Genomic DNA, 144179 nt, shown 5'->3' on the forward strand with positions numbered 1-144179 from the left:
CCACGTGGTCTTCCATAATAAGGATCTCTGTTCCTCAGATTCACCAAAACCCACAGGTACCAACTCACTGGAATTCTGTTCAGCTTTAACTACCAGTCGTGCAACAGAAGTACCCAAATCATCAACCTTCTTAACTGTTTCCCATATTTCCTCTTAACTAATCTTCAATTCCTCAAATTTCTTCTCTAAACCTTTTAATAATATGATGTGACCTGGAATTATTTCTTGAATTTGATTAACAATTTCCTGAATAGGAATCACCTCAAAAGTCTGATAAACCTGTCTCACTTTGCGATGACGTATTCTATGCTGCAGACCTGACTGAAAAGAAGATTCTGTCTCTTTTTTCTCATTTGACGCCCTTGAATTCTGAAACTCTCTTTGTAATTCTTTATTTTGTTCATTAATTCTTGAAATTCTATTTTCAAGACATACTATTTTCAAGAAAGGGAATAGTAAAGACACAAACTGCTATACAGGCAGTGTCAACTGTACAATGAGCCGCTTATTTGGCAAGATAATGTTTGAAAAAATTAGACAAAATGTTGGCCACCATATTGCGGAAGACCAGGCAAAACAGATCATGTACAGATAACCCATTAATTTTTCAACAATTCATGGAGAAATTTATGGCAGTAGGGATGGAGCTACACATTGCCTTTGTAGATTTAGCAAAAGCTTACGATACAGTCCTTAGATCTGGGTATGGATGAACACCTTTTACAAATTATTGAAATGTACAGAGATAATGTGGTACAGGAAACGAGGTTCAAAGTTATCAGAACCTATTAATGTCAGTAAAGGCTTACGACAAGGTTGCAGTATGTCACCCATCCTGTTCAATTTATATGTAAAAGTGGCTCTCCGAAATTGGAAGAACAGCTATAGAGGAATGAAAATCACTATCAACAATGTACAGATATTTTCGTTAAGTTTTGCTGACGATTAAGCTATTATAGCAAAAGATGGATATGACCTTGAGTTCATGATACGACGATTATATCAGGAATACAACAGATGGGGACTACCAATAACAAAAACAGAATATCTGGTGGTGACTAGTGACGCTAAATTTGAAGTATACATCAATGACAAAGCAGTTATGAGACAGGTAGAGAAATTTAAATACCTCGGGGCACATACTGATAACAATGGACTGGGCCATACAGAAGTAAAATGTAGAACACAGCAAAGCAGAAAAGTATTACGGTGTATGAATTTTTTTTGTTTGGATAAGGATATATCCAACAGCATTAAAAAAAGAGTAGATAAGATAATGGTTGAATCATTGCTATGCTATGGATCAGAACTATAGATCTTAAATGCGGATCTCAAAAGAAGACTAATAGCTGTGGAAATGGACTATTTGCGTAGGAGTGCCGGAATATCAAGAATCGAAAGGAAAACTAACGATGAAATAAGAGCTACAATGAAGGCAAATGATACAGTGATAGATAGAATTGAAAGAAAATCATTAAAATAGTACGGACACACGATGAGAATGTCAGATCATCGGTGGCCAAAGAAAGTTTATGAATGGAAACCACCGGGCAGACGTAAGCGTGGAAGACCACGACCTTCTTGTACAGACCACATAAATGGAATAATGGAACATCGCAGCATCGATAAAGAAGATACGCTTGATAAAGAGGCTTGGCGATGGATAACAGGAATACAATAAGATGTTGTTATTAATAATCTTTGTATTCATTAATCTTGAAATAATAACAATAATTCTTGAAATTTAGTCTGGCATTCAATAACGGCCCCTCAACAATGGCAAGTTTACCTCCAACAGTAGAAATTTTCTCATCAAAACCGCAAAGAAATTTCTCCCTTAATTGTGACCTTAGTACATTACATTTCTTTACAAAATCTACACCCATGGACTCAGATTTCTGTTTTAAGCTATGTATTTGTCCCTGTTAAGTACTCACATTAGTTTCTAATGTCTCAGTCAGCCCCCTACCAGTGGCCTCAGTTGTTTCTCCTACCTCATCATCCAACTTTTGGTTACTGGTTTCCCCTTTTTCTGCAAGTTCCCACACACTAATTTCTCACTAAGTTCCTTTGCTTTAGCCCTGTTGATAAAGGCAAAATCAACATTAGACGTTTGCACTGAACTACTATTTTGCTGCTCAACTTAAACAGAACAAGCTCCAGAACCATGATTATAGTCAAAATGGACATGCCTCGACAGTTCACATTGTCACGATTTAAATGACTACGACATCAGTGTGTGCTCCTCCTCTCATAAACATAGGATCTGGCTCATCCCCAGGTCCTGAACACACATCATCGTCATCAGGCACTGCTGACGTACCATAACTATTAGTGGACCCCAGTGGCTAAACCAGATCAACAGCAAGTGGTCTCTCATTGATAATAACATCATTGGCCTCCTGATCAGAACATTATCGTCAGTTATCCCAATACTCTCTAACTGACTAACAGACATTAACTGAGTCACTATGAAGCATACTATCATCTCTCTGAGTAGCAGCACTGCACAATATACCAGAATCAGAACGTTCTGTCACCGTAACTTTTTCCCATGACTCTTTCCAGTAAGTGCCATCCACCTCTCCCTCTGCCTAAACGTTATCGTCTCCGTCTTATAGTGAACAATATAACCACGAATAGCCACACAAGAACAACCAGGGATAACCTAATGATACAAACCCAACAAAAAATTTCAGAAGTTCCACTTCAACTGAAAAAGTCTTAAATCATCCATTAAACTTTCAACAACTCCTTACAAATCTACTTCCAGTCGTTCAGAAATGCTTTCCCAATCAGCTCTGTATCTCAGTTCAAAATCCAGACACGTTCATAGGATTTGTCGACCTGGAAAAAGCGTTCGACAATGAAAAATGCACGATGTTCGAAATTCTGAAAAAAACAGGGGTAAGCTATAGGGAAAGGCAGGTAATATACAACATGTAGAAGAACCAAGAGGGAACAATAGGAATAGAAGATACAGAGCAAAGTCGCGAATGAAAAAGGGTGTAAGACAGAGACATAGTCTTTCGCCCCTGCTGTTCAATTTACACGTCGAAGAAGCAATGACGGAAATAAAAGAAAGGTACAAGAGTGGGCTTGAAATTCAAGGTGAAATGATATTAACGATAAGATACGCTGATGACATTGCTATTCTCAGTGAAAAAGAGTTAGAGAACGCGTTGAAGGAAATGAACAGTCTAATGGTTACAGAATGTGAACTGAGGGGAAATCGAAGGAATAAGAAAGTAACGGGAAGTAGTAGAAATGACAAGAGCGAAAATTTATCGTAAATGGGGATTACGAAGTAGGCGAAGGCAAAGAATTCTGCTACGTAGGCAGCAAAATAACGCATGATGTACGCTGCAAGCAGGACAAAAACAGGGGACTGGCACTGGGAAAAAGGACATTCCTGATGAAGAGAAGGCTATTAGTATCAAACACAGGCCTTAATTCAAGGAAGAAATATCAGATAAAGTACGTTTGGAGCATAGCACTGAATGGTAGTGAAACTTGGACTGTGGGAAAACCGGAACAGCATTTGAAATCTGGTGCTACAGACGAACGTTGAAAATTAGGTTGGCTGATAAGGTAAGGAATGAGGAGGTTCTCCGCAGAATTGGCGGGGAAAGGAATATATAGGGAGCACTGACAAGAAGGACAGTATGACAGGACATCCGTTAGGACATCACGGAATAGCTTCCATGGCATTATAGGGAGCGCTAAGAATTGTTAAGGAAAACAGAGAATGGAATCTACTGAGAATGCCAACTACTTGTTCATTCACCAAATTTTACAAGCATTACAGAATAAAATAGGGCTGTTTGGTATTTTCTGTGACCTATATAAAGCATTTGACTGTGTGAATCAGAATGTTCTCTTAGATTAATTGAAGTTTTATGGTATGCATGGTACAGCGAGTCAGTGAACAACGTCATATACAACCAACAGAATGCAAAAAGTTATACTTAGTAACTCAACCAATGCAGTCCAAGGGTATTATTCTGACTGGGGAGAAATCATCCTGTAGACATCTGTGTAAGGAGTCGGGAATTATGATTACTATTTCTCAGCACATTTATTTCCTCATAAAGTTCGTTGTAAATAATCCACTGCATATCAAAAGGAACAATAATGTTCATAATTTGAATATCAGAAAAAAAAACACATTGATTACTCCACGTTAATGTTGCCTGAGCACAAAAAGGGGTGCATAATGCTGCAACAAAAATTTTTGATGACTTATCCAGTGGTACATAGTGTGACAGAGAGAAAGGTAAAATTTGAAAACAAACTAAAAAGGTTTCTCCTCGCTGACTCCTTCTGCTCTGTAGAAGAATTTCTGTTACTGTAACGCGTAAAACGTGGTGGGGTAGGAATTACTAACTCACGTCTGCAGATAATTTAAAAAATAATAATAAAAAAAACAACAGTTGTGCAAATATTAAGCACGAAACCATATTTAAAAATTAAGTTGCGATATATATATGTAAAATGACCTATTCCACATCGTTTATCGTGGAAGTGACGCATGGAACATCGAACTAACTAACTACATCCAGCAATTAACTGAGGACGTTGTTGCAAGTGCTATTCTGAGATCAAAAGTTTGGTACAGGAAAGGTATACGTGGTGGACCGAATCAAACCAGTCAGAAGAGCGATGACTCAAAAATTAAAAAAAAAATTAACATCTCAGTTCCTTCACCAGAACATACAACGCGTGAAGCAGAGGGATTTCTCTCAGACCTATACTTCAAGTTACAAAACTTGATTTCCCGAGCAAGATTACACTCTAAACGGACTCACAATACTATTAACTTCTGTACGAATGACAAGACGGATGCCGTGTAACTGTCAAAACCTCAAGCATTAAATAACAAAGAATCTACATCTACATCTACATGACTACTCTGCAATTCACATTTAAGTGCTTGGCAGAGGGTTCATCGAACCACAATCATACTATCTTCCTGCCATTCCACTCCCGAACAGCGCGCGGGAAAAACGAACACCTAAACCTTTCTGTTCGAGCTCTGATTTCTCTTATTTTATTTAATGATCATTCCTACCTATGTAGGTTGGGCTCAACAAAATATTTTCGCATTCGGAAGAGAAAGTTGGTGACTGAAATTTCGTAAATACAGTAGATCTCGCCGCGACGAAAAAGTCTTTGCTTTAATGACTTCCATCCCAACTCGCGTGTCGTATCTGCCACACTCTCTCCCCTATTACGTGATAATACAAAACGAGCTGCCCTTTTTTGCACCCTTTCGATGTCCTCCGTCAATCCCACCTCGTAAGGATCCCACACCGCGCAGCAATATTCTAACAGAGGACGAACGAGTGTTGTGTAAGCTGTCTCATTAGTGGACTTGTTGCATCTTCTAAGTGACCTGCCAATGAAACGCAACCTTTGGCTCGCCTTCCCCACAATATTATCTATGTGGTCTTTCCAACTGAAGTTGTTCGTGATTTTAACACCCAGGTACTTAGTTGAATTGACAGCCTTGAGAATTGTACTATTTATCGAGTAATCGAATTCCAACGGATTTCTTTTGGAACTCATGTGGATCACCTCACACTTTTCGTTATTTAGCGTCAACTGCCACCTGCCACACCATATAGCAATCTTTTCTAAATCGCTTTGCAACTGATACTGGTCTTCTGATGACCTTACTAGACGGTAAATTACAGCATCATCTGCGAACAACCTGAGAGAACTGCTCAGATTGTCACCCAGGTCATTTATATAGGTCAGGAACAGCAGAGGTCCCAGGACGCTTCCCTGGGGAACACCTGATATCACTTCAGTTTTACTCGATGATTATTATTACGAACTGCGACCTTCCTGACAGGAAATCACGAATCCAGTCGCGCAACTGAGACGATAACCCATAGGACCGCAGCTTGATTAGAAGTCGCTTGTGAGGAACGGTGTCAAAAGCTTTCCGGAAATCCAGAAATACGGAATCAACCTGAGATCCCCTGTCGATAGCGGCCATTACATCGTGCGAATAAAGAGCTAGCTGCGTTGCACAAGAACGATGTTTTCTGAAACCATGCTGATTACTTATCAATAGATCGTTCCCTTCGAGGTGATTCATAATGTTTGAATACAGTATATGCTCCAAAACCCTACTGCAAACCGACGTCAATGATATAGGTCTGTAGTTCGATGTAATACTCATACTACCCTTCTTAAACACTGGTGCGACCTGCGCAATTTTCCAATCTGTAGGTACAGATCTATCGGTGAGCGAGCGGTTGTATATGATTGCTAAGTAGGGAGCTATTGTATCAGCGTAATCTGAAAGGAACCTAATCGGTATACAATCTGGACCTGAAGACTTGCCCGTATCAAGCGATTTGAGTTGCTTCGCAACCCCTAAGGTATCTACTTCTAAGAAACTCATGCTAGCAGCTGCTCGTGTTTCAAATTCTGGAATATTCCATTCGTCTTCCCTGGTGAAGGAATTTCGGAAAACTGCGTTCAATAACTCCGCTTTAGCGGCACAGTCGTCGGTAACAGTACCATCGGCACTGCGCAGCCGCTTGTGTACTTTACATACGACCAGAATTTCCTCGATTTTACTGCCAAATGTAATGAGGAGGGTTTTTGAAACAAAGCAGAAAGAATTAGAGCAATGTAGATGTTTACTTTCTTAGCACACAAATAAACAAACAAACCATCATAGGCAATCAAACATACAAGCCCTAGTGTGCCGGTTGGTACGTCTATGGCTATCGATAGCTTTGTGGCAATCGATGGCCTGTGTGTCGTCTATTGCTGCGAGGACCGTGGGACGACCACTGCTACATGGGGGACCACGGAGTGGCGAGAAGGTGGTAAGGGCTGTATGTGGGGGCGGGACGTAACGGCGCCTGTATGTAACAAGTGGAGCTACGGCAGTCGCTGTTCTGTAAATGAGGTTAAAGTTTGTAGTGATTACTTTGATTAAGTCGGTGGAGACTCTGAGTCACTACTGCCTTCAGAGAGGAACGAGGCCCGTACAGCCAGCACTGGTATATGGGAGCAGCTTTCTGTTGTGCAATACGGATGGCCCGAGTGAAGCGACTGTTATGTGGTACGCTTTCTGAATAATTCTCTACTGAAGGTAATTTGCTATCCTCGAATGACATTCATTGGTTGTCGTCACTGTTTTACTGTAAACGTATGGGCGGTATAGTTGGTCTTTGCCTTGTGGCCTCCTAAGGCCGATATTATACTATCAAATTTCTTTGTCAAAGATTTGATCAAAGATGTGATCAAATATTCCGTTGAATATATTTGACAAAGATCTTTTACGTAGCGCTAGAAGGAGTATTACACTGTCATCCAATTTTTCGTCAAAGTTCAAGATGGCTGACAACAACTTGTTATTAACCGCAGCAGTCGCATGTACCGAAATTGCATTGTGTGCACATGCGGAAAAGAAGTGGGGGAAAAAAAGGAACCATACATACGAGGCTGACAGTCTTAAATTCCTGGGATTACAACTTGATAATGAATTCAGTTGGGAGGAGCACACCACAGAAGTGCAGAAACGCCTTAACAAATCTGTATTTGCAATTCGAGTGTTAGCAGATGTAGGCAACATAAAAATGAAAAAGCTTGCATACTTTGCCTACTTTCATTCCATAATGTCATATGGTATAATATTTTGGGGTAAATCTTCAAGTCAAACAAAAGTTTCCAGAGACCAAAAGCGTGTAATATGTATTATTTGTGTAGTAAATTCACGGACGTCCTGCAGAAACCTCTTCAAAGAACTGAGTATACTAACTACTGCCTCTCAGTATATTTACTCCTTAATGAAATTTGTCCTAAATAATATATCTCTTTTTCCAACAAACAGCTCAGTTCATACATACCATACCAGGAACAAAAATGATCTGCACAAGGACTTAAAAAGCACTTACTTCAGTTCAAAAAGGGGTCCACTAGTCAGGAACACTCATCTTCAATAATTTTCCAGCAAACATAAAAAATTTAGTTACAAATAAAGATCAGTTTAAAAGGAGCCTGAAAGACTTACTAGTGGCCAACTCCTTCTACTCCATAGACAAAATTTTTAATAGAAACAAATGATGTATTGTATTGATTCATACTATTAGTATTGTTATTTCAGCTTAAAAATATTTGTTGTGTCGATTCCCTAAGGTCTCGACACAATGAGTGGCTAGGTGCACGCGAAGCTAACGCAGACGGGCGTAAATTCTGAAACAGGAGACTGGATGAAAACTATAAAGAAAAGAAGAGAGATTTTAATATACTTAACTTTAATGTAGTCTTGTTCTTGTTGAAATACATCTCTTGCATAGTAGTAAGCAATTAGCAATGATACACAGGGCGCCTTGCTAGGTAGTAGCGATGGACTAGCTGAAGGCTATTTAATCTGTCTCTCGGCAATTGAGAGGAATACTTGGTAGGTCTAGTCGCAAGCTATGTCGTCCGTACAACTGGGGCGAGGTCAAGTCCGTGTCTTGTGACCTGCCCTGTGGTGGCGCTAGGATTGCGAGTACACAGTGGCGACACGCGGGTCCGACATGTACTACAGGACCGCGGCCGATTTAAGTTACCACCTAGCAAGTGTGGTGTCTAGCGGTGACACCACATTCCTCCCCCGCAAATCGGCGAACGGTCGTGAGATAAGGCTTCCGCCCGCCGTGGGGAGGACCCCATGTTGACGTATGCGATGAGGTGGGGAGCCTAACAACAGGCGAGGCTGTGCCACCCGCACCCGGCCATTCGGTCCGAGGGGAGCTAGGAAACGCCTGCAAACCTAGTCCAGGGTGCACGTCAACATGAGGTGTATGCGCACGTAATGAGAGAGGGTCCGCAGGGTCGACCTCCATGTGGTCGGAGCACCCGACGGGCGAAGACGACATCTGGTCCGGAGCGGGCAAGAGGTCCATGGCGGAGGACGGCTGGTCACGGGAAGCGAGCGGCGGCGCGTGACCCAGGGAGGCGCGAGGCGGCTGCAGCGAAGCGTCCGCTGCTGGCGGCGCCGGCGGCGGCTGCGGCGGCGCGACGCCATGAGGCAAAATGGAAGGCATCGTCGGTAACACCTGGGGATGAGGCGAGCCAGTAGATGGGTCCCCAAGGCGCTGACCGGACGGCTCCGTCGCTGAAAGCAGACGGGGAGCGGCAGAACCCAGGCGACGACAGAGGCGCAGCTGATTGAGATGCCGACGCACCTCACCAGAGGCCCCCAAAACCAAATACATCGCGCGGCCGAGGCAGCGAAGAATGCGCCCTGCGAGCCAACGCTGTGAACCGCGATAGTTGCGATAATAGACAACGTCGCCAGGAGCAAAAGCAGGAGTCTGCCGCTGCACAGGAACCTGATGTGGCGGATGCAGCAAAGACATCAGAGTTCGATGAGGACGACCATGGAGCAACGCAGCCGGCGAGCGACCCTCGCGGGGCTGAGAGCGATATGAGGACAAAAAGAGTAACAAAGCGTCCTCCCGAGAATGCGATTCTTTCAATTTCAACATCTGTGACTTGAAAGTCCGGACCAATCGTTCCGCGGCACCGGTGGACTGAGGCGAAAACGGCGCGGATGTCAGATGTTGAATACCATTGGCCTTGCAGAACGACTGAAATTCTGCGGACATGAATTGTGGGCCATTGTCGGAAACAATAGTCTGCGGAAGACCTTCAATGCAAAAGATAGCAGACAAGGCTTGGATGGTGGCAGAAGACGTCGTGGAAGACATCCGGACAACAAAAGGAAAATTACTGAAAGCATCGACCACAACCAACCATCGAGCATTCCAGAATGGACCAGCAAAATCGATGTGCAAGCGTTGCCAAGGGGAAGTGGCTTTCGGCCATGCAAAGAATTTCCGCGGCGGTGCGGATTGTTGTTCGGCACACGCCACGCAAGAGGAGCACATATTCGTAATCGCAGCATCGATTCCGAACCAAGTACAGTGCTGACGAGCAAGCTGTTTCGTTCGCACTATACCCCAATGTCCTTGGTGAAGAAGCTTTAAGACAGAGGACTGTAACGAACGTGGGACCACGACTCGGGATTGATCAGTATCGGAACGCAACAACAAAACACCACGTCGGACAAAAAGTCTCTCCTTGTGAGCAAAAAAACGGCGAACCAAAGGATCCTCGATCCGTGACTTTGACAAGGGCCATTGCGTAGCAACAAAACGCAAAACGGAAGCAAGGACAGGGTCAGCAGCTGTGGCAGTAGCTACACGACGAAAATCAATCGGAAACGATGCGACCACGTCATCGGCTTCCGAATCAATGAACATGCAAGCAAGTTCGGAAGAATCGAATGCCGTATCCTCAGCAACAGGCAAACGGGACAACGCATCAGCGTTTCCGTGCTTAGCAGTGGACCGATACAAGATATCGTAGCGGTACTGCGAGAGAAAAAGAGACCAGCGAATGAATTTCTGCGCTGTACGTGGAGGTACAGGTTTGTGCGGATGAAAAAGCGATGTCAAAGGTTTGTGGTCCGTGATGATTGTAAAGTGACGACCATACAAGAAGTCATGGAACTTGGTAACACCAAACACTAGAGCTAAAGCTTCTTTCTCTATTTGTGAATAATTTCTTTGCGCAGATGAGAGCAATTTTGACGCAAAGGCAATAGGGCGATCATGCGAGCCATCCTTGTGCGCAAGCACAGCACCGATCCCGAAATCCGATGCATCAACCATCAACAAAAGGGGTTTTCGGGGATCGAATGGCGTAAGGCAAGTATTTGAAAGTAACGCCGATTTCAACTGGCGAAAGGCGCGTTCGCATTCCGTCGTCCAGACGAACGGAACACCTTTACGGCGTAAGCGATGAAGCGGAGCTGAAATGGAAGAAGCATTGCGCACAAATCGATTATAATAATTTACCTTACCCAGCACACTCTGTAGCTGTTTTAAGTTCTGCGGTGACGGCAAGTCCTGAATGGCACGAAGGTGCTCTGGACTCGGATGGATACCTTGGGCGTTAAGGACATGGCCCAGGTACGGTAAGTCACGAGCAAAAAACACACATTTGTCCTTCCTCAAGCGAAGACCATTCTGACGCAATACCTGAAATAATGTTCGGAGATTTTGCAAATGTTCTGCTTCTGTCTTTCCTGAGATTACAATATCGTCCAGATAGTTCGCAGCCGTAGGGACCGACGCACAAATAGTTTGTAAATATTGCTGAAACAAAGCAGGGGCGGATGCACACCCGAATGGCAGTCTTTTGAAGCGATACAAGCCAAGATGCGTGTTTACCACTAAGACGCGCTGGGATTCTTCGTCCACAGGTATTTGCAAGTACGCATCTGCTAGGTCCAATTTTGAAAAATATTTTCCCGGGCACAGTTTGTCAAAAAGATCTTCCGGGCGGGGCAAAGGAAAAGTAGCAGTCACCAGTTGTGGATTCACAGTTGCCTTGAAGTCCACGCAAAGTCTCAGTTTTCCGGAAGGTTTTGGCAAAATGACTAAGGGTGAGGCCCAGAGAGAAGCCTGCACACGTTCAATTACACCTTGAGAGTCTAATTCGGCTAATGTTTTTGCGACCTCATCACGCAATGCGTGGGGAACATTGCGCGCTCTGAAAAATTTTGGGTGCGCGTTATCTTTCAGTTCCAAATGCGCTTCATAGTTCGTAGCGCAACCAAGGCCCGGTGCAAAAATGTCTGCAAATTCTTCACAAAGACGAGAAACACTGGCGGAAGGCACAGTCTGATTCACTGATAGGACCTGATTTACTATAGACAAATTAAACAATTGAAACAAATCTAAACCAAACAAGTTCACTGCACTATAGGAACGAAGAACATAAAATGACACAAGTTTTGTCTGTCCCTTGTATGTTGCAAGAAGGCTGCACTGTCCTAACACAGGTATATGCTGTCCTGAGTAACTAGTTAACGTAACATTTGCGGCACGCAATGGCGGGGCGCCCAGTTGTTTGTACGTGTCGTGATTGAGCAATGAAACAGCAGCTCCGGTATCGAGCTGGAATGGGATCACTTTTCCTGCAAAGTCTAAGTCCACAAAAAGTTTATTGTCTTGTTGACGACAAGAGCGACCGTCTCGTGCAATGTGAACTGATACAGGTCCAGAAGCACTTGCAACTCTACGGGATTTCCGGCGACGTCGACGCACACTTTGGGTGGGACGAACACAGTCACTGTTAGCTAAAGTGTCACTGGACGGGTGGGCATGAACTACATTAATGTCCATGGGCGAAGGTCCACGAGCCTGATTGTCCTGGGTGCGATTCCGGCGCGAAGCAAAGGGCCTGGAATTTGTGTGATTGTCTGATCTAAGCTTTTTCTGGCAAACACTTTGTACATGTCCTTTCTTTTGACAGTAAAAGCAAATAGCTTGGCGTGACGGGCAATTTTCACGCGAATGTCTAGTGGCACACCGCGGGCAAGATTTCACTGCATTTGCTTGCTTACGCGGCGCACGTGGTTGCAAGCTAGGCTGCCGCTGCGAAGTCGGGCGCGAGGGCCGCTTAGCGTCCCGTGCAGCGGGCCCGGCGGGCCGATGAATGTGACACACTGCTGGCGAAGTTTCAAATGATTCCTGAGCAAAGTCAAGTGTGTCTTGCCTGTCCAAAATGTCTATCACTTGTTGCAGGGAGGGATTAACTAGCTTCAAAATCTGTTCCCTTATGCGAACATCAGAAACGTTCTGTGCAATTGCATCACGCACCATAGTATCTGAATATGGGAGGCCACATTCACAGGCAAACGCGCAGTCTCTAGTAAGTCCTTGCAAAGTTGCTACCCACTCCCTATTAGTCTGACCGGCCGTACGTTTTGTACGAAAAAACGTATACCGTTTGGCAACTACATTTACTGTTTCTTTGAAATAGGCATCCAAAGCAGACAAAATTTCTTCGTAGGTCAGAGTTGCTACGTCGCGTCGGGGAAACAATTTCACTATCACACGGTAGGTAGACACACCGACACAAGAAAGCAAAAACGGCTGCCGCTCTTTACCTTGAATTCCATAAGCAGTGAGGTGGAAGTTGAACTGATCGGCCCACTCAGTCCAGCTTTCGGTTGTGGCCTCAAAGGGCCTAAATGGCGGTGCGACAGCGTTGTGTGGCTGCGGTAGCGAAGAAGCGGCTGCCGCCGCATCGGTTTGCAGCGCACGTTGACCCTGGACGAGCTGTCCAAGGGCTTCCAATAACGCCTGCGTCTGCTGATTCTGCAAGCGAAAAAATTCGGACAGTACATCTGGAGAATGCGGCGAAGCCATGACACAAGCAAATTAGAGCAAGTATAACACAAAGACTGCAACGTGGGCGCGGCACCACTCCTCGGCGCCAAAATATTGTTGTGTCGATTCCCTAAGGTCTCGACACAATGAGTGGCTAGGTGCACGCGAAGCTAACGCAGACGGGCGTAAATTCTGAAACAGGAGACTGGATGAAAACTATAAAGAAAAGAAGAGAGATTTTAATATACTTAACTTTAATGTAGTCTTGTTCTTGTTGAAATACATCTCTTGCATAGTAGTAAGCAATTAGCAATGATACACAGGGCGCCTTGCTAGGTAGTAGCGATGGACTAGCTGAAGGCTATTTAATCTGTCTCTCGGCAATTGAGAGGAATACTTGGTAGGTCTAGTCGCAAGCTATGTCGTCCGTACAACTGGGGCGAGGTCAAGTCCGTGTCTTGTGACCTGCCCTGTGGTGGCGCTAGGATTGCGAGTACACAGTGGCGACACGCGGGTCCGACATGTACTACAGGACCGCGGCCGATTTAAGTTACCACCTAGCAAGTGTGGTGTCTAGCGGTGACACCACAATATTGACATGTTCCACATCCACTAGGACCTCCTCAGCATAGATCTATAGAACGAAAAACTAATCTAATCTGGATAAAGCCATGGGTTTTACGACGACACGGTAAAAGCATTTAACAAAACTTGTTACGTGGGCTTACAATGGAAGACGTCAGGTCGTACATCAATTACTTAAGAATGGATGAGCATACATTTCTGTATGTGCTCAGTGAAGTGTATCCTCATATCATAAAGCACAATATTCACTTAAGAACTGCTACATCTGCAGAAGACAGGCTCACTGTAACACTCCGATTCCTTGCCACAGGAGAGGGTTATGTCAGGTTAGGTTCGGTCAGGTCTCCAACTTTTTCAATCTATTTTTGTATTCAGCGTGCCTCACGTTGTAAAGCGCCTCATCAGCTTCATACATCTCTATTAATTTTGTAGTTGTGGCACACACCAATTGTATTTACCGGCAATGTTTATAAAAACACTGCAGACGACAGAACGTTGCAGCGATGCCAGCGCTCCATGTGGTAACATGTCACATAGCAGTGAACAGAAGACAAGCGATTTCTTTGATCAAATCTACAGCGGCGCCCTAGATTTGATCAAATATTGGACGGCATTTGACAAAGTTCCTATTACACCATCAAATATCTTGGACAAAGATATTTGACAAAGAAATTTGATAGTGTAATACCGGTCTAAGCATTATACGAGGGCCATTCAGCAAGTAGGGAGCGTTTCCGTCTGACGCCGCTAGGCGCGCGCCGATCGCGTATATTTTGGTCTGTGCGTGATCGGCAGCTCAGTCGGCAGCCATCCGTGACAGCGGGAACGTCTCTGCGCGTCTGGTTTTTTCGATATTCGAATTTGAAATGTGCGCTGCAATCGAAAATTACCCCAGTTGTGAGGTGCGGTCTGTAATACGGTTTTTGTTGGCAAAAAACCTAAAACCCATAGAAATTCATCGTGAACTGTGCGAAGTGTACGGGAACATCGTAATGAGAAATGTTCTGTCCGAAAATGGTGCATTCGGTTTAAAAATGGCCGACCCAACGTTCATGATAAAGAGGAGAGTGGACCCCCGAGCATTGTGACTGACGATCTTGTCGCTAAAGTTGATGAAACGATTCGTGAAAAATGTCACTTCACAATAACGGAGCTTTCACTTTCTTTTCCACAAGTTTCATGGACTTTGTTGTTTTAAATTGACACTCAAAAGCTAGGCTACCACAAATTTTGTGCACGATGGTTGCCCAAAATGCTTACAGAGCACCATAAAGAACAACGAATGGGGGCAATGTTGACATTTCTGGAGGCCTACCACAGTGATTCATTACTGGATCGAATCGTAACAGGTGACGAGACTTTGGTGAAACATGTCAAATGCTAGACAAAATTACAGTCCATGGAGTGGACTGTCCATCTTTGCACACCCTTAGGAGAGCAGTTCAAAGCAAACGCCGAGGAAAGCTGACGTCCAAAATTTTGTTTTTGCACAACAATGCCCGAGCTCATACGGCGAACCACACTAAAGAGCTCCTTAATTCATTCAAATGGGAAATATTCCCTCATCCGCCCTACAGCCCCGATCTTGCACCAAGCGACTTCCACTCGTTTGCCAAGATGAAGAACTGGCTTGCAACGCAGCGCTTTGATGCCGACGTGGAACTCCAGGAGGGCGTGACTCGCTGGCTGAAGTCTCAGGCGGCAGAATTTTACGACGAAGGTCTTTCAAAGCTTGTCCACCGCCGTGATAACTGCCTCAATGTGTTTTATGACCATGTGAAAAAGTAGTATGTCAGTCGCTCTTTCAGATGTATATAATAAAATGTATTTCTGGTACTCATTTTTTTTTCAATTCCAAAACGTGCCCTACTTTCAGAATAGCCCTCGTAGAACTCCCACAATGTAAGGTCCATTACTGATGATTGTTTGCCCGTCGGGTTAGTGCATATACTGTGTTCCGAGTATAAAGTCCACAGTATGGTGATTAATGTACTGGGCTATTGTGCATGTTTGGTATCAAATCATTTTCAGTTAACTGTGAAACGCTAACCGTGTTATCGGACATCACATGGATTTTTGTGTCCTGCTGGGTAGCAGAAGCTGTATTGCATAGTATCTCCATTTAAGATGAAGCTTAGATATGGTAACTACCAGTTAACTGTGTGGGCAGTAAACAGGAAGGCCCAAACAAGTGGATGATGAGAGAAAGTAAATGGATCACGCCAGTGACAAAAAATGTAATTGCATGAGTCACTTCGCCGATGTCCGCAACTTATCTGAATGTTTGTTTTGTAACTTTATGTCCTGAATTAATGTGTTTTTAAATTTATTAATGAGTAAATCAGATTTTGGATTTTAATAACGCTGTTGTTGGTTTCAGATTTTAGTAATGCTATTACTGGTATTAAGCGAAATTTTTGAAACAAGAGTGCAGGCGGCTCTCTGTAGAAAATTATAGTAAGGGATGTGTGGACTTAGAACGACTGGGAGTATGTGGAACGTTCACGCTGAAATCTGTCTTTGAATAATTCTGAGCTGAGTTCGTTTTGGAACCATATACGACCTGTTAGCATTACAAGATTTTATTATCGATATGGAATGTGAGATAACTTATATGCTTGGAAATAAATGTTAGAGAGCCTGTGTGGTGTTGCTTTAGAATTCAAGTGGAGGTGAAGCATCATGGACTGTAACGTCGTTCTATAACGGCTCCTTGTCTATAAACTGTTCCTGATCCTTAACCTAACCGTATTATCTTTTATATGAAGGGTGTGAGGGTTATGAGGGATTTGATAACATATCACATAAATGTAACATCAATGTTTTCATAAGTGTCACTCTGTGCTCATTTTCCGAGTTTAATTTGAATAGCTGAAGTTCCACTGCACAGTCCTGAACGGAATCCGCTAAATTTCAGTTACCCGAAAAATCGCGCAAATCTAAAGGCTGTGAATTCAACTAAGTACTTAGGGATTACAATTACGAATAACTAAAACTGGAACGATTGAATAGATAACATTGTGGGGAAAACGAAGAAAAGAATGCAGTTTATAGGCAGAGTACTTAAAAGATGCAACAAATCCACTAAAGAGACGCTTGTCCGTCATATGCTAGAGTAATTGCTGTGAGATAGGGGACCCTTACCAAATATGACTGATAAAAGACATCAAAAAAGTTCAAAGGAGGGCAGCTTGTTTTATATTATTACGAAATAGGTGAGAAGTGTCACAGATTAAAAAGTTTTCCATGGTATTGATTCATAGCCATGCAACGATTTTTAAAAGACTAAAGCGCCATTTCACTGTGTAATAACATATCTTTTGTGCTATCCAAATTTCGGCTTTTATGCCCTTATCAAGTACAATGCTGAAAGTTATTAGAGCATTAGGTTCCTTTCAGAGTGTGCTTATGCAATAGCTCCATACTTAATCATATACAACCGTTCACTCGACGAAAGATCCGTACCGAAAGACTGAAAAGTTGCACAGGTCACAACAATATTCAAGAAAGGTAGCAGGTTTAATCCATTTACGTACAGGTCCGTATCGTTAACGTCGATATGCAGTAGGATTTTGGAACATATATTGTGTTCGAACATTATGAATTACCTCGAAGAAAACTGTCTATTGACGTACAGTCAACATGGGTTTAGAAAACATCGTTCTTGTGAAACACAACTACTCTTTATTGGCATGAAGTGCTGACTGCTTTTGACAAGGGATTTCAGATCGATTCCGTATTTCTGGATTCCTTGAAGGCTTTTGACACTGTACCGCACAAGCGGCTTCTAGCGAAATTGCGTGCTTACCTATGGAATATTGCCTCAGTTATGTGACTGGATTTGTCATTTCCTGTCAGGGAGGTCACAGTTTGTAGTAACTGACGGAAAGTCATCGAGTAAAACAGAAGTGATTTCTGGCGTTCCCCAAGGCAGTGATATAGGCCCTTTGCTGTTCCTTATCTATATAAGCGATTTGGGAGACAATATGAGCAGCCGTCTTAGGTTGTTTGCAGATTACGCTGCATTTTATCGACTAATAAAGTCATCAGAAGATCAAAACAAATTGCAAAACAATTTAGAAAAGATACATGTATGGTGCGAAAATTGGAAATTGGCCCTAAATAACAAAAAGTGTGAGGTCATCCACATGATTGCTAAAAGGAATCCGTTGAATTTCGGTTACACGATGAATCAGTCAAATCTACAGGCAGTAAATTCAACTAAATACTTAGGAATTACAATTACGAACAACTTTAATTGGAAGGAACACATAGAAAATGTTGTGGGGAAGGCTAACTAATGACTGCGTTTTATTGGCAGGACACTCAGAAAATGTAATAGACCTACTAAGGAGAATGTCTACACTACGCTTGTCCGTCCTCTTTTAGAATACTGCTGCGCGGTGCTGGATCCTTACTAGATAGGATTCACAGAGTACATCGAAAAAGATCGAAAAAGTTCAAAGAAATGCAGAACGTTTTGTATTATCGCGAAATATGGGAGTCACTGAAATGACAAAGGATTAGGGCTGGACATCATTAAAAGAAAGGAGTTTTTCGTTGCGACGGAATCTTCTCACGAAATTCCAATAACCAACTTTCTCCTCCGAATGTGAAAATGTTTTGCTGACACCGACCTACGTAGGGAGAAACGATCACCACGATAAAATAGGGGAAATCAGACCTCGTACGGAGAGATATAGGTGTTCGTTCTTTCCGTGCGCTATACGAGAATTAAATAATAGAGAATTGCGAAGGTGGTTCGATGAACCCTCTGCCAGGCACTTAAATGTGATTTGCAGAGTATCCATGTAGATGTAAATTGTATTTATTCAGGCAGTCGTACCAACTGCAAAAGTTGTTAGACTGCCTGAACAAATACGACCTAATAATGATATAACAATGTTTAGCACTTTACTTGATAACGGCATAAAAGCCGAAATCTGGATAGTGCAGAAGATAAGTATAATAACACACAGTCAAACAGAGGTTTACACTTTTTAAAAAAAATGTCGTAGATTAGTTGGCATGAGAGTCAGTAAAACAAAAATGTGATCTTTTCACGAAATTTCTACCATCATCTTTCTCCTCCGAATGAGAAAATATTTCTTTGGCGCACACCTTCATAAGGAGTAATGATCATTGTAATAAAATAGGAGAAATCAGAGCTTTTACCATGCGCTTTTCGAGAGTGGAACGACAGAAAATTAATTGAAGGTCGTATGATGAACCCTCAGCGAGGCAGTTAATTGTGAATTGCAGAGTAGTCATGCAGAACTAGATGTACATAAGAATGCGTTGTACGCCTCTCATTGCTGTAGCAGACATGCACGTCGGCCTCAGCCCTCGAGTATGAGCTAACGACCACGAAAACATCCAGAGTAGAGAGAAGAATCGCAGGACGTAGATAACGCGGTGGAACGCTGACTCGCCGAAGGGAGCGTTTCGAGAATTTTCCTCGCATAGGTTTTCATGTAAAAACTTTACGACATACTGTTTAGCACCAGCACATTCGGAGCGGAAGATGAGACAGCGAGGCACCAAGGGAGAAATGGCCTCCAGCTAGCCACAAACACCGTTAAGATGAGGCTTCCGTACCAGTTAACTGCTTTTTAATTACCGTCCGACTTTCTGAGATTCGAAAACGGAATCGTCAGAGTATTACATGTTTCACTAGCGTCCGAAGAGAAAGGATCTGAACGGCTATTACGAAAATTCACGATAGCTCAATACTTGAAGATGTAATCAACAAGGAGAGAGAAGCTATCTGACGGAATAATTTCTAAACATTGCTGAATGTTGCACTCACTTCTCGTAAAAGTTGTAGGCATGAAAATCTCTGTAAGTCTTAACTACAAAATCCTGTAAGCTAAATTCTAGCGGGTAATTCACACTGTGTAGTATTATTAGGTGCTTTTACCTTTCCTCTCCCACTCGAAAGAAAAAACTGCGGAAGAAAGATACCTAATCTGTATTCAGTTCCACACAATCAGTAACATCATTTAACAACAACACTCTTTCCGACGATCATTTTCTTATTACTGATAGTGAGGACGTTCTCTATACATCAGCCCTTTTCATGAGAACTAAACCACCCGTAATGAACATTTCGAAATCCAAGAAGGAAACAGAAAATCTCTGGAAGAAGGTAAAATTTATCTGAATCAAGGAACACGGTAACGTTAAATGTAATGAAATAGTCCATGACTTAGCGAAGACCAGCCGCTCGAATGGCACATTTGAAAACAACTATTTCTACCATCAGATCAGAAGACATGGCGCCAGTGGGAAGACGAATTTCGATAATCGAAAAGCAGTAAAGGAAAATATTATGGACAAATGCAGCCAAACGTTCCCTCGGAATCCTGAGGCAAATAAAGGGGTTATAAGTTACGTAATTCTCGTATAGTAGACGCGGTCTTGGCCAGCACAGTAGCTAAGCGTGTTCGGTCAGAGGGCAGCTTGCCCTATCTAATAAAAAAACTGAGTAAAGTAATCAACTATCAACTTGAACGGATGTCTTGTGACGCCCGTCAGGCCAAACACAACGAGCTGCATCGAACAAGAGAAAAGAAGGGGGTAGCGTCTTTGACTCATAATAAAAACGTCGTCGGTCCCGGGTTCGAATCCCGCCACTGCTTAAATTCTGATTAATAATCAGCATTGACGGCCGAAGACTTCCGGAATAAGAAGTCACCTTAATTCTGCCAACGGCCTTGCCAAAAAGCCGTTCAGGGCACCCTCTTGTCCTAGGGGTGGGAAGCTGCACCTAAAGACGGAAGAATCAGCAATGATCAACGGCATGAGGATGCAGAAGGCAATGGAAACCACTGCATTAAAGACACATAACGGGCCATGTGGTCTGTGATTGAAGAAGTGTCATGATGATCTCTCCGTTGGCAAAAGATTCCGGAATAGGCCCCCATCCGGATCTCCGGGAGGGAACTGCCAAGGGGGAGGTTACCATGAGAAAAAGATTGAATAATCAACGAAAGGATAACGTTCTACGAGTCGGGGAGTGGAATGTGAGAAGCTTGAACGTGGTAAGGAAACAAGAAAATCTGAAAAGGGAAATGCAAAGGATCAATCTAGACATAGTAGGGGTCAGTGAAGTGCAATGAAAGGAGGACAAGGACTTCTGGTCAGACGAGTATAGGGTAATATCAACAACAGCAGAAAATGGTAAAATGGGAGTAGGATTCGTTATGAATAGGAAGGTAGGGCAGAGAGTGTGTTTCTGTGAACAATTCAGTGGCAGGGTTGATATCATCACAATCGACACCAAACCAACACCGACAACGATAGTTCAGGTATACATGCCGACGTCGCAAGCTGAAGATGAATAGATAGAGAAAGTGTATGAGGATATTGAAAGGGTAATACAGTATGTAAAGGGGGATGAAAATCTAGTAGTCATGTGGGGCTGGAATGCAGTTGTAGGGGAAGGAGTAGAAGAAAAGCTTGCAGGAAAATATGGGCTTGGGAGAAGGAATGAGAGAGGAGAAAGAGGCAGAGAAAGTGTATGACGATAATGAAAGGGTAATATAGTATGTAAAGGGGGATGAAAATCTAGTAGTCATGTGGGACTGGAATGCAGTTGTAGGGGAAGGAGTAGAAGAAAAGGTTACAGGAAAATATGGGCTTGGGAGAAGGAATGAGGGAGGAGAAAGACTAAATGAGTTCTGTAACAAGTTTCAGCTAGTAATAGCGAATACTCTGTTCAAGAATCACAAGAGGAGTAGATATACTTGGAAAAGGCCGGGTGATACGGGAAGATTTGAGTTAGATTACATCAAGGTCAGTCAGAGATTCCGAAATCAGATACTGGATTGTAAGGTGTACCAAGGGCAGATACAGACTCAGTTCAGAATATAGTAGTGATGAAGAGTAGGCTGAAGTTTGAGAGACTAGTCAGGAAGAATCAATACGAAAAGAAGTAGGATACGGAAATACTAAGGAATGACGAGATACGCTTGAAGATCTCGAAGGATTTAGATATAGCAATAAGGAATAGCTCAGTAGGCAGTACAGTTGAATGCACAGCTCTAAAAAGGGCCATCACAGAAACTGGGAAGGAAAACATAGGAACAAAGAAGGTAACTGCAAAGAAATCATGGATAACAGAAGAAATAATTCAATGGATCGATGAAAGGAGGAAGTACAAAAATGTTCCGGAAAACTCAGAAATACAGAAATAAAATTCGCTAAGGAATGAAATAAATAGGAAGTGCAGGGAAGCTAAGACGAAATGGCTGCCGGAAAAATGTGAACACATCGAAAAAGAAATGACTGTCGGAAGAACAGACTCAGCATACAGGAAAGTCAAAACAACCTTCGGTGACCTTAAAAGCAAGGGTGATAACATTAAGAGCAACAAATGCAGCCAATAGTAAGTGAAAAAATGATGAAATTTCACACGTAAAAAATTTATTTTGTTATGTTTTCGAACTTTCACTGCTATGAGTGTGAATCCTGAATACTTCCTGGTCATGGTGACAAAGTTTTATGAATTTATTTGTAAAAGTATAGACAGAGGAAATTAAAATGTCCTGTGGTGCCACTCCTGCTCCAAGTCGGCTCGTTTGACGTCCTATCCCCCTTAAGCGATTTGGGGAAATGACAGAAAACCCAAATATGGATGACCGATCGCGATTTTAAATCGTCATCCTCCCAAATGGAGTCCAGTGTGCTAAGTATTGAGCTCTCTCGCTCGGTAGTTGTGGAAACTATCACAACTGCAATATATCAAGGTAAGAGGTATCCGTCATTTCTCACAGAAGAAAAACGGCCCGTACAACGTAATCTGTGACAATGCACAGAAAACATAAATATAGTGTAATGTGCGTGTGGCTAGTGAATCCAGTCGAGTAGACCGGTCACATGATGCAAGCCCTTTGAGTTGGCGCCACTTCGGCAACTTGCGTTTCGATTAGGATGAAACAATGAAGTTGGCAACACAACATTCAGTCCATCGAGCGGAGAAAATCTCCGACCCAGCCGAGAATCGAACCCAGACTCCTCGCATGCCATTCCGTCACGCTATGGAGGCGATACCTGTAAATCTCGTTCACTCGCCACAGTTTAATGAGGCGATTAAGCTTTCCAAATAAATGAAATGTTGCTTAATCTCCGAATGTCAGCTTGGACGAGAAACGTTCATCCTCAAGTGCTTCCTTGCATTGTGATGCATAATTGAACGCGCCGGCCATAATCTTACGGTTTTAATTGCAGTACGAGCTTCAGACGGTACGGTCTGAAACGTAACCGGCGTCGCAAAATCTTCCACACAGGTTGCTGCGGTATTCCAAGTTCGTGGCTTGCGCAGACCTTTGATTTTTTGGACTTTGTACGACACTTTCCCTCAGTCTCTCAACAGTTACATGTGGCAGAAAGTGGCCCACTTCGTCTTCTGCTTATAGAGACAACCAGTGTTCCTAAATTGTCGATACCAACGCACAATGATGTATTTACATTAGAACTGTTGATATTTTTATAAATATCAGGAATCCGATACATCGAAGTTTAAAATGGCTCTGAGCACTATGGGACTTAACATCTATGGTCATCAGTCCCCTAGAACTTAGAACTACTTAAACCTAACTAACCTAAGGACATCACACAACACGCAGTCATCGAAGTTTAAAACATTATCATCGGACGCTCGGTACATCGAAAGAGTATCGACATACACCGGCCTATAAATTATCGGCTGGACGTCGTAAATATACTGCCGGTTTTAGATCTATATATTTGAGTGTTAATTTATTATTAGAAATTTTGTACACCAACAAGCAAGCTGCCCGCTTATCCCCCTTAGGGCAACAATTGAAAGGAAAACGATGCCACGTCCACTCTTGGCGATAACCATTTTGCTGACAATGGTAACAGGATGTAAGTGGCACAATAAAAGGTGTCCGATGGATGCGTCGTTCGGTTTCGTCACGTGTGGGATTTGTCTGGAACATTTCATGCCCTGTTTTTTTCTTCTGCAAACGCCAGCGACCTAGCAGCTGTAGTGTCAAACTGTGTGGTTAAGATAAACAAACGTTGCAGTTTCTGTTGGTAGCGCCGAACGCCGATTGCGTCAGCATATCCCCTCACACATCTCCGTCCACCGCAAAAACCAGTCTTGTAATTTAGATTATGATCGTCTTTTTCAGCAACTGTTTTTGAAGAGTGCCGATGTGCAGAAGTAACACACAAGTTGCGTTAAAAGTTGTTTTTTAACGCAACTGGTGTGCTATTTCTCCACATCGGAAATCCTGTTATTCCACTCACACCGGCAGCCGCGAGTGCAATCGGACTACTTCTTTGTGCCACATATACTGGCTTTACGCAGTCAAAGAGAAAGACGAGACGTGATGGGAACTCAAAAAGTAGCAAGACTCCTTCATACAATGAAAGTAACATTATGTTCTACTACAGTTTCAAAAGAACAATTCATATATTTACCGAAAACTGCGAAAAAATATAAGACAAAATAAAAAATGGACACTTGACATTGTCATTTCAATATCGATGTATCGAGGATAGAGTACAACACACTTACATCGATATTTTTAGGAAAAGTGTCGATATATCGATATTTTAAGGAGAGCCCTAGTTTACATTGCCGTTCTTTTCGATAATTCGTTCTGAATGTACGCTGCACTCTTATGACAGATAAGCGTCTCGCATATTTCAACACACAAAAACTCTTCTCGTTTTGTCGCCAGTCTGTCAAGGCACTGCACTCGTACCGCCAACTTGGTGACTTTACGGTTCTATTCATGCATTAGCCATGTTTGGCATGTAATACTTCGGAAACTTTATAGCTCTGCAGATAAATGAAGCATATTGAGTAGCTCCGTACATTGTTGTCGGATGAGGAAGGAGATATGGGGGTCGCGATGAAAACTGGTAGGCGAATACTGAAAGGTTGAGAAAAGCTGATTTAAGATATTCTTGGTTTCCCACAAACTGCTGTAGGAGACACCCGGGACGGTTAATTTGGTAATGTCACAGCGAATTCCTTCTCCCATGGCCCTTCAACTAAGTCAGAACTACGTCCCTGAAGGCCTTGCTGTCGTCGAGACCTTCCTACCTGCACCTTTTCGTCAGTGAAGTGTGTAACCTCTGTTTCCGTGCGTTAGCAGGTTTTGTGCTGTGCTTCACAGACAGTGAGGATGGACCAGCCTAAATGTGCGTGCGAAACCAGTTACCTGCATCCATACCTACTGGCGTGCCACACCAATAGTCGTTAACCCGTCACGTGGTTTCAGCCGGGTCCTGGCTCGTCTCCATGACTGAAGATATTCCACACGCAAGACTATGCGAACAGGTGATTAAAGATCCACGACAAAATGCCTTTTAAATAGCGTTTAAATTCCGGTTGACAGCTAAAGCCGCTGGAAACAACACGCTAGTCAGCTTGGTTAAGGGCGAAAAATGGGATGAGACACAATTATGTGGAATGAACAATGCTGACAGCTGATGAGATACTAGTTGGAGCGAGACTAGTAACAGGGTGAAATTTGGAGTCAGTCAGTGGTAGGACAGCGTGATTGGTAATGCGTTGCCCATGAAATGTAGGAATTCCGGTGAAAGACGTGTATATTTATATTGTCTATTGTCAAACCACAATTTATGAAAGATGTTTATATTTTATTAATAGGATTAAGTAGGAATAATTAATATTTGTCATGTTGGAAACAATTGTGGTAGCAGGGAATGTCTGCACCAAAGTATTGTTGATACAATTTTAAAAAGGGCGGGAGAAACCGCGTACGGATACATTATAAGAAAAAAGAGCGGGAAAGACCGCGCATTGATACATTTTGTAGTGGTAGCAGGGATTGTCTGCACCAGAAAGCATTGTTGGCAGGAGAGACCGCACTTTAGCGTTCGTAGGAAGAGTAGTAAGCGAGAAGTGAAGCGAGTCGGTAACAGGTCTGAAGCGAGAGGTTGAGAGGAGCGGTGTGCCTGCCAGCCACTAGATATGATTTACAAGAGATTATAAACGGATGTACAGAGACATCAGCTAACTATTATAATAAGAGGAACTAATATTATTGAATTAATTTTTTGAGAAACTCAAGACTACTGAAGGTATGTTTGCGCATTGCTACTTGTAAGATTATTGTAAAAAGTAAGTCCCATTTGAACGTTTGTAAAAATCATTTCATTCAGAATATAATTAACTTTTGCCAGCAATATTGCATTTCTAATTATAATCCATCCCAAAAACCATCAACGTAAAACTTTGCAAAATTTTATTGTTGTCAAGAAAAAGTTTAACTATCAATTACGTAATTTCAGTCAAATTAATTATAGAATAACGTCAGCTTTGCTATTAAAGAATAACGTCAGCTTTGGTAATAAATACAGCCACTTATTATGAAAGCCCACCAGCAGCTAATGGAGTAAAGTAAAACAGAGTAAGTATATTCATGTCGCAGTTCGATGTAGCAGTCAGATGGCGATCCAGTAACAGTAAAAAAGGTAAGGAACAGTTTTGGGTTATTTCAGATAACGACTGAGGGCCACGACGACGACACATTCTATTTTTCGTCAAAATAATCAGAAAATCACTTTTAATAAGCAGCAATTAAATTTGTATGCGAAGATAGAGAAAGAGAATAAATTTCAAAGGGAAGATTTCATAGAAATCCTAAGAAAAGGTTACATAGTTTGTTGTAAAAGGGAAGGTTATCAATAACACAAGAGGTATAGAGGAGACGGGAAGGTTTCACCGGATCAAATTTCGGTGCGGCGCAGAGCTTTGTTTCAGACTTTCAGTGACAATAGTTGCAAGACGCAATACAGAGAAACCAATGACGACATTAATCACGAGGTCTAATTAGCGAATCAATCTGGTGCTTTCGTAAGTCAAAATCAGAGTCTCCACTTAACACCAGTTCACTAAGTTGATTTAAGAATATGCGACAATAAGACTTCCTAGTGTTTATCCAGTCGTAAGGGATCTGCTTGATTTTCAGGATTTGGCAACATTTTTATATAATTTGTGGTCGGGTGCCCTTCCTGTCGCCACGTGAAACCAACTGCAGGAAAAGCAAGTGCCCGTCTGAAATTCATTGGAAGAAACTTAATGAATGTAATTCATCACAGCATCTGAAGGAGGACGACTTTCCCCTTTGCCCTTACGGCAGAGGGGACAGGAGGGGTGGCAGCGTTAAATCCGTGAACACCAGTATTTGCGCCAATGTCCTGGATTGAATTTCAAACTTTACCGCAGTTTCTCGTGCAGTGATGGCAGTTGACACTGCTGCTGGTGATCCGTCCTTCGGATGGGGACTGTAAGCTCGCCGGTACCCGTGGTGCTTCTCGAGAGGCTACGTGCTGGGATAGGTTTTGACCGTCCCCCTTCTCTCAACAACAACAGAGCGGACACGACACTACACTATACACACGCCCGTTACACACACCTACACTTGACAAATACACTTAAAGCACTCAGCTCTCACACTTCTCGAAAGAAAGGCGCCTGTAGGTGCGAAGGGGGGAGGGAGCAAGACCTTTCCAATTAGGCGGCTGAACCTGCCTTTCTGGGTCTCCCAGCCGTTCGTGGCAAACGACTTCACTTTTTTTAGGAAGACGACTGGTCGGCCGTTGAAATGTCGTGTAGAAAAATGGGATGAACAGCTGGGTTGAATAACCAAAAGCACATCGTTAATCAGTGGTGTAACCTCTCAACAAAAATATTCCGAAACCTCCCTACAGAAAAAAATAATTATTTATATCATTCACATACTGTGTAGCCTACCAACAGATAAATGAATTCCGTAACCTACCAATAATACAATGTGACTAACTTCTCAATAAAATTGTCGCTCACTTATAAACTTTCAATAATGACTGTGAATTTAAACTGGTGAATTTTGGACGTCAGCAGCGCTGCGTCATGGCCCTGAAAGATCATTCTGAATAAATTGAAAATTCTTACCTCAATAAGGTCGCCGGATAATGCAATATATATCTGCTCCTATATGAAATTTTTCTGGCACAGCCCAGTGCAATGCTGACCGATTGATTTGTCATGTATAAAAAGAAACAACTAATTTTTTTCTTTACAATAATCGGGATGACCATGGATTGGAGAAATTAGTAAATTCTTTAAATTGAAATGAATGATTGTCAAAAGTTACTTTTTATTAGAAAGATTATTATTAAGAGATTTTTTAAAAACATTTACATGGGATTTGATATAACAATACTACATATGCGTGAGGCTGCTTTTACCTTAACCTACAACGCTCAGGCTCCGCCATAGCTCCCCACGACCGGCCCAGCCAACTCGATACAGACGACTGCTAGCAACTACTTACTCCTACTGCTACACAGTTCCCACTGCTGACAACACTGCTCTCTGGTCTGAGATTCTCTTATAGCTTACATATCGCAGGCAGCACGTGACCAATCCATCGAAATTACATCTGCTCGAGTGCGCTAGCGAGAAATTCCTCAATCATGGACCTCTTACAATGGTGACGAGAAACTCTGAGAGTCCCAGTACTTTCTGATAGTTTGTTCATGTTGAGTACCACAGCTGTATAATTGTAATGGCTCCACCTCAGCTGTTGTTAACACATATTTACTTTATTTAATTTTGCACAGTTGGCCAATTCTCAAGCGCCGTCTACACAAAACAGTACAATGATGTAGCAAGCTATGTTCTGATTATCAAAAGTTGTAATGAGATGCAGAGGTAAAACTGTTAATCATAAAGACATAATTTTCTTCAAATTTAAAAAAAAATTATAAAAGGTCTTTTAATTGTCTAGATCGTGTATTGTAAAACATTCAAATGTGATGACTAGATTCAGTTGACTAAGCTACCATTTTGAGATAACTGATCGCAAAATATGTCAGCATGTAGCTTACTGTAAACTTGCATCATCTATATAGCTGGGAGCAACAGTTTCAATTTAAAAAAAACTGTGCAAACCAGCTAGGTAAAACCAACTAGTTCAAAACCTTCCTTAATGGGATTGCAGTTAATTATAAAGTGTATGTACAACATCTGAGGAGTGGCGCCATTAAGTTAATAGACTGTTCTGCCTGGCGCCACTGGCCCAAGGGTAGTATCGACATCCTTCTTGCGGCCCTATTGCCAATATCTATGAGAAAAAGTTGGTATCTGTGGGTTGTGTCATTAGAAGGGCTTTGCTTGCTGATATACAGGGTGTTACAAAAAGGTACGGCCAAACTTTCAGGAAACATTCCTCACACACAAAGAAAGAAAATATGTTATGTGGACATGTGCCCGGAAACGCTTACTTTCCATGTTAAACCTCATTTTATTACTTCTCTTCAAATCACATTAATCATGGAATGGAAACACACAGCAACAGAACTTACCAGCGTGACTTCAAACACTTTGTTACAGGAAATGTTCACAATGTCCTCCGTTAGCGAGGATACATGCATCCACCCTCCGTCGCATGGAATCCCTGATGCGCTGATGCAGCCCTGGAGAATGGCGTATTGTATCACAGCCGTCCACATTTGGTACCGGGGTTGCGTAGACAAGAGCTTTCAAATGCCCCCATAAATGAAAGTCAAGAGAGTTGAAGTCAGGAGAACGTTGAGGCCATGGAATTGGTCCGCCTCTACTAATCCATCGGTCACCGAATCTGTTGTTGAGAAGCGTACGAACACTTCGACTGAAATGTGCAGGAGCTCCATCGTGCATGAACCACATGTTGTGTCGTACTTGTAAAGGCACATGTTCTAACAGCACAGGTAGAGTATCCCGTATGAAATCATGATAACGTGCTCCATTGAGCGTAGGTGGAAGAACATGGGGCCCAATCAAGACATCACCAACAATGCCTGCCCAAACGTTCACAGAAAATCTGTGTTGATGACGTGATTGCACAATCGCGTGCGGATTCTCGTCATCCCACACATGTTGATTGTGAAAATTTACAATTTGATCACGTTGGAATGGAGCCTCATTCGTAAAGAGAACATTTGCACTGAAATGAGGATTGACACATTGTTGGATGAACCATTCGCAGAAGTGTACCCGTGGAGGCCAATCAGCTGCTGATAGTGTCTGCACACGCTGTACATGGTACGGAAACAACTGGTTCTCCCGTAGCACTCAGCATACAGTGACGTGATCAACATTACCTTGTACAGCAGCAACTTCTCTGACGCTGACATTAGGGTTATCCTCAACTGCACGAAGAATTGCCGCATCCATTGCAGGTGTCCTCGTCGTTCTAGGTCTTCCCCTGTCGCGAGTCATAGGCTGGAATGTTCCGTGCTCCCTAAGACGCCGATCAATTGCTTCGAACGTCTTCCTGTCGGGACACCTTCGTTCTGGAAATCTGTCTCGATACAAACGTACCGCGCCACGGCTATTGCCCCGTGCTAATCCATACATCAAATGGGCATCTGCCAACTCCGCATTTATAAACATCGCACTGACTGCAAAACCACGTTCGTGATGAACACTAACCTGTTGATGCTACGTACCGACGTGCTTGATGCTAGTACTGTAGAGCAATGAGTCGCATGCCAACACAAGCACCGAAGTCAACATTACCTTCCTTCAATTGGGCCAACTGGCGGTGAATCGAGGAAGTACAGTACATACTGACGAAACTAAAATGAGCTCTAACATGGAAATTAAGCGTTTCCGGACACACGTCCAGATAACATCTTTTCTTTATTTGTGTGTGAGGAATGTTTCCTGAAAGTTTGGCCGTACCTTTTTGTAACACCCTGTATATACGGGTTCGCTGACCCGAGAGAGGCACGAAGTTTGGGGATTGGCGATAACGTCGCGACAAGAGGTGGTCACGAGGTCCGAGCGGCCGAAGCCACGAGCTGAGCGCGGAGGGCCTGCGCAGAGCGTAGATACCGGTCTTGCGAAACAACTCAAATCACCTAAGAAACGCAAGTCTTCCGGTCCAGATGGTATACCAATCAGGTCCCTTTCAGAGTATGCAGACACAATAGCGCCTTTCTTAGTAGTCATATACAACCGCTCACTTGACGAAAGTTCTGTTCCTAAAGACTGGAAAGTAGCACAGGTCACACCAATATTCAAGAAAGGAAATAGGAGTAACACATTGAATTACAGACCCATATCACTGACCTCAATTTGCAGTAGGATTTTGGAGCATATACTGTACTCGAACATTATGAATCACCTTGAAGAAAATGACTTACTGATACATAACCAATAGGGATTCAGAAAATATCGTTCCTGTGCAACACAGCTAGTTCTTTATTCCCATGAAGTAATGAGTGCTGTCTACAAGGGATCTCAGATCGACTCTATATTCCTAGATTTCCAGAAGGCTTTTGATACCGTTCCCCACAAGCGACTGTTAATCAAATTGTGTGCATATGGAGTATCCTGAGTTGTGTGACTGGATTCGTGACTTCCTCTCAGAGAGGTGTCACAGTTCGTAGTGATAGACGGTAAATCATCGAGTAGAACAGAAGTGATATCTGGCGTTCCGCAAGGTAGTGTCATAGGCCCACCGCTGTTCCTGATTTACATAAACGAACGAGGTTATAATCTGAGCATCCCCCTTAGATTATTTGCAGATGACGCTGTAATTTACCGCCTAGTAAAATCATCAGACGATCAATTCCAATTAGAAAATGATCTAGAGAGAATTTCTGTATGGTGCGAAAAGTGGCAATTGGCACTAAACAAAGAAAAGTGCGAGGTCATCCACATGGGTACTAAAAGTAATCCGATAAATTTTGGGTATAAGATAAATCGCACAAATCTAAGGGCTGTCAATTCGACTAAATACCTAGAAATTACAATTACGAGCAACTTAAATTGGAAAGACCACATAGATAATATTGTGGGGAAGGCGAAAGAAAGACTGCGCTTTGTTGGAAGAACACTTAGAAGATGCGACAAACCCACTAAAGAGACAGCCTACATTACACTTGTCCGTCCTCTGCTGGAATACTGCTGCGCGGTGTGGGATCTTTACCAGGTCGGATTGACGGAGGACATCGAAAAAGTGCAAAGAAGGGCAGCTCGTTTCGTGTTATCGCGCAATAGGGGTGAGTGTGTCACTGATATGACACGCGGGTTGCGGTGGCAGTCACTGAAACAAAGGCGGTTTTGTTTGCGGCGAGATCTATTTACGAAATTTCAATCACCACATTTCTCTTCCGAATGCGAAAATATTTTGTTGACACCCACCTACGTAGGGAGAAATGATCATCATAATAAAATAAGAGAAATCAGAGCTCGAACGGAAAGATTTAGGTGTTTCTTTTTCCCACGCGCCATTCGAGAGTGGAATGGTAGAAAAGTAGTATGAAAATGGTTCGATGAAACCTCTGCCAGACACTTAAGTGTGAATTGCAGAGTAACCATGTAGATGTTGATGTAGAATACTTCACCGGGGTCAGCGTCGTCTACAAGCAGCAGGCCGACATCCAGTCGGTTGGTTGGCAACATTGGTGTCGGACGACCGCTCGTGGCCTGGCTGCCCTCTTCTACCTGGCTTTCATCGGCACCACCCAGTAACCGCTGCGACGCACCGTGGTTCCATGGAACTGCTTGCTGATAAAGGGGAATAACATTCTGTAATCCTCGTGGTGATTTGTGTCATTGTGTACCCGCTCTCCCTATTATTATTTTCTGGTTTGTACCCGACCCTCAGAGTTTTACTCGGTCGGATCGTTGGTCGTAAATATAGGTCGTAGCATTGTACTAAGCCACTAGTTGTCGTTTGAAAATTTGGCCCGCTATTATATTGCCTTTCTTTTCTGGTTATACCCGATCATTAGTGTTCTAATTAGTCAGCTCCTGGTCGTAAATACAGCCGCAACAATTGTACTAAGGCACAGGGGCATTGTGGTTAGGTTTAGATGTTAATTAGTTCAATTCTTTGATTGTACATCTACATCTACATCTACATGACTACTCTGCAATTCACATTTAAGTGCTTGGCAGAGGGTTCATCGAACCACAATCATACTATCTTCCTGCCATTCCACTCCCGAACAGCGCGCGGGAAAAACGAACACCTAAACCTTTCTGTTCGAGCTCTGATTTCTCTTATTTTATTTTGATGATCATTCCTACCTATGTAGGTTGGGCTCAACAAAATATTTTCGCATTCGGAAGAGAAAGTTGGTGACAGAAATTTCGTAAATAGATCTCGCCGCGACGAAAAACGTCTTTGCTTTAATGACTTCCATCCCAACTCGCGTATCATATCTGCCACACTCTCTCCCCTATTACGTGATAATACAAAACGAGCTGCCCTTTTTTGCACCCTTTCAATGTCCTCCGTCAATCCCACCTGGTAAGGAACCCACACCACGCAGCAATATTCTAACAGAGGACGAACGAGTGTTGTGTAAGCTGTCTCTTTAGTGGACTTGTTGCATCTTCTAAGTGTCCTGCCAATGAAACGCAACCTTTGGCTCGCCCTCCCCACAATATTATCTATGTGGTCTTTCCAACTGAAGTTGTTCATGATTTTAACACCCAGGTACTTAGTTGAATTGACAGCCTTGAGAATTGTACTATTTATCGAGTAATCGAGTTCCAACGGATTTCTTTTGGAACTCGTGTGGATCACCTCACACTTTTCGTTATTTAGCATCAACTGCCACCTGCCACACCGTACAGCAATCTTTTCTAAATCGCTTTGCAACTGATACTGGTCTTCGGATGACCTTACTAGACGGTAAATTACAGCATCATCTGCGAACAACCTAAGAGAACTGCTCAGATTGTCACCCAGGTCATTTATATAGATCAGAAACAGCAGATGTCCCAGGACGCTTCCCTGGGGAAAAACGATATCACTTCAGTTTTACTCGATGATTTGCCGTCTATTACTACGAACTGCGACCTTCCTGACAGGAAATCACGAATCCAGTCGCACAACTGAGACGATACCCCATAGGCCCGCAGCTTGATTAGAAGTCGCTTGTGAGGAATGGTGTCAAAAGCTTTCCGGAAATCCATAAATACGGAATCAACCTGAGATCCCCTGTCGATAGCGGCCATTACTTCGTGCGAATAAAGAGCTAGCTGCGTTGCACAAGAACGATGTTTTCTGAAACCATGCTGATTACTTATCAATAGATCGTTCCATTCGAGGTGATTCATAATGTTTGAATACAGTATATGCTCCAATTGCGTTTCTAAGTCATTAGTTATATCTGAACAACCTGTTGTGCTAAGCTGTGCGTTGCTGTGTTTGAAAGACCGGGTCATTATTGGTGTATTTTAGCTGGATCTTGTGGTTCCGCCTACTGAGTTCTCTTGCAATAAGTGTTCACAAGTAATGTTTTAAAACGTTCCTTCAGGGCGGTCTTAATAACTGATAATCAGTCTAACATTGAATATATTAACAGCCCACTGTCACCAAGGATTTAGTCAAAATGAGATTGTCAAAAAGAGACGGGTTGGGATCCAGTAGCACCTGGGTTGCTGATTAAAATTACGAGTTTGGTTGCTTTGAAGTAAGCCTTATCATTGTCATATTCTTTCCTAATCTGTTTAACCTTTAACCACAGGTGTGCATCTTAAGCCCGAACCTTTAGACATACAGTTTTCAAATGAAAAGTTACGTCATTTGTTTTCAGCAATTGAATCACTCTTTTCATCAGTGGTGCTTATACAGTTTTGATGTGTTGCAGAAGGGCATTTGATAAGAGAGACTGTGTCCAGCGCGGTAGCAAACATTACTGTTTCACCCGATAACGGGCTGGCTGCAGGTCCGGCCGTCTTGTAATTATTGTCATAGTGTTTGGTCTTTTGATTTCTTTTGCAAAAGCTTATTCATCTGGAGGTTTAAGGTCAAAAAATTTTGCGAATTTGTTCATTTTGTAAAAAAAATGGTGTTATATTGTTAAATAAACAGATTGTGTGAAAAGAAAGTTATATTGGTGGGACCTCCCTTCCATGTTTTCCTTAATTCCAGTAAGTACCACGTTGTATGAAGTAATTTGTCAAAAGTCAAATCAAACCTGCTGGACACACAATAAGTTCCAGCTTCGAAAAGTTACTCGATGTAATGATGTTGTATATACATTTTATAATTGACTGCATTCTCATTAAGCAACGTTTTGAACTAGTTTGTTTTTCCTTGCTGGTTTACTCATTTTGTTATTGAAACTGTGACTCACACGGGCTTGCTTCCAGTTATATTATAGATGATGAAGAGTTTTCAGTACCGTACAAGCTGACATTACTTCTACCATGAGTGATCTGAAGATGGTTACTTAGTCAGCTGAAACTGATCATCACATTCTAATATTTATAATGTACGCGATATAGACAATAACAACTTTTAAATTTTAAGTAGTCCATATATGATTACTTTTTTTCTGACAATGTGAAATATAGCTCGTAGGGACGTACGGTGATCTGTAATGTTTGATATCCAGGTGACGTTCTTATCAGTACACACACTCGCCAATTCCGAAAATTCTGTTTTACACGTTACCATTCCTACTTTCTCTTCTTATTTTCTGAACTACGTTTTGTATAAAACTGTTGTAGCCTATCCCCGATGTTATTCAATCTGTATATTGAGCAAGTAGTGAAGGAAACAAAAGAAAAATTCGGAGTAGGTATTAAAATCCATGGAGAAGAAATAAAAACTTTGAGGTTTGCCGATGACATTGTAATTCTGTCAGAGACAGCAAAGGACTTGGAAGAGCAGCTGAACGGAATGGACAGTGTCATGAAAGGAGGGTATAAGATGAACATCAACAAAAGCAAAACGAGGATAATGGAATGTAGTCGAATTAAGTCGGGTGATGCTGAAGGAATTAGATTAGGAAATGAGACACTTAAAGTAGTAAAGGAGTTTTTCTATTTGGGGAACAAAATAACTGATGATGGTCGAAGTAGAGAGGATATAAAATGTAGACTGGCAATGGCAAGGAAAGCGTTTCTGAAGAACAGAAATTTGTTAAATCGAGTATTGATTTAAGTGTCAGGAAGTCGTTTCTGAAAGTATTTGTATGGAGCGTAGCCATGTATGGAAGTGAAACATGGACGATAATTAGTTTGGACAAGAAGAGAATAGAAGCTTTCGAAATGTGGTGCTACAGAAGAATGCTGAAGATTAGATGGGTAGATCATATAACTAATGAGGAGGTATTGAATAGGATTGGGGAGAAGAGAAGTTTGTGGCACAACTTAACTAGAAGAAGGGATCGGTTGGTAGCACATGTTCTGCGGCATGAAGGGATCACCAATTTAGTGTTGGAGGGCAGCGTGGAGGCTAAAAATCGTAGAGGGAGACCAAGAGATGAATACGCTAAACAGATTCAGAAGGATGTAGGATAGAGTAGCATGGAGAGCTGCATCAAACCAGTCTCAGGACTGAAGACCACAACAACACAAAACCGTGAGAACTGTTACATTTCTGCACTAAGTGAGTAACCGATTCACTATTTTCCTTCTCGGATCATATCTACTGAGCCGTATTATGTTTTGTAAACCCAGTTTTGTGAAGGCCTCATCGCTATTGCTGTGGAGGCCGGGTTGCCATTATTATTACGGTAGGCCGAGTTTGTGAGTTCGTAAAACGGCTTCTGGTGCAGTACTCCGCTAAGGCAATTTCTCCCTGTCACTGTTACACAGCTATGCCCAGGATCAGGTAGCAGGATAGGAGAGCGAAGGTTCTACAACACTTCAGGTAATTAGTAACAATGCCACACAAATGAGTTAAAAGGTTTACTGATCTTAGTGACATGTTGAATAACGAAGTCTGCGACATTGCTTCTAATATAACACAAAAAAGGCCCTCAATGGCTAAGTGCAAATAACCGTAGATAAACTTCACAGCACATAGCAAGTGCAATTCGCAACTACTGTCTGTTCACTTCTAAGAGTTCACTAAACGACGTTTCCTGTCCATGTCAGCTATGGACGACGATCTATAACCAAGTGGTCGAGAGCTGCTCTTCTACCTTCCGAGTAGGCTCCTGTCTGTTGTCGTACGGTCATTGGAGGATTGTACTCGGCCGGCAGTTGGCCGAGGCGAAGTCGATATATTCATCTTCAGCGCCGTCCGTGGCGCTGGTGGAACTCGTGCAAGTGGCGAGTCTCTATAGCATTGGCACCAGCTCACATCTTTGCGCCTGTGGTGCTTTTGCTCTGGCTGTGTCTTGTTAGGACGACACAGCATTATGATACAATATCAGCAAAAAATAATTATTTCTCCTACACTCCTGGAAATTGAAATAAGAACACCGTGAATTCATTGTCCCAGGAAGGGGAAACTTTATTGACACATTCCTGGGGTCAGATACATCACATGATCACACTGACAGAACCACAGGCACATAGACGCAGGCAACAGAGCATGCACAATGTCGGCACTAGTACAGTGTATATCCACCTTTCGCAGCAATGCAGGCTGCTATTCGCCCATGGAGACGATCGTAGAGATGCTGGATGTAGTCCTGTGGAACGGCTTGCCATGCCATTTCCACCTGGCGCCGCAGTTGGACCAGCGTTCGTGCTGGACGTGCAGACCGCGTGAGACGACGCTTCATCCAGTCCCAAACATGCTCAATGGGGGACAGATCCGGAGATCTTGCTGGCCAGGGTAGTTGACTTACACCTTCTAGAGCACGTTGGGTGGCACGGGATACATGCGGACGTGCATTGTCCTGTTGGAACAGCAAGTTCCCTTGCCGGTCTAGGAATGGTAGAACGATGGGTTCGATGACGGTTTGGATGTACCGTGCACTATTCAGTGTCCCCTCGACGATCACCAGTGGTGTACGGCCAGTGTAGGAGATCGCTCCCCACACCATGATGCCGGGTGTTGGCCCTGTGTGCCTCGGTCGTATGCAGTCCTGATTGTGGCGCTCACCTGCACGGCGCCAAACACGCATACGACCATCATTGGCACCAAGGCAGAAGCGACTCTCATCGCTGAAGACGACACGTCTCCATTCGTCCCTCCATTCACGCCTGTCGCGACACCACTGGAGGCGGGCTGCACGATGTTGGGGCGTGAGCGGAAGACGGCCTAACGGTGTGCGGGACCGTAGCCCAGCTTCATGGAGACGGTTGCGAATGGTCCTCGCCGATACCCCAGGAGCAACAGTGTCCCTAATTTGCTGGGAAGTGGCGGTGCGGTCCCCTACGGCACTGCGTAGGATCCTACGGTCTTGGCGTGCATCCGTGCGTCGCTGCGGTCCGGTCCCAGGTCGACGGGCACGTGCACCTTCCGCCGACCACTGGCGACAACATCGATGTACTGTGGAGACCTCACGCCCCACGTGTTGAGCAATTCGGCGGTACGTCCACCCGGCCTCCCGCATGCCCACTATACGCCCTCGCTCAAAGTCCGTCAACTGCACATACGGTTCACGTCCATGATGTCGCGGCATGCTACCAGTGTTAAAGACTGCGATGGAGCTCCGTATGCCACGGCAAACTGGCTGACACTGACGGCGGCGGTGCACAAATGCTGCGCAGCTAGCGCCATTCGACGGCCAACACCGCGGGTCCTGGTGTGTCCGCTGTGCCGTGCGTGTGATCATTGCTTGTACAGCCCTCTCGCAGTGTCCGGAGCAAGTATGGTGGGTCTGACACACCGGTTCAATGTGTTCTTTTTTCCATTTCCAGGAGTGTATTGTAAATATAAGATGGAAATGTTATGTACGAGTGTTGTCCATAAACTAAGTTCCGATCGGTCGCGAAATGGAAACCACTGGGAAAATCCGGTAAAGCTTTGCACAGATGTATTGGGCAGTGTCTCTAGTATGCCCGTCGATCGTGTCGCGTCGCTCTTTTCAGTTTTCAGTAAACAGTGAGCACGTAAAGAAGAGTAGGGAATAGCGTCTGCCGCCAAGTACCAGGGCCTGGTTAGAGATTTCGCCTGTGTCATGCAGCCCACATAACACAGCTGTCGAGCAGTTCCTTCTTCATGCAAAATTCTCGGCCGCACACTGCAGGGGCAACGAAGACGCTCCTGCAGCGTTTCCGATGAGAAGTGTTTGATGACCCACAATACAGTCCGTAATTGGCTCCCCCTGAGTCACATCTCTGCTCACAAGAACCGCTGGTTATGAAGTTAAAATTTTTCCACGGACAACGAGCTGCAGACCAGTGCAGATAACTGGCCGGAAGCACAGGCGGCTGCTTTGTATGACGAGGATACTGGAAAGTTGATACAACACTACGACAAAACTCGAAGTTGGAACGGGGACTATGTAGAGAAGTAGGTGGAAGGTGTAATTTTGTGTTAGCAGAAGAGCCAACACCGTATTCCGAGTTGAGGCCGAAATGCACGTGTTTTAGCTCACGCAGGCTGGCGTGAGGAGGAAAGAAGTACACTCACGTGAGGTCTGGAACATGACAAGGAATGAGAATTCAGAAAGCAGACGTAATTAGTTTCATACTTAACTTTAATCCATTAATGATGAACGTCGCTCTTGACGGTACATGAGTCATAATATTATCTGTTCAGAAGACATTCTTGTCGATATGACTTATAGTAACTGAATATGGCGCCTTGCTAGGTCGTAGCAAATGACGTAGCTGAAGGCTATGCTAAACTGTCGTCTCTGCAATTGAGAGCGTATGTATACAGTGAACCATCGCTAGCAAAGTCGGCTGTACAACTGAGGCGAGTGCTAGGGAGTCTCTCTAGACTAGACCTGCCGTGTGGCGGCGCTCGGTCTGCAATCACTGATAGTGGCGACACGCGGGTCCGACGTACACTAACGGACCGCGGCCGATTTAAAGGCTACCACCTAGCAAGTGTGGTGTCTGGCGGTGACACCACATGTACCTAACTGTTGAAAATAATGTTTCTGGTTTTCACAGTGGTTTCCATTTCGCGACCGATCGGAACTTACTTTCTGGACAACCCTCGTATAAGAATAGTAGTAATGGACCCCAAATCGAAGACTGTGGTACGGCAGTGCTCCTTATCTCTCGAAAGGATGTTTATCTTTCAGAATGTTAAAATGGATACGTCTGACACTAACTCTGGAAAGAAATGTGACATATTATGCAGATGTAAGGAAGATTATTGTTTAACGTCCCGTTGACATCGAGATCATTTCCCGTCAGAAAGATCACAGTTTGTAATAATTGACAGAAAGTCATCGAGTAAAACAGAAGTAATATTGAATTCATTCACATGAGCTCTAAAAAAGTATCCACTCAATTTCTGTTACACGACAAATCACACAAAATCTGAAGGCTGTAAGATCAGATAAATACTTGGAGATTACAATCACGAATAACTTAAATTGGAAAGAAAACATAGATAATGTTACGGGGAAAGCAAACCAAAGATGCTATTTATTTTCAGAACACTTAGAAAAATATAGCAGGTCTACTGAAGAGACTGCTTGCACCACGCTTGTCCGCGCTCTACTGGAGTACTGCTGTGCCCAGTGGGTTCGGCATCAGACACGATTGACGGAGGACATCGAAAAAGTTCAGAGAAGAGCAGTTCGTTTATTATTATCGCGAAATAGGGGAGCGAGTGCCACAGATACAGGGTGTCCAGAAAAGGACTCCCTGATTTCAAAATTAAATATCTCGAAAACAAAGATCAATAGAGGACTGCAGTAAACGGTATGTTTGTTGTGAAAGCTGTAAGAAGTTTATACAGCAGTTTGAAATAATAGTTACAAAAGCTGCTAACAGATGGCGCTGTAATCGCCATACGTAATGCCTAGTATAAATAGTGATCCGAAGCCCAGAGCGATCAGTTCCACTATTGAAACGTGAAAGGAGGTTAGCGTACCGAAGGAAGAGATTAAAACCATGTACTCCATTCAACAACGCGTTTTTCTGGTGCTAGAGTACCACAGGTTAGAAGAGAGTCCTACGGCAACAAGGCGAAGTTTTCAAGCGCGATTTAATGTTCCAAAAGAACCCGATGCGAAAACCATTCGTACGCTCTTCGCAAAATTTCAACGAACAGAACAGGCAGCGTAACTGATGATCTAGTGGGGCATGTTGGCCGCAAGCAAACCGCAGTTACGCCTGAAAATATCGCCACAGTTTCTGGAATTATTCAGCGAAATCCAATGTCATCTGTCCATAGAATTGCATCTGAGACTGGTTTGAAGCGTTCCAGCACGCAGAAAATACTGAGAAAGAGCCTACACATGTTTCCATTCAAAATTCAAACGCACCAGGCCATACCCGAACGAACTGTGCAACAAAGGGTTGCCTTTGCTAATCAGATGCTCACAATGATTGATAGTGAAGGATTTGATGTTGGCTGCACCTGGTTTACACATGAAGCACACTTCCACCTGAATGGATACGTGAATAAGCAGAACTGGCGATTTTGGGGTTCCGAAAACCCATATTGGTGTGAAGCGAAACCCCTGTATTCTCCTAAAGTTACTGAGTGGGCTGCAGTATGCATCAGAGGCATTATTGGTCCTTTTTTCATTCGAGAAACGGTCACTGGTGCGCGTTACATTGCAATTTTGGAAAAATTTGTCGCCACACAGCAAGCGTTAGAGGATCGACCAGGTACTGAATGGTTTATGCAAGATGGAGCCCGACCACATCGGACAGAACAAGTGTTTCGCTTTCTTGATGAATACTTCGGGAATCGAGTCATTGCTTTGGAATATCCCAAATTTACTGGTGCAGGCATGGATTGGCCTCCATATTCGCCGGATTTGACTCCCTGTGACGTTTTTTTGTGGGTCACAGTGAAAGACATGGTCTACCCGAAGCATCCCGCCACGCTGGACGAGCTTGAATCGGCGATCTCTGTGGCATGTGAATCTATTTCGGTTGATACACTACGAAATGTAATGGCGAATTTCATTCTTCGTTTGCGCTACCTCTGTAGTGCCAATGGTGAACATTCTGAAAACATTGTGATGTGATTGTTTGCAAAGATTGTTTTCATACGATTATTTCACTTATGTATGCTGATATGAGCTCTACAGCGTACAGCGCCATCTGTTAGCAGCTTTTGTAACTATTATTTCAAACTGCTGTATAAACTTCTTACAGCTTTCACAATAAACATACCGTTTACTGCATTCCTCTATCGATCTTTGTTTTCGAGATATTTAATTTTGAAATCAGGGAGTCCTTTTCTGGACACCCTGTAATATACACGAATTGGAGTGGCAATCATTAAAACAAAGGTGTTTTTCGCTGTGGCAGGACCTTCTCATCAACTTTTAACCACGAACCTCAGAGCATGAAAATATTTTGTTGGCGCCCACCTACGTAGGGAGAAATGATTATCATAATAAAATAAAAGAAATCGGAACTCGCACGGAAACACTTAACTTCGAGAATAGAACGGTATAGAAATAGCTTAACGATGGTTTGATGAACTCTCTGCCAGGCACTTAACTGTGAATTGTAAAGTAATCATGTAGTAGTAGATTTAGAAGTAGACGTAGATGAGAGCAGCACAAGATCTGGTTTTAGAGGGAATGGCAAGGAAACCTGGCGCCTGCATTTCAAAGGAACCTCCCCGGTGTCTTCCTCAAGTGGCCTGTAGGATGGCAGTAATACTGGACAATAATACTGAGCGACATTTTGACAGTTAGTCCAGACAGCGAAGCTATATTGCGCTCGCCGGCCGGTGTGGCCGTGCGGTTCTAGGCGCTGCAGTCTGGAGCCGACCGACCGATACGGTCGCAGGTTCGAATCCTGCCTCGGGCATGGATGTGTGTGATGTCCTTAGGCTAGTTAGGTTTAAGTAGTTCTAAGTTCTAGGGGACTGATGACCTCAGAAGTTAAGTCGCGTAGTGCTCAGAGCCATTCGAACCATTTTTTATATTGCCCTCACTACATGTCAAACCTCGGCGGTTAAACATGGCGGATACGGACGCCAGCTGTTATTTGGTACATGGGTTGGCTTTCCACTATCGGGAAGAAAAGAGGAAGCCTAGATGGATGAAAGAGTGGTACAAGAAGGGAGGAAGACTGACACATGGAAATTCACTACATGGCTTGAGAATAAGAGAACCAAATGATTATCGGAAATGTCTGAAGATGGAAGCCCGCTTATTTTACGTCCTGCACTATATGGTGAATTTTATTGATCGTTGTCTCCAGACAGCGAAGTGATATCAAGTAAAAGTGCGCGCTAGTTCTGCAGGTCAGAGGCTGTTGGTTACCTTGAGTTATTTCCCAACAGAATATATGTAAGTGCAATACCACCACAAGCAAGAAGCCAAACCGTGATGGGAAAGTCGACAACACTTGTAGAAAGCTTGAAAGATTATGTAACGGTAAGGAAAGGTTTAATTATGAAATTGTGATTATGTTTGTCCTTCATAGACCACAGTACCAATGTGCACCAGTAGCTCGTCTGCGCCAGCTCCACTTCTCGTTGCACTAGTAATTGGTTTCAGTTTCTTCCTATAATGCGTCCTCAAACAATCTAACTTCTGAAGTAATTGAAGCTTGTCTGCTTCCGAATGTATTTCGTAATATTCCTAAAAAAAATGTCGTGTTGGTTAGTTTTCCTCTTGCGACTAGTCCACTGGTTTGATTTTGGACACCAAAATGATGCCGACAGCATAGTACTTGCAGTTATTCGAAAATGAACGTGAGTGCCGCTGATTTCGGAACCATTTCGGCAATCCGATTTACAAGACAGAACAAACCGCACAAAATGAACAGTTTGTCATATGGGATTCAACTGACAGAGATATGCGGTATTAGCCAGATAGTATACAGACCAACCAGTATGCGCAAAAAAAAAAATTCATGTCATTAGATCCGTCAATATATTTTACAAAATATCGCCGAACCTTCAGTTTTGTCCTTAAACAATCAATAATATTGCGCAATACGAAATAATGCACAATATTGTTGGCGGTATAGTGGCCGCTTTAAGCGATTTGGGGAACCATGGCCGGGGATTTTAGTGCGAAAGCCCATGACCAAAACCATGTGTCATCGTTTTACGGCCTTAACTGTTTAAAATCGTCACATTAGATGATCCTGAACTCGACTGGGTGGGCGATAACGGTCTAAGAAGTCACAGCTCCATGGGGGTCCCTATCTGCTATCTTAAAAAAATAAGCCAGATGGTACTATCACAATAAGTCTGCCATTAAAAATGTACATACATTTTGTCATTTTATTACGAAAACTTTTGTTTTCAAACATTCTGCAGTTAGCACTTGGGCTGAATGCATTTTCCATACCGTCAACAAATTATACCGAATTGTATTATGGCCACCATATTCAGTATTTTTTAAACTTTTGAATTGCTATAAGGTTTATCAAAATACTGTTTTCAGACACTTCTAAAAACGAAAAGAACACTTCGGCGCTTGTTACACTCTTATGTTGAGACATGCTATTTATTTGAGCGCCTTTTGGCGTTACACTTAGGAAAAATAAGTATGGAAAAAGTACTGTGTTATCCGATAAGTCGAATGCCGCTATCACTTTGTCACATGGATGGAACAATAAATAAAATTGATTCGACATTTTAAAAAACAAGTACTGATCCGGAATTCTTAGGAGACATTCGACGAACATTCGGACATCTCTCGAAGAAAATTTTGCACGTTTTGTGTAAACATTAGTTTCAACTATCGATGTGATATTTGACTGTATTTCTGCCCTTCTATGAACACGGAGAGCAGGAGAGCATAACTTTGCTAAATTTTGACATCTCAGAACCACAACCAGATAAACCTTCGGATTTCGGAAAAGATTTGAAAAATTTAAAGAAGATGTGGGCAGACTTTTAATTAATGATTGGTCACAACAGGACAGAGCACAGGTTACTGCGGACAAAACCTCCCAAATTGTATTATCACAAGGTGTGCTATGAAAATTGGTAGAAGATCGACTGTTGATCAAACAATGTATGAACATCTAACTTCTCAACAGCACTATGAAGCCGACACCAAAATTGTTTACCATGTTTATCAAATTAATTAACAAAATCTAGTATCTATTCGATATTCCGACACTGACATTTAAATTGTAAAGCTTGGTCAACAGCACTAGAAGGCAGACACCAAAATTGTTTACCATGTTTATCAAATTAATTAACAAAGTCTAGTATCTATTCGATATTCCGACACTGACATTTAAATTGTAAAGCTTGGGAATATGGTATTTATGAAAAGTTCGGTGAAGATTTGGATGGATGTTGGCGTTGGTAATTCCCACCGTTACACTGATGTTTCGCGACTGTATGAAACATTACGACGGCCTCTAGCAAAATCTTTAGCTGTTTTTAAGGCTGTGGCTGGCTGCGATTATAGTCCCGCGTCATGTTACAAGGGAAAAAATGGCCATTGACCATGCAGAAAAATTCTGTACGCTACTAAAAGGCATTCACAGATTTAGGTAGTTATACTTCTGATACCGGGAATGTACTGAACGTCTCAGAAGAACTCACGTGCTGATTATACAACGAGAAAGAAAATAATGATGTCGATTGGGCTAGATTAAACATTTTACAAAAAGATTTACAAAAACATATAATATGAAAATCAAACAGTCTTCTAAAAATCTAAATCTTGATTTATCCAGTTACGATGCCTGCAATATACCGCCGTGTAAAACAGATTTGGAGCAGCTTTTATTGAGAATGAAATCTATTGTGTAAATATTGAGCAATGTCTAACAGATCTAAACCCCACAGACTTGGGATGGTATGAGAACGATGAGAATGAAATCTATTGTGTAAATATTGAGCAATGTCTAACAGGTCTAAACCCCACAGACTTGGGATGGTATGAGAACGATGAGAATGAAATCTATTGTGTAAATATTGAGCAATGTCTAACAGGTCTAAACCCCACAGACTTGGGATGGTATGAGAACGATGAGAATGAAATCTATTGTGTAAATATTGAGCAATGTCTAACAGGTCTAAACCCCACAGACTTGGGATGGTATGAGAACGATGAGAATGAAATCTATTGTGTAAATATTGAGCAATGTCTAACAGGTCTAAACCCCACAGACTTGGGATGGTATGAGAATGAAATCTATTGTGTAAATATTGAGCCATGTCTAACTGGTCTAAACCCCACAGACTTGGGATGGTATGAGAACGATGAGAATGAAATCTATTGTGTAAATATTGAGCAATGTCTAACAGGTCTAAACCCCACAGACTTGGGATGGTATGAGAATGAAATCTATTGTGTAAATATTGAGTAATGTCTAACAGGTCTAAACCCCACAGACTTGGGATGGTATGAGAACGATGAGAATGAAATCTATTGTGTAAATATTGAGCAATGTCTAACAGGTCTAAACCCCACAGACTTGGGATGGTATGAGAACGATGAGAATGAAATCTATTGTGTAAATATTGAGCAATGTCTAACAGGTCTAAACCCCACAGACTTGGGATGGCATGAGAACGATGAGAATGAAATCTATTGTGTAAATATTGAGCAATGTCTAACAGGTCTAAACCCCACAGACTTGGGATGGTATGAGAACGATGAGAATGAAATCTATTGTGTAAATATTGAGCAATGTCTAACAGGTCTAAACCCCACAGACTTGGGATGGTATGAGAACGATGAGAATGAAATCTATTGTGTAAATATTGAGCAATGTCTAACAGGTCTAAACCCCACAGACTTGGGATGGTATGAGAACGATGAGAATGAAATCTATTGTGTAAATATTGAGCAATGTCTAACAGGTCTAAACCCCACAGACTTGGTATGGTATGAGAATGAAATCTATTGTGTAAATATTGAGCAATGTCTAACAGGTCTAAACCCCACAGACTTGGGATGGCATGAGAACGATGAGAATGAAATCTATTGTGTAAATATTGAGCAATGTCTAACAGGTCTAAACCCCACAGACTTGTGATGGTATGAGAACGATGAACGTCTCGATTTTTAATCTCAGTTGGTCCATTACGACCAGGGGACATCGGCTGGCACTACTTTTCAGTGTCAATAAATTTTACTAACAGTTGTACACTTTAAGATATTTTATTTTATTCAGAAAGCTGAAGATTTATTGTTAGGTTTTACTGATCTTCCGTTTTGTTTTCGGAATCAACAGTAGTGTTACCGTATTTTGATGACATTACGGTCGTTCACTTTCTTTTCATAGACATCGCTCTATCTAAGTGTAATACGTGTGAACATTGCTATTTTAACCCCGTGTTAAATGGTATAGGGTGACAGCTGAAGAGTTGTTGTTATGTTATATTAATCTTCCGTTTCGTTTTCGGTATCAACAGTAGTGTTTGATGGTTATATATTTTCATTGGCTGACTTCAGTAATAGTGAAATACTTTGGTGTTTTTTTTTTTTTTTTTTTTTTTTTTTTTTTGCGTATGATGGACCAATTATTGGGTTTCAGCTAGAATTACAGTATTCCTGTGTTGAAGTAGTCTTGATGTGAGGTCGAATAGGTTTTTGTAAAGCATTGTACATTTACTGGTCAGCATACGACGTTCTTTTCGTACAGACCAGTTTGTCCTTCACATGGTTGTCTTTGTCAGTGGTGTTGCTATCAGTAGTCCAGTGGGACTGTTTTATGGGAGTGCCTGTCATGTAAGAGATCATTTTGACCTATAATAGGGCGCGGTGGGGTCTTGATTTTGGTTGTGAGTACGTAGATAGCTGTCACTGTTAAGCTTCCATCATTTTCTTGACGATACATGTTCGCCGATACTAGGCTTTCGAGGAGTTTCACCGTGGTATGCTCGGTTCTGTGAATGAGACATGTAGTTTGATAGCGACACACCGTATTCCAGTGGGGTGATCTTTCTCTAACTACTCTAACTATAGCACCATTTAGCTAGAATAACCCATAATGATTTTGGCATGTTAGGGTCTAGTCAGACGTAGTTTCTGGGACTTATTGTAGTAAATTTCATATTGTTATTTTTGGGGACTTTCCTTTGGATGATAGGTGCTACTTCTGCTCAGCAATATTTATGTACCTCTACATTATTTAAGCCCTTACACGGTTCACCATTATGTTTCCGACAATACACAGTTCTTCTCCTATATTTTGTTGTCTAGTAATCTTATTGTGAACGTTATTTTTCAACCTTACTGTAACACAATGATTGTTTACATTAAGCTTACTATATGTCACCTTCATATGAGCTCGTAGATCTTGGTTTCTGCAACTCTTTGTATTCGCTTTATAGCAGTCTACTCCCTTGGTAGGCAGCATATGTTTATCAGTGACCATGTTTTCGGTTTATTGGTATCTTATATGTTATTTTTATACTTATGACAATGAAGCATTTAATGCTTCCTTATAATGGGAACTAGTGTTACCTATTGGCAGATACCACATTTTAGCCAGTTGTTTTTAGACCCAAATTGACACATTCCCCAATTCACTTGTGGGAATTCGGTATGTATTGACTACACCTGATGAGTATGATTAGGACCCGGTTACTTTAGCAGCAAGTGTTGTCGGCTGCGAACTTAAAGGACTTGCCTTGCGGTAATGCTGACCTGTTAAGTGATATAAAGGAAACCAAATCTTATCTTTTATTCGGATTTACTATGTAACCTAAACCGCAAGATCTTAATATTCTTATTGATCGCTATGCATGCTATTTTTTCTTAATACGTCGACTGCCGTTGGGTTTTGCGTCAAGTTATTTTCGATGCTGTGACAACTACTTATCTTACCATCTGTGATATTCCATAGGCCGTAAATATGCACAGTATTGTATTTCATAACTTATTGTGTGACATTTTACTTTAAATGAATATTGGTACTCATATATACTAAGCGGTTCCTCATCTAAAAGAATTTTATAGGATTTTATTATAAAAAAGACGAGCTTTTTTCAGTGGAGCTCTTGATTGTACACTGTCTAGTGCTGATCTTTTTAATGAATTTACATGTTCCCTTGTACATCTGTGATGTTAAATAGTTTTATGACTATTGTGCTGCATATACACAGATATTTGGTTTAACGCTACTAACAAATATATAAACATGTTTTAGTCCATTATGCTGGATGTACACATAGATTTGATTTAAGCCAATACTTCCATTTTTAAGATTAAGTGGTATTATGATTACCTGTCACTTCCTGTAAGCTTGATTTGTACACCCTTATATTACTACATGTATACTCTCTTATTGTGCAGGGGGCTGAAGGTGGCAAAATGAATTGCCGCAGCTGGTTGCTTTGCGAATAAAATAAAATATCTTAAAGTGTACGGCTGTTGGCAAAGTTTATTGACAATGAAAAGTTTGGATTCTTTGTGGTTCTTCCATAGACATCTATCAGAAACAAGCGACGTTATTTTAGACGAAGAATCAATATTCACCAGAGGTACAGTTGAATTTTCCTGTATAATTTTTACAAAGAAACTAGTGATTTTGATTAATTGTCTTTTTTTTCACATAAAGGCATGAAGTTATTCATAGTGACCTGGAGAGTGATTTTGATGACGACGATGATGATGATAAGTCCGACAATGATTAGAAACATTTACATTTTTTTTACTTCAAATGAACTATAATCCACAAACTTTATCCCAGTTTCCTTCTGTCCACTTTATTTAAAAAATCCTTCAATTTCAGTACGAAAGTTTCGAGTAAACTCTTTATTAATCATCTCAGAATTTGACGGTTGTATCTTGTTGATTGGCTTGTAAACACAGGCTTTCATACATCTCAGTACAATTTATTAATCGTTTTTAGTATGGAAAAGTTGTCTGATTTGTAAGTTGATGCACTAAATTTGCCTTATATCGTTTCTATCTCTATATGGGCAACTTATTTTATCATGGCAAACTGTTTTCAGACATAATGCTTTGTTATTTATAGGCAAAGTATTTATACGTGTGCAAAACGGTCTCAAAAAAAAAAAAAAGGTATTCAGATTTTCTTCTGAAAAACGAATTTTGCGCACTAAATAACCAAAATCTATTACTAACACGGATATTAAGATGGTCTAGCAATGATTTATTTTTTTTTGTCTCTTTTTTTCTTTCAAATGCTACCCGAGGTTTTTGGTACACTGCAGTAGTCCGAAACGCTTTTATAAGGTATCTTAGATCAATCATTCAATTACCTTCCGAAAATCAGACTTACTGCTACGACACAGTTCGGAAAAATTTGTTGACATCTTTGAAAATGTGGTCAGATCAGAAGCGACGCGATAAATTTCAAAAAATTAATGTTTTTTTGGTTTAGGGTAATCGAATCTATCCATTTAATTTGGTTCGGGTCCTATTGCTGTAACTCAAAAATTCTGGTCGTGGGCTATCGTGCCGTCTGAACCGACGTCCTCGCAGATGCGAATCCAGTGCCTTACCATCGCGGCAGCTCCCTCGGCGCCGATGTGGATGCGACGGCACGGAGTTACCGAATCACGTGCTCCAGGTGATAGCCCGGCTGGGCAGCTGTCTCGAAGATGGGGTCTTGACTCACCGTGCCGAGATGGCGAAGCGTTCCGCGCTCGAGCGGAAGAATCCCAGGTGACAAGGGCGCGGCGCGAGCTAACGAGCGCAGATAGCAGTGGTCCGCGGCCTATAAGACGGCCCCCTCGGCAGCCCCCATGCCAGAACTCGACCCACAGCACTCCGCGAGACATGAAGACCGCCGCGGTAGCTCTCCTCACTCTGCTGGCCTTCGCCGCTGCCGATCCAGAAGAGCAAGGCTGTCCAGAAAGTAAGTACACTGCTCTGTTAATTTCCTCAATGTTTGTAGGGACGTCCTAGGGCACCGCTTCCCAACATTTCTGAGACCCATTACCCCCTATTGCAATGAGATACTAACTGGTACCCACCCTGCCCTTACCACCATCAACATTGGCGCCTAACCAAACCTTAAGTGGTCCCTAGATGGTCAATAACATTACATAATAATCTTCATCTTCTGCCACCCCAGGGTTAGGCCTAGGGAAGGTGACCACTTACTTAAAATCAAAATAAGGGACACAAATTAAAAGTTGAATGAATTAACGTTTTGTGGAAATGTTCTTTAAAACTGCATCTGTTTCGATAATTTTGGCTAAAATGCTTGCTCTACGCTACAACTACGAGGGTTGCCCTGAAAGCAATGCATCGCATCTTTTTTTTGTTCAATAATTCTTTATGGAATATAATGAGAATTACACACACGGGAGAATGGTGTTCTATCTACACACCCTATTGCACCACGTAATCTCCATCCCGTTCTATGGCCTTCCTTCAGCCCGAAACCAGGGCGTGCACGCCCTATAGGGACCAATCGTTGTCGTGGTGGCGGAGCCAGTGCTTCACTGTGTGAATCACGTCCTCATCGTCCTCAAAATGTCTTCCACAAATGACATCCTTTAATGGCCCAAACAAGTGTGAAGTCCGAGGGGGCTAGGTTAGGGCTGTAGGGTGGATGGGGTAACACTGTTCAATCCTGTTTTGTGGTGTGTTCAAAAAATGTTCAAATGTGTGTGAAATCTTATGGGACTTAACTGCTAAGGTCATCAGTCTCTAAGCTTACACACTACTTAACCTAAATTATCCTAAGGAAAACACACACACCCATGCCCGAGGGAGGACTCGAACCTCCACCGGGACCAGCTGCACAGTCCATGACTGCAGCGCCTTAGACCGCTCAGCTAATCTTTGCGGTGTGGGGGCCGAGAGTTATCGTGTTGCAGCAAAACATCTCCTCGGTTGCCGAAGTCGCCAGAACCTCGTCTTGAGTTTTGTTAATGTGTTGACACGTGCTTCTAAATTAATGGTACCGCCTCTTGGCATCACATCAATGAGAATAACACCTTCACAGTCCCATAACACGGTGATCATGAACTTACTGGCGGATGTTTTCTTCTGTGAGGAGTGAGAACGGCGCCATTCCATAGACTGTCGTTTTGTTTCGGACTCAAAATGGTTAACCCAGGTTTCATCACCTGTCACAATGCGGGATAAGGTCTCCCCCTCAGCTTCAAAACGTTGCAACCAATCAAGACAAATGTGTGATTTTTGATCCACCGTTAGACACCGCGGGACCCATCTTACACCCACTTTTGAATATCCAATTGTGCGGATAATTGCACCCACACTTCCTTTGCTGATTGACAGATGCAGCGCCAACTGCTGAGTCGTAATGCGTCTGTCCTCGCGAATGACAACATCAGCTCGCTGCAACATGTCAGGTGTGACAGCCGTGGATGGTCTCCCCGACCGCTGCAAATCGTGCAGCTCCGCCGAACCTCCTTCTGATGACCTCATCCTCCGTGCCCAGCGACTAACTGTACTTCTGTCAACAACAGATGCTCCATAGACTTTGTACAAGCGTTTGTGAATATTCCCCACAGTTTCTCTATCTGCAGTGAGAATTCCAATGACAACACGTTGCTTGTAGCGAACATCACCAACAGACGCCATATTGAAACTGTTCTGCAGCTGCGCTATCTGTCGGGAGTGACGGAAACATGGCGCGCTCACTCAAGAGACTTCAAATAACACATACGTAACGCTTCTCATTCGTAGCACTGTTTTCGGGTGAGGAAAAAAAATGCGGTGCATTGCTTTCTGGGTAACTCTCGTACTTTCTGTTAACACTCGCACTAGAAAAACATTAAATTCTTCAATTACTAATCGAGTGAATATATTATTGTGTTATTGTTGCCACATGCAAACAAACGTGTAAAATAATTTCTTGCTTTCCTGTTCCAATTTCAGAAATGGAAACTCACATTTACTTTCGTCATTACATACACACTCCCTTTCTGGCATTTCTGTGAAAAGTCTGCAATACATCACACCAAGCAACGTAACCTGTGACTCTAACGGTCTAATACCACACTTCTAAATACAGCAACCCGAAGAAATAGGCAATGCACAAAGAAAGCCGAAACGACAAAGTGCTCGCCATATGAAAGCATTACATAGTAGCAACCAACTAACTTCAGAAATCGTTCCTCGTTCCATTTGGTTCAAAGCCTGAATTTTCTTTATTCTTTAGATATGACCACATTTATTCTCCATTTGGTTATTCCACATGTTACTTAAAAACATGCTATTGGAAAATATTCGGGATGATTAATTAAAAACGGGACAATGCACTCCCTGTAATATCTCGGTATAACGGGATATTTAAGGTAAATAAGGCAGTAAAATAACCAATGACGGACGGAGGAAGGAGGACATCAAAAGCAGACTCGCTATGGCAAAAAAGGCATTTCTGGCCAAGAGAAGTCTACTAATATTAAATACCGGCCTTAATTTGAGGAAGAAATTTCTGAGGATGTACATCTGGAGTACAGCATTGTATGGTAGTGAAACATGGACTGTGGGAAAACCGGAACAGAAGAGAATCGAAGCATTTGAGATGTGGTGCTATAGACGAATGTTGAAAATTAGGTGGACTGATAAGGTAAGGAATGAGGAGGTTCTACGCAGAATCGGAGAGGAAAGGAATATGTGGAAAACACTGATAAGGAGAAGGGACAGGATGATAGGACATTTGCTAAGACATGAGGGAATGACTTCCATGGTACTAGAAGAGGGAGCTGTAGAGGGCAAAAACTGTAGAGGAAGACAGAGATTGGAATACGTCAAGCAAATAATTGAGGACGTAGGTTGCAAGTACTACTCTGAGATGAAGAGGTTAGCACAGAAGAGGAATTCGTGGCGGGTCGCATCAAACCAGCCAGCAGACTGATGACCAAAAAAAAAAAAAAAAAAGGGACGATCCCGTAAAATACGACACGTGTGGTCACTTCAGCCTAGGGCCTGTTGCGGTCTTAACATCTTATCCTCGATATTCCCACATTTCTCATTCACCGTGGTTTATAATCCATTGCTAGTTTAGGAAGTCTTTGTGGTGGTATACGAAGCTAGTCTTCTCTCCACTTTTCTTCGTACTGGATTGCCTTTCGCGTTATTGGTTGGATTCCTAAATCTTCCTTTATTGTTTCGTTTCTAATTTTGTCTTCCTTAGTGCAGCCCTCCACGGATCTTAGAAATTTCATTTCTGACGCTTCTAGTTGCTGTAAATCTTTCTGTCCTAGAGTCTCTCTCTCTGCCCCATACATTAAAATACTAATTGCCATGAGTTTATAAAATTTCAGTTGTCTGTCTTTCCTTGTCTTACTCTTTAAGTATCCTTCTTATTGTACCACATCCATGCTGGTAAGTACTAGTTTTTTTTCTGTATATCTACATCTTGATCATATGATATGTCACATCCTAAATACTCGAAACGGGCTACTTGTTTTATCGGTTTATTATTAAGGACTATTTTTGCTCGTACTAAAAGGGCCATAGTTTTAGTTTAATTTATAGATACCATCAGATTGTAGCTTGCACTTGTCTCAGTTTATGTAACGCCACTTGTAATTTATGTTCGCTTACTTCTATTACCAATTGATCATCCAAGAATAACATCCTGTCAGTATTCCTGTTAATATCTCCTAATCATGTCATCTATATAGATATTAATAATGTTGGTGACAAGCTACATGCTTGTTTTACCACTTGATTTGTTTTTATTTCAGGTTTTATCTAATTCTGTCTCTTCTAATTCTGGTGTTCATATACTAGCTTTTTGCGACTTGGATCAGATATTTAGGGACCCCTCCGTTTTCCATAATACTACCGTGCAGTAATATGAACGTTCTGCCTACACTGCTCGGTACTATGATCAATTATACTATCGATAATATTGTGCAATAATACCGCAGTCTGGATTGTTGGACGATAAAGACGCGGCTGCTGTGGTAATGTCTCTACTTTGTTTCAAGGGCAACGCTCCATTCCCCCCTCGACGCTCATATCCCTATCATCCAAAAACAAAATAATACAATGAGAGACAAAGTTCCACCAAGTCAGAGTTTATCTTGCTCCGCTGCAATACCTTGCTACTGGTAGTTTTTTCGAAGACTTTAAAATTACAAGTACAGTTTCACCTTACAGTATTTGAGACATAGTTATAGAAGTGTGTCATCCAATAATAAGTGCACTAAAGGATAATATTCGGATAAGTAATGTATATACCTTTATTCATAACTTCGCATTAATCAATTTTTAAGAAGTCTTCCTTCGTGGCCATACACCATATTTTCTGAGCAACACATCATACGATTCATCATTCTTAATGCATCTGTTTTTGTACTCATCTGCCTTAACATTCCACAATATCGGAAATAATATTTCGACGCACTCTAATAATAATGCTCTTTCGTCTCTTTTGAACTCATTTTCCACACAACAATACCAATACTAACCTCCTTGGCTGTGTAGCACGATAGAACTGTCAGTATTCCCCACATACAGCACGTTTCCTGGCAGCGCAATATATTTCCAAATTTTTTGATGTTCTCAATATTATTGCGCAACCTCTCAGTATCACTCCAAGGCGATCAATATTATTGCGCATCCGGGAAATAATGTCAATCTTATTGATCGTGAAGAGGCTGCTTCAGAATTTAAAAGAATTATTTTAAACACTTTTATTTTTAAAATGACGAAAGATAAGTTATATTTAGTTTCTGTAGTTGTTCTGTTCAATCAGAAATTAATGAGTCAGTGAGACAACTGCAACTGATTGTTTCTACCAATCTTTCTTTATAAAGTTATGAAACAATTCAGAGTACGTTGCGAGTGCTACGCACAACTCCTTCTGAGAGAATAAAGCTAAATACCCACATTGATAGTATGCTCTCGTTACAAAACATGCTTCCACCGCACCACGCCTCTCCATATCAACACTTCATTTACTTACACCCTGCACCCCCATCTAAAGTTAACTGAGTTGAAATGTGTGCACTATACTTCGTAGTTTTTTTTATTGCTGGACATCTTAGACTCGTAACTTTTGAAGTGAATGAAGCTGTAAGACTTACTTAGGAAATATGACACATGGAAGGTTGCGTCAATCCGGGAACCGTGCTCGGATAGCCGGTTTGGTTAGTGCGAGTGTTCGCGACAAGCGGGAAAACCTAGTTCGAGTGCTGGTCCTGCACAAATTTTTATGTGTCACCAATAGATATTATTGTCTCCATACCCAATGCAGCTAATGTCTGAAAGATTCCGCCGTTGAGAATAACTTTCATACAGTTACTATTGTGTTGTGCTGTCAATTAGTTTGCTTATCTGTTGAAAATTGAAAAATGAAATAATTTATCGCCCATTGTGAGAACTACCTACAACTTGGAGAGGGTATTTTCATGAGATATTTAAGCATATGTGCTGTGTGTATCTCAGTTTCACTGTCATACATACATGGTACAATGTACGTGTGTAGTGGGTGGATTATGTGGGGGAGAAGATGTTCATACTGCACATTCCTTTCAGCTGCTGTAACCTCCATCAAACTGTGTCACATTAAAGGTAGTATTGAAAATAATTTAATTATTGGTAACTTATATGGTCAGTATTACAGTATTACGAAAGAGTGATAATAGTAATGAATATTAAAAAATGATTCAGTTTCGTAACAGAAACACAATTATCTCCACAGGGAGATAATTACCCCAGGTTTAGAACCACTGCCCTAGAGGAATTACCGTATACAGGGTGGCCAAAATTTAACTGGCTCGCAATTTATTCCGCTCACCTTGAAGCTGGTGTTAGGTTGTCACGGTCTTGTATTCACTATAGATATTTTAATATGTGGTTCTTTTGGGCTGTGGCGTCGTCGCGTGCGCAGATCTCGACGTAAATCGTACGAAGTGTTTCAGGAGTATGCTAACTCTTATTTTGTTTTATTTGAATAGCACGCCGACAAAGTTTCAATTCAATTACTATACTCTGGTCAGTTACAGGAACACAGATTAAGAACCAACGCTTCACTTCAAGAAAGACACAGCTCGTTTATATTTAATTTAAATAGTTTATAGTCACTGCGTGCGATACCAATGAACTGTTTATTACAGACGCTACAGAACAAACTGCGTCGACGTAATTATCTGGCCTGCACTATTGATTCTGATTTTTAATTATAGGTTTGCAAAGTTTATTGTCTTCCCAATTTTTTTTAGATAGGCCAATAAATATTCATTGACTGTTTATCAAAACATTCCAGCTAGCTGAAAGTTTGTGTGTCCGTCCAGAATTCTAAAAGTCTGCAGTACTGGAAACATGGAGACAAAAAACAGTGGAGATGGCACTATAGACTTAACGCTGTACCTTGTTTTGAAGCCAGAGTGGGTGGGCCATGCTGCCATCTTAAACAAACCAAAACATTAGCAGGCGATTGTTTACAACTGCTTCTTTTTCATTATTTCTGTCGTGTGCATGCAAAATCTCTTTTAAATACTAAAAATTACAGTGCCGCCATGAATAAAATACTCTCAGGAAGACAATTTTGAACGTTTTTCTGTTCTCATACGCGTATTTGCTCTAGTAATAATATACATTGGGCCTCGTTAACGTAACTTGTGTTTTCTTGATACATTTCAAATAACCGAGAAGATTGTGATGTGGAAAGGATGCTTTCGAAATCCATGTAAGTCCAGTTTAATTGTATCTGTAACGATAGTAAATGAAGCTGGGACTCCGAAAACAATGCTTGTTTTCTCACTGGTACTGCTTCTTGTTTGTTACATTTCCAGCTGTCAGCTCGCATCCACAACATTTTTAATGTTCATGTTTGCTAAAAAAAAACGTAGCTACGAGTTCTATATTAGCGCATAAACATGAGCAATGAGGAAAGAAGCAAGGCAGGCTGTCATATCTTGTGCATGTCAGCAAAGTGAATGATTATTAAAATGTACACCGCTACATGACGCAAGTTGGCATTTTTTATGAAACAACTACGTCTGTACACAAGAAAAGAAGTTCATGTTATTTTGAATACGACTAAAAAAGTCGACAGTAACTCCCAGCGGTCAAAACTGGGCTTGAGCACGTCAGGGTGACGTCACGGGAAAGTATCACAGCAGTGAACCAAGGAGTTATAAATGCGGTGAACCTAATGTTTTTGGACTATATAAGATGGCGGACGTCAGCGTCAAGTTTGTGACTTAATGACGACACCCTTCATTCTTTACCTCCATGACTGAAATTTTATGTGAACTCTTGAATGTCAGTAACTACAATGTTAACTTTTGCAAATATTCACACAAAAATACAGTTAATTTCACCGTTTACTTTTCTCGTGATACTTCTGTTTAACGTCAAATGTCACAGATCTTCAGTTCTAATCAGTAAAGAATCTATCTTTCTCTCTTTTTAAATAAATTCAGGTCTGTGAAATTATATCTTTGGGTGATGAAAATTACGTCGACTTGGTGCAGGTAATATGTACTTTTGTAAACTGATCGGTACACTTCTTAAAATATTTTCGGTACTTCAGTATTTTCAGTACTTCACTCTACGTAACACGCAATATTAGCAATCGCAACAACAATAATAAAAGCAATCACAGGACAGGAACCGGAGCAGGAACAGGAATCGAAATAGTAATTAGCTAACAATGATGGTGACATGCACATATGGGAAAAAGCAAACTACAGTGTTATAGCATTGTTCTCTTATAACTTTATGATCTTAATCATTTTACTTCCTTTTAATTAAAATTTTCATTTAAATATTTCGAATAACGATAATTAGAAACTATTATGAAAGAAATAATTACTGAAATATTTTCCTAACACTGACGGAAATGCGAGGGTTGTTGCAACATCCAGTCAGGCATCCAGCTTAAATCATCCACACGAGTAGTAGGTGTTCTAAGTTTGGTTACGAATCTTTAGGGGCAAGAAATATTTTCCAAGCCAGTTGTATTTTGGCCACCCTGTATATATAGTAAAAAAAGAAAAGAAAAACTCAGTTTTTCTTTAATAATTCGGAGATTTCCAGAATGAGATTTTCACTCTGCAGCAGAGTATGCGCCGATATGAAACTTCCTGGCAAATTAAAACTGTGTGCCCAACCGAGACTCGAACTCGGGACCTTTGCCTTTCGTGGGCAAGTGCTCTACCATCTGAGCTACCGAAGCACGACTCATGCCCGGTCCTCACAGCTTTACTTCTGCCAGTATCTCGTCTCCTACCTTCCAAACTTTACAGAAGCTCTCCTGCGAACCTTGCAGAACTAGCACTCCTGAAAGAAAGGATACTGCGGAGACATGGCTTAGCCACAACCTGGGGGATGTTTCCAGAATGAGGTTTTCACTCTGCAGCGGAGTGTTCGCTGATATGAAACTTCCTGGCAGATTAAAACTGTGTGCCCGCAAGGTTCGCAGGAAAGCTTCTGTAAAGTTTGGAAGGTAGGAGACGAGATACTGGCAGAAGTTAAGCTGTGAGGACCGGGCGTGAGTCGTGCTTCGATAGCTCAGATGGTAGAGCACTTGCCCACGAAAGGCAAAGGTCCCGAGTTCGAGTCTCGGTCGGGCACACAGTTTTAATCTGCCAGGAAGTTTCAATTCCGAGATTGTATAATGGTGTCCATCTGCAAACGTTCGCACTTAAACTGGTGAACCAAAACATTGTGACCACCAGCTTAATGGCATGTTGCTCCGGCACTGGGACGCAGAAGAGCAGCGATTCTACCATGGATGGATTTGACAAGTGCGTGGTAGGTTTACAGACGTATGTGGCACCAGACGCCTATACACAGGTCACACAATTCCCGTAAATTACGGGCCGGTGGTCTGTGGGCACCGAGCTTGCGCCGATAGCGTCCCAGGTATGCTCCAGTGGATGCAGATCAGGCGAATTTACCAACCAAGATATCAACGTTAGTTAACTATCACTCTCCATAAACAACCGTAGCTCGATTCTGGCCTTGCGACATGGACAGTTATCTTGGCAGCACCGTCGAAGAAGACTCAAGCGCAGAGGGATGGAGGTGGTCTTCAGTAACGTTCACGTACTCCACAACCGTTATGCCGCCTTCGATTACTACCAAAGGTCCCAAGGGATTCCTAGTTGGAGATGTCCCGTAGCGTAGCACTGCAAACACCTGCCCGCGTCCGTAGCTGGATGCATGTTTCGTGCAGCCGTTTGCCTAGATGACAACCATCGACCTGCTGTAATACGAAACGTAATTCATCTCAACGGGAGACACCTTTCCATCTCCAATTATCCCATTTCCCACTGCAGTTCGTAATTGACGATGTAGTTCGAACGACTTGGGAACACTTAGGGGTCGTGTGCAAAGGAGCGCTGCGTTCAACAGGGTAACTTAACTGAATGCTCTGAACTCTTTTAATCCACCAGTATTGGACTTCGTCCTCATTTCTAACTGATCTATAAAGAGGGGAAGCAATCGACTTGCACGTTCAGTGATGAAGGGTGGACATCCAACACTTTGTCGCCCACTCATCGTTTCGCCGTCCTTCAGCCACTTTCCACAAAAGTTCTCGACTGTTGCAGGCGAATAGCCGACCAACTTCGGCGAGATGTCCGTTTCCAGGCGCCGGGCCATAACAAGAACAATCTGCAATTTGTAAGAGTCGCTTTTGTCAATAGATTTCCCCATTTGGAGCCCGTATCATTGATAGAATGGTTCAGCATTTGCATCTATTGAACTTATATATCTTCCTTGCCGCCTCGTGTGCCCAAAACGCCATTAAGTGACCAATAACCTTGCGGTGTGCAATGTTTATAATGTTTTGGCTCACTCAAGTGTAGTTGAAATTGTAGCATACGGGAAAGTCAAAACAACCTCCGAAGGAATTAAAAGTAAGGGTTATACGCAGAGGAGGGAGCAGATTGGTGCAAATAATACAATGAAGGGTGTATGAAAGGGAGAACTTGTCTGATGACTTGATAGATGAAGAAATGAGATTCGATAAGGAAGAAACAGAAAATCTAGTGTTAGTCAGAATTTAAAATAAGTCTGGAACACTTGACATCAAATAAGGCAGATGGGATACGCAATATTCCATCGGAATTTTCTGAAGTCACTGGGGAAGTTGGCAACAAAACGACTATTCAAGTCTTATAATTAAATTTTTCCCTGAGACGTTTAATTCTCTTCATTATCTACGATAGTAATCGAAGCAGAAGAAATGAACTAAAGCTTGTGCTGCAGATGGGACTCGAACCTAGGTCTTCTTGCTTGCTAGGCAGAAATGCTGACCATTACACCACCATAGCACGATGATCAACATTGCTGCACGAACTACCAAAGTTTAACGAGATGTTCTGAAGATGATTTTTTGATGAAAGCGAAACGGGTCACCATGTTGACATATCAGTTTTAGTTTTTAATAAATCCTTGCGATCATGGCTTATTAGTATTTTAATTACCTATCAAATCGCTATTAATTTCCAGTTATGTTTTCAAAACTCATCTTAATAGTTGAATTAAATATGTCCCTCTCCGTAGCCCAGCGCTATGACCCCGGTTCGATTTCCGGCACTGCCGGGGACTTTTTCTCTTGGTGGGAGAGGGCTGAAAAAAGTATACTCAGCCTCATCATGTCAACTGAGAAGCTACTTGAGAGGGAAGTAGGGACTCCAACCTCAATATAACCGACAACGGGCGCCGCGAGAGCGGTGTACTGGCCGAACGCCAACTCCATACCGCTTCCAATGACGCCATTTGCATAGAATGACACGGCGGTCGGTTGGTCCCGACTGTTAAATATAACCGTTTCCTACGCCACAAGATTTCCCTAAATCATAATCCAGTCACATATTCGATCAAGCAAAGGAATAGCTGTCTTCAGAAAACATATAGCAGTGTGGGGCATTTGCAAATCGTGAAGGAATTTATAGATTGGAGCAATTGCTTTGTATGAGATTCATAAATTTCTCACTTTTGCTGCCTTGTCGCGTGTATTGGTTCGTCGATCATTTTCAGATGAAGTCCACCTATGCACGAATGAATAAAACCAATTTTATGCGTCATACGTGTTTCGCTTTATTGATTGAAAGGCATCATCATTGGCCTTAAATACATACGAATTTTTTTTTTTTTGAATCATCGGTCTTCTGACTGATGTGATGTGGCCCGCCACGAATTCCTCTCCTGTGCCAAGATCTACATCTCAGAGTAGCACCTGTAACCTAGGTACTCAATTATTAGCTGGATGTATTCTAGTCTCTGTCTTCCTCTACAGTTCTTGCCCTCTACAGGTCCCTCTAGTACCATCGAAGTCATTCCCTGATGTCTTAGATGTCCTATCATCCTATCCCTTCTCCTTGTCAATCTTTTCCACATAGTCCTTTACTCTCCAGTTCTGCGCAGAACCTCCTCGTTCCTCACCTTATCAGTTTACCTAATTTCCAACTTTCGTCTGTAGCACCACATCTCAAATGCTTCGATCCTCTTCTGTTCCGGTTTTCCCATGGTCCATGTTTCACTGCCATACAATTCTGTGCTCCAAAGGTACATTCTCAGAAATTTCTTCCTCAAATTGAGGCCTGTGTTTGATACTAGCAGACATCTCCTGGTCATGAATGCCCTTTTTACCAGTACTAGTCTGCTTTTGATGACCCCTTCGCCCCATCCGTCATTTTTTTGCTGCTTAGGTAACAGAATTCCTTACCTGCACCTACTTCGTGACCATCAAACCTGATGTTAAGTTTCTCGTTGTTCTCACTTCTGCTACTTCTCATTACTTTCGTCTGTCTTCGATTTGCTCTCAGTTCCATATTTTGTAATCAAAAATGGTTCAAATGGCTCTGAGCACTATGGGACTTAACGTCTGAGATCATCAGTCCCCTAGAACTTAGAACTACTTAATCATAACTACCTTAAGGACATCACACACATCCATGCCCGAGGCAGGATTCGAACCTGCGACCGTAGCGGTTGCGCGGTTCCAGACTGTAGCGCCTAGAACCGCTCGGCCACCCTGGCCGGCATTCTGTAATCATTAGACTGTTGATTCCATTCAGCAGACCATGTAATTCTTCTTAACTTTCACTCAGAATGGCAATGTCATCAACAAATCGTATCATTGATATCCTTTCAACTTGAATTTTAATTCCACTCCTGAACTTTTATTTCCATCACTGCTTTTTTGATGTACAGATTGAACAGTACACCCTTTTTAATCCGAGTCCCTCGTTCTTGGTCGTCCACTGTTATTATTCCCTCTTGGCTCTTGTAGATATTGTATATTACCCGTCTCTCCCTACAGATTACCTCTATTTTTCTCAGAATTCCGAACATCTTGCGCCATTTACATTGTCGAACGCTTTTTCCGGGTCGACAAAAGCTATGAACGTGTCTTGATTTTTCTTCAGTCTTGCTTTCATTATGAACCGCAAGGTGAGAATTGCCTCTCTGGTGCCTTTAGTTTTTCTAAAGCCAACGTGATCGTCATCTAGCACGTCCTCAATTTTCTTTGCCATCCTTTGTATATTATACTTGCGAGCAACTTGTATGCATGAGCTGTTAAGTTGATTGTGCAATAATTCTCGCACTTGCCAACTCTTGCAGTCTTCAGAGTTCTGTGAATGATATTTTAAAATCAAATGGTATGTCACCAGGCTCATACATTCTGCATCCTCCAGATTAGAAACACATTAAAACACTAAACAAATAAAAATACACTTCTGTGCAAAATTTAAGGACGAAAGTAACTTTCGCATAATGTGTCACTGCCAAGTGAGACAGCACGGTGAAACTTGGACCATACGTAGAAAGAGTTGCTACAGTACAATACAGAAGCAACCTGAAAGAAATACGCAATGAGACGAACAGAAATGACATTTGCATTCAAAGACGATAATTACCTGAGTCATTGAAGAGAAGCGGGACATGGTTCTTAATACGGCGTGTAATCATCACAGACGGCAACGTATGCTCAGCAACGTGCTCTCATGATGGTTATAATGTTGGTAAGGCGTTTTCGTAATGTTGGTAAGGGGTTTTCGTAATGTTGGTAAGGGGTTTTGGTTGACAAATCCTGGAAAGTCGTTTGGTGCGTGTGGACGTGTTGCAATATGTCTCCGCAATGCATCCCATACGTGCTCGATTGGATTTAGATTGGAGGAACCGAGCCGAATATCCTCTCGTTCCAATGAGCTCCTCCGCCCGCGCAGTTCCATGCGGTCGAGCATTGTCATCCACGAAAATGAAACCTGAGCTGAAGTCATTCCTGAAAAAACACACAAAGGAAGGAGTAGTCACACCCTAACATTAACCAGTGACTACCGTGTTCAGAGATTTGGAGGCCAGTACGCCCACGCAACATTATACTTCCCCACATCATAACACGTGGACCACCAAAATGATCACATACGACAATGCTGGATTTACCCTCTCTTATAGCGAGAGGTGCGAACAAGTAATGTACCCAAGAGCATTGTCGAACATGATCGCTTTGATGGTCCAGATTTTATGGAGTGGGAAGGCATGATGTTCCTTGGGCATCCTGACCTCCAAATCTTTGAAAACGGTACAGTTAGCGGTAAACGCTGTTGTGGCATATGCGGGCTTCCAAATAATGATGAAATGAGGTGGTTTGTCCCTCAACTACATACCCTCAGACTCAAAGTTGAAATATTAAAAGTTTTGGCTGGTTTCGTTGTCTAGGGGCTGGGATACGTAGTTGCCGCATTACAGGCCAAATACTGCTGAGTCTACAGTATACAATATGAATATACACATGAATCGAGTGGTCGAAAGTTCCCACCGTTCGGCAACTGCGAATGTAACATAGAAATTTACAAATAAAAGATTGCATCTACATAAAATCTGCAGGTACTATCTTAACGACTTTAAATGATGAGTATGATAGTAGAAGTACTTTTAAGAATGCGGTATATTTCTACAAAACACTTATTGGTGTCGATGGTCCAGCAATTAAATAAAATATAAGTTGAATAACAGGAAAAGAGTAGATTCCTACTGCGCGTAATTAGTTATGAACTACAACATAGCTTGCATGATATTCACTTCTAAATGTATACTACGCCTCAGAAATCTCACAAGGCCGGCCGAAGTGGCCGTGCGGTTAAAGGCGCTGCAGTCTGGAACCGCAAGACCGCTACGGTCGCAGGTTCGAATCCTGCCTCGGGCATGGATGTTTGTGATGTCCTTAGGTTAGTTAGGTTTAACTAGTTCTAAGTTCTAGGGGACTAATGACCTTAGCAGTTGAGTCCCATAGTGCTCAGAGCCATTTGAACCAAATCTCACAAGTTCACAAGTCCGCACTCTGTCAAGTACTTCTATCTCTCACGACCACGCGCAAACCGCTCCGCACTCCAAGTACCTCTCGCGACCGTGCGTCCCTCGCGCCGTCGCGTCCAACACTTTCCGTGTCCTGTCCCATCTGTTCTCCCACTTCCATCGAGTCTCCCCATTCACGAGTGCTGTGATTGGTTAGAGCGCTCCTCACAAATATAAAACACTTTCGAAATATTGGATTTATATTTAAATAACTTGAAATTAAATAAATATTCCTACGGCTGGACCATAAACACGCTCTAAAACACATTATTAAATACATAAATAAATTAAATAGATATATATCAAAGGAATAGCAAGCAAAAGTAGGCCAGTAACCTAATGTCTCTGTGCCTTCTAAAACACAGTAAGTAATTGACCAATTTCTTCATGAATAACATATATCGGATGTAAACAAAGACATAGATGAATAACTACATTTATAAGCATACTGCTACCGTTTTTTCCTGCAACTGTGGAGTACTTATGGCCTGACGCGATCGATAGTAATCGGCCACTTTGACCTCCAATAACTCATGCACTATTCAAGTTACATGCCTGTAATTTATACCAACAGGTTTACACTAATAGCTTTCTAAAGACACGTCGGTCGACCAAATCGGATGAACCGTTTGGGTTTTAGAAATTCGTTGCTGGGTGTTACTTGTATAATTTACAGACAGATATTAAACTATAAACTAATATTATATTGAAAATCTGATTACATCATCAGAATCGTTGTGCAAATAATGGTAATGTACAGGTTTCTTTTTGAGGTATGACGATTCATCTGGCTACTATTAATTTCTATACGAACTGTGAAATGTCTGCCATTAAGGTTTCACAAAATCCGCCGTCTTTGGCTCTCCCGGCGTATAAGTTTCTTTCATCGACACAGCGTCAAGAAGGAATTCCCAGCCACGTTCTTGCTGGACCATGCGCTGGGGCTACCCCTGTTCCTCAGCTAACGTTCGGCACCACGTGGCCGCTGCCGGTCCCTGGCTTGCTGAACGGCCCGTGTGGCCACGCCAACTCCGAACTTAGATTATTTCCAGGGCGCCACAACGCGCCCGTTACCTCACACACTTTATTCCTTCCCATGTGTGTCTTTTCAGTGGTGCATTCGGCCCTAATTACATTGTTATGGATGACAATGCGCGACCGCACCGAACTGCGCAGGTGGAGCAGCTCTTCGGACGATAGAATATGCGGTGAATGGGGTGGCCTGCCCGTTTCCTCGACGCAAATAAATGCTATCGAGCACGTGAGGGATGCGTTGGGGAGGGGGGGGGGCGCTTACAGAGTGTCCACATGCACAAACGGCCATCTAGCATTTGTCAGCCGTGATGGTGGAGGAAAGGGATGCCCTGCTACAAGAACTCCTTACAAACCTTGTGGTCAGCTTGGAAGTTTCATATCAGCGCACACTCCGCTGCAGAGTGAAAATCTCATTCTGGAAACGTCCCTCAGGCTGTGGCTAAGCCATGTCTCCGCAATATCCTTTCTTTCAGGAGTGCTAGTTCTGCAAGGTTCGCAGAAGAGCTTCTGTAAAGTTTGGAAGGTAGGAGGTGAGGCACTGGCAGAAGTAAAGCTGTGAGGACGGGCGTGCTTGGGTAGCTCAGTCGGTAGAGCACTTGCCCGCGAAAGGCAAAGGTCCCGAGTTCGAGTCTCGGTCCGGCACACAGTTTTAATCTGCCAGGAAGTTTCATGTACGTTCAATATTACACTGAAGAGCCAAAGAAACTGGTACACCTGCCTTTCATCGTGTAGGGCCCCCGCGAGCACGCAGGAGTGCCGCAACACGACATGGCATGGACTCGACTGATGTCTAGGGAGGGAATTGACACCATGAATCCTGCAGGGCTGTCCATAAATCCGTAAGAGTACGAGGGCGTGGAGACCTCTTCTGAACAACACGTTGCAAGGTATCCAAGGCATAACGTTCATGTCTGGGGAGTTTGGTGGCCAGCAGAAGTGATTAAACTCAGAAGAGTGTCCCTGGTGCCAGTCTGTAGCAATTCTGGACGTGTGGGGTGTCGCATTGACGTGTTGGTATTGCCCAAGTCCGTTGGAATCCACAATGGGCATGAATGGATGCAGGTGATCAGACAGGATGCTTACGTACCTGTCACCTGTCAGAGTCGTATCTAGACGTATCAGGCGTCCCATATCACTCCAACTACACATGCCCCACACCATTACAGAGCTTCCAGCTTGAACAGTTCCCTGCTGACATACAGTGTCCATGGATTCGTGAGGTTGTCTCCATACCCGTACACGTCCATCCGCGTGATACAATTTGAAACGAGACTCGTCCGACCAGGCAGCATATTTCCAGTCATCAACAGTCCAATGTGGTTGTTGATGGGCCCAGACGTGGCGTAAAGCTTTGTGTCGTGAAGTCGTCAATGGCACACCAGTGGATCTTCAGCTCCGAAAGCCCATATTGATGATGTTTCGTTGAATGGTTCGCACGCTGACGTTTGTTGATGGCCCAGCACTGAAATCTGCAGCAACTTGCGGAAGGGGTGCATTTCTGTCAAGTTGGTTGGCTCTGAGCGCTATGGGACTCAACTTCTGAGGTCATTAGTCCCCTAGAACTTAGAACTAAGTAAACCTAACTAACCTAAGGACATCACACACATCCATGTCCGAGGCAGGATTCGAACCTGCGACCGTAGCGGTCTCGCGGTTCCAGACTGCAGCGCCTAGAACCGCACGGCCACTTCGGCCGGCTCTGTCAAGTTGAACGATTCTCTTAAGTCGTCGTTGGCCCCGTTCTTGCAGGATCTTTTTCCGGCCGCAGCGATGTCGGAGATTTGATGTTTGACGGGATTCCTGATATTCACGGTACACTCGTGAAATGGTCGTATGGGAAAATCCCCCTTCATCTCTACCTCGGATATGTTGTATCCCACCGCTTGTGCGCCGACTGTAACAACCAGATTAAAACTCAAAAAAATCTTGATAATCCGCCATTGTATCTGCAGTAACCGATCTAACAACTGCACCAGACACTTGTCTTATATAGGCGTTGCCGACCGCAACGCCGTATTCTGCCTGTTTACTTATCTCTGTATTTGAATAAGCATGCCTATACCAGATATTTGGCGCTTCAGTGTATTTGAACAATATATCTTTTTCTTTGGACTGTAAAGCTGACACTGTTGAAAAGTTGAGGTAAATTACATCTGTTGGAGTTGCCTTACACTCCAACTTGACTGGCGTGATTAAATTGTAAACCGAAAATAATTAACTTCACTTGATAACAATTGTTCTGTTGCTACGGTTTATTATTTTGATTTGGATGCATGTATACAGGGTGTTCGGCAATTACCGTTACAAACTTCTAGGACTTGTAGAGTGAAGTGAGTAGATAGTATCTTGAAGTGTAATCCATTTTCGGAAACGTACCTTTCCCGTGCTACTTTCATTTGAAAACACGCACGTAACGCGGCCATTATTACAAGTAACAGATTAGGCATCAGCCAGTACATCACTTGTTTTAGAATTCCAGTCATTAATAGCCAGAGAAATTTCTAGTGTACTCGTTGACGGAGTCTCTTCAACGTGATGCAGAACGGCCTCTCTCAGTTCGGGTGTGCGGTGTCTCCTTGGAGCATCACAGTCATTCCTGCTGACGGTGAAGGTACCCTTTCCCGTAGCCGTTGCGTCATTGTGGCGAAGAGGGTATGCGATGTCGTCAGAAGATATCGAGAACGATCTTGATAAAGACGACGTGCAGCTCTTCCATTACGGCGAGGTTCGGCGCTCAGAAGACCGCGAGCTTCGTGGTTCAGGGTCATATCGGTGTTTTCTGCAAACGTATACTCAACCATGTCGCTCCAACACTCACAGACACGTGAATGATGCTCGAACCAAGGCAGATATATAGGATGGAAGTTAAATGATATCAGCCGATCCGACGTAATCACCCCTCACAATGACTACCGTGCCGGCCGCGGTGGCCGAGCGGTTCTAGGCACTTCAGTCCGGAACCGCGCGACTGCTACGGTCGCAGGTTCGAATCCTGCATCGGCCATGGATGTGTGTGATGTCCTTAGGTTAGTTAGGTTTAAGTAGTTCTAAGTTCTAGGGGACTGATGACCTCCGATGTTAACTCCCATAGTGCTCAGAGCCATTTAAACCCATGACTACCGTGTTGGGTTCCAATTCAAAATACTATGTACTCACTCTCCTCTACAGGTCCTAGAAGTTTGTAACGGGAATTTCCGAACACTCTGTACAACATGAGCCTCAAAGTCAAAATGATAAGCAAAATCAATTGGAGTTGTTGTGAAATGAAGTTTATTATTTCCAGTGATGAATTCTTCTCGGGTTATCAGCCGAGTCGTGGCGTCGTCTTGTTGCAACCTTATAATGAGGTTCGTCCTCATCATCTTCTGACTTCGCAAGAAGATGATGGGTACGAAACTCATTGAAATGTTGCGACAAGACGACGCCGCCATTCGGCTGATAACCCGAGAAGAATTCATCACTGGAATACGCCGAGAAAGACTGCAATCGCATATAATTATGTCCGATTTACAATTTAGTCATGCCAACCACGTTGAAGTACAACGCAACTTCTGCAAATGTACTTCACTTCAGCACTTTAACAGTGCCAGCTTTTCAATGCATAGAAAATAACAAACAATAGAAATGTTAATAAATAAATGGCGCTACGCTGTTTCTTTAATGACACACACATTCATTTGCTTCATTTACATTGCAGTTATGATTGTAAAGAGATTTCCGGCGCCAGCTACAGGTCAGGGACACTTTGACACAAAGACCAAAGCGCGCACAGTACGTCGAGCTCGAGCGTTAAGCGGCAGCAGTGGGGTGAAGCAAGTGACAAAACAACCGGCGCGCGTTATGTTTAAAAGCTGGGTAATTTCCGACAATGACTGCCTATCGAAGTTGGAGGGCTCCAAACAATACATATCGATCGTGCGATAGTAAATCGATTATCGACGTCTCGTGGCGCGCGTTATGATCAATTATTTGTGATCGTCATTTTTATCAGCTTTGCGTTGTTTCTTCAGTTCGTGTACATTACATTCCCGCCGTAACTGTTTGTGATTCCATTGGGAAATCGACACGGTTTCTCTTGATAGCGAGTGTAATGTCTGCTGCTTCTGAAGTTTCTTCTGCGGATGGGAAACTCTAATTCCATGCACACTCGGCATAGACAAATGTTTGACTTTTTGCCGGAAGCATGGACTTCTGCCGCACGAGGAAAGGTGGGACTGTGGTGCTGCGAAGTCTATGAAACTTCGTAAGAGGAGTGTGGACACCGAGATTCCGTTGCAATTTCATTGCGGACTTTGCGGAAAGCGAACCAGCGTCAGGAAAAATACGTGGTTCGAGTCCTCCAAATTATTGAATCAGACGAGCGTAATTCTTGTTTAATCTGGATTCGAGATTACACGTTCCAAAGTCACAGCACCAGAAACTGAGTTATCGGCAAATACTGTGTGTGACTACTTCGGGTTTTGCCGAGAAGTGTGCTACGTGATGGTGACAAATGACAGTGTACCATTTGGTGGACCGAATAAAACAGTAGAAGTAGACGAGTCTCATATTGCTAGACGAAAGAATCGGAGAGGACGACCTTCTAAAAGTGAAGTAGATCATATTTGGGTTTTCGGTGGGATAGAAAGGGGGTCCTGCAAGTGTTTCGTTGTATTGTTCCGAGAGAAGGTGACGTTAGTGGGTCTCGTAAAAGATTTCGTACTGCCTGCAACAAAAGTCATCACAGACGGGTTTCAGTGGTACCAGACTCTCAAAGTCGAAGGGTTCGACCACGAATTCGTGAACCACTCTTCAGATGACACCAGCGTCCATACCCACAATATAGAACGGCTGTGGAAGTCTGTCAAGTCTAACATAAAAAGAGGAGGGCCTCCAGGACAGAGGGACGAACTGTACTTGTTCCAGTACTTATACTTTCACAACTTGCGTTTGCAGGGGAAAGTCGACGCAGGCGACACTCTGCCGATATTCCTGCGCGATATTGGCAGAGTTTACCCTGGGTATGGGAAAAAAGGAATTTCCCCTGTAGCTTATACATCAGCGGACTATCACAAGACGATAACACCGACGACGAGTAAGTCGTCTCGTTTGAATTTACAAGTGCTTCTCTGATGCTTTTCTTTTGTCGTTGCTGTAGTGACAACTTGAAACATACTCGTAACGCGCGCCACGAGACTTCAATAATCGATTTAGTATCGCACGTTCGATATGTATCGTTTGGAGCCTTCCATCTTCAATAGGCAATCATTCTTGGAAATTACCAAAAGCTGTACTTTCGAAATGTTATAACTGCGTACTATCAGAATCACAGTCCAAATTTTCACTCAAGCGCCATTTCTGGCTCTGTGTCCTGCAAGTGTACTTTTCCCTCCTTAAAATATGAGGTGAAGTTGGTGCTGTTTCCTTACAATTATATGAATTTTATGGGCTATTAACCGGCATAGTAGTGTAGAAAGAATAACAGTTCCATGAACGAGTTGACAGCTAATACCTGTTCTTTTTTTTGCGTAGATGATAAAGTACAGCTGACCCGGCAGAAGGACGTGCTACGGCTATTGAGCCACTCCAGCCAGCCACTGCTGTGGGAGGACATGGCTGCCATCGCCAAGGACTACGAGGTCGTACCTCAGAACTATCAGGTAAACAATTGCTGCCGTCTCCGAGGAAACAGTATCATGGCAGCTCCAATTCTTTTATTTTCCAGGGCATTTTTTTTGTCAGTAAAATGACTGACTGAAAGTCATGGTAGAGGTTTCCCCATTTGAAGACGTGCCGTGCATGACACCGGAATGTTGCGGCTAGTTGTTGGGTGCAGTTACAGGCGCGATTTGTCAGCAGTCCGTTACAGACACGTGTGCACTGAACACGGCTGCACATCACGACTTATCGGCGTTGAACATGGGACGGTAATCTGTACAGAGCTCATGAATCATACCATATCGGAGACTACGCGAGAAATAGGGTTACCGTTGTGAACAGCGTTTTGATGGATCTCCAGTGTCGCAGAGCAAATGTTTCCACCCCAGTAAACCGTCGCGCAAGACAACCTCAAGTGTTTGAGGAACGGACGTCACGTCACCTCTGAAGAACCGTTTGAGGCGTTCGACGGTCTATTGTGGGTCACATCAGTACCTCTCCAGCACGATTCCGACGCCATGTAGAGACCATGCCTCGACCTGTTACTGCAATTTTGAGGACTCGCGCGGGATAGTTATTAACAGCAGCATCTCATGACTATGCCCCACAGCGTATAATGTTAACCACCAGCTGTTATAGGCCGGAACACGAAGTTCCTCATCTGACCGATTCCATAAAAACGTATCTCGTGCATAAGAAGGCCAGGTAAAGCTTCAGGACAAAAAAAATACGAAATATTCATCCAAAAAGGACGTCTTTTCTTCAATACCATCGTTTGCATAGAGGTATATGTAACTTTATTTATATAAACAGTTTCAGTCACAAACAGGCCATCTTCAGGTATCTTGTGACGATAAAATCAGATATATGACAATCAAGCACCATGCCACAAACCTATATCCCAATTTAACTATCAGTCTAGAGCACATATATCACGCAGTAAATCTGCGTAAGCGTCAGGTGGTCGACAAAAATGTTGAAATACTAAAAACACATTACAAGGCCTGATACGATGTGTAAAAATCGTTGGCATTAAAACAACTTCAAGTCTTTTCCCAATGGTTAAACATAGATTTTCATGGTTTTCAAGGGAATCTCATAACGTTCTTCCTGCAGAATAGTGGCACGTTCAGATAACAGCGATGGAAGTGTTTAGTGATCACACATCCATCTCCAAAGTACATCACAAGTTTCCTTCGTTGATTGGGCTACCTTATCACGTTGCGCTAACGATGCACATCGAAAGTATAGAAAGAAGGGCAGCGTAAGTGTTCAAATTGCTTAACGCTTGGGGGAGTATAACACAAATGCTGTAAAATATGAGCTAACAGACGGCTTAAGAATAACAAGCCATATTATGTGAAAACGTACTTAAAAATTCCTAAGAATCTGTTTTGGAAACTAAGCCACGAATAGTTTTCTACATACACTGGTGTCCAAAATGAAAGCAACGTACCGCTATTTCCTCGTCCTGTGTCTAATTCACAACATAATCATACAAACTGTCTACAGTTGTCCGTACGATAGTGATCTGTAAGAGAGAAGGCATTCCGGTCAACATAAAAACACGCCAACGATGACGTCAGGGCACCTATCAAACGGGGTAGTGTTTGCCAGGTAATCCCACATTCGCATTCGCTGTGTACACAGTCAGTGTGGCACATAGCAGACACCTATCAGACTCTCTGCGGTGGAGAGCCATCGGAAGAATTGAAGCAGAACAGTCACAAACTGATGTGACCCGACGGCTTAATGTGAATCGTTCTGTTGTTTCTAGGATGTGGTGACAATTTATAGAGACAAAAACCGTATCTCGAAGACCAGGACAGGACCGGCTACGTGTGACATCAGAAAGAGAGGACCATTAGTTGGCTGTAGGGGCACGACGCTACCGCCTTAGTACTGCATGGCAACTGGCATCTGACCTCGCAGCATACACTGGACATGTAGTATCAAGGCAAACAGTGTAGAGAAGACCTGGCGTATCTCTGACTCGTATTCACAGAAGGAAACGTCTAGAGTGGAGTCGTCAAAACGCCACGTGAATGGTCGAACAATGGGCGGATATTCTTTCCACACATGAGTCCCAATTTGATTTCGAGAGTGATTCTCGGCGGATTTGGATCTGGAGGGAACGTGGAACATGGTTTTCGGACCCAAACATTGTGGAGAAAGACCGATATCAGAGATTATGTTGACCACTCGAACACCATGAAATTGTACATGTTAATCGACAAGGTTTAACTATTGTCAGACATCGTGGCGAGGTCTTGGCACCTCATGTGCAGTTGTGTGGGCCCAGACGTCTTGCTGATGGACGATAATGCTCAGCCTCATAGAGCAAGGGTGGTTGGTGTTTTCTTTCAAACGGAAAATATCGTATGCATGGGGTGGCCTGCTCCCTCTCTCGATTGGAATCCCATAGAGTATGTCTGGGATGTACTAGGTGTGCTGGCGTACGCTGGCGCCAGCACATCAAGTGGCATAGAAGTTACGAGAGTATCGATAGAGGCCAATGCCAAGACTCGCTGGAAACACGCCGACAACGCCCTCTCAGCCGCCCGTGTTTAGGATCCCTGTCGCGGACTGGAGAGCCAGTTTAGCCAGTTAGTTCGAGCCTTTTACGGCAGTTAGTTCGAGTCTGTGCACCGTGGAGTTCCAGCGTCTCACCAAGACAGACCCTCAGACTTAGCCTCTAGCACAGAGACAGGCAGCACATAGCAACTTTACATTGAACGTACCACATTTCTACTTCAACATCATTGAGACTATGTGGACTATACAGAAGAGAGCTTGTACCACAGCACATGGAAACTTAAGTAGCTCTTTGTTTACGAATAAAAAACCCAGTTATTAATTGCGTGCGGTTTGTGTTATAGAAAGAGGATACCGGACACCAACCAAAATCCTCTCCTTGCTTCCCATGGTACAGCTCTACGGGGACTACGAAACGACATAAAAGCGTCTAAAGAGGTCACAGCACTAGGCAGACAGGTTGAATCACGTCTGCATCCACCAACCACTCTCCAAAACTTGCAGAAAGAATGGATATTATTGCCTCGATATCAGATTTATTACATCATTCGCAGCATGCCTGGTTGTTGTCAGCCCTGTATTGCTGCCAGAGACAGTCTAGCCCATACTAAGCACAATAACAAGTTGTTGGAATGTGTGTGTAAATCAGTTAAGTTGGAAAAACGAAGAACATTTTTGTCTACCGTTATGTATATTGCAGATGTTTACGTTCTCTATTCTTTACATTGTTTCTACTTTACTATCACCTGTTTGTACTGTTTTGTGACAAAATAAAAGCAATATTGCAACATTTCCGGTTGTTGCTGTACTTTTGAACTCCAGTGCATTATTCTTGTAGACACCCTGAGAGCGAAATTCGACTGAGGACAGCTCGCTTGTCGTGAATGGAACGAGAAAAAACCTTATTACATGGTTCAGTGTACGAATAGCTCTCCACCTCTCACTTCTGAGCACAGAAGTAACTGCAGACGTCCAAAGAGACGTGACGTCTGGCCGGCCCGGTGGCCGAGCGGTTCTAGGCGCTACAGTCTGGAACCGCGCGTCCGCTACGGTCGCAGGTCCGAATCCTGCCTCGGGCATGGATGTGTGTGATGTCCTTAGGTTAGTTAGGTTTAAGTAGTTCTAAGTTCTAGGGGACTGATAACCTTAGAACTTAAGTCCCATAGTGCTCAGAGCCATTTGACGTCGAAATCGGCTCTAGTCACCAGTTTTGTCCAGAAAGAAACGTCTAGCTGAGAATTATGATTCAAGAATTTCGCACTCAGTGGAGTTCAAAAGCGGCTTAAACACCCGGTAACGGCGAGCCTGTCCGTACACATATTATAGTCTGTACTGACTATTGTTAGCAGTTGTTCATCGAGTGTTGTTGGAGCGCCGAGTACAAATGAAGAAAGGCGCAATACTTCCCAGTTCGCGGGTACTATCACAAATCAAAATGTGCTGAACTACAGTTCTGTACTGCTTTATAGCGGTTTGGTGCAGATTTATGGAAAGTTGAATACTAGCTTATCTTGGCGTTTTTGGGGACTAAAATATTTATGTCATATATATGTGAAAGTTAATCGTACTATGCGAAAATAAATAATTTATTAGATAACATGGTATTCGTCAGTGACTGGTGCCTATCCTCTAAACAGACGACCAGGTTCCTTTCCGACCTGGGATATACAGGGTGTATCAAAAAAAACCATCCGATCTGGCACGTCTACATTTTTGAAACTAATAAACATACACAACTAATTTCGTTTTTTGATTAATGGGAAACTCAAAAAGGTTTTTCTCATACCTTTTCATAAGTGTTCAATATGCCCCGCTTGAGATGCACGGCATATGTCAATGCGGTATTCAAATTGTTCCCGCACTGCAGCGAGCATGTCTTGAGTTACAGTTTCCACAGCTGCTGTTATGCGATGTCTCAGTTCATTCATTGTTGTTGGTAACGGAGGCACATAAACAGTCTTTTATAAACCCCCGCAAGAAATAATCACATATAGTCAGGTCTGGTGACCTTGGAGTCTAGTAATGTAAGGCTGAATCATTTGGTCCAGTGCGAGCGATCCATCGTTCAGTAATCGTTTGATTTAAAACTTCCCGCACTTCAAGATACCAGTGTGGCGTGCCCCATCCTGTTGGTAAATGAACTCGTTCGAATCAGTCTTCAACTGTGCGAAAAAACGTTCTCAAGCATATCGCGATATGTTTCCTGTAACAGTGCTCTCGGGTAAAGAAAAATGGACCCTACATCTTTTAACGCGAAACGGCACAAAACACCTTAAATTTTGGGGAGTCCCTCTCAAGTTGTACAACTTCATGTGGTTGTTCCGTATCCCATATTCTCACAGTATGACGGTTCACTTTTCCATTTAAATGGATTGTTGCCTCGTCACTAAACACTAAGACCTTGTACAAAACTGTCATCCTTCATCTTGCCAAGAACGAAATTACAGATGTCCATACGTTGTTGTTTGTCATCTTCACGAACAGCTTGCAGTAGCTGAATTTTGTATGGTTTCATGCGTAAACGTCGACGCAACACACGCCAGACGGGTATCGGCCGCATGTCGGGTTGTCCAGCTGCACTACGAATGGATTTCTGCGGACTGCTTGTGAAACTATGGCGGATGTGTTCGACGTCTGTGTCAGACGCTCGGGGACGGCCCGGCGCTTTGCCTTTACACAAACAACCTGGTCCTCGGAATTGTTCATTCCATCGTCTAATGCTCTGTGCTGTAGGAGGATCCACACTATACCTAGATCAAAAGTCACGCTGAACAGTCATTACTGATCCGCACTGCGCAAAACGTAGAACACAAAACGCTTTCTGTTGTCCCGACACCATTTTTATTACAACTGAAGCGGGCGCACACTGCTGCTACCTAGTGGTAACCATGTAAAACTCGAGAGTTTGCTCTTCCCAACAGTGCATCGTTCACGCACATATCTCATATAACATAATTGTTGTGTGTTTTCTTTTAGATCGGATTACTCTTTTTGGTGTACCCTGTATTAATTCTTAAACGTACGACCGCGGGGAACGAACGACGAGACAGTTGTGGGAGCCTACAATTTCTGATACAATCCATGTGTATATTTCAGGTTCCATACGTGGCCGAAATGTTCGTGGAGTTGCTGAACGGTGAGGAGCTTCTCGCTGTGTACCAGCCAATATCCGTATTCGATGATCGCCATGTGGATCAGATCAAGCTTGTCTTCGACCTTCTCTACTACGCCAACGATTATGACGTCTTTTACAAGGTAATTCCGCACCATGTTTCCGTGTGAGTTTGTCTGTGTGTATTATAGAGAGACAAATAGTGTGTATATACCTAGAAATTCAAGGTTTTAGTTTCTGTGTGGCTTCCATAATTACAAGGTAGAGAAACATAGTTTCATTTGGAAATGACATTTTCCGTCTGGTTTTTTCCCAACAGCTTCCGCACCTAAAAGGAATTATTTTAAAATAGTACAGGATTGAGGACGCAAGTAAACAGAAAATAGCCATAATTTCTATATTAGTTTTCGCATATCTTTTCTTCTGTGATCTCCTGAGATAGCCGTACGTGTTAAAGCGCCACTTTATGAACAGGGAGGTGCGCTGACCGCAGATCGAATCCACTCTGTGTGAATCGGTGTGCTGGATGTGATTTTAGGTGGTGTTCCACATCCCACGAGGTGAATATTGGGCTGGTAACCCAGTCATATCTCAGTTACATGATTCACAAACAGAAAACTATCGCTCACTTTCACATGAATAACGAATAACGATACACGCAGACAGTTGGAGCACACATACTCTGTACCAGGAGCTGTGTGTGTGTGGATGGTGGGGGGTAGGAGGCGGGGGGGCGAAACGGGGTGGCGACAGGAAGGGCAGTCGGCCATTTTTAACCATGCCAAATCCATTAATAACAGTAGCGCTCCAGCGCCGATGCGGGACAAGCACAAGAAAAAGAAGATTCCAGAACACAAATAATCTAATACTTTAGTATGATATTAACTGTTCGGCAAGAAGTTTTACCATCAAAGCACTGTATATAACGGGTGGTTATAATTAAATTTTCCCTACTTAATACGTTATAACACGGAAACCAATTACTGTACGAGGACAAAACTTGGTAGCATTAATGTCAAGGACATGGGGAAGAGAAATAATGCAGAATCGATTCGACTGCAACAATTTTAATGTGCTGCTATGGTACATCATACTATTAGATACCAGTACAATTACTGCTACAAAAGCGGCTCAACATGGCGCCCATCAGTGTCCAGAAGAGTCTGAAAGCGCAGAATTGCATTCTGCACAACAGAACGAAGCATATCCGTAGGTATGCTGGCTACCTCTCTTGATATGCTGCGCTTCTTATCAAGTACATGTGTGAATGTTCCCCTGGTAAACCCTGTCCTACAGATAACCCCACAACCGGAAATCACAGGGAGTAAGATCAGGTGATCGTGCCGGTCAAGCATTTGGAACCGATCGGTTGATAATCCGAACGTTTCCAAATGTGTACGGAGAAGCAGATGAACTTCTCAAGCAATATGCTATGGGGCCCCCATCTTGCATGAAAACTGTTGATTTCAACGCGTCTCTCTCCTGTAAAGCGTGTATGACATGCTGGCGAAGCATATCGCAGTAACGGTGGCAAATCACACTGCACTGCCCGTCTTTGGTCACTGAGCGCCAACCTGTTCAAAAAAGAATGGGCCAATGATGAATGTAGTCGTGCAGCCACACCATATGGTAACGCGTTCACGATAAAGGGAACTTCATACACAGTGACTGGAGGTGAAGATCCCAACACTCGGCAGTTCTATGTTTTCACCTCACTCGTCAGAGAAAAATGAGCTTCATCTGTCCATAGGATGGTCCAGGGCCAGCCCTCGTCCACTTCAATCCTTGCTAGAAAGTGGAGAGCGAAGTCAACACGTCGTTGTGCGTCAAGTGGTGCAAGCTGCTGCACGATATGGATCTCGTACGGATACCATTTGAGAATGGTTTGAAGCACCTTCCGTACAGTGGACCACGGGATGTTCAACTGTCGTGGCACAGCACGCGCACTGCCTGACGGTCGGAAATTGCGCCCAACGTTGTCTGCCATAGCAACAGCGATTTCATCAACCACCTGTGGTGCAACCGGTTGTCGGCCTCTTCCAGGAGCTATGCCCAGTTCTCCAGTTGATTCGAACTTCTTCATCATGCTCCGCACAGCAGATGGAGAAAGAGGAGCCCTCCGTAATCCTTTCAGCCGGCTATATTCTCGAAGTACAGCTGCAGCATTACTGTTGTTTTGATAGTAGAGCTTCACCAATAATGCCCTGCTCCTTTTGTTCAAGCTCACGCTGACACATCAACAAGTGCACTGCGACAGGTCAGGTGTGTGGGTTCAAATGGTTCAAATGGCTCTGAGCACTATGGGACTTAACATCTGTGGTCATCAGTCCCCTAGAACTTAGAACTACTTAAACCTAACTAACTCAATCACATCACACACATCCATGCCTGAGGCAGGATTCGAACCTGCGACCGTAGCAGTCGCGCGGTTCCGGACTGAGCGCCTAGAACCGCTAGACCACCGAAGCCGGCTCAGGTGTGTGGGACTATGAATCACGGCACCTGGTAGCCATAGTTGCAACTGGACCGTGGCTCTGTCGCGCATGGAAATCTTGCACCCCATGCTCTGGACATTAATGCTACCAAGTTTGGTACTCGTACGGTAATTAGTTTCCGTGTTATAACGTGTCAAATAGGGAAAGTTTAATTATAACCACCCACGTATAATTACCACTTTTCCTTGTTTTTACAGGTAATTTAATGAGGTTCGTGTGTTTCGGAGATGAAAAATAAGCTGGAATTTCCTGCAGTCTTACATTAGAAGAACTGGCTGCACCGCTTTCGGTGTCATAGAGAGCATAGGCTACTTTCGGAAGCCTTCCCTAAAACTCAACGGAAATTGTTAACTAGACATAGTCTGTTGCATACACGAATGCATGGTTTCGCTACGATTTGTACTGATAAAATTCTCTCGAGCTTCCAGCCGCTTCAAATTCACAGTTTTCAGCCGAGTACACCTCGGACGTTGTCAACTGGTGCTACCGTCCCTATACAGCCGCACTGCCCTATGTGACGTCACTGGTGGTAGCTCCAGCTCCATGTAAGATGTTTTCTTTGCGCGCTCTCTTCTACCCTCCGACTGTCGGGTCCCAAGTAGTGCTTAGCTGCAAGCACTTTTTTTTCTCTAGATCGCTACTTTTATTAACCTGTCCCAGAAACTATTAATCCTTATAATAACAGATGCCTCGTCGAATGCAATACGATGTCCGAAACTATTAATTCCTGTAATAACAGATGTCGTAGAATGGAATACGTTGTCCGTTTCCCAAAGCATGCTCTGCTATCGCTGATTACCGAATGCGAAAACACCCCTCGTGTTCCACACAGCGCTGATTAATAGTACGCACAGTCTGTTAAACATAAAATATCCACACCCACACGGTATATACTTCTGTCGTTCTGGGGCCTAGGTCATCATACAGGCCTCATAAGTTGCCAAATTTTTGCTGGAGCCCTGAAGACCGAATCGGTTTTATGCCTCTTTAGGAGACGGCTAATTTTTCCTGCTACTGAGCCACAGAATGGGAAAATGCAAGCTTCTCAGAGTCCTCCTTGGTGGTCCTTTTCCTTACATGTTTTCGGAAAGATGGCCAGAGAAATCTGGCGGTTTGTTGTATCCGTTTTGCTTGAAGACCTTCCGTAAGTGGCTTCTTTGATCTAAAGTTACTCTATTTGATCGTATATTAATTACTGTTGTAATAAAATTAACTGCCCCAAGCATAGATGAAACACTTGCTAAGTGTAATGAGAAAATAGCTAGATCAACTTACACCCATACATGGGCAACATGGGCAATTGAGTGGCTCATTTCCTTCCACAGATTTCAGGTTTTAATCCACTTGACGCGACTGGAAGCTCGAGAGAATTCATTTCTTATACTGGAAATGGAACGAGCGTTTGGCTTCATTGGCCGGGAGGCCCCTTGCGGGGCAGGTCCGGCCGCCTTGGTGCAGGTCTTATTACATTCGACGCCACATTGGGCGACCTGCAAGCCGGATGGGGATGAAATGATGATGAAGACAACACAACACCCAGTCTCTGAGCGGAGAAAATCTCCGGCGCAGTCGGGAATCGAACCCGGGTCCTGCGTATGTGTTTGTTTGTGTGTACTTAATTCCTTCCACATTTTCGTAACAGGTTTCTATTGTGATTCTTTATATGCATCTCTCTATGTTTGTAGGGTCAAATAAGATACCTTGACAGCTACTTAAGTTTTTCGTATCGCATCCATCTTTCCTAAAAACCTGATCAGCATATGCTCTAAGATTTATTTCTCCCATTTTGCAGACGGCCCTGTATCTCCGAGAACGAGTCAACAAAGGGCAGTTTTTGGTCGCATTCTTCATGGCTGTAAGGGTGCGCGAAGACACGAGGGACCTTATCTTGCCACCCATCTACGAGATACACCCAGAGCTGTTCATCACTTCTGACGTCATCCAGCGGGTCTACGACGCCAAGCTCCAAGGTGAGGCGACGTGGGCGGTGGATGGGAAGACTGCTTTAGGGAGTGGGTGGGAACAAAAATAGCGCTCTCCTTTAAATTAAAAAAGAGCATAAATGCAGTTCACAAAATGTGATGGTCCAGTGCCAGATCGCAAAAATTATTTTCTTGGATCATTGAGAAAACAAAAGGCAGAAAAATGTGTCTCGAAGTGCCGACTATGTTCTTTCTGTTTCGTTTTGTTTCGTATTTCTTAATTGTGACGAGTAAAGAATATCTTTTCTCACCTCCCTCTGAAAAGCGTCCTCTAATCCGTCTTCGAAACGTAGCTACACTTCGGTGACGGGTACCTGATAATCTCACTCTGTAATTGGAAAACAAGATTGATGTTCGAGCAAAATTAAATTACCTGAAGCGGTTTCATTTCATTCCTATTCGCATTCCATTCCAGTATGAAGATTATTCTATGGTGTAACATCGTTACACGTTGTTAGCGTTATGTGCACTAATCGTTGCGGTATACGTAAGTGATGGATGACACCTCCTTCGCCGGCCGCAGTGGCCGAGCGGTTCTAGGCGCTGCAGTCTGGAACCGCGCGACCGCTGCGGTCGCAGGTTCGAATCCTGCCTCGGGCATGGATGGGTGTGATGCCCTTAGGTTAGTTAGGTTTAACTAGTTCTACGTTCTAGGGGACTGATGACCCCAGAAGTTAAGTCCCATAGTGTTCAGAACCATTTGAACCATTTGAACACCTCCTTCATACCAGATGTACTGTACACAGTGGAGGGTATGGGTGCTGAATCTCGAGCTCATGTGATTGATAAACGAAGACTTATTCCCTCTGGAATACATATAACTGAAAATATTGATTCTTCTTCAACATCCATTTTCTCTTATTATAATTTACTTCAGTGTTACTGAAAGAAGGTCTATTGCTAGTCTTGTGCATTGATTTACTTGACACTTAAAGCTTCGAACGTAATTGGTTCGTAGTTTAATAGATTTCTTTCTTAAAAATTGTCGAAAAATTGCTTGTTTTGGCGCCCTTTTCTTAACTTTTCAGTTCGTGAGCAGGAGCTACTGACATAAAAAGTTAGACTTTTGTAAATCTAAGAAGTCCTGTGTAATGTTTTATGTTTAATATCTGGAATGTCTTATGTATACATTATTTTAATATTGTAACAATATTATGAAATGGATAGTTGCTACCCACCATATAGCAGAGATGCTGAGTCGCAGATAGACACAACAAAAAGACTGTCACAAAATAAGCTTTCGGCCAATATGGCATTTGTCAAAAAAAGAAGACACACACACACACACACACACACACACACACACATGACCACAATCTCTGGCAGCTGAAGCCAGGCTACAACTAATTTGCTTATCCCTCCCCCTCCCTGCCCCAGCCTCCTCCTTACCCCCACCCAGTTGCCTCTCCCATCATGCACTGCTGATGCTGCTCGTAGTCTGGTTTCACAAGCCAGAGACTGTAGTCATGTGCGAGTGAGTTATGTTTGCCTTGTGTGTGTGTGTGTGTGTATGTCTGTCGTCTATTTTTGACAAAAGCCCTGTTGGCCAAAAGCTTATTTTGTGACAGTCTCTTTGTGGTGCTTGTCTGCAACATAGCATCTCCGCTGTATAGTGAGTAGAAACTACCCTTTTCATAACATTGTTACATTCAATCCTGGACTTTCGATTGTTTTATTTGGACATTGCATTTTTAAATCAGTTGCTACACGTAGACGGCACTACGGACGTTTTAGACCAATCATGTTTAAAATCTTAATATAAAGCCACAGTATGTTAGCTTGGTTTAGCATAACAGTGACACTGAGAGTTCCTTTACGACTAGTTAGTCTGTAACTATGAGAGATGGTACATTATCAACTTTTTTATGTTAATCAGACAGAAATGTTTTATGGTTCTTTAATATTGTACCGGATTAGAATCAAATTGTCTTCTGTTTTTATATTGTTTAACTAATCTAAAAATCGGCGTCACTGCCCGAAGCCGCTCACTTTGAAATAATAAAAACAGCGTCCGATAGACGGAAGATAAGTCTGTTTTGTGTAAAGAAGGATCGCGGGTAACTCCCTGTGACAAGTATGCCCAGTTTTGGTATTTACTGTAATTGTTTGCGTTTGAAACTGTTAGTCCGTTATTTAATTGTTGCAGCTATGACGCTATGCTTTAGCCCACGCTTTCGTTCACTCTTACTCTGTCATCATCTCGCACCTCAGTGAGTTAAATAGACTCCTGACAAGCGCGGCGTTTCGGTTGACAGGTTACGTCTCAGCTGACAAGCCGTACTACGTGCAGGCTGGCTACACAGGATTCCCGGTGGCGACGCACTCACCGGAGCAGATGCTTACCTACTTCACCGAGGACGTCGGGCTGAACGAGTTCTTCGCAGATTTCAACTACCGCTACCCGTACTTCCTCAGTGCTGCCAACTACAGCGTGTCCAACGGCAACTTGCGCGGCAGCCTCTTCTATCGCGCACTGAGGCAGCTGTTCGCCCGCTACAACCTGGAGAGGTTGTCCCACGGACTGCCTGATGTCCCAACACTCGATTACTCTGAAGATATTGAGGTAGGAGTTTCTTTGGCGCAAGTTTCGGTTTATAACCCACCTAACATTCCCAGGGTAATCACTGCTACGGTCTTTCTGCTCTCGTCTCTTTCATCATTTCTCTCCCACTCACGGCTACCCCTAAGGGTGGGATTTAAGGGCACCACACACGAAAAAACGGATTGCCCACGGTATCGCCGCAATCGGTCGCTCGCTTCAACCCCCACATCCCCCCACCCACGCGAACCATTTACCAAGCAGCTTCAGCCAGAGTTATGAACGCCACTGTGTCGAGAAAAGTTCAGCTACGGAAACTGAGGTGTTATTGGAGAGGAATTCCGCCTTATGCAAGATTCCTTAGTAGTTTCATTTTCACCTCAACATGTTTCAGCAATTGTTTGTTTATTTTCTTCCTGCAAATTGTTGTCACGTGTTAACCTTTAATGAAACTTTTGATTCAAAATATTTACGTTTGTAAGATGAGAAATTGTTGCCAAATATTTTACATTTTTCCATACACTATAGAGTTCAGATACAGGGTGACAATTACTGAACTATATGAAATAAAATCGTCATAACTTCTGAACAGTTTGTCTTAGGACGTTGATGGGAATTAGTACGCGCATGCTTGGTTTGGTTTAGTGACGAAGCCCACATTCATTTGGATGGATTCGTCAGTAATCAAAATTGGCGCTTTTGGGGGACTGAGAATCCTCGTTTCGCCATCGAGATGCCTCTTCACCCCCAACGGGAGACTGTGTGGTGTGCACTATCCAGTCACGCAATAATCGGTGCGATATTCCTTGATGGCACGGTGACTGCCGAACGGTACGTGAAGGTTTTGGGAGATGATTTCATCCACATTATCCAAAGTAACTCTGATTTCGACAAGATGTGGGTGGAGCTCGACCCCATCGAAGCAGGAGAGGGTTTGATGTCCTGAAGGAGCACTTTGGGGACCGCGTACTGGCTTTGGGGTGCCCAGAGGTCACTGGCATGGGCCTCGATTGGCAGCAATATTTTCCGGATCGAAACACTTGTGACTCCTTTTTGCGGGGCTGTATTAAAGACAAGGTGTACAGCAATAATCCCAAAACCATTGCTGAGCTTAAAACAGCCATTCAGGAGGTCATCTACAGCATCGATGTTCCGACACTTCATCGGGTCATGCAGAATTTCGCTATTCATCTGCGCCACTTCATCGCCAATGATGGCCGGCATATCTAAGTGTCATAACCTAAATCCGAATATCTGTAGTGACGCTTACATGTTGAATAAAGTATGTGCACGCCGTAGTTTGTAGCTAATTTACGCTGTGTGTTTTTTTTTTTTTCATATAGATCAATAATTGTCACCCTGTATGTGTCACTGAATTAACGCATTTTACATTGTTTATTTACGAAATGTCTAAAGGTTCTAGTTTTGCAGTATATTTGGAAATAAAATGGATGTATGCGTTGTTTACATATCTCACAAGAATCTATTGAATGTTTATGCTGGTAGCTTCAGGTCTACTACATAGTCTAGAGCCTGCCGTTTGCAAACAGCAAAATATTGTTTTGTTTTTCTGTTTATTATTCATTTCCGACAGTGAATCATTGTATAGCGTGTTATTTAGCGTGTTACTTACAAGTTTTGAAGTTGTGATATTTTTACTTTGTTTGTATCGGGGTAACAAGCGAACAAAATAAACACACAAAGTAGAAACCCCACAACATCAAAAACTGCAAATAACACGCTAATTACACGATACGTAGTGATTCTCGGTTGGAAATGTATAATAAATAGAAAAACAGAACAATGTTTTGCTGTTAGCGGATGGCAGGCTGTAGACTGCAAGTAGACCCGAAGCAACTAGCATAAACATCCAATAGATTCATGTGAGGTATGTGAACAAATGCATTCATCCACTTTATTTCCACATGTACTACAAAACTAGAACTTTTAAAATATTGTGAATAAACAACATAGAGTGCTTCAACTCAGTTATACATGTCTCAACTCTGTACCGTAAGCAAACCAATATAAAACATTTTACAATAATAGCTCATTTTACAAATGTAAATATTTTGTATCAAAAGCTTCTTTACAGATTTACATGTAGCGACAATTTTGCAGAAAGTGCTGAAACATGTCTGGGTGAAAACAAAACTACAAAGGGATCTTTCATAAGGTAGAATGCCTACCCAATTTTCTTAGCAACCACGGAAATAAAAACTGAAACATTCACAAGATGATTACTGAAGTGTTATGTTTAGCATCAGTGCAGTTGATCTATGTGCATCCACAAATAGTTGCAAAAAAAGTTTGTAATAAAAAAAAGAATTTAAATTTCTTAAACTTGTTTTGAAATGCTTTTCTTGGAAATTGTAGATTTTTGCAGAATGTAGTATATTTTTCATTGACGCCAAGGTGGTTGCATACATGTTACCAGTGTGCTAATACAATTCGTTTTTCTTTTATTAATCCTTAGTTCCTTTTCATTGCTTGGTTTTATAGTTTAACTGCAATCATTTACACAGTGGTTTTAAATCTCGGTGTGTTCATATACATCTGCTGATTTCTATAATTCTTTCATTAATTGCATGAAGGAGAGTTAGATTACCTATATGAAATGAGGAGTAACTTGAGCATAGCACTATGGCCCTGAACATTTAAATTAAAATTTTCACTTAATAACACCCTACGTTTTCTGTTTAGAGGTTGAAAACTTTAATAATGCGTGTAGTCATTTCATAAGTACGCACAGTCGCCATATACGAGGTGTGGCTAGAAAAAAACCGGACTAGTACTGGTGAAACAATAAAACGAATGCAATAAGGCTGAAAGTCGCGTGGCCTGTCACGTGACTCTCGCTCCGCCTACTGCTCGAGTTTCATCTGCCTCCTGCACTCAGTCTGCCCGTGGCGTCTGTTTTAAGTAGTTGACGTTTTGTCTGTGCGTCGGAAAATGTTGAGTGTACAGAAAGAACAGCGTGTTAACATCAAATTTTGTTTCAAACTAGGAAAATCTGCAAGTGAAACGTTTGTAATGTTACAAGTGTACGGCGATGATTGTTTATCGCGAACACAAGTGTTTGAGTGGTTTAAACGATTTAAAGATGGCCGCGAAGACACCAGTGATGACACTCGCACTGGCAGACCATTGTCAGCAAAAACTGATGCAAACATTGAAAAAATCGGTAAACTTGTTCGACAAGATCGCCGTTTAACAATCAGAGCAGTGTCTGAGTTAACAGGAGTTGACAAGGAAAGTTGTCGAACAAGTTTACCGATTTTTTCAATGTTTGCATCAGTTTTTGCTGACAATGGTCTGCCAGTGCGAGTGTCATCACTGGTGTCTTCGCGGCCATCTTTAAATCGTTTAAACCACTCAAACACTTGTGTTCGCGATAAACAATCATCGCCGTACATTTGTTGTAACATTACAAACGTTTCACTTGCAGATTTTCCTAGTTTGAAACAAAATTTGATGTTAACACGCTATTGTTTCTGTACACTCAACATTTTGCGACGCACAGACAAAACGTCAACTACTTAAAACAGACGCCACGGGCAGACTGAGTGCAGGAGGCAGATGAAACTCGAGCAGTAGGCGGAGCGAGAGTCACGTGACAGGCCACGCGACTTTCAGCCTTATTGCATTCGTTTTATTGTTTCACCAGTACTAGTCCGGTTTTTTTCCAGCCACACCTCGTACAGCCCAGTATTTCATGGCTATTGCTATGAACTTCCCAACAATTCCGCAGCATAAGCTCCAAAGTGGTGAGAGTTTCAAATTTTTTGTATTCATTCTTAATATAAATGGCAACTTCGGCCTGAACTTTACTTCTCAGAGTGGTTAATACCTCCTGAGTAACTATACATTCCAATCATTTCAATCTCAGAGTGGTTAATACCTGCTGAATAACTATATATTCCAATCATTTCAATTGATTCAACTGTGAGTTTCCAAAAAGTGATCCTTTAACTGTGTTGTACAGTGTATGGAGATATCATTTCAGATTTCTGAAGCTATGAGATGGCATCCATGTTCATTATAATAACACAAAAAGATGTACTTTGAGTATAGTACTGAAATACGCTTATCGTTTAGGTACCAAAGTAATCTATTTTAAAAATACTAAGAAGATAACTATCAGTCTTTTGACAAAGCATGATTTGTGTACTTACTGTCTATCTTAGTTCTTGGGACACGACGTGTTTTCAAATTCATCGAACCAGTTATATAAGAACCGTCAAGTTTTGAATCTTGCCCTCTCTGGAAAAAATTCTGCAGGCGCCCATGATTCACTCCTTCTACATCAGTCCCCCATCCTTATACCCAGCTCTCTCCTACGCTCCTCAACGTCCAACTTTCTTCCGCTCTCAACGATGACCTTCCCCAGGCCAGGTCCTTCCAATTTTAATGACAGTGAATTGCTTCATTTTAATGATCAGTGACTAATGTTTTAAACGTATTCTAATTGTCAACTTTTTTTCGTTTTCCGACGTTCCTTAGTTGCTTCAATATCCATGGAGATATATTCCGTCTTTGCAACTAAATGAAAAACGGTTTGTTTTTTGCCTTATGCGTTTCGCTTCCTTTACTTATGAAGCATCTCCAGTGGCGTATAATACATGTTTGTTTCTACGCATATACAGGGTGTCCCATATATCTTGACCACCCTAAATAACTGTTTGTCCAGATACAAATTACAAAACGTTTCAAGCAAATGTTCTTTAGCCATCAGGGGGACATCAATCAGCATGATTGCCTTCGTTGTAGTTCCGTTTTTTACAAAGATATGAACAGCGGTATGACTTTTTTTAAATGGCACCCTGTATTTTTTTCGCTAATTCATTTCCTCTCCTAAAGACCTATTCAAAAATGTATCACAGAGTACCATTCACTGAAACACAACGTTATTAATTACATAACACAACACTGACTTTCAGCCCGGGATTACAGACTCGTCCACTTGCTGGAATTGTCAGAAAACAAATAAAAACCAAGTAAGAACATGAAAAATAGATACGTAAAAGCATATCGGTTGAAAACTTTCGGAGATACACAATTCTGAACTAACGAACTTTTACATTTTTATTCATACACATGAATTCCGCGACTGCATCCATAACCATACTTTTAGATGTGAATGTTGCACCTGATATTAAATTCTTCCATATATGAGCTTGCCGCTGAGATGGTTCCTTTTTCATTTCCAGACCAGCTACAACCCGAAGCTCAGGCTGCAGAACGGAGTCGAAATCGCTATGCGTCCCGCAAAACTGAACCTTGTGAGTACCGACGTCTTGGCCCTGGAGAGGATCTGGTACAGCGAGTACAGACTGTTCGACGTCGTTGACATGGAGCACATCGTAACGGTGAGTGCATAGCCCAGTTTCCCTGTCCACCAGACTGTAGCAGCTACAGTGCCCGAATTCCTTGAACTTTTGCGCTCTGTACTCCAGGCGACGGAGGGCAGGATAACGTTTAAAGAGAGCGAAGCGACCGAACTGCTGGGGAACCTCGTACAGTGCACCCCCGACTCCCTCAACGCCAGGTACTACGGGTCCTACTACAAGGATCTCTTGTCGCTCATTGGCAAAAACCTCAACCCTACACAGAGATACGGGGTAAGTGCCAACGCCCGACATGGCGTAATAGAAAGATAAACAATCAGAACTGTCATAAAATATGTATTTTATTGTTATTTTCCTGTCTTCAGGGTGCCACCAGTGTTCTCAGCAAATTTGAGACCATGCTGAGAGACCCACTATACTTCCAGATCGTCAAGAGAGTCCTAAACATCTTCCAGCAGTACCAGAACTACCTTGAACCTTATACTAGGCAAGAGGTAAGTCAGTTGCCTTACTAGAACACATTCATCACTTGTTGTACACTTCTGAACTGGGAACTAAAAACACAAATGCGACGATATTTGTTCTCTTCGTGTGAACGCACAAACGTAGATGCTGAACAAATAGTACTCTAATTAATATACTATGAGAGGCGACTTGGGCTTTAAGGGAACCAGAAACTCTCAATGAATCAATGTTCGACGTCCTGGTTCTTCGCGGAGTTTCACACCTCTTTACTGAAAATGTCAAATTTGTCTCTATTTCAATTGAAAATAATAAACAACCAGTGACATTGCTGTCGAAGGATGTGTGGTGTCACCGCCAGACACCACACTTGCTAGGTGGTAGCCTTTAAATCGGCCGCGGTCCGTTAGTATACGTCGGACCCGCGTGTCGCCACTATCAGTGATTGCAGACCGAGCGCCGCCACACGGCAGGTCTAGAGAGACTTCTTAGCACTCGCCCCAGTTGTACAACCGACTTTGCTGGCGATGGTTCACTGACAAAATACGCTCTCATTTGCCGAGACGATAGTTAGCATAGCCTTCAGCTACGTCATTTGCTACGACCTAGCAAGGCGCCAGTGCCAGTTACTATTGATACTGTAGTAATCTACCGTCAAGAGCGACGTTCACCATTAATGGATTAAAGTTAAGTATTCCACCAGCTGCGTCCGTTTTTTCTAAATTCTAATTTCCTTGTCCTGTTCCAGACCTCACGCCACCCTGCGTGAGCTAAAACGCGTGCCTTTCGGCTTCCTCTAGTGAAACGGTGTTGGCTCTCATGCCAACCCACAACAGGATGTATACGATCTTTCCAGCAAGAGGAAAAGTTTCTATTGACACTCGACAGGGTTCGATCATCTATCCACTAGTGTTAATGGTCTGCGTTATTCATTACGATATTACACTGTAAAGCCAAGGAAACTGGCACACCTGCCTAACATCGTGTAGGGTCCCCGAGAGCAAGCAGGAGTGCCGCAACACGACGTGGCATGAACTCGACTAGTATCTGAAGTAGTGTGGTGTCACCGCCAGACACCACACTTGCTAGGTGGTAGCCTTTAAATCGGCCGCGGTCCGGTAGTATACGTCGGACCTGCGTGTCGCCACTGTCAGTGATCGCAGACCGAGCGCCACCACATGGCAGGTCTAGAGAGACGTACTAGCACTCGCCCCAGTTGTACAGCCGACTTTGCTAGCGACGCCACACTGACAAATACGCTCTCATTTGCCGAGACGATAGTTAGCATAGCCTTCAGCTAAGTCAATTGCTACGACCTAGCAAGGCGCCATCATCAAGTTATATTGAGATGATAATACTGTATCAACAAGACCAATGTTCACCAATTGTGGATTAAAGTTAAGTATTCCAGAAGCTACGTACTTTTCTTTATAGCATTCATTACGTATCCTGTTTCAGACCTCACGCCAGCCTGCGTGAGTTTAAGCGCGTGCCTTTCGGCTTCCTCTCATTGTGTCTAGGCTGTCTTGCCTAGACACAACAAGTAGTGCTGGAGGGAACTGAGACCATGAATCCTGCAGGACTGTAAATAAATCGGTAAGAGTACGAGGATTGGAGATCTCTTCTGAACAGCACGTTGCAAGGCATCCTAGATATGCTCAATAATGTTCATGTCTGCGGAGTTTGGTGGCCAGCAGAAGTGTTTAAACTCGGAAGAGTGTCCCTGGAGCCAGCCTGTAGTAATTCTGGACGTGTGGGGTGTCGCATTGTCCTGCTGCAATTGCCAAAGTCCGTCGGAATGCATAATGAGCATGAATGGATGCAGGTAATCAGACAGGACGCTTACGTACGTGTCACCTGTCAGAGTCGTATCTAGACATTTCAGGGGTCCCATATCACTCCAGCTGCACACTCCCCGCACCATTGCAGAGCTTCCAATAGCTTGAACAGTCCCCTTTTGACGTGCAGGGTCCATGGATTCATGAGATTGTCTCTATACCCGTACACGTCCATCCCCTCGATACAATTTGAAACGAGACGCGTCCGACCAGTCAATATGTTTCCAGTCATCAACAGTCCAATTTCGGTGTTGGCGGGCCCAGGCGAGACGTAGAGCTTTGTGTCGTTCAGTGATCAAGGTACACAAGTGGGCCTTCGGCTCCGCAAGCCCATATCGAAGATGTTTCGTTGAATGGTTCGCACGTTGACTTGTTGATGGCCCGGCATTGAAATCTGCATCAATTTGTCGAAGGGTTGCCCTTCTGTCACGCTGAACGATTATCTTCAGTCGTCTTTGGTCCCGTTCTTGCAGGATCTTTTTCCGGCCGCAGCGATGTCGGAGATTTGATGTTTTACCGGATTCCTGACATTCATGGTACACTCGTGAAATGGTCGTACGGCAAAATTTCCACTTCACCGTTACCTCGGAGGTGCTGTCTCCCATTGCTCGTGCGCCGATTATGACACCAAGTTCACACTTCCTTAAATCTTGATAACCTGCCATTGTAGCAGCAGTAACCTATCTAACGACTGCGCCGGACAGTTGTTGTCTTTTATAAGCGTTGCCGACCCCAGTGTCGTATTCTGCCTGTTTACATATCTCTGTATTTGAATACACATGCCTATACCAGTTTCTTTAGCGCTTCGTTGTATTTGAACCAGGAGGGAGGTAATGCTATGGGTGGGAAGTACAAGTATTGTTATCAAGCTGAGCAAAGAGGCATCGATGAATAAAATTGGAAAAGACTTTTTATTAGGTAAAAACTTTAATAAAGCCAAGATCTCAAAATATTTCTTAATTTTCAACAACCGGTTTCGACTGACTTTGCTGTCAACTTTTGTCACAAAATGTATTCATTTTTAATTGCAACATCACACCAAAATGAACAGATTTTATAACGAAATTTTTCGAAGACCTGAGGATGACAGCGAAGTCTGTATAAACCGTTCGTTGTAAATAAAGAAATATTTATGCTATCTTGGCTTTAGAAAGTTTTTACCAAATAAAACAGGTCGCTCCCTCTGATTTCTCTACATGAGACAATTCAGTCAGATTTTTTATTAATGTTGTCATCTAAATCGCCTAAGATTAATATAATACACCAAAAACAAAAAATAAATACAGCAGAAAGTTCTAAGTTCTTGGGCGTGCATATGGATCGAACCTAGAACTGTAAAAATCGTGTTACACATTTGCTAAATTTTTTGGGTCATTTACTTTTGCCAAATTAATTACATAGATACTAGTATGTTAACATTATGTTATGCTCTAGTCATAATATTTGATTAACTCCTTATTTAGGTAGAAAGTATTCGTTGCACAAAGTCAAGGGATTAGTATTCGTTTAAGTAGCTGAGAATATCGAACACGGTGTCGTACAAATATTGACTAAAGAGCTTTGAATTTAACAATTATTTGACTTTTAAAGTACGAATAATGATATTCACAAACACAATACAAGAAGATACTATCTGTGTTCCCTTGTAGTGAAACTAAATTTGGCACAGAAAAGAGATATCTACCGAACACATAAATTTTATAAAGCCTTTTGACAAAGATTTCACGAAAACCATCACACAGCAAAAATGTTGCTTTCAAATGTAACATAAAATTTCTTCTCGTTGTCTACAGGCGTTCTCAACCAATTAAATGATCAGGATGTATCCATATTTTGAATATGACCGATTAATATGAAGATAAAATGACTAGCTCCACATTAATAAATGATCCTTGTAAAATAACATTATCCACTAGCTAGCATGACGCTATATAAATACATAGTTTTAAGAAATGTTCAGTTGACGCAGGACACATTCCAATAGTTATTGTTATTGGAACACGTAACTAACTAAATTAAAACGGAATTTCATTTGACATTAAATACATGGAGCTGCAGAAGTTTGTGAAGCAGCATGGGAGGGACAATGTCCTGCATAACAGTAGTTGCTGTTACCACTGTCTCAAATGGCTCTGAGCACTATGCGACTTGACATCGGAGGTCATCAGTCCCCCATAACTTAGAACTACTTAAACCTAACTAACCTACGGACATCACACACATCCACGCCCGAGGCAGGATTCGAACCTGCAATCGTAGCGGTCGCGCGGTTCCAGACTGAAGCGCCTAGAACCATCACACACATCCACGCCCGAGGCAGGATTCGAACCTGCAATCGTAGCGGCCGCGCGGTTCCAGACTGAAGCGCCTAGAACCGCTCGGCCACTCCTGCCGGCCCCACTGTTTCGTCTTTGTCCATGGATAACACGTCTGTTGTACTCCAGACTTATTGTCACTGCTCTCAGAAAGCTTAAATATTGTAAAACCATGAAACCAACAACTATTAGGTCGTCCGTCCGGAGATGAACATTAACTCGTTCAGTGGACTCTCATGAAACTTTCATTTTGCAATTAGCAGCGCTACAAAAGAGCAGTACTTCATGTCACACTCCCTTTAAGGCCCATAGACTGTATGTCAGAAAGGGGTTGTACATATATCACAAATATAACAGGTCTTCTTCCTCTGTTCTACGCACATGCGAAATTAAATCGAGAACCACCTGTCTTGCATTACAGCTGGAGTTCCCCGGAGTGAAAATCGAGTCTGTGGACGTAGAGAAGCTAGTGACATTCTTCGAGTCCTACGACATTGAGGTGGACAACACGCTCAAAGTATCCAGCGCCGAAGAAGCCGAGAAGGTGAAGATCTTCGCCCGCCAGCCACGTCTCAACCACAAGCCGTTCACGTACTGCATCAAGGTGTCCAGCGAGAAGCCGACCAAGGCTATCTTCCGTGTCTTCTACGGACCACAAGTCAATCCACTCGGCAACGAGATACCTCTCGACTATGCCAGACAATACTTTTTAGAATTCGACCGCTTCGTCTACCAAGGTACGTAAACAGTGTCTGATAGCGCAATCGCATGAACGCCAGCCTGCTCTATAATCACTGTTTCTGTTGAATTACCACGTCTTTTCTAACGAATGATTGTGGGTGCTACTTTACACGGCTAGGTGAGTAGAAGAAGGGAAAAAAACTATTTTAATCCAGTTATATATTCATGAAGGATTGTTTTTCCGTATCTCCGTATCTACCAGGTTTTGTTGACGTCACCAGCTCTCATCGTAAAAGATGTTAACCAGAATAGCATTCAACAATAAGTAATAGCTCGGAGCAGCGACTCGTATGATAGATTATGTGGTGAAATTGATATTTGGGAGAGTGAAGTCGACATGGTTGTGACATCACACAACACTCGTTTAAGTCTAGTCAGCCGTTGGTATAATTCAGCCCTAAGCGACGATGAAGATTTTCCGTAACGTCTTCCCGCTTCATCTTGATAGAAAGCTGTTCCTTAATTTGTTTTTGACAACTTCGAGCTATAGACGTGAAACAGTTCTAACAGGCTGGCTCTGACACACTATACGTCGCACGCCTCGAAGGCATTCATACTTGTTTCTTCTCTAAATGACTTAATGCTCCGTTCGCTTCAATTTTCTTTACTTTGTATTAGTACATTTATGTACATTCTTCGAGTTTTCATTAGGATTTCTATTTTATTATTTACAACCTGCTTTCAGCTCCTCGTTCTTACGTGACAACTTCTCTTATTTTTCGTACCCTGAAATATATTATTGTCTTATTATTCCTTGTGTTCGGCCAATACCATCATAAACTGATGATGTCTTATCAAACTGTGGAAGGGCTAATTTTCAATTTCACAGTAAAGCTTATGTCCCTATAGTCTGAAACTTAATGCAGATAAGTTCCTGGCAATCGGGCAACGAAAGGTTTTGTTTGCTATGGTATCACCGTCATTGTAGTGAAGAGCAAGTAGAGTATGGTCCGACGCCGTCTTCACATAAATTTTATGTCCGGATTAAATCGGTGTTGTCAATAAACGGTCGTGAACACGTTGTTTAAAGCTCTCTTCCACAGAAACCTGCAGTAATCACATGCTCCAAAACACTGATACACAACACCGCACGTTACAAGTTGTTCGTTGCTTGTAGGCATCATAGACATCGTTTTAATCCTCCTCTTGTTCGACTGTGCAAAGAGATAGTAGTAAATAGCCCCTCCACGAGAAAGAGACCACATAGTACCCGCCCTCCCTTACGCTACCAGCCTCTGTAGCCGAGATCAACAACGCACTTTCCTACGCGCACATTCAAAGAAGAGGAGTTGGCTAATAGGAGACGAGAAATCGAAACCATTCGAATGTTGTCGACCACTATAGACTTCTTTTATTGATATTAAATATGTCGCCAGAGGGCTACTAACTAAACTTAGTCACTACTGATTTTTAGCAGTTGATCTCCGTCAACCACTTCCATTAGCCGCATCGGCGAGGGTCTCCTAAGGCCGCATACACGGTAGTGCCTTGCCCTACGATCCGCTAGCAGCCATTTCTTTCTCGTGCTGGAAGAAACTGTCAGTGTCGTCGATAATTCAACCTCTAGACAGTCTTGTGGAATGAGGACATGTGGCACTGTTTATGATGGTACGTTTGTTGTTTAGAGTTGTTACTCTTGGATGGCTCCTTCTTTTTCTTTAGAATTTTTATTCATTTGTTAGGGAAAAGGCGCTCGTCGTCCTACATTTCACACATATCTAAATCTTTCTCAAGCAGTTCATGAAATGGTCTTTTGACGTTACCTGTTTCCAACAGTGCAGTTCTTATGGGGTAACATGCAACTGCAACGTTCTTGCTTCTTTTTTCAAAAAAAATTAACTTAATTACTGAAGGAGTACAAACACCTAAGGATTCAACTTTCTTTTAAGATTCATCACAGCATTTCGTTCATTATGTTTATTATTCTAATAGGGAAAGAAAGTATTAGATCTATTGGTATAATTCGCTTATCACAATTCCTACTACTGACCTGTATGATTGCCGGAATCGGAGAACATTAATAGATCTTTATTTGAATGCATAGAGATGACGTCGCATTACTTAGCCCAATGCGTTAGGGTTAGTGGCTTTAGCACTACGCTGAAAGTCTAACTGAATAAGTTTTTTCAGTCTTGTCACAGAAGCATGCTGTGGTGAAACAAGTTGCTCTTGATGTTCATTCACTTCCTTTTCACAGCCAAAAACCACGTATCATTGAGCTTCTCACTTTCATCTTTCCAGCTAAAAGTGTTTGCGTGTGTAGTAACCTCTGTGGTTGTCTGTATGACCTATTGTGGTATCCGCTTCTGGGTGCCAGGGCTTGAGCCTTATCGTATAAAATGATGTAGTTTCCCGCCAAAAGTCGCGTCCCGATACAGCTGATTTACGTACGAGGGCTACTGGGAAAGTAAGGTAAGATCGGTCGCGAAATGGAAACCACTGTGAAAATCAAAACTGTTTTATTTGCAACAGTTGGCTACAACTACTTCTCTACACAGTCGCTGCTCCAACCTTGACGTTTGCCGCAGTATTGTACCAACATCCCAATATCCTCTGTTGTCTGCGACTTCGTACACAGTTGCAAGGGCTGGTTGGCTACAGAATGGTGCGGCAACTGTCGTCGTAGGAAAGTTGGAGAGGAGCAGAAATGATTAGCGAACAATACATCACAGTAAACAGAAGATTTACTTCAACTTGTATTTCTCCAAAGCGGTTCATGTGAAGAGGGATGAAACTCAGGGGGAGGCCAGTTACGGGCTCTTTTGTGGGTGATCAAACATTTCCCGTCGAAAACGCTAAAGGAGCATCTTCATTGCCCCTGCAGAGAGCGGTCGAGATCTGTCATAAAGAAGGAAACGGATGACGGTTATGTTACGTGGACTGCCTGATATTAAGCGAAATCTCTCACCAGACCCTCACACTGGGCGGGAGACACTATTTTCTAGGCATTTTTACGTGCTCACTGTGGATTCAGCACTGAATTTTTTCTGAATTTACAAGAGTTATACCGAAGAAGTAAGAGTTTCCTAAATATGAAAAACTGTACCAAGTTACAAAATGTCTTGTACTTGGGAACAAAAATTCTGTTAAAATTTAAAAATCTTGCAATCGAGAAAATCTTGTCAGTACTGTATTTAATAATCTATGTGTTATGTTATTACTCTAGTACAAAAAAATAATCAGTAAGCGAAATCAAATTTAGAGGTAGTATTGTCAGAAACCAGTTACAAGTTAAAACGTTTTGAAATAGAGGGTGTTGGAAACTATCGCAAATTTCGATTTTTAAGAAAGAGGAAGTTGTTAAAACATTTAAAAAAACTCAGTTCATTTACAATTGTCGCCTGTTCCATGGTAGAAGACCTTCCGTTCTAGTTACAAGATGCTGCACAACTGACAAGGTATGGTTTAACTGTCGGCACGTTTTGTAACTAATTTTAAAAATATATAGAATTTTAATCATATAAAACTCTGTAATTGAAGTGTTAACAATATCCTACAAATTGTTTTAATACATTTCCAGCTCTTAAATACGTGGAATTCATAATATCTAAAAACGCTAAGCAATATGCAGCTTTACGCCTCACAACAACAAAAGCAATAGATAATGCTGGTCCGGCCGCTGGTGGCCGAGCGGTTCAAGGCGCTCCAGTCTGGAACCGCGCGATCGCTACGGTCGCAGGTTCGAATCCTGCCTCGGGCATGGCTGTGTGTGATGTCCTTAGGTTAGTTAGGTTTAAGTAGTTCTAAGATCTAGGGGACTGATGACCTGAGATGTTAAGTCCCATAGTGCTCAGAGCCATTTGAACCATTTTTTAGATAATGCTGGAAACTGCTCATGGAGGTCTCTAGTGCGTGTTCCTTCACGTGAGTGTACAAGCAGTCACTAGTGTCTGATTAAAATTACTTACCGCTTGGTACTTCACGCGTTGGAGCTCGTTTCCTCCAGTCATAGCGCTCAACGTCATGACCGACCTGTTCGCCATTGCCAAACCACCACAACCACTGATTACTTTACATCCAATTCCTTGGCCGACTTTCTTTTTTGATGTGTTAGGAATTTTGGATCCCGACTCCAAGGCCCTGCCCCCTTCTGTTTCGCATTTCAATGGACATGATAATACACACACACACACACATACACACACAAGGATGCTAAAGAAATACGCATTTTCCATACAGAGCACTTATTATTATTATTATTATTATTCTCGTGTCAGGAACATACAGGTACATGTACATACATTTTACACAGTTATGATTAAATTACTTTTGACCAAAACTTAGCCTCTTCCAATGCATTTTCTGTTGCTTGTTGAAGGTCATCTTCTGTACAGGAGACTGGGCACAATCGCCACATTGCCTGTGCCAAACTGTCTGTTCTTCTCCACAGTCACACTGAATATCATTTGGATCAGTGTATCCCCATCTAGCCAAGTTAACTTTTGATCCTTTAACTCCGAATCTCAGTCTATTCGGTGACTTCCAAGTTGTCCATTCCCCTTCATGGCCTGGAGGTAAAGCTTCAACAACTCTTTTCCAACCAAGGGGAAGGTAGGTCGTAGTCCTCCATAGTTGTAGCCTAGCTTTTTCAACAGTGGTTCTAAGTTCCTTTGATGTCCTAAGGAAACTCTTCCTTGACTTCAGTCGTTGCGGATGCGGTTCATGCCCATACAGAAGGTGGGTAATTTCCTGTTCCACTGCTTTTCTTTCCTTGTTCGTAGCTATCTCTCTTCGAACAGGTGGTGGTGCTATTCCTGCGAGATGGTGAAGCCATTCGATTTCAAGCAACCTGTTATAATTCTACAGGTTTCGTTGAGAGCTACATCCACCTGTTTGGCATGAGTTGAATTATACCAAACAGGACAGGCATACTCTACCGCAGAATAGCATAGTGCCATTGCAGATGTTAGGATTGTTTCAGATTGACTTCCTCACTGTGATCCGGCCACATTGTTCCTGGTAGAAACTTTCGACTTGCATTTCATGCAGTGCTTTTCGAAAGTGAGAGATCTGTCAAATATCACTCCTAGGTATTTTGGAGCCTCGTAGTGTTCCAGTTCGACCCCCGACCATAGTATTTTCGACTTTCTAATGGCGTCCTTGTGCCTCAAATGAAAAGCACACACTTGAGTCTTTGAAGGGATTGGTTTAAGCTGATTTGCGTTGTAATATCTAGATAGATCTTCAAGGGCATTCGTGAAGTTGTTCTCCAACGATTCAAAATCTGTGCTCTGGGTGGGTAGAGCGACGTTAGCAAATAAGAAGCTCCTGGTGTTTGGGGCTATAGGTTGGTCGTTCGTGTATATATCAAACAGAATTGGAAACAAAACACTTCCTTGCGGGAGGCCATTCTTCTGTAGTCTCCATCGAACACGCTGTCCTTGAAAGTCGACGAAGAACCTGCGATTACGCAGAAAGGAGGCGATGAGTCTGGTTAGACCTAAATCTTTGGTCAGATTGTAGACCTTGACTAGTAGTAGCTGGTGACTGACCGTATCATACGCCGCTGATAAGTCGACAAATGCCACTCCTGTCACCTTCAGAGATTCAAAGCCATCTTCTATAAATTGTGTGTGATTTACCAATTGTCCAGTACAGCTTTTACCTGGACGAAATCAAGATTGCTGAGGTATAAGTGAGGAGTTAAATGCAGACGATAGGCGATTTAAAATCAGGCTTTCCAGTATTTTGTAAAGATGACAAAGAAGTGCAGCTGGTCTAAAATTCTTTGGATCATTTCCTTGCCAGGTTTCAGCAAAGCATTTACTCGACTCTTCCGCCATATCATTGGAATTTGGTTTCTCCTTACACAGTTATCGAAAAGTTGTATTTAAAGCAAGGTGTTTAATTTGCTCGGTTCGTACATCATCCAAGGCATCTGAGTTGCCATTTTTACTTTGTTTCATAGGCTTCTGTAGTTCTTCCATGCAGAATGATGATGTAAGGTCATTACCCTCCTCTTGCTCTTCTCTTTGCAATTTTGGTTTTTGTGATTTGTGTGTTGGCTTGCTTCCCGCTCATCAGTAATTGATGTGTTACACACAGCACTAACCAAATAGAACTGGAATCTTTCCCGCACCACGCGATTCGGTGTCACATGCGAATATACACTATTGGCCATTAAAATTGCTACACCAAGAAGAAATGCAGATGATGAACGGGTTTCATTGGACAAATATATTATACTAGAACTGACATGTGATTACTTTTTCACGCAGTTTGGGTGCATAGATCCTGAAAAATCAGTACCCAGAACAACCACCTCTGGCCCTAATAACGGCCTTGATACGCCTGGGCATTGAGTCAAACAGAGCTTGGATGGCGTGTACAGGTACAGCTGCGCATGCAGCTTCAACACGATACCACAGTTCATCAAGAGTAGTGACTGGCGTATTGTGACGAGCCAGTTGCTCTGCCACCATTGACCAGAAGTTTTCAATTGGTGAGAGATCTGGAGAATGTGCCGCCAGGGCAGCAGTCGAACATTTTCTGTATCTAGAAAGGCCCATACAGGGCCTGCAACATGCGGTCGTGCATTATCCTGCTGAAATGTAGGGTTTCGCAGGGATCGAATGAAGGGTAGGGCCACGGGTCGTAACACATCTGAAATGTAACGTCCAGTGTTCAAAGTGCCGTCAATAAGAACAAGAGGTGACCGAGAGGTGTAACCAATGGTACCCCATACCATCACGCCGGCTGATACGCCAGTACGGCGATGACGAATACCCGCTTCCAATGTGCGTTCACCGTGATGTCGCCAAACACGGATGCGACCATCATGATGCTGTAAACAGAACCCGGATTCATCCGAAAAAATGACGTTTTGCCATTCGTGCACCCAGGTTCGTCGTTGAGTACACCATCGCAGGCGCTCCTGTCTGTGATGAAGCGTCAGGGTTAACTGCACCCACGATCTCCGAGCTGATAGTCCTTGCTGCTGCAAACGTCGTCGAACTGTTCGTGCAGATGGTTGTTGTCTTGCAAACGTCCCCATCTGTTGACTCAGGGATCGAGACGAGGCTGCACGATTCGTTACAGCCTTGCGGATAAGATGCCTGTCATCTCGATTGCTAAGTGATACGAGGCCGTTGGGATCCAGCACAGCGTTCCGTATTACATTCCTGAACCCACTGATTCCATATTCTGCTAACAGTCATTGGATGTCGACCAACGCGAGCAGCAATGTCGCGATACGATAAACCGCAATCGAGATAGGCTACAATCCGACCTTTATCAAAGTCGGAAACTTGATGGTAGGCATTTCTCCTCCTTAGACGAGGCATCACAACAACGTTTCACCAGGCAACACCAGTCAATGCTGTTTGTGTATGAGAAATCGATTGGAAACTTTCCTCATGTCAGCACGTTGTAGATGTCGCCACCGGCGCCAACCTTGTGTGAATGCTCTGAAAAGCTAATCATTTGCATATCGGTTAAAGTTCGCGTCTGTAGCACGTCATCTTCGTGGTGTAGCAATTTTAATGGCCAGTAGTGTACGACTATTATCATCACGGAGGAAGGCAACGGTTCATCGTTGCAACCGGTTCTGGAAATTAGTAAATGTAAGAATGCAATGCCAGATGGTGGAATAGGGAAGTGTAAGATACTTTGTGGCTGTGTAAAAGGCCGCGGGTTCAAATCTCGTTAAGTGCTTTAAAATTTGTATTTCTAAATCTTATCAAAATGGCATTAATTATTACTTTTATTCAATATACTGGTGTAAGTGTAGTTTTTTCTAATACTTTACCGCGTCATTGTCGTCATCGTATTGACTTTTTGTTTGCTCATATTTTTTATTATCTTCCCCTTTCTCGCTTATTATCTGTATGTGTCGTCTATAACCTGTAACCAGGACTGATCATCGTCTAGTAACATGGCAGCTCTTATAGCCAGTGCGAGGATAGTTTCAGGTAACCAGTAAAAGCGAAAAATTACAGTGTGCTTAAATTTTTCCCTCTTGAGTTTGCTGCTAGAAGTTAGCGTTAACCGCCGTGAATACAGCGAGCGTGACTGATACACTGACGAAAAAAAAAAAAGTCGCTACACCAAGAAGGAGTTGCGCGACATAATCGCAAGTTGGAAGGCGTGCTTTTTCCATCTGAAAGATGGTGTCTGTTCAAACTGCGCGCTAGTCGCATAAGAGCGGCGCAAGTACTGCCACTAAGAAGATGTAAATTAGGTTTCTATATTCCGACATAATTGTCGTAAGGAGTGTGATCATAATATAACTTAAACATTTGACACTAAAATAGTGAAACCATAGTCACAGTACATAAAACTTTTCTTTTAAAAAGAAAGGGGTTACATTGCCGGTTTCAAAGAACTACGTCGTTATTTTCAAATTTTGAAAAAAGAAAAATTGTATGTACTGTGACTATGGCTTCACTATTTTAATGCCAAATAAAAATTTTAATTAGGTTTGCTTTATATAGACGCTGTAACGATCGTGTCGTTATTTACCTTCGAGACTGGACGTGACGATATGATTTTAGTCTGGAAGGCCTTTAAGGTTTCAATGACGCCATTATCAACACCTCGCTGAGTTTGAACGAAATGGAGTAACAGGGCTACGAGAAGCAGGTCGTTCCTTCTGCGGTATTACAAGAAGTCTTGGCAGGGATGTATGCAATGTACATGACTGATGGTAGCGGTGGTCACGAGTATGTACAGTCGGAGGAAGATCACGTGGAACTAAGGAGAAGTAAGACTATCGTGCTCAGCGTATGGCTCTGGGACATCGTACTGCATCGGTGAATTGCGCCGACGAAGTATTGTGGAATTTTCACGACGACATCCGGTGTGTCGCACGAGAACCATATTTACAACATATGAAGATGGCATCTGTTCTTTCGGACATGTCCAAAAGAACAGATGCCATCTTCATATCATTGAAGGCTGACCGGCTGATGACCTTCAGTGCGGATGCACACGAATTGCCTGAACTCTTACGGGACTCGGTGGATTGTCTGCCGCGAGTAATGGCTATAACGGCAGGGGCACTACGAATGTAGTGTGTGGACTATAAGTTGAGAATGTGGGTCTCACGGGGAGCGCGACGGAGATAAGTCCCTGCAGTCGCACTATCCTCTGTACCCTCGGTGGCTCAGATGGCTAGAGCGTCTGCCATGTAAGCAGGAGATCCCGGATTCGAGTCCCGGTCGGAGCACACATTTTCAACTGTGCCCGTTGATGTATATCAACGCCTGTCAGCAGCTAATGGTATTAATTTAATTGTAACTTCATAATTACAACAGGTATCCTCAAGTCGGCTTGTATTGCGAATGTGTCGCTTATCATGCTGGTTCTTTTCTCCTGTGTCGTCTCCAATCGCTTAGGCACAAATTTCGTCGAACTAAATGGTACGGCAGGAGATTAATCGGACTATAGATGGAAATACCAACCAGGTAATATCATGTGTGCCTACCATCCAGGTACAACATTCTCTCCTACTAGGAAGAGAACTGTGGAAACACGAATTTTAATTTTTCTCATTTTTTTCGTTTCATTCTTTTGCGTGCTAGGTAAAGCAAGTGCTAGAGCGGGGCCCCACGAGGAATACAGGCCCCACAACGAACTTTTGACGTCACACTAGTCGGCTTGCCTGGCATACATCATCAATCCTCGGCCCAGGGGAAATTAACATGTAATTGAAAAGATACCCATTACAGGTATTAACTTCGTGGTGTGGTATCGAGACCCTGCATTCAGTTAAATGAGCAGTCGAGAATTATAGAACTGGTCTAAAATAGTGACTCGCTCTCCGCCGGAGACGACTGCTGACATTCGTGTAAGACCTGAAATGTCAAAAATGATTCAAATGGCTCTGAGCACTATGGGACTTAACATCTGAGGTCATCAGTCTCCTAGACTTAGAACTACTTAAAGCTAACTAACTTAAGGACATCACGCACATCCATGCCCGAGGCAGGATTCGAACCAGCGACCGTAGCAGCAGCGCGGTGCCTGACTGAAGCGCCTAGAACCGCTCGGTCACAGAGGCCGGCCCTGCAATATCACACGCTGTGACGTACGCGCCACAGCCTGTCTTTCTCATAGACCTCCTGCCAGAGATAACCCCGTTTCCCAGGTCTAGTTATACCCCTGGTTCAGTTACCGACCCGTGTTATAACACAGTGGCAAGGGGAGACCGCCAATTGTGAAATTCAGATTCGATTCATACTGCGCATAATAAAAGCTCATGGCCAGAGGTGTAATGCGGCAAAGCACTAAGATGCACTTCTTAGCCGTTGTCGAGAAAATCGACAGTTAAAAGAAACCGTTGCGGTGAAATACTCTCTACGATTAATAATTTTCCGCAGCGTCGTGGCGCAGCGGTAAGCGCTCGGGTTTGTAATCTGAAGGTCGCCAGATCGAATCTCGCACAATGCAACTTTTTTTTTTTAGTATTTGTTTTTTGTAATTCAAATGTGTATACACACACACACACACACACACATATATATATCAGTTGCAACAATTATGCATACAATAAGTTGTTGAAAGTCGTTTGTCGTGGAAAACTGGCGACTTTGAACATCATTATGTTTTCTGCAAACAAAGTTGTATTTCACAAATGTTATTCATTGTCTTCATAATGTTAACCACGTATAGTTAACGGAAGACGTAGAAACGATATTCCAGCGTAAGTCAAACGTTCGAATTAGAATAGAGACCCCACGAACACAAGTTCGCTGTGGCAGGTATGAAATATAAACTCCGTTACTCGCTCGTTACACATGAAGGACAGATGTTGAATGGGCCGAAACGAGCCGCCCCTTAACAGCGTAGTTGCCTGCTAACTTCGAAAGAAGGAAGATGCGGTCCCTAGCGCAACTTACACTCCTGGAAATAGAAATAATAACACCGTGAATTCATTGTCCCAGGAAGGGGAAACTATATTGACACATTCCTGGGGTCAGATACATCACATGATCACACTGACAGAACCACAGGCACATAGACACAGGCAACAGAGCATGCACAATGTCGGCACTAGTACAGTGTATATCCACCTTTCGCAGCAATGCAGGCTCCTATTCTCCCATGGAGACGATCGTAGAGATGCTGGATGTAGTCCTGTGGAACGGCTTGCCATGCCATTTCCACCTGGCGCCGCAGTTGGACCAGCGTTCGTGCTGGACGTGCAGACCGCGTGAGACGACGCTTCATCCAGTCCCAAACATGCTCAATGGGGGACAGATCCGGAGATCTTGCTGGCCAGGGTAGTTGACGAACACCTTCTAGAGCACGTTGGGTGGCACGGGATACATGCGGACGTGCATTGTCCTGTTGGAACAGCAAGTTCCCTTGCCGGTCTAGGAATGGTAGAACGATGGGTTCGATGACGGTTTGGATGTACCGTGCACTATTCAGTGTCCCCTCGACGATCACCAGTGGTGTACGGCCAGTGTAGGAGATCGCTCCCCACACCATGATGCCGGGTGTTGGCCCTGTGTGCCTCGGTCGTATGCAGTCCTGATTGTGGCGCTCACCTGCACGGCGCCAAACACGCATACGACCATCATTGGCACCAAGGCAGAAGCGACTCTCATCGCTGAAGACGACACGTCTCCATTCGTCCCTCCATTCACGCCTGTCGCGACACCACTGGAGGCGGGCTGCACGATGTTGGGGCGTGAGCGGAAGACGGCCTAACGGTGTGCGGGACCGTAGCCCAGCTTCATGGAGACGGTTGCGAATGGTCCTCGCCGATACCCCAGGAGCAACAGTGTCCCTAATTTGCTGGGAAGTGGCGGTGCGGTCCCCTACGGCACTGCGTAGGATCCTACGGTCTTGGCGTGCATCCGTGTGTCGCTGCGGTCCGGTCCCAGGTCGACGGGCACGTGCACCTTCCGCCGACCACTGGCGACAACATCGATGTACTGTGGAGACCTCACGCCCCACGTGTTGAGCAATTCGGCGGTACGTCCACCCGGCCTCCCGCATGCCCACTATACGCCCTCGCTCAAAGTCCGTCAACTGCACATACGGTTCACGTCCACGCTGTCGCGACATGCTACCAGTGTTAAAGACTGCGATGGAGCTCCGTATGCCACGGCAAACTGGCTGACACTGACGGCGGCGGTGCACAAATGCTGCGCAGCTAGCGCCATTCAACGGCCAACACCGCGGTTCCTGGTGTGTCCGCTGTGCCGTGCGTGTGATCATTGCTTGTACAGCCCTCTCGCAGTGTCCGGAGCAAGTATGGTGGGTCTGACACACCGGTGTCAATGTGTTCTTTTTTCCATTTCCAGGAGTGTATAACATCGTCGAAAATCAGTGCGGACTGGAGAGCTTTGGTACACCCTGTTAAAAAAACGGAAAAATGGAGGCGGTACAATTGGAGAGCGATCCGCCTTCACCAACATGCATAAGCAATTCATTAATAGTTTATATATATATATATATATATATATATATATATATATATATATATATATATATATATTAATAGTTTATATATATATATATGTATGTATATATGAATTACAAAAAACTAATAATAAATTGCATGGCGCGAGATTCGATCCGGTGACCTTTGGATTACGAACCCGAGCGCTTACCATTGCGCCACGACGCTGTAGAGAACTATTAATCGTAGAGAGTATTTCACCGCAACGGTTTCTTTTAACTGTCGATTTTCTCGACAACGGCTGAGAAGTGCATCTTGGTGCTTTGCCACATTACACCTCTGGCCATGAGCTTTTATTATGCGCAGTATGAATCGAATCTGAATTTCACAATTGACGGCCTCCCCTTGTGAGATGATAAAAGCCATGGAACACTTCCTAACATTGCGTCGTATAGTAACTCGACGTTGCACGGATTCAAAAAGTCGTTGGTAGTCCCCTGCAAAAAATACTGAGCTATGCTGCCACTACAACCGTCTACAACTGAGAAATTGTTCCTGGTGCAGGTCTTTGTGCACGAACTGACGTCTCCATTATTCCCATAAATGTTGTGTGTGTGTCATGTAGGGCGATCTTAGTGGCCAGTGCATTATCTTGAATGGCCCAAAATGTTCTTCAAACCAATCGTGAAGAATCGTGGCCTGGTGACATGCCGCAATGTCAACCATAAAATTTCCATCGTTCTTTGGAAACATGAATGATTGTAATTGGTCTCCAAGTAGCCGAACGTATCCATTCCCAATCAGTGATCGGTTCAGTTGGACCAGAGTACGCAGTCATTCCATGTAAACACAGGCCACAACATTATGGAGCTATCACCAGTCCGCAGCTCGTGGTAGTGCGGTAGCGTTCTCGCTTCCCACGCCCGGGTTCCCGGGTTCGATTCCCGGCGGGGTCAGGGATTTTCTCTGCCTCGTGATGACTGGGTGTTGTATGATGTCCTTAGGTTAGTTAGGTTGAAGTAGTTCTAAGTTCTAGGGGACTGATGACCATAGATGTTAAGTCCCATAGTGCTCAGAGGCATTTGAACCATTTAAGTATCACCAGGTTGCACAGTGTCTTGTTGATAACTTGGGTCCAAGACTTCGTGGGGTCTGCGCCGCACTCTAATCCTACCATCAGCTCTTACCAACTGAAATCGGGACTCATCCGACCAGGGCACGGTTTTCCAGTCATCTAGGGTCCAACTGATATGGTCACGAGCCCAGGAGAAGTGCTGCCTGCGATGTGTTATCAGCAAAGGCACTCGCTTCAGTCGTCGACACCAAAGTTCGCCGCACTGTCCTAACAGATAGGATCGTCGTTCGTCCTACGTTGATTGTTGCAGTTATTTCTCGCAGTGTTGCCTGTCTGATAGAACTGACAACTCTACGGAAACGCCGCAGCTCTCAGTCGTCAAGAAGGCCGTCGGCTACTGCGTTGTCCACGGTGAGGGATAATGCCTGAGATTTGGTATTCTCTGCACACTGTTGACACTATGGATCTCGAAATACTGAATTCCCTAACGATTTGAGAAATGGAATGTCCCGTGCCTCTGCCTCCCATCGGGCGGCCACAATCGCGTCGTAAACGTTTTTACACGAATCACGAGAGTCCAAACGATAGCTCCGGCAATGCACTGCCCTTCTACACCTTGTTAAAAATTTATGTGACCCTTTGGAAGTCAGATCTGGAAGCTGAAGAGATCTGGGGAGGTTGAATAAGAGTCTCTGACAGTTCTTTCCATCAACCTGTCGTCTTCTAAAGTTGTGTCCCCAGTGCAGAAGACAGCTGGTCGGTCGTGGGATCTTCTTCGGCGGGGGCTGCTATGCTGTCAATTTGAAGCTGTGAGTGTGCTTTTTGCGGGATGCCACTTGCCCAGGTTAGTCTCTGTATCTACAGAGGGCAAGATCTGTAGTACTGACAATGATGATAGGCGACAATTCTCATTAATGTATCCTGTTTGGTTATTATTGAAATTTCCACACATTTGCACTGTCTTTTACAACACTCGACATAGCTTTCTTAATTGTATTGTAACTTTTCCATCCAACTTCCGAAATATGACACACATGTCCGGCTCTCCAGTACGCACTATACAGAGTGAGTATTGCATATCCACAACTGAGTTACGCCCGATATAGAGTACAACATATCTGGCTCTGAAGGACACCTGAAACAGAGTGAGTATTACATATTCACATCTAAGTAACGCACGATACTGAGATACGAGTCAGACCCTCCAGAGCGTCCGAAACAGAGTACAACATGGCCGGCTCTGAAGCGCAGTGTAAGTACTTCGTCTCCCAGGCTCGTCAAAGCGACCTGAAGATGCCCAAAGCACTTCAGTTGCAATATCGTTACTCTTATGTTTCTCAAAACCAGTGAAATTTAATAAACAAAAACGATAGTCTCATAGGGTAACCATGAGAGATTGTCAAACTAAGAACTGGGTTAAATACAGGGTGTTTATAAATGAATATCGGGGTTTTAACACTTTATAATATTTATTATATTAAACTTACAGTTATAAATGATATGTCAAATGAAAGAGCAACTCAAACAGTTTTACCAAGCACCTTATAAATCTTCAATCTGAGAACCATTTGTCACACGGCACACATCAAGTCTTTAGCCGAGTTCTTCCCAAACGTTGATAACTGTGTCTTCAGTGATTATAGCAACAGCTGCTTCATTCCTTAATGAAGCCCCAAAGGAAAAAATCGCATGGCGTTAGGTCGGGTGAACGTGGAGGCCATGCAAAGCAAGCCCTGTCACTGGGCCCCTTGCGGCCTATCCAGCGCTTGGGTACAGTGAAGTTCAACCAATCGCGTACTTCGCGCGATTACATTGCGCGCTGCGCATGAGCACTGATGCCAAACATAACTGATTTGCTCTTTCATTTGATATATCATATATAACTGTAAGTTTAATGTAATAAATACTATAAAGTGTTAAAACCCCGAGGTTCATTTATAAACACCCTGTACAATGAAAAGTACCGGGTGATCAAAAAGTCAATATAAATTTGAAAACTGAATAAATCACGCAGTAATGTAGATAGAGAGGTACAAATTGACACACAAGCTTGGAATAACATGGGGTTTTATTAGAGCCAAAAAAATACAAATGTTCAAAAAAAATCCGACAGATGGCGCTTCATCCGATGAGAATAGCAGTAATTAGCATAACAAAGTAAGACAAAGCAAAGATGATGTTCTTTACAGGAAATGCTCAATATGTCCACCATCATTCCTCAACAATAGCTTTAGTCGAGGAATAATGTTGTGAACAGCACTGTAAAGCATGTCCGGAGTTATGGTGAGGCATTGGCGTCGGATGTTGTCTTTCAGCATCCCTAGAGATGTCGGTCGATCACAATACACTTGCGACTTCAGATAACTCTAAAGCCAATAATCGCACGGACTGAGGTCTGGGGACCTGGGAGGCCATGCATGACGAAAGTGGCGCCTGAGCACACAATCATCAACAAACGACGAGCGCAAGAGATCTTCACGCGTGTAGCAATACTTTTTTTTTTTTGTTCTAATAAAACCCCATGTTATTCCAAGCATGTGTGTCAATTTTTACCTCTCTATCTACATTATTCCGTGGTTTATTAAGTTTTCAAATTTATACTGACTTTTTGATCACCCGGTATATAAATAATTAATAAGAGAAGTTAGGCGTTCTAGCGCCTAGCACCCGAACGTGCCGACCAATCAGAAGCAAGTTCAGTACAATTGGCGGGCTTTCCCACGGGAGTGGTACATACTGTACCATCTGTCGCTCGTACCTGACTCCACTTTTGCACCATATGTTACTTCACTTGTATCAAGCTGCATCAAGGTGAGCTTCTAGCAAAATAGCAAAATAAAATACTGGCGGTCACAGCCAGCAATATCAATCACATTGTGTACGCGAGCGACACTACCGCCATCTGAATACCGTCTGTGATTTTTGTCACCTCATTGTAACATCCGCAAGCCGCGCAGTTTACATTGGTTTACAAAATTGTTAAGGCTTTCGTGGCCACTTGTTGACAAACTGCATATTGGCTTCTGTCTCGGGTTCTTCGGCTGACGTTCATCTAATGATTTTACTGACGGCGGACATACAGAGAAACCTGCCCAACATAGAAGCCCTACCACCTCGGCTGTATGGGTTACCCAAAATCCATAAGAACAACTTTCCACTAAGACCGATTGTTAGCGCTCACCGACGTATAAACTGGCAAAACACTTGGCCTCTCTGTTCCAGCCACACGTGGGGAAGACCGACACACACAGAAAAGACTCAGGACATTTCATTGAAAAGCTGAACAAACTGAAACTTGCACCAAACGAAATCCTGGTCAGTTTTGATGTTGTTTCTTTGTTTACGAAAGTGCCACTCAGTGACGCTCTGGAGCACATCGGTTCCATTTTCCCGCTAGACATCACAAAGCTCTTCCATGCATGTCTCACCACGAGCTATTTCATGTGGAATGGCGATTTCTACTCACAGCTGGAAGGCGTCGTCATGGGTAGTCCTCTTAGTCCAGTGGTGGCCAACTTCTTCATGGAACAATTTGAAGCATAGGCACTGGACTTGGCGACTTGCAAACCTAAGGTGTGGTACAGATACGTCGATGATAATTTCGTTGTGTGGAGCCATGGTGAAGAATACCTCGCTGACTTCGTAAGACACTTGAACAGCCTCCATACAAACATAACATTTACCATGGAAGTAGAAAAGGACAAAAAACTGCCATTTCTGGATGTGCTGGTCACAAGGGATGGCGAAAACCTGGGACACTGCGTGTATCGAAAACCGACACACATGGACCGATACCTGCACGAATTATCAAACCTCCACCCGAGCCAGAAAAGAGGCATGCTTAATACGCTCGTAACGCGAGCAGGACGAATATGTGAGCCGCAACACCTCAGACACGAAATACAACACCTGGAAAGTGTTCTGAGGAGCAATGGGTACTCCACAAATTATATTAGAAGTGTAACAGAGCCAAACACTCGGCGAAGTAAGGAATCAGCAAAAGAAATGTCTGGTACGGCCTTTCTGCCATACATTCCCAGAGTGGCGGACAGAATCGGGCGTATATTGCGCAAACATGGCGTAAAGACAATTTTCAAACCGACAAGGAAGATCAAAGAGTGTCTTAGATCGACAAAGGAGAAGACTTGCAATGTAGGGAATATACCGTATACCAAGCACATGCGGTAAAGCTTATGTCTGAATGACTGGACGATGAATCAACACCAGGATCAAAGAACATAAGCGACGCTGAAGGTTGGGGCAGGAGGAGAAATCGGCCGTGGCAGAGCACGCACTGAGTGAGACCAACCACGTAATAAACTTCGCCGACACGGAAGTTCTGGCTGTAGAGAAGCACTATCACACGCGCTTGTTCAGGGAAGCTGTAGAAATACAAAAACATGCGAACAGTTTCAACAAGAAAGAGGAAAGCCTTAAGGTAAACGGATCCTGGCTTCCCGTACTGCAGCGAACGACCGTCGCAGGTAGCAAGAGGAGAACCGCACCGGAAATGACCACGGAAAAGCCCTCGGACGTTGGCGCGCCAGGTACATATAGTCTGCGGCCGCCAGCTCGGCTCCATTTCACCACCGGCAATGGAGGGTGAAGCTTTGACAATGCCAGCCACTCGTGCTGGCGAGACGTCAGTAAAATCATTAGATGAACGTCGGCCGAAGAACCCGAAACCAGAAGCCAATAGGCTCAAAATGGCTCTGAGCACTATGGGACTTAACGTCAGAGGTCGTGAGTCCCCCAGAACTTAGAACTGCTTAAACCTAACTAAGGCCAGTATTACACTATCAAAATTCTTTGTCAGATATCTTTGTCCAACATCTTTGTCAAAGATATTTGATGGTGTAATAGGGAACTTTGTCAAATGTCGTCCAATATTTGATCAAGTCTAGGGCCTCGCTGTAGATTTGATCAAAGAAGTCGCTTGTCTTCTGTTCACTGCAATGTGACATGTTACCACATGGAGCGCTAGCATCGCTGCATTCTGTCGTCTGTAGTGTTTTTATAAACTTGCGGGTAAATACAATTGGTGTGTGCCGACAACTACAAAATTAATAGAGATGTATGAAGCTGAAGAGGCGCTTTACAACGTGAGGCACGCTGAATATAAAAATAGATTACGAAGGTTGGAGACCTGACCTAACCTAACATAACCTAACCCTCTCCTGTAGCAAGGAATCGGAGTGTTACAGTGAGCCTATCTTCTGCAGATGTAGCCGTTCTTAAGTGAATATTGTGCTTTGTGATATGAGGATACACTTCATTGAGCACATACAGAAACGTATGCTCATCCATTCTTAAGTAACTGATGTACAACTTGACGTCCTCCACTATAATCTCACGTAACAAGTTTTGTTGAATGCTTTTATCGTGTCGTCGTAAAACCCACGGCTTCACCCAGGTTTGTTTCCTTTTTTTCCCCCACTTCTCTTCCGCATATGCACACAGTGCAATTGTGGTACATGCAACTGCTGCGGTTAATAACAAGTTGTTGTTGTCAGCCATTTTGAACTTTGACGAAAAATATGATGACAGTGTAATACCCCTTCCAGCGCTATGTCAAAGATCTTTGTCAAATATATTTGACAGGATATTTGATCACATCTTTGATCAAATCTTTGACAAAGAAATTTGATAGTGTAATACCGGCCTCACCTAAGCACATCACACACATTCATGCCCAAGGCAGGATTCGAACCTGCGACCGTAGCAGTCGCGCGGTTTCGGACTGAAGCGCCTAGAACCTCTCGGCCACCGTGGCCAGCGCTAATAGGCAGTTTGTCAATAAGTGGCCACGAAAGCCTTAACAATTTTGTATTACATTGGTTTGTGGAGCACAGCCGCAGGTAAACAGCAGAATAAAGACGTGCCGTTTGATGTACCTTACAGTGCAAGCCGGCGAGAACGTGATCGAGCGCAACAGCAGCGACGCAGTGAGCACGCGGCCCGACTCCGTGCCGACGTCGCAGCTGGTGGAGGCGGTGGAGGCGGCGCTGCAGGGGAAGCGCGACTTCTGGCCCGCCGGCGTGTCGCGCCGGGGGTTCCCCGGCCGCCTGCTGCTGCCGCGCGGCCGCCGCGCCGGCCTGCCGCTCCGCCTCTACGTCATCGCCAGCCCGCTGGCGGAGGACGCGCCCGCCGCCGCCCTGGAACCGCGGGCGCCCCTCGCCGGCGACTGGGGCGTCGCGCTCGCAGACGGCCGCCCCGTCGCCTTCCCCTTCGACCGGCGCATCCCCTACAACCACGTCTTCAACGTGCCCAACTCCTACACCAAGAACGTCCTCGTCTTCCACGTAGACGTCGTCGAGAACATCAAAGCAGAAGACTAAACGCAAACAATTATGTAATTTTCCACCCGCCAACTCCTTGCAGAGTCAAATAAATCTAATGTTTTCTACGTAACATTAATTGTTTCATTTAATCAGATGTAAAGATACTATCATATACAGGGTGTTCCCCACTTCTATACCCGGCCTAGTCAAACATGCCACTTGACAGCTCGCGTGTAGTTGGCTATACTGCGATTGCGAGGTTGCAATAGTTGCCACCGCACACGCCCATAGCCCCGAAGCACGTTTTGTACATCTACATGGATACTCTGCAAATCACATTCAAGTGCCTGGCATAGGGGTTATCGAACCACCTTCACAATTCTAAAAAAAGTGTGTGTGAAATCTTATGGCACTTAACTGCTATGATCATCAGTCCCTAAGCTTACACACTACTGAACCTAAATTATCCTATGTAGGTTGGTGTCAACAAAATATTTTCGCACTCGGAGGAGAAGGCTGGTGATTAGAATTTCGTGAGAAGATTCCGTCGCAACGAAAAACCCCTTTCTTTTAATGATTTCCAGCCCAAATCCTGTTTCATATCTGTGACACTCTCTCCCATATTTCGCAATAATGCAAAACGTGCCCCCCTTTCTTTGAACTTTTTCGCTGTACTCCGTCAGTCCTATCTGGTAAGGATCCCACACCGCGCAGCAGTATTCTAAAAGAGGACGGACAAGCGTAGTGTAGGCAGTCTCCTTAGTAGGTCTGTTACATTTTCTCATTGTCCTGCCAATAAAACGCAGTCTGATTAGCATTCCCCACAACATTTTCTGTGTGTTCCTTCCAATTTAAGTTGTTCGTAATTGTAATACCTAGGTATTTAGTTGAATTTACGGCTTTTAGATTAGACTGATTTATCGTGTAACCCACGTTTAACGAATTCCTTTCAGCACTCGTGTGGATGACCTCGCACTTTCCGTTATTTAGGGTCAACTGCCAATTTTCGCACCATTCGCATATCTTTTCTATATCGTTTTGCAATTTGTGTTGATTTTCTGATGACTTAATTAGTCGATAAACGACAGCGTCATCTGCAAACAACCTAAGACGGCTGCTGAGATTGTCTCCAATATCGTTTATATAGATAAGGAACAGCAAAGGGCCCATAACACTACCTTGGGGAACGCCAGAAATCACTTCTGTTTTACTCGATGACTTTCCGTCAATTACTACAAACTGTGACCTCTCTGATAGGAAATCACAAATCCAGTCACATAACTGAGACAATATCCATAAGCACGCAATTAAATAAATCCAGAAATACGGAATCGATCTGAAATCCCTTGTCAATAGCACTCAACACTTCATGTGAATAAAGAGCTAGTTGTGTTTCACAGGAACGATGCTTTCTAAACCTATGTTGACTGTGTGTCAATAGACCGTTTTCTTCGAGGTAATTCACAATGTTCGAACACAATATATGTTCTAGAATCCTGCTGCATATCGACGTTAACGATATGGCCGTGTAATTTATTGGATTACGCCTACTACCTTTCTTGAATATTGATGTGACTTGTGCAACTTACCAGTCTTTGGGTACGGATCTTTCGGCGAGCGAACGGTTGTATATGATTCTTAAGTATGGGGCTACTTCATCAGCATACTCGGAAAGGAACCTATTTGGTATACAGTCTGGACCAGAAGACTTGCTTTTATTAAGCGATTTAAGTTGCTTCACTACCCTTAGGATATTTACTTCTACGTTACTCATGTTGGCAGCTGTTTTCGATTCGAGTTCTGAAATATTTACTTCGTTGTAAATGTAAGTTACAATCAACGTTTATACGTAAGTACAACAAAGTACGTTTTTTTAACAATGGCGAGAACAACGGAGACAAAGCGTTTGATTGCATATGAAACCGGGAATTAAAAACACCCAAATTTAATGACAATATCTATGAAAAGTCATTCCAGATTGTTATAACAGTTGCATATAGAACGTCGTATAATAATGTAAACCCAAGCATACGAAAGTGCAAGCTATCGACACTCATAGAAAGAAATAAAGCAAAACATGCATAGCCTACATGCTTGCAGAGAGAGAGAATTAATTCTGTATACATTTACACTCGCCAATTTACGATGTCAGTGGCGCAATTCCATCCAGTTCTCTTTCACTAACCATAGGAATCAGCGCGAAAACCGTTGTCTCCATCATCAACATCATCATCAAGAGAAATTGTTAATTGTATTCATTTATAATTCCGTCTATAGTCTGTGCTTCTCTTATGAGTTAAGCAACATAGTCTACTTTCTTCGTCCATGGGGTGGCGTCTACAGTAGCAAGACCTTCATGTAGCAGTCTTTCCACTTCTGTTATTGTAAGAGTCTTGTTGTTACTTCTAATGTACGCCTTGACATAATTCCAAACCAGTTAAATTGGATTACAATGGCAGTGATAAGGCAGTAGCCTAATTGCCATGTGACCCTGTTCGCTTGCAATTACATGGTTCAAATGGCTCTGAGCACTATGGGACTTAACATCTGTGGTCATCAGTCCCCTAGAACTTAGAACTACTTAAACCTAACTAACCTAAGGACATCACACACATCCATGCCCGAGGCAGGATTCGAACCTGCGACCGTAGCATGCAATTACATGTACAGCTTATTTAGGCGCCACACGGTTATTTCGTTTTACGAGCGAATATACACTCCTGGAAATTGAAATAAGAACACCGTGAATTCATTGTCCCAGGAAGGGGAAACTTTATTGACACATTCCTGGGGTCAGATACATCACATGATCACACAGACAGAACCACAGGCACATAGACACGGGCAACAGAGCATGCACAATGTCGGCACTAGTACAGTGTATATCCACCTTTCGCAGCAATGCAGGCTGCTATTCTCCCATGGAGACGATCGTACAGATGCTGGATGTAGTCCTGTGGAACGGCTTGCCATGCCATTTCCACCTGGCGCCTCAGTTGGACCAGCGTTCGTGCTGGACGTGCAGACCGCGTGAGACGACGCTTCATCCAGTCCCAAACATGCTCAATGGGGGACAGATCCGGAGATCTTGCTGGCCAGGGTAGTTGACTTACACCTCCTAGAGCACGTTGGGTGGCACGGGATACATGCGGACGTGCATTGTCCTGTTGGAACAGCAAGTTCCCTTGCCGGTCTAGGAATGGTAGAACGATGGGTTCGATGACGGTTTGGATGTACCGTGCACTATTCAGTGTCCCCTCGACGATCACCAGTGGTGTACGGCCAGTGTAGGAGATCGCTCCCCACACCATGAGGCCGGGTGTTGGCCCTGTGTGCCTCGGTCGTATGCAGTCCTGATTGTGGCGCTCACCTGCACGGCGCCAAACACGCATACGACCATCATTGGCACCAAGGCAGAAGCGACTCTCATCGCTGAAGACGACACGTCTCCATTCGTCCCTCCATTCACGCCTGTCGCGACACCACTGGAGGCGGGCTGCACGATGTTGGGGCGTGAGGGGAAGACGGCCTAACGGTGTGCGGGACCGTAGCCCAGCTTCATGGAGACGGTTGCGAATGGTCCTCGCCGATACCCCAGGAGCAACAGTGTCCCTAATTTGCTGGGAAGTGGCGGTGCGGTCCCCTACGGCACTGCGTAGGATCCTACGGTCTTGGCGTGCATCCGTGCGTCGCTGCGGTCCGGTCCCAGGTCGACGGGCACGTGCACCTTCCGCCGACCACTGACGACAACATCGATGTACTGTGGAGACCTCACGCCCCACGTGTTGAGCAATTCGGCGGTACGTCCACCCGGCCTCCCGCATGCCCACTATACGCCCTCGCTCAAAGTCCGTCAACTGCACATACGGTTCACGTCCACGCTGTCGCGGCATGCTACCAGTGTTAAAGACTGCGATGGAGCTCCGTATGCCACGGCAAACTGGCTGACACTGACGGCGGCGGTGCACAAATGCTGCGCAGCTAGCGCCATTCGACGGCCAACACCGCGGTTCCTGGTGTGTCCGCTGTGCCGTGCGTGTGATCATTGCTTGTACAGCCCTCTCGCAGTGTCCGGAGCAAGTATGGTGGGTCTGACACACCGGTGTCAATGTGTTCTTTTTTCCATTTCCAGGAGTGTAACATCAGCTTTGTCGCGCTCATGTCCGCAACAATGTCTCTCGCCTGCAACTATTGCACCATAGGCAGTTTTGTCTAAAATCACGGAATAGTACGGTGCATTATCTACCGCAAACACTGTCGGAACACTAAACTGGAGCAACAAATTTTTAAACCACTGTAGAAACCGTGGATGGTCCACATCCTCATAATAAGTCACCGGTTTTTCTCGATCGAGAAACTATAAGTGCTTTGAAGATCCTGCATGAACCACAATCAATCTGGATCCTCTTCCTGTTGGTTGATGACCGCTGCTTTCCGGTTTATCACCTGTCCAGCATTTATTAACTGATTCTCCAGCGTTGACCCGGGTTTCGTCAAACCATATGATTGTGTGTGTATCCTTTCCTACAAATTTGTGCAAGAAAATGGCACGAGCTACAACCACGTGAGCTTTTTCAAGTACCAGTTTTCGTCCGTCTAACTTTTTAAAACGGAACCCCATACTTTTTAATACCATCTTAAATGACGTTTTTCCCCTGAGAAAAGTTAGGTTTCTTTTAAAGAAATTAGCAGCTACGCTACAGTGGTGTATTCTTTCCTTCTAAAATATCCGTATATATGTACCGACGAATTGCGTCGGTTTGGAAAGAATCAATATCTGTAACTGGACGAGGCTTTTTTTTCTTCCCAGGAGTACTTAAAGACACAGGGGCTTTGTTCCACACTGTTTACTTCGATATCTTATAAGTCTTGAAGTAGTACACCTTTCCTTGTAACCACTCTTCGACTGAGTCCTAGAGTTTTCGAGGTTCGCTCTAAAACTTTATTGTCAGGAATCGATGCATGCCCATGAACAGAAACAAATTCTTTTCCTTGCTCCTAAAACTCAAGCGTCCTCTGTAGCAATTCCAAAGCCTGACTATTTAATAGCAGTCCACGGCGCAACGGTTTGCCGTTTGGTGAACGACGTCGTTTTGGTGACATTCCTTAATAACAGACACTGTGGTCGAGGCGGTAGCACAATATAAAACCAGGCGGCCGCGCATTAACATACAATGTTTACACGAAGGCCGGCAACGTGGTACCGTCGACGCCGGAACCGGCTTTTGTTGAGGTGCTGTTATTGGTCCAGAAGACGCAGCGCCACGCGTTCCTCACTTGTTTATCAGCTATATTGCCAACTTTACGGCGCTTGGGGAGCGACGTTGAACTGACATGTTTCAGCGGCCCGAGTTTTTTCATAGAGATTGTAGAGGGGACTTTGCAGATAAATTTGTACACAGGAACCCACGTCCGAAAACGTCATCCAAGGGCTTCAAAATTATTGGCGCCTGTAAATGTATGTATATACAAGGTGATTCCGTGATGATGTTGCAAATTTTCTAGGATGATGAAAGGACAAGCGATCGATTTGAGGTAAGCGCCCTGTACTGGAAACGAACGAGCGGAAGTTGTAAACGAAAACCGTTTTCATACCTCTGACAGTGGAATTCATGTACTGGTACTGTTGCTGCTAAGATTGTAAGGCAGGCAACTTTTAGAGGTGATAGAATGGACCAAAACAAGAAAAAAGGTCCAGTAAATGTGGACTCTAAAATGCATACCTTAAGAGCTATGAGCACAGTAGAGGAGATGTGGTTCACACTACCGACGATGAACAAGTACTCATATTTCCTCAGGCACGTATTTCTTAGCCCATGTTTAATGGGCTGTTTTCCTTGATTTGCTCCACACTAACACCTCTGAAAGTTGCTACCCTACAATCTTAGCAACATCTGTACCACTGTAGCTATTCCACTGTCAAAGGTATCAGAACAGTTTTCGCTAATGTCTTTCAACTCTTTCGTTCCCCTTACAGGGACCTTTACTTCAGATTTATACATTTATCCTTCTCCATCATTCTATAAAGTTCGTAACATCATCACGGAATCACCCTGAATAAACCTACATTTACAGGAGGCGGCGCCTGTAACTCTGACGTTCTGTAGCGTCGCTGGATGACGTTTCTAGACGTGAGTTCCTTTGTAAAACTTCATCTATCAAGACCCCTCAATAACATCTAGAAGTGAGTGTCATAAATTGTGAAAAAACCCTGTACATTATTTCTCAACGGTGTTTTTTGTTGGCACGCCCAAGCTGCCGTATTACTTGATCAAAATTAATGACTGAGGTATCACTTTCAAGAATCCGTTCGTCACTAATGACGAAAAATACACATTAGTTTAAAGTTATCGATTTCGTTAAATAGTTTATTTTGAAACGTTTTTATAAAAGCAATACAAAAGGTGCATATGCTGACAATCTGTTTGACGGCCAACCACGACAGCTGTTGCAGCTGTTCAGTTCCTTACGCAAGTGTAGTCTGTCACGCGAATTCCGTCATAAACGTCCATGAAAACAATTTATAAGGGACCATCTATTGACAATCTAATTTCACTATTATGCACAACAGCAATTGGAATTGTTTACTTTCTTTAAACAAGCGTTGTTTACTGGGCGAATAAACTGAATTACATCAACAATCAACAAATGTTTCGCATTTCTATACAACGGCTATTATATGTGCAAAATATGATGATTGTACGACAGGTAACGAATATTTCACTTCCAATTTGTTACCTGGAAACTCAATGATACACCTCAATTCCGATTCTGTCCAACTTCAATTGTACACACAGAATTCCTGAACTCTCTAAATCCATCGGTTTACCGTCTCATCAACTGATTTTAAAGATGTAATGCTATTATTACCTTCATTGTGAAATATCTTAAAGCCAAACAGGGATCAAATAATGGTGCAAGATTAATGGCAACTCACATAGGGAAGTGCATCATCACTGCTAAATTCATTGATTCCGATAAAACAAAACTGATACCCTCCATTAACCTCATGCCTTTTGATCCAATCGTGCCCTTCCAGATGATAAAGAAACAATTCTGAATAAAAGTAGCCTTTTTTATGATCATTAATAAAGCACAAGGTCAGACGCATCAAAGAACAGGACTGTATTTACCGAAACCTGTTTTTCTGTACGGAAACCTATTCATTGCTTTTTCAAGAGTTCACATATTTTATGATATTTATGTTTGTGCTAAAGACACAGGCATCCAAAAAGTAAGCGATGATCACTTTACAATTGCTAACATTGTTCTCAAACAAGTTCTGTAAAATAAAGAAGTCTCAAAACATAAAATTAATCTTACAAAGACAATTCCTGCTTTCTGCGTGTTTTAAATTAAACATATCGCATACAATGATATCGATTTTTTAAACAATGAGACTAATATTTGTTACTACTATTCAAAAAATAATACATTTTTAATAACTACTTGTCTTTACTTGTTTCTCTGTTACTTGCTATCAGTGACTTATCAGGATAGAGTGTGAATTATTTGCAGGGGTCAACTACAGTAGTTCCTTATTACTTAGATTATTACAAGCTAATTCAAATTATCTTATCACTCACATTGTAGACATATTACTGTTCATGAAATGTTTATTTAAACGAATTTAAATAAAAGGTGTCATAATTTGTAATTTACACTGCCTGAAAAGAAAGCGAAGTAGTCAGAAGACATCACTGGGAGGCAATGTAATTTCGTACACAAACACACAATCGTCAGGTATGTAAAAGATTAGAGTTGAAATTCTTTGTGACACGTAGAACGGCCACCAGAATGCGTTAGTGTTGTTTGTGTTTAGTGTTGTTATCAGGCTTGGCTCCGTCTGCAAAGTGTCCCAGGAGGAATGCTCAGTATTCAGGGATATGAGAGAAAAGATCGTTCGAAGTAAGGAAGTCTGGCAAATACAGGCTCTGAAATGCGTACCTCAAGCGCTACGGACGCTTCATCTCTTCTCTGCAAACTCTTTGCTTTTCATATTTTGGGTGCTCGTAGTATAGACCAAAACAAGAACAAAATATCCAGTGGACATGGGCTCTAAAGTGTGTACCTCAAGAACTATGAGCACTTCGTGGTCTTCCCTACTGTGAAACACATCTCTTTTACTGAGCAAGTGCTCATAACTCTTAAAGTATGCATTTTATAGACCATGTTTACTTTGCAATTTTTCTTCTTTTGGTACTTACTGCCTCCTTCCAAAATACGGAAGGCAAACAGCTTGCAGTAGAAGAGATTTAGCCGCCCGGAGTGGCCGTGCGGTTCTAGGCGCTACAGTCTGGAAACGAGCGACCGCTACGGTCGCAGGTTCGAATCCTGCCTCGGGCATGGATGTGTGTGATGTCCTTAGGTTAGTTAGGTTTAAGTAGTTCTGAGTTCTAGGCAACTGATGACCTCAGAAGTTAAGTCGCATAGTGCTCAGAGCCATTTGAACCAAGAAGAGATTTATTTCACAGTATCGAAGATGAAGAAGTGCTCATGGCTCCTAAGGTAAGCATTTTAGAGCCCACGTTTACTAGGATTTTTTTTGTTTCCAATGATCATTCCTGTCATATCTCTGAATATTGACCATTCCTCAGGGGACTCCCAGAACGAGTCCTACAAGAAAGACAGGCCGCGGCGCGTACTTACGAAGTTAGGCCTGCGCTCGCTCGCTCAACTCTGCAGACATACTACCTTTCTACACCTGTTAACCCGTAACTAGATGTGTACGTACAAACGAGAATTACAACTTCTACTGGAATCCGCTATTATAGAGTCTTATTGTTATTGGTCCTACATTGATCGGGAGTCCATAGGCGTACCTATAATTTGTTACGGTTGTACTGGGGTACAATTAAATTAAAATCATGCCAAAATTATTATCAGTTGCATAAGGCACCACTACTTGTATGAAATGAAGACTGATAATCAGAAGAGACTAAATGCTATAAACAAGCGGTTACACCATTTATATCGAGTATTGATCTTAAATATTGATGTAATACTGTTAATCAGTAAGGATTCTTAACAGCAGATGCCAGAAGAAGTTGCAATTCTCGTTAGTACGTACACGCCCAGCTGCGATATAACAGGTCTAGAAACGCATTTTGCCTTCTGAGCTGAGTGAGCGAGCGCGTTCCGGCCTACCTTCGTGATGTACGCGCCGCGGCCTGTCTTTCTCGTGGGCCTCGACCCAGAATAAGTGACGTAAGCAGCGTCAGGCGTCGACTGATTACGGTGAAGTACACGGAGATACCACATACTCATGTGAGGCGGCGTTATCAGCACAGACAGATTTTAAAAGCGGCCTCAGGGGGGGGTCTCCATTTGGCTGGCTGCTCGAATCGTGTGTTATCCAGATTTGTGGGGCATTCAGTTGTGCCAATAGCCCAATCTTCGACTACATGGAAATATGAGGAGATGTATACTCGTCGTCATAGCTCTGGTGAACCACGTCTGACCACCACAAGAAATAATCATCGTATTATGTACCAACCACATCGTAATGCCTTGACATCTGCGCCTGCCATCCGAGAACAAGTAGTGGATTCTCTACAACATTCTGTGCCACCTTGCACCATTGGTCAGAGACTAGCAGCAACCGGCTAGGAAATTACGTCCAATACGTAGCTGTCTTTAACAGTACAATACATACAGCTGTGTTTGGATTGCTGCCGAGAGAGGGGAGCAAGGACTACTGAGGAATGGGGATGCACTGTGTTCATACATGAATTGTGATTCTGCAGTACACCAGACCACCTTCGTCTGCGAGGATGGCAGCGACCTGGTCAAAGATCCCATGCTTACAAGGGCACCGCGGTTATAGTGGTGATGTTATGGTGTGGGGAGCTATTGGGCATGAATTCAGATCACGGCTGATAGTGACTGAGGAAACTCTGATAGCACTACGGTTCGTCACGGACATCCTGCTTCCTCATGTTGCGACAGTGTGATGGTACCATTTTTCAACAGGACAATGCTCGTTAGCACATGGCATGTGTCTCTATGAACCGTCTGAGTGATGTTGACGTACTCCCTAGCCAGCAGGGTCCAGTAATTTGTCCCCGATAGAACACGTGTGGGACCAGCTCGAATGTCAAATCTGTCACAGCGCCAGTAGCTAAGACACAAAGGACCAGTTAGAACAGTATGTAAGAAAATCAAACGACAACAGCCGCCCTTATGATGTGACCTATTGTATGGCTACCAGTTTCGATATCGCCATCTTCACGCCTTAGCTGATGCTAAAGGGGTTAACACCAGCCATATACACAATGCCTCAGACTACCTGTAAACACGACGTTATCTCGCCAACTATCAATTATCAACTGACTTTTCTTTAGATAAGCGAACGTCCGAAGTGCCCCGGACCTCCAGTCACAAGAATGGACATATAAAAAAAGAACAGTTGTGTCCCAGCTTGCCTCACGGGAGGACACCGGCTTCGACACCGCTCTCAGTCGAATCAGCGCATGCATCCAGGCCAGAGGGGGGTGTGACGTCATACTGATAACTGGGCTCGTACTGCAAAGTTGTTTGTAAATCTGAGTCGATTTTGTAATCACTGCCATAACATCGCATACCCTCTAAACCAGCGAAGTTTCATTTCGTTTCCTCCACCCCAGCTGGATTTTTCACTTTTTTGTCAGGCAGTTTACATTCTGGTCTCAACTTGTTGGCCATCGTACGTAACAACCACTGTACACCAAGTAGGTTCCTTTTAGAGTATGCTGATCCAATAGCTCCATAATTAACAATATATACAAACGCTCGCTCGTCAAAAAATCCTTTACCCAAACACTGTAAAGTTGCACGGGTCACACCAGTGTTCAAGAAAGGCAGTAGGAATAATCCGCTAAATTATAGGTCCATTTAAACGTCCCCTTCGGAAAATTTATGAATTACTGTGCTGGTAAACCTCTACGTTATTTGATTTTCAAACAGCTGAGCAAAACTGAACGTACTCAGACATTTCTCTCTTTACTTATTCTGATCATCACTTAACTGACATACAATATTTGTAGCGCAACGCAATCTGACTTTCAATAATCCCTACAAAAGAATGGCCCTGGCTAACAATAACCTATACCTTTCATGAATCACTTACCTCACAAAAATCTTCGTTATTCGAACTACTGCAATACAGCGAGCGCCAATACTGCCAGCTAAATAAAAGATTCTAACTACTGAAGGCACTAACTACAGTTAGCAAATGAAAGATTTTGATAGAGAACAAACAATGTATTTACCTTAATAGTGTTCAAAAGTCATAATATACATATCAGTTCATGACATCCAGTATTACAAATTTACTCTCTCTGATGGACACACTCCCCACATCCACCACTGCTGGCGGCTCACCTCCAACGGCGCAACGCTACGCGCTGTTAACATCCAACTGCCCAACACTACAATAGCAAATATTCTAACAATCGAAACCAGCCACAGATTCACACATCACAGTCAGTGATTTTCATATAGAGCGCTACGTGGCGTTACCAACATAAAAACCTAAGCAGCCTACTTACATAGCTCCCCACAAAAAATTTTACAAATTATTTTGGGCAGTGGCCAATAATGATTTGATAAAAATTTTCATAATTACAACAACAAAAATATCAAATGCACACACTTATTGATACACTGTTGGTCAAAAGCAAAGATTTAAATCCTGATCATGCATCACAGTATCAATTACAATTTTATGCACAAAGTCTGAGCAGTAAAAGAGAATGCACACAGAAGTAGTGGATTTCCATGCAATTTTGAAGAAGTAGTGTTGTCCTTCAGACGGAAAGACACTGCTGACTCTTGAGATGCAGACAGCTAATGGGCCACAACAGATCAAACCCACAGCAGAGTCAGTCGAAGTTTTGAAGAATATTGGTAGGTAGGTCATCACAGAGCAGACCCACTGTAGTCCTGGTAGATATTATGGTATTGGTGAGACACCAGAGGTGCAGACCCACTGCTGTCCTTGTAGAAATATTGGTGAGTCATCAAAGGTGTAGACCCACTGTAGTCCTTGTAGAAATTATGGTATTGGTGGGCCATCAAAGGTGCAGACCCACTGTAGTCCTTGTAGAGATGGCTAGCAGCCATCTGTTGCGACTGTGCAGGTGCACAATCACCACTGAAGAGTCTTGCGGACAATATACCAAGTCCATAAACCACCACTCGCGCACTCACAAAGGTTTTGGAATTGTCCTTAGAACTAGCAATGCTGTTAACCAGTCCCTTGCTGAATTATCAACACACGTGCAAATGCTAACAGTCCCCTTACTATGACCAACAAAAACGTGTGCAGTGAAATGAAGCTTAATTTGAAGAACTGGTGTCTATACAATTATAAATTTACAACATAAGAACACAATTACAAAGGTACAAAATACATCATTAAAGAACATATCAATACAGATAACATTTGTAGTAGTACAGGCTTTACAAAAGAATAGAAATAAACAGATACATCAGTGTTAGAGGAATTAAGACATAAGTAAATAAATAAAATAATGAGAATAGTTTTCGAAACATTAATTTCACACATGAGCATTGAAACAGAACAGAATTAATAATGTCTAAACATCTTTACAAAGTAAATAACATAGTATTAGAAAAATTCTACAACATAACTCTTATCAGATAAACACATAAAGACAGGAAGAACACAAATACACAAGGGTACACAAACACATAGCGGAATAACGCAAAAGGAAAGGTGTGGGTTTGTTTTACTGCAGTATTTTGCAAACAAAACTTTCTTTACTTCTTGGAGATCTCCCTTCGTTCATCGTTATTCCCAAAAAGTCCTATCTATACCTGCTTTCTGTAATCTATTCATATCCTCTTCCTAAATAATTATTCTTCATTGTACAGTACCCTTTTTTTAAGAAAACTTTTTTCGTATAACTTCTCAATGCATTTCTTCCAATTCATCGCAACTCATTCTCTTATATAGCCTACCCCCTCTTAAGCTAACTTAAATCTATTGAGCTCAGATATATAAACTAAGGGACAAGGCAATGCAGCAGCACAAAACAATTAACACAAACAGCAATGACAAAAAATGCAAATTGGCGAAGCTAGTAGCAATAAATGTAAATTAGCAAAGCAAATGCAACATTACAACTAATATGAGCCAATGTGCTGCAACAAGAAAAATAAATCAGCAGTAAAACAGACTTAACAGAGTAATACAAAGTAAAATTTAGTAGCACTATGCCTGGCAAACAGCAGCAGCAAATGCAATAACTTATACCTAAATATGACATAACTCAAGCATAAAAAATAGTACACTAAAGACAACAATGCAGATAACGGAAACGTCTATTCACATCTTAGTGTCTATGTCATTAAAGTGGTGCACCACAACAACTTATTCTCCAAAAACAATTACCAAGTACTTGAAAAGAAAATTATGTATGCAGTTACTGTTATTAGTCCCTTCTTATTGATCTTTCCTTTCCAAGTGCTCCTTTTTTGAAGAATGTGGATCATAAAATTATTATTTAATAGATCTGTTGACAGAAAGTGTTCACATTAGCAAATGCATTTTATTTTATTTTATAAAACCAATGCTGCAACACAGCTGGAAACCAGATATCAAATGAAATAAGCAACTATGTAAAGCAAAGCATAAAAAGATCATTCAATAGGCATGTGGCATTTCATAAGTCAATAGAAATTCTCTCAACTCTCGTAGAAAGACACGTCATAATCAGGTGTGCAGATGTAAGAATATTTCCCATCAATTCATAAGCATTTCAGCAAGTAGCACAAAGTACATGTTCCACAGCATAATCAGATGTTTCCAAGTAATAGCGCGTCATATTTGCGATGCTTTCTACAAAGGAATGTCAATAGCGAGGTTAATGGCCTCTTTTTTCTCAACCTAATGGCTTTTTCTCCAGGCGGCTGGTGCAGCTGGGCGTTCACAACGCTTTACGTCAAGGTCACTTAGCTTTCTTACCGAAATATTTACAACAGCAGTTTGCACTACAGTGACAGTCTCATATAAAAAAATTTCACAGGTCGAGAATTTGCGTTACAAATGTGTAGAAACAAAATCCTATGAATATAACAGTGCCCAAAAAATTTTCGCCGGAATTGTGATACATTCACGCATGTACACATATTTCATAACTCTTAAAATACGATTCTTGGTTTCCATCATCCTTTTTCACATATCAGAGACCCTAACCACTATTCATTAATCCTTACCTTATTACACATATACATATTCGCCGACACTTCTTCAATATTTCATCATAATAAACACATAGCATAATCAAATTCCTCATATAGCATCAGCTTTTTGATCATAAACATACCTCAACAGCATAATACACATCATCGCCGTAATAATAACATCATAACAGATCAGTCAAATCTCAAAAACGTTGTAGCTTTCTGCAATAATTTCAAAACGTAAAAAATATTCTCTGCTCATTTCAATAGTGTCATCTACCTCAAATGTACTTTAAAAATCATGATCCCATACCAAATACGTCATTCAAAGCTCTCATAGTATCACAATGGTTCCGAACATATATGAACAGTTCACAAAGTACAGACAAATTACAATTACATAAGTGTGAAGTTATCCAACTTGTCTCTCTCAGTTAAATGATCAAATAGCTGTGTAATTATGTGTTAGAGAAATATAGTACCGATGTGTAAAGTTGTATAAGCAAATACCATATTAGCTAGGGCTCCTTGTGCTTGCTAAACACATGGTACACAAAGTAAGCGTGTACCCCCTTGAGGATTAAAGTAATTATACCCTCAGGTGTTACAGATTACAGCAATGGAATGAAATGTATCACAGAAAACCTTTGTATATTTGTAATTCAAAAATCTATAAAAATAAATGTTTTAAGTACAAAATTAATCACTCAAATACGTGTACTGTAGCGCTAAACTGTGCATCTTGTTGGAAGATAATCTCTGTCATCACTTAAGGGTAAAAAATGTGCCAAGTGTAGTAATTATCGTTGTCCGTCAGCAAAGTTCTGTGGAAGTCAATGTACTTACCCCGTAATAAACAAAAGTGAAATCCTATGTGTATAGATATCGTAGTTATTATGTACCTTACCGTGATCAAGAAAGTACTATACTGTAATGTATTGTTGCAAGATGTGAGATAGTAGAAGATTTAGCTTTTTGACAAAGTTTACAAACAGACAAGACTCTTCGAATTCTCTTTTCCATATTGTTAAAATAACAAGTCGTCCGAAGAATATGATAACATTTTCGTGGACCAAACTGTGCATTGCTGAAATGAATGTACCAAATGAGCTTATTAACAAAATCGTCAGGAATGCAAAGTAACCATAGCTTGTCATCAACAGTGCAGCGTTTGAAGAGTACGTTGTTTCTAACCACATAATAATGCCGAATCTGTGTGTGTGTGTCTTTTCATGCCATTTACTTTTGATGTCTTTCCAAATCGGATCTTTATCTTGTTCATGAGCAATGTCCTTTAAAGATGTGGTGATGAAGTTTTCAAAGGCGACTTTCTGAATGTAAAGAATACTGAAATTTTTCTCGAGGTTGCCTTCTGTGTTACGTTTCTCAAGCCCAGCCGGTGCGCGTGACAGTGCGTCCGCAACAATGTTCTCCTTGCCGGGAATGTAGACTATTGTGAAGTGGAACGCTTCTTTCAAAGTATTGAATTCCAACTGTGCTTGTTCGTCCCAGTTCCAAATATTATTTTTTCCAGTGAGAGAACAAAGTTTTGGTTTAACTAGAATTTGCATATTCAGAAAACGACGGTAAAAATTTACGAGACCTAGAAAACTACGGACTTGTTTTTTTGTGGATGGATTGGAATGCTTCTGATTGCTTCTAACTTTTCAGGATTCGGCTAAATGCCTTCAGAAGAAATAGTGTGTCCCAAGAACTTCACCTTTGTCCTACCGAATTCAGACTTTTCCATGTTAACTGTAATTCCAGATTCTACAAAAATACGAACACGCTGTTGAGGATGCGATTATGTTGTTCCCATGAGGCTTCTGCTATCAGAATATCGTCCACATATAAGGTGATGTGACGTTTTAAGAACTCAGGTAATATGGAATTTAGCCCACGAATGAATGCTGCCGAAGAAATGTTCAAACCAAAAGGAAGTTTCCGGAATTGATAACAAACGCCGAAACAAAGAAAAGCTGTGTATTCTCTACATTCTGGATGAAGTTCGATCTGATAAAAGCTGGATCTGAGATCAATAGAAGACATTTTTGAAGTAGTTCTTCCAACGTTTGCGGCCTGTCTGTTTCAGGAATGATGATAGTATTGATTTGTCTCGAATCTAAGACAAGCCTTATAGATCCATTTTTCTTATCAACAACATGTAAAGGATTGTTGTATGAGCTTACTGCAGGCTCAATAATGCACTTGTCAAGCGTAGATTGTATTTCTGTTCTAACACGGTCCCTATAATGTGCCGGAATTACGTATGGTCTAACACAAAATTTAGTATGCTCGTTGTTGTTGTTGTTGTTGTGGTGGTCTTCAGTCCTGAGACTGGTTTGATGCAGCTCTCCATGCTACTCTATCCTGTGCAAGCTTCTTCATCTCCCAGTACCTACTGCAACCTACATCCTTCTGAATCTGCTTAGTGTATTCATCTCTTGGTCTCCCCCTACGATTTTTACCCTCCACGCTGCCCTCCAATACTAAATTGGTGATCCCTTGATGCCTCAGAACATGTTCTACCAACCGATCCCTTCTTCTGGTCAAGTTGTGCCACAAACTCCTCTTCTCCCCAATCCTATTCAGTACCTCCTCATTAGTTATGCGATCTACCCATCTAATCTTCAGCATTCTTCTGTAGCACCACATTTCGAAAGCTTCTATTCTCTTCTTGTCCAAACTATTTACCGTCCATGTTTCACTTCCATACATGGCTACCCTCCATACAAATACTTTCAGAAATGACTTCCTGACACTTAAATCTATACTCGATGTTAACAAATTTCTCTTCTTCAGAAACGCTTTCCTTGCCATTGCCAGTCTACATTTTATATCCTCTCTACTTCGACCATCATCAGTTATTTTGCTCCCCAAATTGCAAAACTCCTTACTACTTTAAGTGTCTCATTTCCTAATCTAATACCCTCAACATCACCCGACTTAATTCGACTACATTCCATTATCCTCGTTTTGCTTTTGTTGATGTTCATCTTATATCCTCCCTTCAAGACACCATCCATTCCGTTCAACTGCTCTTCCAAGTCCTTTGCTGTCTCGGACAGAATTACAATGTCATCGGCGAACCTCAAAGTTTTTATTTCTTCTCCATGGATTTTAATACCTACTCCGAATTTTTCTTTTGTTTCCTTTACTGCTTGCTCAATATACAGATTGAATAACATCTTGGAGAGGCTACAACCCTGTCTTACTCCCTTCCCAACCACTGCTTCCCTTTCATGTCCCTCGACTCTTATAACTGCCATCTGCTTTCTGTACAAATTGTAAATAGCCTTTCGCTCCCTGTATTTTACCCCTGCCACCTTTAGGATTTGAAAGAGAGTATTCAAATCAACATTGTCAAAAGCTTTCTCTAAGTCTACAAATGCTAGAAACGTAGCTTTGCCTTTCCTTAATCTTTCTTCTAAGATAAGTCGTAAGGTCAGTATTGCCTCACGTGTTCCAGTATTTCTACGGAATCCAAACTGATCTTCCCCGAGGTCGCCTTCTACTAGTTTTTCCATTCGTCTATAAAGAATTCGTGTTAGTATTTTGCAGCTGTGGCTTATTAAACTGATTGTTCGGTAATTCTCACATCTGTCAACACCTGCTTTCTTTGGGATTGGAATTATTATATTCTTCTTGAAGTCTGAGGGTATTTCACCTGTTTCATACATCTTGCTCACCAGATGGTAGAGTTTTGTCAGGACTGGCTCTTCCAAGGCCGTCAGTAGTTCCAATGGAATGTTGTCTACTCCGGGAGCCTTGTTTCGACTCAGGTCTTTCAGTGCTCTGTTAAACTCTTCACGCAGTATCGTATCTCCCATTTCATCTTCATCTACATCCTGTTCCATTTCCATAATATTGTCCTGAAGTACATCGCCCTTGTATAGACCCTCTATATACTCCCTCCACATTTCTGCATTCCCTTCTTTGCTTAGAACTGGGTTTCCATCTGAGCTCTTGATGTTCATACAAGTGGTTCTCTTATCTCCAAAGGTCTCTTTAATTTTCCTGTAGGCAGTATCTATCTTACCCCTAGTGAGATAGGCCTCTACATCCTTACATTTGTCCTCTAGCCATCCCTGGTTAGCCATTTTGCACTTCCTGTCGATCTCATTTTTGAGACGTTTGTATTCCTTTTTGCCTGCTTCATTTACTGCATTTTTATATTTTCTCCGTTCATCAATTAAATTCAATATTTCTTCAGTTACCCAAGGATTTCTACTAGCCCTCGTCTTTTTACCTACTTGATCCTCTGCTGCCTTCACTACTTCATCCCTCAAAGCTACCCATTCTTCTTCTACTGTATTTCTTTCCCCCATTCCTGTCAATTGTTCCCTTATGCTCTCCCTGAAACTCTGTACAACCTCTGGTTCTTTCAGTTTATCCAGGTCCCATCTCCTTAAATTCCCACCTTTTTGCAGTTTCTTCAGTTTTGATCTACAGGTCATAACCAATAGATTGTGGTCAGAGTCCACATCTGCCCCTGGAAATGTCTTACAATTTAAAACCTGGTTCCTAAATCTCTGTCTTACCATTATATAATCTGATACCTTTTAGTATCTCCAGGGTTCTTCCATGTATACAACCCTCTATCATGATTCTTAAACCAAGTGTTACCTATGATTAAGTTGTGCTCTGTGCAAAATTCTACCAGGCGGCTTCCTCTTTCAGTTCTTAGCCCCAATCCATATTCACCTACCACGTTTCCTTCTCTCCCTTTTCCTACACTCGAATTCCAGTCACCAATGACTATTAAATTTTCGTCTCCCTTCACTATCTGAATGATTTCTTTTATTTCATCATACATTTCTTCAATTTCTTCGTCATCTGCAGAGCTAGTTGGCATATAAACTTGTACTACTGTAGTAGGTGTGGGCTTTGTATCTATCTTGGCCACAATAATGCGTTCACTAAGCTGTTTGTAGTAGCTTAGCTGCGTTCCTATTTTCCTATTCATTATTAAACCTACTCCTGCATTACCCCTATTTGACTTTGTGTTTATAACCCGGTAGTCACCTGACCAGAAGTCTTGTTCCTCCTGCCACCGAACTTCACTAATTCCCACTATATCTAACTTTAACCTATCCATTTCCCTTTTCAAATTTTCTAACCTACCTGCCCGATTACGGGACCTGACATTCCACGCTCCGATCCGTAGAACGCCAGTTTTCTTTCTCCTGATAACGACATCCTCTTGAGTAGTCCCCGCCCGGAGATCCGAATGGGGGACTATTTTACCTCCGGAATATTTTACCCAAGAGGACGCCATCATCATTTAATCATACAGTAAAGCTGCATGCCCTCGGGAAAAATTACGGTCGTAGTTTCCCCTTGCTTTCAGCCGTTCGCAGTACCAGCACAGCAAGGCCGTTTTGGTTATTGTTACAAGGCCAGATCAGTCAATCATCCAGACTGTTGCCCTTGCAACTACTGAAAAGGCTGCTGCCCCTCTTCAGTAACCACACGTTTGTCTGGCCTCTCAACACATACCCCTCCGTTGTGGTTGTACCTACGGTACGGCTATCTGTATCGCTGAGGCACGTATGGCCTAACACAAAATTTAGTATGCTCACGAACACGAAATTGGTATTGAAATCCCTTGATTGCTCCTGTTTTGTGAGTAAAAACTGTGGAATGTGCTTGTAAAATCTCAAAAAGGTCCTGCCTATCAGTGTCATTACAATTCTCAATTTTTTGCATTTTATTTTGAATTAACTCATTAGTATCAAATACGCCGTCGATATCGTTCCTGTCAGTACTTGCAGAGTGATTGTTAGTGTCTAGTTCCGTCGAAAATTCCGAACTGATGTCTTAACAGAAGGTAAAGCCGATTAATTTGCTCGTCATGGTTTGAGAGCCAATTTTCAAATTTCAAAGCTATTGACTTACCTTCTTTCTCTAAACTTATTTCAGCATCGTGAAAATTTAAGATTGCTTTGTATTCATTCAAAAAGTCTACTCCCAATATAATTTCTGTTGACAATAATGGAACGATAAGGAATTTCATGGAGAAACTGTGGGTTTGACAAAAGGATTCTAAGTTGGTTTGTTGGTATACATATACACTTTTTCCAACGATTGCACCTTGTAATTTAATCTTACGTAACGGAAGTGTGGGGCAATCGTTCGATTTGTTGCATTTGCTAAAGGCTGTTTCACTAATTACTGAAGTGGGACTGCCAGTCAAGTACTGCCGTAAATTTTACGTCATTTACTGTAATGTGATTTACAGGATATGCAATGTTATTATGTTTTACGTCGTGTTCCTGGAGTAAGATGTCCCTAATGTCTTCCATTTTTACGTAATTACTAGCCACGGCAGCTACGTCGTCAGCTTCATTAATATGTTTTGTGGCTGCCAGCGGTGTGAGTCATTGCCTACTGTCTCTTTGTTGGCGCACGTCGTTATTGGGATTTGGAGATCTAACTTCTACAAATTCACCTTGTTGGGAGGGTCCTGCCCTGTTTGAATCCCGCCAGTTCTGATGAAATTCAGGTCTATCGTTATGTCGGTAGTTTTCAGTTTCTTGTTTGTCGGTCATGTGGTGGAGAATTCTCCCGGAATCGTAACTGCGCGGTGGACCGTTGCGTCTGAAGTTATTCTGTCTCCTTTGATAGTAATTATTTTGGTTCCCATATTGTCTGTTTCTCTGATTGTCTCTGTGATAGTCATTACCGCAGAGATGTGATCTTGCCCTGTAATTATTACTACTCTGCCAACGGGTGGTGTCTGTTTTGGTCACGATTTACGCTGTAAGAATAGCCTTGTCGTGTCCAGTTATTATTTCTTTCATCGCGGAATTGTGACGGATGTGACCTGTAATTGTTGTGTTCCTGTTTTCGCGTCCCGCGATTGTCAGTGTCAATTTCCAATTCTTGTAAGAGTCCCTGAAAAGCTTCAATGTCGTCTTTGCAATGTCCTGCCACAATAATATGTCGTAAATGTTCAGGAAATTTGATTAAGCAAATGCGGATGAGTTCTGAGGGGCTGTATGGGTTTGACAGGTACTGATTCTTGTGCAACATGTCTTCAAAAGCCGGGCAGTGTGGCCGAGCGGTTCTAGGCGCTTCAGTCTGGAACCGAGCGCTCGCTACGGTCGCAGGTTCGAATCCTGCCTCAGGCATGGATGTGTGATGTCCTTAGGTTAGTTCCTTCACTGTGACAATCGTGAATGATCGATCGCATTCTTACAGCTGGTTCATTCTCTAAGTAGCCACACATAAATTCTAATCTGTGCTCCAATGACCAGTTGGGAGGAAAACAATGAGAGAATTGATGAAGCCACGCTTGTGGATGAATTTCGTTGCCAGAATTCTTAAATGTTTTGAATTTACGTGTAGTAATGAACAGCTTATAGTCAAAGTCATCGAGTCGGCGAGTAGCATATCGGTCATTGTTACGTCGTGTCGGCGGTTCCATCTCAAAATTCGGTGCACCTTGCCAATTTCTTTCATAATTTCCGAAATGCCCAGTGTTATTATTTTGTGACTTTTCCGTATTTCTAAGCCCCTCTTCCCGTGTTGTAGCGCGAGTCTCCTCTGAAATATGTAATTCTTGTGCCAACTGACCTTGTACTTCCCGGATTTCTCTTTTGTGTTGCGTATTAAAAAATGGTTCAAATGGCTCTGAGCACTATGGGACTCAACTGCTGAGGTCATTAGTCCCCTAGAACTTAGAACTAGTTAAACCTAACTAACCTAAGGACATCACACACATCCATGCCCGAGGCAGGATTCGAACCTGCGACCGTAGCGGTCTCGCGGCTCCAGACTGCAGCGCCAGAACCGCGCGGCCACTTCGGCCGGCTAGTATTGCGTATTAATTTGATTCTGATTTTGTTTGAATTTCCTAATTTGTTCGTATTCTTCTGTGTCATTAAAGACTAACGGTCTTGTGTCATTCAGATTATCATCTACCTTCGTAGATAAATTATTTAGCTGATCCGAAAGCTCGACTACTTTCTCTGATAATTAACTAATTTCCTCCATGTGTCTTTCTGAACCAATTTTCAGAGTATCTACTGTGTCCTTTAAGTTTTCCTGAGTTTTTGCAATTTGCTTAACCGAATCGGTAGATGCAACTGAGTCAATTTTAGCCTGCAAGGTCTCGTGATTTTCATGAACAATAGTTTGCAGTTCTTTTATGGCTGCTTCGTAATTCTGCAATGCATTTTCGTGGCGCGAAAAAATAGGTTGAAAATGCTCACAAATTTGTTTTTTTACGTCATTACAGACTTTTTGACATTTCGATTCGATTTTAAGTAACTCAGCAGTTAAACCTTTACGTGTTTGTTCAAGCGTTTGTCCCATTGAGTCTAACTTTTGAAGCTGTTGCTGTGTTTGTTTTTGATTTTGTTCCACTGCGTCAAACTGTTGCTGTGTTTGTCTTTGATTTTGTTGCATTAATTGCAATAATATTGTATTAGTGTCTGGAATCTGTTCCTCTATGCTTTTCGGCAGTGCATTTGCACCGGCAACATTCACATTTTGACAAGCAGAAAATGTGTCTTGACTTATTTGAGAAAACGGTGAGGACCCAAAACCTGAATTTACAGTATTTGCAAGATTGTGTCCTGTCATTTCGGATTCCTGAGGCGAGCTGTTGCCGACCGATCGATCGATAATGCTTCCCTGTTCACTAATTGTTTCACTGTCTACACCATTGCAGCCTGCTCCATTTCCCTATGCACAATTACCAAATTACTACTTTATTACCAAATTACTACTTGAACGGATCGGAACGTGGAATGTCAGATCCCTTAATCGGGCAGGTAGGTTAGAAAATTTAAAAAGGGAAATGGATAGGTTGAAGTTAGATATAGTGGGAATTAGTGAAGTTCGGTGGCAGGAAGAACAAGACTTTTGGTCAGGTGAATACAGGGTTATAAATACAAAATCAAATAGGGGTAATGCAGGAGTAGGTTTAATAATGAATAAGAAAGTAGGAGTGCGGGTAAGCTACTACCAACAGCATAGCGAACACATTATTGTGGCCAAGATAGACACGAAGCCCATGCCTACTACAGTAGTACAAGTTTATATGCCAACTAGCTCTGCAGATGACGAAGAAATTGATGAAATGTATGATGGCATAAAAGAAATTATTCAGGTAGTGGAGGGAGACGAAAATTTAATAGTCATGGGTGACTGGAATTCGAGAGTAGGAAAAGGGAGAGAAGGAAACATAGTAGGTGAATATGTATTGGGGGAGAGCAATGATAGAGGAAGCCGTCTAGTAGAATTTTGCACAGAGCATAACTTAATCATAGCTAACACTTGGTTCAAGAATCATAAAAGAAGGTTGTATACATGGAAGAATCCTGGAGATACTAGAAGGTATCAGACATTATACAGTATAATGGTAAGACAAAGATATAGGAACCAGGTTTTAAATTGTAAGACATTTCCAGGGGCAGATGTGGACTCTGCCCATAATCTATTGGTTATGAACTGTAGATTAAAACTGAAGAAACTGCAAAAAGGTGGGAATTTAAGGAGATGGGACCTGGATAAACTGAAAGAACCAGAGGTTGTAGAGAGTTTCAGGGAGAGCATAAGGGAACAATTGACAGGAATGGGGGAAAGAAATACAGTAGAAGAAGAATGGGTAGCTTTGAGGGATGAAGTAGTGAAGGCAGCAGAGGATCAAGTAGGTAAAAAGACGAGGGCTGGTAGAAATCCTTGGGTAACAGAAGAAATATTGAATTTAATTGATGAAAGGAGAAAATATAAAAACGCAGTAAATGAAGCAGGCAAAAGGGAATACAAACGTCTCAAAAATGAGATCGACAGGAAGTGCAAAATGGCTAAGCAGGGATGGCTAGAGGACAAATGTAAGGATGTAGAGGCTTATCTCACTAGGGGTAAGATAGATACTGCCTACAGGAAAATTAAAGAGACCTTTGCAGAAAAGAGAACCACTTTGTATGAATATCAAGAGGCTCAGATGGAAACCCAGTTCTATGCAAAGAAGGGAAAGCAGAAAGGTGGAAGGAGTATAAAGAGGGTCTATACAAGGGCGATGTACTTGAGGACAATATTATGGAAATGGAAGAGGATGTAGATGGAGATGAAATGGGAGATATGACACTGCGTGAAGAGTTTGACAGAGCACTGAAGGACCTGAGTCGAAACAAGGCCCCCGGAGTAGACAGCATTCCATTAGAACTACTGACGGCCTTGGGAGAGACAATCCTGACAAAACTCTACCATCTGGTGAGCAAGATGTATGAGACAGGCGAAATACCCTCAGACTTCAAGGAGAATATAATAATTCCAATCCCAAAGAAAGCAGTGTTGACAGATGTGAAAATTACGGAACTATCAGTGTAATAAGTCACAGCTGCAAAATACTAACGCGAATTCTTTACAGACGAATGGAAAAACTAGTAGAAGCCGACCTCGGCGAAGATCAGTTTGGATTCCGCAGAAATGTTGGAACACGTGAGGCAATACTGACCCTACGACTTATCTTAGAAAATAGATTAAGGAAAGGCAAACCTACATTTCTAGCATTTGTAGACTTAGAGAAAGCTTTTGACAATGTTGACTGGAATACTCTCTTTCAAATTCTAATGGTGGCAGGGGTAAAATACAGGGAGCGAAAGGCTATTTACAATTTGTACAGAAAGCAGATGGCAGTTATAAGAGTCGAGGGGTATGAAAGGGAAGCAGTGGTTGGGAAGGTAGTGAGACAGGGTTGTAGCCTCTCCCCGATGTTGTTCAATCTGTATATTGAGCAAGCAGTAAAGGAAACAAAAGAAAAATTCGGAGTAGGTATTAAAGTCCATGGAGAAGAAATAAAAACGTTGAGGTTCGCCGATGACATTGTAATTCTGTCAGAGACAACAGAGGACTTGGAAGAGCAGTTGAATGGAATGGACAGTGCCTTGAAAGGAGGATATAAGATGAACATCAACAAAAGCAAAACGAGGATAATGAAATGTAGTCGAATTAAGTTGGGTGATGCTGAGGGAATTAGATTAGGAAATGAGACACTTAAACTAGTAAAGGAGTTTTGCTATGTGGGGAGCAAAATAACTGATGATGGTCGAAGTAGAGAGGATATAAAATGTAGACTGGCAATGGAAAGGAAATCGTTTCTGAAGAAGAGAAATTTGTTAACATCGAGTATAGATTTAAGTGTCAGGAAGTCGTTTCTGAAAGTATTTGTATGGAGTGTAGCCATGTATGGAAGTGAAACATGGACGATAAACAGTTTGGACAAGAAGAGAATAGAAGCTTTTGAAACGTGGTGCTACAGAAAAATGCTGAAGATTAAGTGGGTAGATCACATAACTAATGAGGAGGTATTGAATGGAACTGGGGAGAAGAGGAGTTTATGGCACAACTTGACAAGAAGAAGGGACCGGTTGGTAGGACATATTCTGAGGCATCAAGGGATCACCAATTTAGTATTGGAGGGCAGCGTGGAGGGTAAAAATCGTAGAGGGAGACCAAGAGATGAATACACTAAGCAGATTCAGAAGGATGTGGGTTGCAGTAAGTACTGGGAGATGAAGAAGCTTGCACAGGATAGAGTAGCATGGAGAGCTGCATCAAACCAGTCTCAGGACTGAAGACAACGACAACAACAAGAACAACTTTGAACATTAGTTAATTGATTACACGGTGGCGCTAACACACTGCTTTCGTCTTCACTGTCATTTCTCAGTTTACTTTGGAGCCTAGTATTACGTTTTTCACACGCCATTATTGTCACAATATTTCACACGATAACACAGAAAATCACAATTTGAAGAGCAAACTACACAAACTACAAGAAAAAAATCAGAAGATTCCAGTGAGGTATCCTCGGCTAAGGGTCAACATATGAAACGTCCCCTTCGAAAAATTTATGAATTACTGTGCTGGTAAACCTCTACGTTATTTGATTTTCAAACAGCTGAGCAAAACTGAACGTACTCAGACATTTCTCTCTTTACTTATTCTGAGCATCACTAAACTGGCATACAATATTTTTAGCGCAACGCAATCTAACTTTCAATAATCCCTACAAAAGAATGGCCCTGACTAACAATAACCTATACCTTTCATGAATCACTTACCTCAAAAAATCTTCGTTATTCGAACTACTGCAATACAGCGAGCGCCAATACTGCCAGCTAAATAAAAGACTAACTACTGAAGGCTGTGACTTATTGGCAGAACGCTTAGTAGATGGCTAAACGGAGTGGCCGAGCGGTACGCCGGCACGGTAACTCAGCGTGTTCGGTCAGAGGGTTAGCTGCCCTCTGGAATAAAAAAACTGAGTTAATAAATCAACAACGAACTGAAACGGTTGTCTTGCGACGTCCGCACCGAGCAGATGAAACGAACTAAAACGAACAAAATGAAAAAAAAGAAAAAAAAGCGGTTCTAGGCGCTACAATCTGGAACCGCGGGACCGCTACGGTCGCAGGTTCGAATCCTGCCTCGGGAATGGATGTTTTTGATGTCCTTAGGTTAGTCAGGTTTAAGTATTTCTAAGTTCTAGTGGACTGTTGACCTCAGAAGTTAAGTCCCGTAGTGCACAGAGCCACACTTAGTAGATGCAACAGGTCTACTAAAGAGACCGGCTACACTATGCTTGTCCGTCCTTGGAGTACTTTTGCGCGGTGTGACATCCTTAGCATACAGTGTTAACGGAGTACATCGAGGAAGTTCAAAGAAGAGCTACAAAATGAAATGACTCTATGACGGTTGCTGAATCCTCACGTTCTATCGTCTCTCTATCTCGACCACTTCCTTCCAGACGCTGTGTTCGGCCATGGTCCACCGATTCCTGCCAACATCGTCGAACAGTGGAATCACTCCCACTCAAATGTTGTGCTATCTGCGTGGCATACTTACTGTCCAGCTGAGTACACGGAATGAAATTCGCAAGGACTTTATGTCTTGGTATCGATATGACCCCTGTTACTATCTTTATCAGCCGCGTAGTGAAATTGCCCTCTAGTTATCATCTCAGTTATGTAACTGGATTTGTTATTTCCTGTCAGAGAGGTCACAGTTCGTAGTAACTGGTGAAAAGTCATCGAGTAAAACAGAAGTGATTTTTGGCGTTCCCCGAGATAGTGTTATAGGCCGTTTGCTGTTCCTTATCTATATAAACGATTTGGGAAACAATCTGAGCAACCGTCTCAGGTTGTTTTCAGATGACGCTGCCGTTTATCGACTAGTAAACTCATCAGAAGATCAAAACAAATTGCAAAACGATTTAGAAAAGACATCTGTAGGGGGCGAAAATTGGCAATTGACGCTAAATAACGAAAAGTGTGACGTAATCCACATGAGTGCTGAAAGGAATCCGTTAAACTTCGGTTACACGATAAATCAGTGAAAAATCTAAAGGCCGTAAATTCAAATAAATACCTAGGAATAACAACTACGAACAACTTAAATTGGAAGGAACACATATAAAATGTTGTGGGGAAGGCTAACCAAAGATTGCGTTTTATTGGCAGAACACTTAGAAAATCTAACAGATCTAATAAGAAGACTGCCTCCATTACGCTTGTCCGTCCTCTCTTAGAATACTGCTGCACGGTGTGGGATCCTTACCCGTTTCGATTGACGGAGTACATCGAAAAAGTTCTAAGGAGAGCAGCATGTTTCGTATTATCGCGAAGTAGCGGAGAGTATCACTGAAATGATACAGGATTTGGGATGGACATCATTAAAACAAAGGCGTTTTTCGCTGCGGAGGAATCTTCTCACAAAATTCCAATCACCAACTTTCTCCCCTGAATGCGATAATATTTTGTTGACGCCGAACTACATAGGGAGAAACGATCACCACGATAAAATAAGAGAAATCAGAGCTCGTAAGATGTAGGTGTTCGTTCTTTCCGCGGGCTATGCGAAATTGGAATAATAGAAAATTTTGAAGGTGGTTCGATGAACCCTCTGTCAGGCACTTAAATGTGATTTGCAGAGTATCCATGCAGATGTAGCTTCACTCATTCGGCCATCGCCTCCAGGAAGTTTACAGGCTTTTTTTTAGTGTATAAGCAGACCGGTCAAAAATTAATCCATTCCAGGAGACACAACCCCAATACCGTCAAAACCGCATCTAGCTTTTATAAAGACTCCATTTCAGTGACGAAGAGAGTTAAAATGAGTGGACCCACGTCATGGTACAAAAAATATCCATAAAACGCTACACAACCACTGAGCCATGAACTACACCCTCCACATACTGCGGGTTAAACGACTCTTTGATGCCGGCCGCGGTGGCCGAGCGGTTCTAGGCGCTCCAGTCCGGAGCCGCGCTGCTGCTACGGTCGCAGGTTCGAATCCTGCCTCGGGCATGGATGTGTGTGATGTCCTTAGGTTAGTTAGGTTTAAGTAGTTCTAAGTTCTAGGGGACTGATGACCACAGCAGTTAAGTCCCATAGTGCTCAGAGCCATTTGAACCATTTTTGACTCTTTGATCCGTCGGTGTACTCGACAAGTTGTGTCGATTGAAAAGAGGCACAATCGCGTCTCATCGGATCACTTTGCAGGCCTCCAATCAGTCGCAGTGGACTCCCTGTGCTGTTTCATCAATATCGGACGTGCAACTTCATGTACTCATTTGGACAATGGCCTCCTTCGTGGTACCTGCGTCCAAATGCCCACTACTTGCAGCTCCCTTCATAACATTCGCTGGTAAATTGGTTGATATGGACTTAACAACAGCACTTCTTGTCAGGTTTGGAATCGTTTGTTACTGATAAGGCCTGACACTCGTCTTTAGTCGCAGCCTGCTATGACCTATTTATGACTACTGTTATTTCGACGTGTTACATGACTGCGAGTGACACACCATTCTTCCTAGACACATTGGACAGTCCGTGACAATACACCAACAGAACCGAGCAACTTCATTCAGTGTTCGATCATGGCCACGACCAAATACGAAAGCGTCTTCCTGAGATGCGTCACGTGTCTACGTCGACCCATTTTACTGCGTTTATTCCATACAGCCTACTTGCACACACACACACACACACACACACACACACACACACACACACACACACGCTTCACTGCCATGATTAACGTCAGCGGTTAAGGGTCACATGACTGACTGGTACTAGTTCCACATCATCTACAGCGCTACAAACTGCCCTGTGTTCTTTTAAGATAGTAATTAATGTTTTGTTTGGTGGGTTTATTTATTTTGTTAATCGGCCATCTAAGGAACACATGACAGTTACTCTTGATTGGTGTTTATCTTTTCCGTTTAAGCCAACTCATTGTGTCTTGCAATAGTTATCTGACCGTCTGACAGAAGTTATTTCCCGTCTCGGAAAAATCCAAATGTCACTATAGGTGCTGTGATTACATTTTTGGTTTTGTATCTCTACTGGCTGTTTGTCTATTTTCTCTACATCTTATACGACGTTCACGGGCTAGTGTGTTCCGATCTTCGTTTTTGGATCACGGATGTCAAATATGTGTTTGCTCTGTATGGAGTACTA

The 144179-nt window shown here is 42.8% G+C and overlaps 1 protein-coding gene across 1 annotated transcript; it reads left to right on the forward strand.

Annotated features, from left to right (window-relative positions):
* The first annotated feature begins 50045 nt into the window (after positions 1 to 50045).
* LOC126235540 (hexamerin-like) lies at positions 50046 to 114573 on the forward strand. The gene is made up of 10 exons (XM_049944257.1): positions 50046 to 50376; positions 71316 to 71443; positions 77073 to 77231; positions 81376 to 81553; positions 83821 to 84128; positions 89315 to 89473; positions 89561 to 89725; positions 89818 to 89946; positions 94489 to 94804; positions 114137 to 114573. Exons 1-10 carry the CDS (start codon positions 50046 to 50048, stop codon positions 114571 to 114573), a joined length of 2310 nt encoding a protein of 769 aa, XP_049800214.1.
* The last annotated feature ends 29606 nt before the right edge of the window (positions 114574 to 144179 follow it).

The sequence above is a fragment of the Schistocerca nitens genome, chromosome 2, assembly GCF_023898315.1.
Source record: "Schistocerca nitens isolate TAMUIC-IGC-003100 chromosome 2, iqSchNite1.1, whole genome shotgun sequence".
NCBI classification, from domain to species: domain Eukaryota; kingdom Metazoa; phylum Arthropoda; class Insecta; order Orthoptera; family Acrididae; genus Schistocerca; species Schistocerca nitens.

Bases quoted from the DNA above. Each gene is read 5' to 3' on its own strand.
- LOC126235540 (XM_049944257.1), top strand. From the start codon at position 50,046: ATGTGGATGCGACGGCACGGAGTTACCGAATCACGTGCTCCAGGTGAT. The intron at 71,444-77,072 runs GTAAACAATTGC...TGTATATTTCAG, and splicing joins TCGTACCTCAGAACTATCAG to GTTCCATACGTGGCCGAAAT. The intron at 94,805-114,136 runs GTACGTAAACAG...TGTACCTTACAG, and splicing joins CGACCGCTTCGTCTACCAAG to TGCAAGCCGGCGAGAACGTG.